Here is a 124,124-nt window from a genome sequence, read left to right as displayed (position 1 = left end):
TTGTAGTGTTTCCCCAGTTTAATGCTGATGTCATTTACCTCATGTTATTAAAGATTCTTTGCTACACCGAGACTCTGTGCTTGCGAGAGGGGAAGTATTGCCTCTTTGAGGTGCCCAGGGGTGTGTGTAAGATTTTCCCAGGTCACTGGGTGGGGGTTCGAGCCAGTTTTGCATTTACTTTGATGAGAGGGAACCCCTGTGTACTGAACCCGGCCCTTGCTGCTATCATCTCGGCCTGGCACTTACACTTGAGGGGGCCATTCTGTTTCTCCTTGATGCAAAGTCACCCCTTTTGTTCATTTTAATTCCCTGTAAGCCAATCCTGTAAGCCATGTTGTCGGTCGCCGCTCCCTCCATCAGAGCAACGGCAGACAATCGTTTCATGCCCTTTTCCCTGGATTGCCCGAGCAGACGCCATAGCACAGCAAGCATGGAGCCCGTTTGGCTCACCGCAGCAGTTATGACCATTGTGAACACCTTGAGCATTATTGTGCAGTTTATGCAGAACCAGCACCTGAAAAACAAGGCAAGGAGGCGACGGCAGCGTGGTGATGAGGACATGAACACAGTTTTCTCTAAAACTGTGGTCCCCAGCAATTTGGAGATCATGGTGTTACTGGGGCAGGCTCATGCTGTGGAACGCCAATTCTGGGCCCAGGAAACAAGCACAGAGTGGTGGGACCACATAGTGTTGCGGGTCTGGGATGATTCCCAGTGGCTCCGAAACTTTCACATGCATAAGGGCACTTTCATGGAACTTTGTGACTTGCTTTACCCTGCCCTGAAGCACAAGAATACCAAGATGAGAGCAGCCCTCACAGTTCACAAGCGAGTCGCAACACCAGACAGCTACCGGTCAGTCGGTAATCAATTCGGAGGGAGCAAATCTACTGTGGGGGTTGCTGTGATGCAAGTAGCCAACACAGTCATTGAGCTGCTGCTATCAAGGGTAGTGACTCTGGCAAATGTGCAGGTCATAGTGGATGGCTTTGCTACAATGGGTTTCCCTAACTGTGGTGGGGCAATAGACGGAACGCATATCCCTATCTTGAGACCGGACCACCAGGGCAGCCAGTACATAAACATAAACTGCAAGGGGTACTTTTCAATGGTGCTGCAAGCACTGGTGGATCACAAGGGATGTTTCACCGACATCAACGTGGGATGGCCAGGAAAGGTTCATGACGCTCATGTCTTGAGGAACTGTATAAATGGCTGCAGGAAGGGATTTACTTCCCAGACCAGAAAATAACCGTTGGGGATGTTGAAATGCCTATAGTTCGCCTTCGGGACCCAGCCTACCCCTTAATGCCCTGGCTCATGAAGCCATACACAGGCAGCCTGGACAGTAGTCAGGAGCTGTTCAACTATAGGCTGAGCAAGTGCAGAATGGTGGTAGAGTGTGCATTTGGACATTTAAAGGGTCGCTGGCGCAGTTTACTGACTCACTCAGCGAAACCAATATTCCCATTGTTATTGCTGCTTGCTGTGTGCTCCACAATCTCTGTGAGAGTAAGGGGGAGACATTTCTGGTGGGGTGGGAGGTTGATACAAATCGCCTGGCTGCTGAATACGCGCAGCTAGACACTAGGGCGGTTAGAAGAGCAAAGTAGGAAGTGCTGTGCATTAGAGAAGCTTTGAAAACCAGTTTCATGACTGGCCAGGGTACTGTGTGACACTTCTGTTTGTTTCTCCTTGATGAAAACCCGCCCCCTTGGTTGCCTCTAAATTCTCTGTAAGCCACCCGCCCTCCCACCTTCGATCACAGCTTGCTTGCAAAGGAAATAAAGCCTCTATCATTTAAAAAAAACATGGGTTCTTTATTAATTGATTATTAAAATAGGGAGATAACTCACAAGGTAGCCCAGGTGGGGTGTGGGAGGAGGATAGGAGGGAAGGAAAAGGCCACTTTAAAACTTCTTGAATGACATCTTTCTGTTGCTTGGGCTGTCCACTGGGGTGGAGTGGTTGGGTGCCCGGAGCCTCCCCCACCCCACGTTCTTGGGCATCTGGGTGAGGAGGTTATGGAACTTGGGGAGAAGGGAGGGCGGTTAAACGGGGGCTGCAGCGGCAGTCTGTGATCCTGCTGCCATTCATGAACCTCCACCAGATGCCGGAGCATGTCCGTTTGATCCCGCAGTAGCCCTAGCGTTGCCTCATGCCTCCTCTGATCTTCCTGCCACTACCTCTCCTCACGTTCATTGGCCGCTTTCCTGTACTCTGCTACTGTGTCCCTCCACACATTCTGCTGAGCTCTGTCAGTGCCGGACTACTGCATGAGCTCAGAGAACATTTCATGGCGCATGCGTTTTTTTCACCGCCTTATCTGAGATAGCCTTTGGGATGGAGGAGGGAGGCTTGAAACATTTGCAGCTGCTGGAGGAAAAAAAAGAGAGTGAAGTATTTAAAAAGATACATTTTACAGAACAATGGCTATACTCTTTCATGGTGAACAATACTATTCACATTACATAGCACATGTGATTTTGGTACAAGGTCGCATTTTGCATCTTATATTGAGTGCCTGCAGCTTTGGTGTTAGAGATCACACACGCAGTGCCGGGCAACAGAATTCAGCTTGCAGGCGGCCATGGTAAGCCATAGTCTTTCGGCTTCTGCAACCTTCATAACTGCAGCGCCCTCCTTTCCCCTATCAAGCAAAGCCCATTGAGTTGGCCATTTAGTGCTGTGGTTTTCCTGTTAACATGCAGCAGCAGAAACCAAACTAACCCTCCCCCTCATCCAATTCTCTGGGATGATCGCTTTACCCCTCCCCCCACCACGTGGCTGGTATCAGGGAAGATCCCTGCTAGCCAAATGCGAACAGCTCAGCACCAATGGCCCCCCCACACACACCGCGTGGCTAACTGCAGGGAACATTTCTGTTCAGCCACAGGCAAACAGCCCAGTAGGAATGGGCACCTCTGAATGTTCCCTTAATTAAATTCCCCTATTTCTACCAGGTTACCAAGAACAATATCACTCTCCTGAGGATAACACAGAGAGATAAAGAACGGCTGTTGCTTGAATGTCAGCAAACACCGGGACCATACGCTGCCAGGCTTTGTCATGCAATGATACCAGATTACTTGCTACTAACATGGCGTGGTAAAGTGTCCTACCATGGAGGACGGAATAAGGCTGCTCTCCCCAGAAACCTTCTGCAAAGGCTTTTAGAGTACCTCCAGGAGAGCTTCATGGAGATGTCCCTGGAGGATTTCTGCTCCATGGCCAGACACGTTAACAGACTTTTCCAGTAGCTGTACTGGCCACGAATGCATTCCAAGTCCTCAGGGCTTCTTAATTGTTAAAAAACACTTGCTTTTATAACATGTATTATATTTTAAAAGGTACACTCACCAGAGGTCCCTTCTCCGGCTTCGTAGGGTTGGGAGGGTATTTCAGTCAGAGTGATAAAAAGATCCTGGCTTTCGGGGAGAAGAGAGTGCAGTGTGCTCTCCCCAAGCTCATCCTCCTCATCATCTTCCCCACCCGCAAAATCCTCAGGCATGGCGGAGAGTACTCCATCATCGGAGTCCATGGACAGGGGTGGGGTAGTAATTCCCCACTAGAATTACATGCAGCTCAGCGTAGAAGCAGCATGTCTGGGGCTCTGTCCCGGAGCGTCCGTTTGATTCTTTGGTTTTCTGGTATGCTTGTCTGAGCTCCTTAAGTTTCACGCAACACTGTGTTGCATCCCTGCTGTAGCCTCTGTCCCTCATGGCCTCGGAGATTTTTTGAAATGTTTTGGCATTTCGTCTTTTGGAACGTAGTTCTGATAGCACGGATTCCTCTCCCCATACAGCGATCAGATCCAGTATCTCCCGTTCAGTCCATGCTGGAGCTCTTTTTTGATTCTGGGACTGCATGGTCACCGGTGCTGATGAGCTCGCCTGGCCAAACAGGAAATGACATTTAAATGTTCCTGCAGCTTTTCCTGTACACCTGGCCAGTGCATCTGAGTTCAGAGTGCTGTCCAGAGTAGTCACAATGGTGCACTGTGGGATAGCTCCCGGAGGTCAATACCTTTGAATTGCATCCAAACTAACCCTAATTTGAAATGGCAATGTCGATTTCAGTGCTGATCCCCTGGTTGGGGAGGAGTACAGAAATCGGTTTTAAGAGTCAAAAAAATGGCTTCGTTGTGTGGACGGTTGCAGGGTTAATTCGATTTAACGCTGCTAAATCCAACCTAAATTCGTAGTGTAGACCAGGCTAAGAAATCACGCCCCATTAAGAAATGTGGCAAGTTACTTATTTCAAGCTAGGCCTACAGATAGGCATACTGAGTTGGCTCGGCTGCAGGGCCTTGCTCCTGTCAGGATGTTTACTAAACTCTGCCAGTTTACTCACAGATCGGAAAAGGTGCTGAAGTCTGCCAGTCTACTTACAGATCTGGACAGATCCTAAATTACTGTGCCCTATTGGTGACTAAAATAAAATCAGCTCCCCCACCACCTCAAAGCGTGGGTCCCCACCCCTGATCCTGCTGCTTTTTCAACTTTAGGTACCTTGAATTTAGTTTCACAAAACAACTTACAAAGCCCCCTTAACATGTGTATAAACTTCAAACAGCATGACATCCCCCCCACTTCTTGCAAGATTCAAAACAACAAATTGACTAGTTAACAGGAACACTGTGGAACACCATTATTCTACTCACTGTGAAATTGGCCAAGCAAGACAGCAAAAGGAATACCACCGTCACCAACTACACCAGAACCAAAAGAGAAAAGCAGAAGAGAAAAAGGAAGTATCATGACTGAGGCAGATTCAGTGCCTGGGAAAAAGTGGTTGGCAGAGAACAATTCTAACTCCAGTTTACCTAAAGGTGAGTCTAACCTGCCCTAGGGTCTAAGCCACAGGTGCGGGGAGGACACTCCTGAGTGCTCCTCAGGATTCATGCTCAGGTGCCACTCTGTAGCCAGATTTGTTGAGTGGTTACTGATTACATATTGAATTTTAAGAATTCCCAATTAGTCACTGATTAAAATTCTGAGGTTTAAAAGGTCCTCGTCACAGAATCAGGCACAACAGAATGAAGTTCAGTGTCTGGCTGTGCACACTGGCATGAACAGTGTTTACGATGCTGGCAAAGCAAAGCTTTACATTCTGTTGTTAGCATAATTAGTAAAAACACAAATGTTCCAACCCAAAAGAGAATGTAGCTATAATGTGAAATTAAGACCGTGTCCGGCACCATCCCTTACATATACTCACTCCTTTCTCATGGAGACCTAGTGGTGGGAAACAGGTGGTGTTCCACAAGGGTCCTACAACCCTGTCTCTGGCACATCAAACAAGTTCGATGGGCAAGATCTCAAAGCTTACATGGCAGTTTGGCCTATTATGCGGCCTGGTGACTGCCATGAATAGTTATATAAACATCTGGCCTCCTTTGTCCATAACTGACTTCCACACCCTTACAATGTTGGGGTGTCCTGATCCTACAGGGGAGTATATTAATGATCTCAACTTATTATCATATATGTCAATGCATTGCAAAGGCAAATTTATGGTTGTACTTTTGTAGATGTTCCGATCCTAAAATATCCGAAAGCTGGTATTCATTCGTATTCCTGAAGTTATCTGGTGCAATGAAGCAGAAAAACTGCCAGCCAGCACAGCAGGAGTTAAAGAAAGCCTTTGGACCCAGCTAGCCCTGCTTGCTATACCTGCAGCCAATACCAGGCCTGGAGGGGAGAGAAAAGAAAGGAGCCTCGCTCAGTTCAGGGCTGACTACTGGCAAAGAGGCAGGAACTAGCTGTCTCTTGACTTGAATGGATGGAGCACCAGCCAAGGCAACCACCTGGAAGTAAGGACTGGTTCCCCAGCAAAGCAGGCAGAGATGAAGTATAATTCTGGATAGTGTGGGGGAAAGAGACTGCCCCATGCATCGTCTTTGGGCTGAGGAGCTGCAGCAGAGCCAGGAGCACCAGGACAGCAGTGAGCAAGCACCATGAGGAGCCTCTCATGGCAGCCAGGATCCGTGGGCAGGGGCCGGCACCAGGGGGCCAGCCACCACTCCGGCTCCCACAGCACAGAGCCAGGAGCCCAAGTGGGCTGGGCAGCTCTCACCAGCTTTCAATCCACCGGCTCCTAAATGGAAGGCAGAAATCTGTGGGGACACGTGACCCCATGTCCCCCTTCCCCCGCATCGCCTCAGCACGGGGGACTGTGAAGGAACCTTCAGCACTGGAGGTAACTGACTGAGCAGACCCCAGAGACATTTGAGGCACACCCTCACCATCTTGGGACTGCCCCACCCAAAGGAGTCTGGGACCACAGCAAGGCACCACCTGGACCCCAGAGGGAATCCTGCAGGAAACAAGCTGCTTGGTCGATTGGACCCACACCCCAAACTGAACGGACTGTAGGAAGTAGCCCAGAGCAGTGGATTCTGACTCCCCACTGGGAGGACACCAACCCCCTGTTCAGGAGTTGACATGTACAGGGCCCTGGGCTGGGACCCGCTAGAGAGGGAGGCCCAGGTCCCCCTAACTCTCCCTCTTAAAGACTGAGACTACTCAGCCCAGCACAGGGCGTAGAGCCAGGCAATCTAACCACTAAACTGTCCGGCCACCCAAGTCCCTGTTACAGCTGGTATCATATTATACAAAAATCCCCTAAACTTAATATTCCAAGTTCCCCAGTAACTCAGGGCCACTGTCAGGTAACTCACTTATATAAGACTTGTAGACCTCAAAGCCTCCTGCTAACTACTTAAACTAAATATTTCACAGGGTGTAGGCTGTAGCTTTCTTACAGTAGTGCTACATAAAATATCTTGAAGCTAGCTCTGTGAGCTACACAAGGATCTCAGAGTGCTATGCACAGATGGATGAATTAACTCTCCCCACCACACTTTGTGAGTGAGGAAGGGATGATCACCTCCATTTTACTGATGGGAAACTGAGGCACAGAACAGTTGAAGGCTAATTTTTCAAGCACCCACTAGTTTTGGGCGCCTAATTTGAGACTCCTGAGCCCTGCTATTCAGAGGTGCTGGGCAGGCCCAGCTTTAGCTGAATTCAATGAAGTCCTGGACCACAGAACCACCCACTCTATTGATATCCTGAGCCCCCACCCAGCTCTGCTGATGCCCGTCAAACCTGACCCTAGACCCCCACTATCCCATCCCTGGGACCCCTGCCACACACAGCTCTGGTGATAAGCCTCAATACCAACCCACAGTCCCCTGTCCCCGCAGCCCTGGCCTCCCCCACAGCTCTGCCAAGGCCCCTCAATCCCAACCTGCAGCCCTCTGCTATCCTAGCCCTATGCTCCCCCCAGAGACCTGTGCCAATGCCAGTCAATCCTAACCCACCTCCCCACTGCTATCCCAGCCCTGGGCTCCCCCCTCTCTCCCACCCACCCACAGCTTTGCTGATGCCCCTCAATCCCAACCTATTGCCAGGACCACCTACACCCAATGACCTGGGAAACCAGGAAGGAATAAAATCAACAAGCTCAAATTCCCTCTCCATTACACTGGTACGCCACTTCAGTGGGGTGTAGTTGTTAGCCAGCCTTGCAGTCCAACCGCCACCCAGCAAGACATGACCCAGGGCCAGCCACACCAATTCAGCAGGGGGAAGGGTGGGAATTATGACAGATGGAATTTTCCCCAATCTGTGGTGCCAGTTGGCTCCTCGCAGCACCCAGAGGCCATGGGGAGGGAGGACAGCCCCAGCCATCTCTGTCTGTGCCGGTCTCTGGGGCACAGACCTGCCCATACTGCTGGGCATTGCTCAATGTCTCCTATGGGAAAGCAGCAGGGTGAGGCAATCCAGGGGAGGTGGGCAGAACTGCTAAATACCAGGTCTTATAGTCCAGATCCCAGCACAGCCAGGGGCTGACTGGAGACGGAGGGAGCGCCAGCAAGAGTCTATGATGCTTTATCGGGGTGAGCATTACCTCACTGTAGTCCCAAACTGACCAAGGGAGGTGGGGTGACTCACTCGAGAGTCCAACAGATCCTTTGTTGTTGCCTAGGCCAGCATCCTTTGTTCCTGTGAGGCTGGGCTGGGTTTGTCCCATACATATCCTGATGAGCTTGTTTTAAGCCATGAGGACACATTTTCAGCTTCATAACTATATACCCATGAAATTACAACCTATAACATCACTGTAACAACAATGCTCAGTGCATCATGAGCCTTCTGAAGACACCTGACATGACAAACTTTGCATTGGATATCACACAATCATATTATAAGGATGAACATGGGGGTGCAGGGTGTTCCCCTGAGGTACAGAGCATCACACCGTCCTCCAGAATAATCTGAATTTTTTGCTTTAGGTTTTTGGAAAGCAAAAAAAAGAATCCATTTCACCACAAGCTTGTTTGGAAGTTGTCAAAAGTGACAATTTCCCCCACAAAAATTGTTTACAAAACCCCATTTTCCAGGAGAGTTTTGACCAATTCCGAGGAGGCTATGCAAGGGCTGTGGTGAGTCAAATGACCCTGTGCCACGTACCCCTCTCTTCTGTGGTGTGACTTCAGGGGTGACAGGGGGAGGAAGATAACCCAGAGAATGATGGGACCCCTGCGGGGCATCAATAATCCTTCCTCTTCAGAGTGTCTTATTGCATGGGGAAACTGAGGCACAGAGCAGTGAATGACCCAGACAGGGGGCAAACCCAATTCTAGTTTAGTCACACATGAAAGACAGCCTCCCCACTCCCACCCATACCGTGTTACAAAGTAATGAAATTCCAGACCAGAACAGTTGTTTCTTATAGGTCTCCAGCAGGGCTGAAGTGGTGGTAGCATGAAGTGAAGCTTGGAATTCTTTTGGGACTGCACAGTTCAGACAACCCTGTTTCCTCTACAGCTCACAGGCTTTGCCTTCGGAGAGCTTTAATGCTCTCAGTGCCATCATGAGGGACCTGATGTTAGGCCAGGCTAACATGGAGAGGGTAGAAAGAAGATATGTTGAGCCAGGCTTATACCTGCATTTAATTGCTCCCCACTCCACTCACTAGGAGGTGGGGTTAGACATCCCCAATTCCTGCAGGCATGAGAATGTTTATATCACAATTTCCCCACTCTGTGGCTCAGGGTATTTACTGCCAAACCAGAGAAGAATGGAGGAGTTTACACTCTCAGTGCCATGTGGAACTTTCTGCCAGGTGATGCCAGCAGCCACGAGGGCCAGGGTTCCTCTTAACATTACTGTAACCCTTCTGCCTGTCAGAGTTGGCAGCAACAAGGGTGGGGGTTCAGTATCTAGGGGTTCCATTCCAATAACACAATGCAAAACCGGCTCAAGCCCCCACCCAGTACCCTGGGACAAATATATACCACCCCCTATGAGCGCCTCTAAGAGGCAATACTTCCCCTCTCACAAGCACAGCGTCTGAGTGTAGCAAAAGTCTTTTAATAACAGAGAGAAACAATGTGGCATTATGTTGGGGAAACACCACCAACAGGATTCATAACACAACCCATGAGCAAAAACCCACCCCAAGCAAATTGGGCCGTGTCCTTTCCCTTTGGTTCTTGAGTCCAGCAACCCCAAAGTCACCCAAAGTCCCAAAAGTCCAACAACCCAGAAGTCTCTGTCCCTGGTCAGTGCAGCCCCAGAGTTTCAAAATTTATCTGCAGTTTTACCTCCCAACCTGGGTGGAGATGGGGAGGTGTCAAGGTTTCTTCCCCACTCTGAACGCTAGGGTACAGATGTGGGGACCTGCATGAAAACCTCCTAAGCTTACTTTTACCAGCTTAGGTTAAAACTTCCCCAAGGTACAAACTATTTTACCTTTTGCCCTTGGACTTTCACTGCCATGACCAAACACCTAACCGGTATATTATTAGGAAAGAGTCAGTTTGGAAACATCTTTCCCCAAAAAATCCTCCCAAAAGTTACCCCCCACCTTCCTGGGGAAGGTTTGATAAAAATCCTCACCAATTTGCATAGGTGACCACAGACCCAGACCTTTTAATTTTAGCTCTTTAGTGATTTCAGCTTGTAGTAGGGGAGCCTCAGTGCTGGTGCACCATCAGCCTAAAGTAAATGCAGCTCAGCAGCTCAGTAACTAAACTCCTAATAGGATCAAAACTAGCTCTGATATTCCACGGGAGGGGGAGAGGGAAGTGCAATTGGCATATAGGCCCCTCAGCAGGGACCCCCATACCACCAGGTATTAATACCTAACCCCCAAACTCTCTCAATTCACTGGGTTTTGGAACCCATGATCCTTGCCTAGCGAGTGCTGCTTAGTTGATGGCGAGTCCCTCCATCATAACAAAAGGCCAAGTACAGTTCCACTGTCCTTGATTCACATAATCAGGATAATAACAGTTTATTCTTCCTGCCCCAATAACAGAGAAACTGGGGCTCCTGCAGCAGCCAAAGTGACCATCTAGGCCGGGTGGGTGTGCCTATGCAAATGAGATCAGCCCCTGAAGTTCTTTTCCACAACCCACCACAACTCACCACCAGATGTCAGGGTAGAGCTCATCCTGACTCCGCTTACATTACAAAACAGAAGCAGCATGAGCTGACAACCAGAAATGTGGGAAACCTATTCACCACCCTTCTCCATGAGGCAATACTTCCCCAGGTTCAAGCCCTGAGTTTGTGTATGAGAAAGCTTCCGTGGAGAGGAATTAGGGGGAACTACCAAAATGGTGACTCGAAAGTAAAGTAAAACACTTTCCCCACAGAATCTTGGTCCTCTGCCTGTTCCCAACTTGCAATGGGAAGGCCCAGTGGACATCAGCTTAGCACAGCAGTCCCTTTGCCCCTTGCTGCACCCCCACCCAGTTTGGTGTCCAAGATCAGGAAAATCCTAGCCTCCAGGGGTGCATTCAATCAGATGTACATCCTGCCTGAGGGTGGGGGGAAATGGTTGAGTGATGCTGTTCGGAGGTTCCACCAGCTAATCCAGTTCTTAGTGATTGGAGTGGGTGGCCACTACTGCCCCTTCTGCATTTTCTTTCACCAGAAGACCCTCCCAAAACACCTCAGGTTCAGCCCCTTACATCATCAGCTTAGTAATGATTTCAGCACTAGTGATCACTGGAAAGGTTGAAATAAGTTGAAAGGGTTTTCAGCTCTCTTTAAACTCTGGAGAAGATGGCCAAACAACACCTAAGATGCTTTAAGAAGAATCTGCTCCACATAGGAAAAGTCTATTGCCACTCCATCTTTCACTTGGATTTGACATCACTACCCAAGACTTAGCAAATGAGCTTACAGTTAGAGGAACTGTATTGTTCTCTACCCTTTAGTTATAGAATAAGATTTTGTTAGTCCTGCGCCCAAGTTTTAAACCAAACCAGCCAAAATTGATCACTTCGGCAAAGCTGCTCTGTCTACTGATCACCCAGGCAACCTAGGTGTGTCTGTGCAAATACAGGTTTCAGAGCAGTAGCTGTGTTAGTCTGTATCAGCAAAAATGGGTTAGTCTATAAGGTGCCACAAGGACTCCTCATTGAGCAAATACAGTTGGTTCCTCACATCTTTGCCCCCCGTTCCTCAGTTGATGGCAGAAGAGAGCTCAGTTTGAGCATAGGTTTATACTCTCCAGTTACTAGCCATAGGAGCACAAGACCCTCAACTGTCTGAGGAGAGTACTCTCCTCTACCATATGATACACCAGCACTAACTCTAAGGTCCCAGCACTCAGATATCTAGGCCAAAAGTCTCAGTGAATTTGCAGAGAGCAGGCCTAGAATCCACTCCAGTAGCTACTAAGATGGACTGTTAAGTAAGACACCAGTGCCTTTCTGAGCATGGCAGAAAGATCTTTAAGACTGTCACTGCAGGAAGGGACAGAGAGTCATGCCCTTCACTGCCTTTCCTACCTTCTCACCAGGGCTGGTAGGAGGCATGGCTTAGGACCAACTGTGCTGCCTCTCCCAGATCTGCCCTGCAGGGGTACACAGGAGATCAGCACACATTCAGCCCCTCATTGATACCTTACCCAGTTAGACACCCACTCAGAATGTTCTCATTCAGGACAGCCTCAGTTAACTGCCTTTTGGGTACCTAGGCTCTAGTTGTTTGGGGGATTATTTAGATCCAGCTCAGGTGTGGGGCTGTGGTGGGGGTCCAGCCACCATGAGTGAGAGGGGAACAGTGAGTGGAGAGATGGGACCAGACAAGTCACATCAGTTGGACTGATGTATCCATTAGTGCATAGAGGCAGTTGGCTCAAAGCCCTTGAGTTCCAATATTTGAATGGAGTGATTTGTTTGTCCTACCCCCTGCCCCCAAGAGCAGGGACTAGGCAAAGCAGATGGAGACAGCGGAGCATGAAGACTCAGCGTCCTCCCCACACCCCATTTACAATGGGGGAATACCTGAGTCATCATGGTTCCCTAGCTCTCTTACCACAGAAAAGACAACTGAATGTTCCCTCAGCAACAAGCCCCCCCCCCCATCATTGATGTCATTGTATCAGAGGACATGACATGTGTGTGTGCTCCCCCTGCCCTGGCAGTGCCATGCCCCAAAGTGTTAAGGAAAAGCTAGCACATGTGACTCCATTTTGGTTTGAGGCCCACCATTGTCTAAAAGCAAGCACATCATGCACCAGGAGGAGTGTTCCTTAGATACTGCATTCCTGTGAAAATCCTCCTCCTTGTCTCCAGCCTGCCTTGACTCCCAGTACCTGTTTCTTTGTCAGTCCCTAAACTCCCTATTTTCTGGCCTTTGATGTAAGGCCTCCCATCCTGATAATGAAAGTCACTGATGCATTGCTTTAGGACCATGCTGTGTAATTAACATACTAGTTTAGCATGAGGAATGCACTAAGCAGGGATAGGTGGTAGATAAGAAAAGGGTTTGTTTATTGGCTAAGGTTTCCGATGCACAAGGGCAACATGCTTTGCTAAAAAGTATAACCTTTGTATAATCTGTACTCAGGGTCCCCTCCTGGCTAGCAGGGGGGCACCATGCTTGAGTGTAATAAACTTGGTGTTTTTTGGGAACTCGGCAGTTGTGGACTTTGTGCCTCAGCCTAGATTTGAGCTGTGTGTGACCTACCAGGTGTAATTTGTAACAAAAGGAAGGTACATAGTGGGTGTTTTATGGTAGAGCCATTGCTAAAAAGGAAGAAGCTCCCTCACCCTGCAGGTCAGATTATAGCTCCATACTGAAGATGGAATGCTCTTTTGGAAATCTGACCCTCAGTGGTCATCTTATCTTCTGGTCCTGAAGGAGAAGGTAGTGGTATGACTGGCCATAGTTAAACTGGGGACAGAAGAGGCTCTCACAGCCAGCCAGGTAGTGCTGAAGTGCCCCCCACCCCAGCTACCCCCACACTGAGGAATGAGACATTTCCATTGACTGGTTTATTTTGTTTTATTTTTTAAGAGGCAACTGGAGTTTCATACAGAGCCAGACTCCCCACAGGCTGCAGCCACCACAGCACCAGGTTTCTTAGAGGCTACATTGGAGTCCCCAGAGGCTGTGGGTGCCATAGCAACAGCACCAGACTCCCCCAAGGCAGCATCAATGGCACCCATCCGGTATCCTCTGTGGTAGCGCTTGGTGGAGCAGTAGCAACCCAGGATTCCCAGGAAGACAAAGAGCGAGCACAGCACTGCTATGGCCAGGGTGGTGACGGAGAAGGAGAGCCGCAGCCCTGTGGGAAAGGAATACAGAGCAGTACTCAGGAGAGAGGCTGTGAGGACACGTGGTCAAAGCAGCCTGGCTCCCAGAGCCTCCTAAAGCTATCATCAACCCTTGTGTCTTGGGGGGGGGGGGGGGGGAGAGAAGAGACAGGAATCAACCCAGCAAGGCTAATTTTTCCACCCCCTCCTGGGCACTGCTCCATGCTTGTGGGACATGGGGCTTGCCCCCCCCCATTTCTGTTTGGAAGAGCCTGACTCCAGATCTCCCCTCATCCCAGATTTCCAGGATTTGGGGCCCTGCAGCCAATGACAGCAGCCCCATTAGTCAGTTGGCTAGGTAATGAGACAATAAGAAGTTGACCAGACTGCTCATGGCCTTGCTCGTGGCTACATCAAGCAACAACTCACCCACTGACAGATGGGTCATGGGAGTCAGTCTCACTCCAGTCAGCCCCCCCCACCCCATGACAGAGGGCAGATCAGAGCACTCACCTGAGGACTCCTTCATGTCCCCTCTCACGATGGGGTTCATGGCCCGATTGGGAGAGAACAGGACAGGGTGGATGGCTTTAGGGGTGCCAGAGATGGGCACAGTGTAAGAGAGCTCAACAGCCCCTGCCATGGTGGAGGTGGGCTCTGTAGAAGCCAGTGTTAGGGGTCTGGAGCCCAGTGTAGTGGAGGAATTGGAGGCCAGCTTGATAGGGCCAAGCTGGAGGTCTGCTTCTCCAAGGAGCCCTGCAGGGAAAGAGCAGTCACAGTCTGGGAGCCTCACCACCCTCCTCCTGCCATGCCAATGCCCACCAGCAATCAGCACAGGGTCTGGTGGGGTGGAAGCCACATGTGCAGCAAGCCAGATGATCTATCCAGCCCCCATATCAGAAGCAGTCGGGCTCAGCTTTGACATCAGCCAGATGGGAGCTTAGTCTCATGGGCAAGAGGGGCAGCTCTACTCCCCCAAATGCTAGAAGGGGCCAAATGCCCCTAGGGCAGCCCCTGCTCTAGTGCCAAGGAAGAGTGGTCTGGGGGTAGGGCACAGAGATTGGAGGATCCCAGGGACACATTAGCCCAGGCCAGCCTCCCCCAGCCCACCAAGGAATGGCAGAAGCCAGGCAAGCTCCTCCAGAAGGATGGGGGGGGCGCATGCAAGGTTACCTTCCCTTTCCTGAGGCAGATGCCGGCGCCGCCTCCTGCTCCCACAGCCAGCAGGGGAAGCACAGCAGGAGCAGTCTCCTCCGTCATGGGAGTGCCAGGCTGCAGTGGCTGGATCATAGGAGCAGGCCTTGTTGTGCTGGTCGGCAGGGCCGGCAGCCACAGCCTTCAGGTGGCACAGGAGGTAGATCTGAAAGCATGAAAGATGTCACAGCCAGATGTGGTTCTGTATGGGATGCAGGGAGAGCCCAGAGCTCAACTTACTGTGAGGTCAGGCTGAGGGAACCCTCTTCCCATACAGCACCCATTCTGCCCCACACCCCTGGCCATCCATCTCTAAGAGAGAGAGGACGGGAGAGCTCATCTTATCTCCTCGCAGGGTCCTGTGGGAGAGTCCCACATGGAGACAGCAGCCATCTTGCATTGCTGACACCCACCCCATACAGGGAAGTCAGTGCCCTTCCAGGTGGCTCAGCCCCCTCCCCCCCATACTGACCTGGCTGTTGGAAGCACCGGTGAAGACAAATGTGTCCAGCTGGAAACGGAGGAACTGGTCTCCTCGTGGGGCAAGGAAGTGGGAGCGGCTGTGCTGCCCGTCCACAAGGCACCTATAGGGAGGAGAGGGGTTACTCACCCAGCCTCCTCAGTGCCATGGAGCCAGCCATCATCCTGGCTCCCAGGTGGTCCACATGGGACCTGAGAAACAGCTGGGGGGGCACCTGACCCAGATCCAAGGGGTGGGGAGACAAGGAATTGTGGGGATTTGGGACAATGGTGGAGCAGCTGGCAGCCTGGAGATACAGGTTGTACAGGAGCAGTTCAAACCATTACTAATAACTAAGGCCCTACTAAATTCATGGCCATGAAAAACAAGTCATGGACTGAAATTTGGCCTGCCTCTCCCCCCTGTCCTGAAATCTGGTCACATGTGCCACATTTTACCCTATACTATACAGTAATCACAAGGGAGACCAGTGTTTCTCAAATTGGGGATCCTTACCCAAAAGGGAGTTGTGGGGGGGGTCAAGGTTATTTTAGGGGGCTCATGGTATTGCCACCCTTACTTCTGTGCTGCCTTCAGAGCTGGGCGGCCCGAGAGCAGCGGCTGTTGGCCAGGCATCCAGCTCTGAAGGCAGCACCCTGCCAGCAGCCGTGCTAAAGTAAGGGTAGCAGTGCTGCAACCCTGCCTACAATAACCTTGTGACCGCCTGCCCCCCAAACTCCTTTTTGGGTCAGGATCCCTACAGTTACAACACTGGGACATTTCAGATTTCAATGCTGAAATAATGAAATTTGTAGAATTTTTTTAAATCCTACTACTGTGAAATTGACCAAAATGAACTCTGAATTTGGTAGGGCCCTACCAATAACTTAAAAGCCCACTGTCCACTTCCCTCCATGGGCCAGAACTGCCTAGTCCTGCTAGATAAAATGGTGCTTTGATAGTAGACACTGGAGCCCGTTCAGAGTCTTCTGCCCCAGACGCTCACCCGTGGTCTGTGATGACCTCATATTTCATGGAAGACTCTGCACTTGGCCGGGCCACACATTCATCCACGTAGATCCTCAGAGGTGCATGGCTGCCAGTTCTCACTGATGCCTGGATGTTTATCAGGTCACCAAGGTAGTAAGTGGGGTCAGACAGGGGGGACGACCAGGTACCTGAGGACAAAAGATGGGGGATGACACTCACCTGAACCCTCCTTGTTCCTGCCTAGCCAGCACTGCCCATCCCCCAGTACAGACTAGCAAGGAGTCTGCCAGAGAAAGGGGTATAAGGCAGGAGAGATCAACAAGAAAGCAGGAGGATTGGGGTGGCATCAACAGATCTGTGGGAAGGAAAACCCAAGGCTAGAATAATAGGGGCAGCAGGGTGGGACTGAGGGGTACTAACAGCTGGAATGGCAGGGGGCTATGGGTCAAAGTAAGGGGAGCTCAGGGATGAGGGGAAGGATGTTGTCAGGGCTGGGGGAGAACACAGAACTGAGGTGCACTGACTAACTTGGGATGCCCACACTTCCCCCTTTATGTGAACAGCTTAGGTAGTATCTGCATGAGCAATGAAGTGCCTTCCTAACTCATCCCCTGGAGACAAGCCTGGCTAGTGGGCTCCCTGTCATTTAGCCATAGACTGGGTGGGATCCCCAGGAGACTCCCAAGGTCCCCTTGAATACACCACCACTCACTGTCATATACATCCAGGGCAAAGTCCAGACGCCGTCTGTGCATTAGAGTGGAGCTGAAGGGGATCCAGGTGGGTTGGAGGCCCAAGGAAGAGACATTCCCAGTCCTGAACAGAGAAGAGACAGTCACTACCCCTTCTTCATACCCAGGATCTCCCATTGTGTGGTGGCACATGGCATTCTCCTTTGGAGATATCCTGGCAGCCATTGTGTAGCCCCTCCTGCTTTCCTATCACCCTGCCCCCCCCCCCCCCAATAGCTTGGAGGTTAATCCCAGCAGGACATTCCAGTTACACATCATAGCATCTAGATCAGTGGTTCTCAAACTTGTACTGGGAACCCCTTTCACATATGGGGGGCTCCATACTTGTAATTAAAAACATTTACCACCATTATAAATGCTGGAGGCAAAGAGAGGTTTGGGGTGGAGGCTGACAGCTCACCTGGAGGGGTCCTGTGCCCCAGTTTGAGAACCCCTGATCTAGAGCCACCCCTCCAGCCCCTGGCTCAGCCCAAGACTATGGTGTAGCCAGAGCAGAGCTGTGGTGAAGAAGCTGGCTGAGACATTCATGAGCCCTAGTACATTATCACTTCAGTCTCTATTGCCTTGTCTCACCGTGTGTGCATGGCACTAGTAGATCAGCATCGTGTGGGTGACAGGTAGGTCTTGTGGACCATCAGGCCCCACCAAGGCTCTGCTCAGTTGTGCTTCTCTGCAGCTGAGTCATGAGTATTAAAGACCTGGGCAGCTCTAGTTGACTGAATACCCAGCCTTGGTGTGACAGACCCTGCAATCACATCCCAGCCTCAGCAGGGCAATCCAGGACTCCTGACTCCCTGGCCATTAGCAAAGCTCAGTGGGACAGCCCTGCAATGCTGAGGATGAATAAGTCCAGGTAATGGGGAGAGACTTTGCTCCTTGAAGCAAGTTGGGACCCGTTCTCAGCCCCCCAACATTGCATGGAGGATGCTCACTCACCTGGGGTAGAAGCAGTCTATGGGGAGGGAGAAGGCGCTGGCTCGGATCACACCCCCCATGGCAGAAGGTCTGTAGTAAAGGAAGTTTCTGTAGTGGATGGTGTCAGGGAGGAGCTATGTGGAGCAAATACAGCCAAGAGTCAGTATCCCCCAAGGCTACTCAGCTGCACCCTGCTCCATCCATCCAGCAGCAGGGCATCCTGTCCAGCCACAGGCCAGGAGGATAGCTACTGTGACCAGCCAGAAAGGGGAGGTGCATACACCATTGAAGAGATACCCCAGAGCACCAGCCAGTAGGGCACCAGGTTTGACCCTCACAACCCTCCAGCAGCTGCCATTCAAGGGGGAAGGTAGTAAAGAGACTCTAATTAGAGGGAGATGAGAATCACTGCTATATCAGTCAGCCCCCTCCTGGGCCAACATCAGGGCTTGGACCTAGTGCCTGGACTCCTAGGAGCAGAAGCTGCTACCACAAGATCCAGAGGAATCCATCTGCTAGCCAGGAGCTGGAGCAGAGTCAAGCCTCCATGGATCAGCCACTAGAGGGGGCATGCAGTGCCCTGAAGAGGGGGTTACAATGGTAACCTCCACCTGAGCATCTCATCACATGTGAACACTAATTAAGTCTCAGGACCCCTCCCCACCATGGCTAGTCTGTCATTTTCCAGACAGGGAAATGGAGAGTCCCTTCCTATAGGGGCACACTGAGTACTTGGGGAACCCTGGGTACTGCTTCCAGCTCAATAGTTCTAATGCCTGTAACTTCCCATTTTAGATCAGTCTGTGTTCCCACAGCTCCTGCAAATGCAGGAACCTGTGGGAAGAGGAAGGCAGGAGTTAGCCAAGCAATTCCACAAGCCAGCGTTCACAGATCTGCTTCAGCCCTTGCATTGTGCCCGTTCATTGGCAATGTTAGGCCCTCCATGGCCCCTGCTGTGCACTTAAGACACTGTACAATTCCCCCTAGTTCAACTGCAACCATGAAGTGAAATGCTGTGGGTTAGTATCTGATGGCTAGAAGGCCCTCTCCCCTTGGCTCCCCTCCACCCAAGGGCTTCCTCTGAGCCAGATCCCCTATTCGTCTTCTCCTGCATGGGACAGGGTATATCCAGATTCAAGAAGAGCCTCATTGCAGTGAGTCTGCTCCATGTCCAGCACTGGAGTGAATGAATGTGAGGCCTGATTTCCATTACTCAGGAAATATGTGGGGGGGGGGCATGCTGAGGATTGAAACTAGGCTGCACTCAGCAGGAGAGAGATTGACACCCACCCACATACCCAGCCCCTACTGGTCTCTGCTCTCACCTCCATGGTGGCCCCACATGCCGATAGCAGGTGTTCTAGCTGGAATCTATCTGGCCCAACAGCAGTCACGGCACAGCCAGCCCCCAGTGTCAGCTCCCTGGCAGAGACAGTCACGCCATTCCCAAAGAGATCCACCAGCACCGTGATCTGAAGCCGCGAGCTGCCACACACCACCGACACTGCAGATGGGGCACACAGGGGTTAACAGACTCACAGCCACAGCATCCTCCAGACACAAGAGCCCCCCCAAGATCCTATCCTGGGATTTACACCACTCCTAGGACTCAGGGCCATAATTCCAGTTTCTGCAACCCCAACATGCTCTTTCCACTCCATTCCAAACACCTGCCCTGTGCCTGAGAGGCCATCCTCTAGCCCTGGTACCTCCCAGGGTCCAGCTACCAGATCTGTGCTAGCAGGAGAGGGGATCTCCCCACCACCTCAACAGTTCATCCCCAGGTTCCTGCTGACCAGGGGCGTGTACTGATACCACCCCTGGGAAAAGCAGCCAGGGGCACTGTGGCCAGATGGACAAGCCCAGTGTCAGCAGAAGAAAGGGTGAGCATCCAGTGATGTGGTTAGAGGATCCACCAACCTCCATCACTGAGGGCGACGGGTCCCTTCTTCCACATTACACTGAGTGAGACAGTCATTAGACCTATGGCAGGTGAGTCCCTGGAGCTAGATGGCTATGAGTTGCACTAGCCCACTGGCCATATGCAGGGTCTGTGGAGAATCAGACCTTGTCCACACAATACTTCTCTGTCAGAGCTATATGGCAAAGCCCTCTAAGTGCAGGCTGAGCTTATGCCAACAGCAGATGTTTTCCGTCAGCAGAGTAATACCACCTCCTGGAACAACATTTGTTAAGCCCAGAAAGGCTCCCTTCTGTTGTCAAAGCTGTGTGTACATGGCAATTTTTGGCAGCTTACCATGTTCTCACACACACCCCTGACTGACCAAAAAAACCTGAGTAGAGTCCTGGCCCTAGTCTGCCCAGAGTAGGTCTCCAACAGCCCCTAGCCTCCCACATCTTCCCTACTCAGACACAGGCCACCAGGAATCCTCTCCATTTCAGAGAAGTGGAAACTGGAGCCACAGCAGTGCCAGGTTCTACCAACCCCAGAGCTGAAATACCAGGTAGCTGCCTTTAGTCATCTACCTGACTGTGGAGGAGGAACAAGGAAACTCTGCATCAGCCAGCAGGTTACTCCCAGCTGCTGATAAAGCCAGGTGAGAGTGAGAACATTAACCCTTGAAGGACCCAAAAGGCATCCAGGAGCACCAATGCAGCTTGCTGCCAAGCATCAGGGCATGGGAGCAGGAAACCGAGTCAGATGTGACTCTGTGGGTACCTGAAGCCAGACACCCCAAAAATGAGGTACCCAGAAATCCAGCAGCCACTATGGAAAGCTTTGGTTTCAACAAGATCACCCCTGCAAAGCTAGGACTAGAACCCAGGGCCCCAGACTCAGAGCTCCCACCTGCTCTAGCCACTAGGGAATACCACCTCAGAAGTCTCACAAGTGGGCACAGGACTGTCCTGCTGGTATCTCCTTGTGTTACAGATCTCATGCCACCAGAGGCGCCTAGATAGCGACCACAAGAGGAACCTTCACTGTTGTCTCATTGTTGCTACTAAGCCCCGGGATGCCTGCCACCAAAATGCAGTGTTGGATCCTTTGAGGGGGCAGGTCTGTGAACCCAAGAACCGCTAACGCCCATCTTGCCTGGGACAAAGTCAAGGGAGGGGGAAGAGGAACATGGTGGATTCCTCACTGCAGAGCCCAGCTATATCTCATCACCTTTCTGTAGCACCTATGTCAATAACTGCTTCCCCAATCCACCACCAGTGGGCGAGAGACCATTCTGGTGAGTAGTGGCAGCAGCTGCCACTGTTTTACAAGACAACAGAAGCAAGGTGGGTGAGGTAGTATCTTTTATGGGTCATATTGGTCCACTAAGAGGAATTACCTCACTTACCTTGTCACTGTAATATCCTGGGACTGACATGGCTACACTGCCTAAAGAACGAGATTATGTTATTTAAGCCCAAGGGAAGTTGCATATTTAGGAGATTTACAGCCACAGACTGTAAAATGGAGCAACTTCCATGCCTGGCAACCGCAAGGAGTCCAGGGTTTCCCCACATGGGCCAGGAGGAAGTGAAGCTCTGTAGGCACCCTGCCAGCAGATAAATCACTGAGCAGGTGCCCAGAATACATGCCATATGGGAGAGCCCTAGGTTTTACCTAGCCAGAACATACAAGACTAAGGAAACACATGATCAACAGGACCTGGATCCGGCTCTGCCCACTCAGCAGCTCTTCCAGGAGGCTGGAGCCCAGAGCAGGAAGGCCCCACTCAGCTGGAGGATAAACCACAGCAAGAGGCTCACTTTGCACCTGGCACCCCTCATTCCCCCCACTTTACCTGAAGCATTTTGAGCCCAAGCACCAGTGACTAAGAGGAGTAAAGCCCAGCATGCCACAGGAGCTCCCATCTTCCACTCTCTACTCAGGAAACAGCCACATAAAGAGAAGTAGCCCCCAGTGGCTCATTTTATACCTGGGGCAGCAGCACTCAGGTGTCTGTGATTCCTCCATTACCAGCATGGGCCACAGCTCCAGTCCCATCCTCTGCAGCTTTGACAGGGGCAGGTGAGCGTAGCCAGCCAAAGCCAGGAGAGCTGCATCTGGTAGATGTGTGCAACCCTGAGCCCTTGTGGTTATAGGTTCAGCTCCTAGGGGTGGTAACTCTGCCCCTTTCCTAATGAGCCACCTACCCACTTCTGTAAGAGACTTTATGTCTGTTCACAACCCTTTTGTGATAAGAGCACGTTTGTTTGTAAAGTTTCTGTCCATTGTTTCCCTGTTTCCTCCAGCACTTGGGAATGAAACCCTCATACACAGCAAGACCATGACACCCCACCTCCCAGGCAAGGATCTCCTAGTTCTATGCACAGATGGATGAACTAACCCTCCCCCCATCTCAGTGAGGAAGGGATGACCACCCCCATTATATTGATGGGAAACTGACGCACAGAACAGTCAAAGGCTAATTTTTCAAGCACCCACTAGTTTTGGGTGCCTAATTTGAGACTCCTGGGGCCTACTGTTCAGAGGTGCTGGGCAGCCCTGGCTTCAGCTGAAATCAGTTGACTCCTGGACCCCAGAACCACCCACCTCAGTGCCATCCTGAGCCCCCACCCAGCTCTGCCGATGTCCGCCAAACCTGACCCTAGACCCTGGCTATCCCATCCCTGGGACCCCTGTCACACACAGCTCTGGTGTTGAGCCTCAATTCCAACCCACAGTCCCCTGTTACCCTAGCCCTGGCCTCCCCCACAGCTCTGCCGAGGCTCCTCAATCCCAACCTGTAACCCTCTGCTATCCTGGCCCAGGGCTCCCTACCCCAGCTCTCCTGATGCCCCTCAATCCCAGCCTATGGCCAGGGTCATCTACACACAATGACCTAGGAAACCAGGTAGGGATAAAACCAAGAAGCCCAAATTCCCTCTCTGGTATCGCGGAGTACTACTTCACTGAGGTGACCCATGGTGTCCATGTGTCTGGGCAGAGGTGTTAGCCAGCTGTGGTCTCACAGTCCTATGGCCCCTCTAGTGAGATGTGACCCAGGGCCCTGTGACACCAAGTTCAACAGGATGGTGGAGGGAGTGGGTGTGAACTGTGACTGGGAAAATTCCATCTAGGTCTCTGGTGCAGCCCAGAGGCCATGGGGAGGGAGTAGTTGTCTGACAGCCCTGGCCATCTCTGTCTGTGCCGGTCTCTGGGGCACAGACCTGCCCATACTGCTGGGCATTGCTCAATGTTTCCAGTCTGCTACGGGGAAGCAGCAGGGTGAGGCAAGCCAGGGGAGGAGGGCAGGGCACCCTGGTGTCCCCGCCTCCTTCCAGCTGATAAATACCAGGTCCTAGTCCAGGTCCCAGCACAGCCAGGGACCTGGAAACAGAGGGATGATGAGGACTTCGGTGACCATGCTAGCTGGGCTCCTGCTCCTATACCTCGCCCCAGGGGGGCTGTGCCAGGGCTGTGGTGAGTCAAATGGCCCTGTGCCATGTACCCCTCCCCTCTGTGTTGTGTCTGTTGGGGTGGCAGGGGGAAGGGAGCCTTTCCCCACTGCCTTCCCCACCAGATCCTTCCCTTCCTCATGTAGCTACACTCCGCAGCCTGGGCACAGCCTGCTTTTCACTGTGGTACGAGCTACTCCTGTCGTCTCTGCTGCCGACACCAGTGTAGACATCACCCAGACCTGGAAGCTGGTTTGTCCAGTTTGCCTGGGGACTCAGGAGGAGTTTCCCTTCCTGATGCCCCATTGGAGGCTGAGCAATAATAGCCTCATTGTCCCTGCCATCCAGGGACAGCTGCTCTCCTCCCATCGTTCCTGCCTCTTACACCTGGCCTGGAAAATTTCACACATGGCCAGTGAGGGATAGAGAAGGGCAGGCAGGGATCAAGGATGCAGTTGTCTCTGGGCCAGGACACAGGTGACCTGCAGCATTGGACTGTGCCAGCACTGGGCACTGGAGAAGCTGGCTGGCTCAGGTGCCGAAGTCACACCCCACCTACCTGGGGGACTGCAGGGACTGGGTCCTTGCTTCACCATGTGCAAACTGCCTGTGCAGAGCATCTCTGCACAGCTACAATGCCAGGGAGAGACTGGGGGGTGGGCAGGGAGGCTTTTGGGGGGGCTGGTGAAGGTGGGTTTAGAAATGGGGTGTAATGGGGGGCTAGGGCTGGGGTGTGTTAACTTCCTCCTGGCTGATGCCTGGGGCCCCGCATCCCCCCCTCAGCTGGTTCTGAGGGCTGGGGGTGGGGGTGAAGACCCCCAGCTGTGACTACCCATGTGTGATCCTGGCTCCTCCACCAGCTGTGAACAAGGATGAGAGCCCCCTGGTGAGGGATCTGCAGAAGAAGATGATCTATTCAGTGAATACTAGTGCCCCCCCGAACCCCAGCATCCTGCTTGCCCTGCGGCTGGCCCAGGACCACAACAGGCGCATCGAGCAGGACATGCTGAACAAACTGAGCCAGGATGCAGTACAGCGAGCTGGTAAGCGCTCCGTCCCCCTCCCCACACATAGACACCCACCGGGCGTGTGGGACCTGACACTGCCCCCGAATAGAACCACCCTTCCCAACCCAGCCACCCTGCATTGGGAAGTGGGGTCCCCAACAACCTCACATATAAAGTCAGACCCCTAAAAGGATAATGGTGACTCCACAACAAAGCTATTCCCCAAATATGCACCTCTCTGTGAGATAGAGGTGACCCCATAGCAACCCCCAAAACACAGCCATTTCCCCATGCCCACTGTGCCACACAGCACCCCCCAAAACCAGCCATCTGCCCATCCCCTTGGCATCCTATAGCACTCCGCAAAACAACCATTTCCCTGCCCCCTTTGCATCCCATAGCACCCCCCAAAACCACAGCAATGTCCCCATGCCCACTGTGTCCCACAGCACCCCCCAAAACACAGCCATCTCCCCACCCCCTTTGCATCCCATAGCACCCCATTGGGTACAACAAGGCTGGTGCTGAAACTGCTGCTCCCTTCCGAACAGCATGAAACCAAAGGGAGAAGAGAAAGGCAGGAAAATAAAGGGAGACAGATAGGAACAGACAGACAGACTGATGGGGTGGGGGGAGAAAGAGACACACCCAAGGGGAATGAGGTGCAGGGAGGCTGGGGCTGGGGCAGAGAGGCAGAGGATGAGCCTGGGGCATGGAAACAGAGGCAGAAATAGAGGCTGGGGCAGGGAGCATAGGGCAAGTTTGCATGGCCAGCCCCACTGACCCCCACCCCCGGCATACTGTTTTTCAGTTGCGTCCTTCTCCTCGGGCCAGGTGGCCCTCCATATCCTGGCTCAACAGGCCTCCTGCTCCAAACCCCGGCGGGTCTCTGCAAACGGCTCCACCATCAACCTGGTACGTCTCCTGGAGCAGAAGTTCCAGGTGGAATTGCAGAACATAGGTGAGGAGCCTGAGGCTTGCAGGGCCAGGGGGAAGATCCTGCCTGGCTCAACCCCTCTGCCCCCACACCGTCAAGCTCTCCCATCCCCTCAACCCCTTTCCCTTCTCTCTGCCCCTATCTCTCTGTGTCTCCCTCTCTCAGGCCCTTTCCCCCCATCCCACACCCTCCCCCTGTTTTGCCCCCTCTGTCCTGGCCCCAGTCTGTGAGTATGTCTGTGGCTAACAACAGGTCTCTCCCCCACAGTGAGCCATGGCAACCCCTTGACCAACTTCTACCAGCTCAGCTTGGATGTGCTGGCCCTATGCCAGCTGAATGGCCGCGTCTCACCAGCCAGAGCCAGTGCCCTCCTCAGCCCGGATCACAAGAAGTATTACCTCAGCGGCCAGTTCTCTGTGGGTAGGTAAAGGCACCCAGCCTCCTATACCTGGGGGGCCATGGCTTCCCCTATGGGGAGGTGGCATGAGTGACATGAGCTGGGATCCCTGTGACTGTCCCCATGGGGGTCGGTGTTCGGATGACCCTCTCCCTCACCCCTCTCTGGCGTGACAGTCCCATCTGAGCCGCTTTTCCGGTCCCCACAGACACTGCAGCGGTGGCAGTCCTGGCTCAGATCTGCCTGCAGACCAGGGGGCAGCCCCTCCCTCTGAAGGTGGATAAGAAGATCAGACAGAACGTGCAGTGGCTAGTGAAAAAAATCCTGAATGAGAAGAGAAGCGATGGAGTGATCGGGAACATCTACAGCACAGGGTTGGCCATGCAGGTGAGGGACCAGAGTCCCAGTGGGAATCAAAGGGGGTGGGACTGAATTCTAGCTTCACCCACAGCCCAAAGGCCCTCCCCACAACCCAGAGCAGCTGGATAATTCACCTGTGGAATAGTTAATGTCAGCAATTACTGTGTCATTGGTAGGTTCCGGAGTTAACACCATATTGTTATAAATGGAGATAGAAGGCCTTAAATATCCTCCCTTCTGTGTACATCCTACTCACCCGTCTGCTCTCTCCCTGGTGGGCCATCCAGACGTGTTCTTGTAGCCCCTTCCCAGCTGCCTTTGCTCACAGTCTTGTTCTCTATAACAGTCATGTTGGGCGTGGGCAACCAGGCCCCAGGGAGTAACCCTGCCTTCCTCTCTGTCTTCCACAGGCCTTATCCGTCTCATCCAGCTATCTCAAACCCGGGGACTGGAGTTGCCTCCACACTCTGCACACTGTCCTGGACAAGATTCCCCAGGGCACGTTCAAAAACCCCATGGCTGCTTCCCAGATCCTCCCTTCCCTGGAGAACAGGACCTACCTGGACGTGAGTAAGCTCAACTGCTCCATGGATCCAGGTAAGGAGAGTAGACCAAAGGCAGCATCCCTAGGGTGGCTAAGTCCAGATGCTAAGTCCAGATGGCTAAGTCCAGCACAGGACATAAGAACTGGTAGCACCCAGGCAGACAGAGCCCATTAATTCAACCGTGCAGAGGAAGGGTGCCCTAGTGGTTGGGCTCTTACCTGGCATTTAGAAAACCCATGTTCAGCTCCCTGCTCAGCCAATGACTCCTTGGACAAGTCTACACAAGGGGGAAAAAAACAACCCCTGGCAGCAAGGTTCAGAGCTTGGGTGAACTGACGTGGGGCTCACACTGTGAGGCTAGAAATAGCAGTGTAGATGTTTGGGCTAGGGCTGGAGCCTGGGTTCTGAAATATGGCGAGGGATTGGGTCTCAGAGCCTTCATGTCTGCACTGCTATTTTTAGCCCCAGAGCTCAAGCCCAAATCAGTGGACTCATGCTCTGAGACTTGCTGCCATGGGTTTTTTTGGATTTTTTGGCTGTGTAGCTGTACCCTGTGTCTCTGTGCCTCAGTTTTCCATCTGTACAATGTGGTTCATAGCACTGTCCTGCCTCATCGGGGGGTTGTTAAGGATGGTGATGGGGCCAACTAAAGTACCCGAGGCTGACAGAAGCACATGTAGCAAGGGTTGGGGGGGAAATGGGTTTTGACATTTCAAAAATTTGTTTCCATCCTGAATGAGGCTGAAAAGGCAAAAAAATCTCAAAAATGTTCACAAACTGAAAATCCAGTAAACAGACAAAAAATTTGATTGTTTTGATTTGTATAAATCAAAATGTTTCCTTTTGATAACGTCAAAGTGTTTCTACTACAAACTTCCTCGCTTTTTTTCTCTCTGTAAATTTACTAAAATTTCTCAGTGAAAAGTTGTTTCAGGTTGAAAAACCAAAACGTTCCAGTTCAGCAATCTTTTGACCACACATTTTTTGAGGCGGGAGTTTCTACCAACCCAACACTGCTTCATGAACAGTTCGGACACTGAATTGGCATTTTTCTGGGAAAAAAAGGGTTCATTGAAAAATTCCTGCTCCGTTCTATGTGTAGCCCGTGCGGCTCTGTCTCCATCTAGTGACTAGATGGCCTAGAGATTTATGAGTCTCAATCTACCATTCCTTCTCCTTAGCTCAATCACTAGAGCATCATCATCATAGATCCAGAGGCCCTGGGTTCAGTCCCAGCTAATCTCCTGCCCAGAGGGCCATTGCCTAGAACCTCTCTGTCTTTGCTTCTGCCTCTTTCTCTCCCCTTGACTCCAGTGGGACTGGAGTCCCTGCAGAGAGAAAGTCGCTCTCTCCAAGGTATACGTGGCAGTTCTTCACCCTCTCTCCTCTTTCTCCCCACACAGATAACCTCCCCCTGTCCACCACCAGGCCCGCCCCACCCACTAGCCGCCCACCTAGCATCAGAGTCACCTACACTGTTGCCGATGGTTTGAACAACACGTTCAACGACTCTATCAGTGTCACCGTGCCCCAGGGCTCCGTCCTTTTCAAGGTGATGGAGGTTGCCCAGGATAAAGACCCCAGCAAATTCAGGTACTTGTTCAGCCTGGCAATGTGGCACCCACCACTGCTGTCAGCGGCAGTGGCACAGAGCAGGCTAGATGGTAGCATGGGGCTCCTAGGGCAACAGAGATTTTAAAAACAGAGGGGTCCCTAGGATCATGGGGGGGTCGACATGCCCCTGCTACCCCGCCCTGCATGGCTGTCACAGCTAGCAGTGTGCTGAGGGCAGGTTAAACCCTCAGGGGCTGGGAAGGGGGATCAAGGCTGGCTCCGCCACATCACTCAGCTGGACAACATCTTACTGGGATGGGGAGATCGGAGCTCAGGCAGGGGCCAGCTCGGCTGCTTCTCAATCCCTTTCCCCACTGAATGGCGTGGGGTTCAGTCCCACTGTGTCCTCAGTTGCATGTCCCTGTGAAGCGGGGGGTGGGGAGGCTGTGAGGCAATGGTAACCAGTCCTCCTGCACAACTCTCTGTCTCTCTGTAGCTTCAAGTACACGCAGAGCTCCTGGGGCCCGTACATCATTTCTGTGCGGGGGCTGCAAGCTGATAACAACCAGCGCACCTACTGGCAGCTCCTGAGCAACGGCATCCCACTGAGCCAAGGTGGGACAGTGGGAAGAGCAGGGGTGGGGAGCAGTGTGAGGGGAGAGGGGGAGGAACAGGGCAGTGAGAGGCACAAGAGAAAGCGGGGATGAGAACCAGGAGAAGACAGGATCCCAGGGAGGGACTGGCATGCAGGTGGGTGGCTGGGGCTGAGGGGCCACTGACCCCGTTTATCCCTTACCCTCCCTTTCCTCTCCTCATGTTCCAGGTGCTGGGGACTACGTCGTCTATAATGGCGAGAGGCTGGAGGTCAGATTCTCCACTTACTGAGCTCCAGGGCACTGGCCAGCCTGGGGACAAGGGGTGTTCCAGAAGGTGAAACTTGTCCTGGCCTTTCTACTGTCCAGAGATTTCAGGGTTCAGCATCCCCCACCCATTCCCCCCAGAGCAGGGGGTAGGATGGGCCCCTGGGGACAACTGTGTCTTATATTCATGTCTGTGTGACTGTTTCCCAAACTCTGCCTGTGTCTGGCCCTCAGTCCTGAAATAAATGCTCTGCAAGAGCTCGCCGTACCACGAGGGTTATTCCAGGCAAGGAGAGGGGCTGAGAAACTGGGAATGTGGCTAATGGGGCCTCTGATGGGCACCCTCCATCTGGAAACACAGCACAGCCGCAGGGCTGCCATTTCCCTCACCATACATAAGGGCTCACCCTGGAGCCCATCCACTGCACTGGCCAATGGGGTGCTGGGCTTACCATGGAGTCACCATCACCTCTGGGGCCCTGGCCAATGGGGCACTGAGTAGTCAGTCCCCAGGCCTGGACTCTCCCTTGCTGTGGCACTAGGTGTAGCATCGTTAGTGGCAGGTCATTAAGGCTTTTGGTGTAGCAGGGCAGGCTGGAGGGCACTACTGGTGGAGAATGGGAGGCTAATGGTGTCAACAGCCCAGCTAAACCCTTCTTCCGCCTGGATCCCCAGCAGCTGCACTTCCTGGGCTCCTTGCCTCACACACTCTGGGTCCGAGCCCCCCAGCAGTGGCTGATCCACATGGGAGGGTGATGATTCTCCTAAAGCTGCCAGCCAGGGGGCATAGCCCTTTCGCCCTAGCAGTGGTGGCCTCAGCCTTTAGTGCTGAAGGTTCCAGATTCAAACCCAATCCAGTCAGTAACAAGTGCCTAGGGGGTGTTCTCCTCCTGGGTGAGGGTGTTAGAGGGGCCACCTCACCTGGCCCTTGGAAACTGCCCTGGGCCTACAGGGAAAGGGGCTAGAGCTGTGGACTCAGGCTACAGGGGGCAGAAGCAGTAAACGCCACTGACTGTGAGCCCCCACAGCAGAACCCAGAGGTGTCAGAGGCCTGGACCATGGACTGCGGTTAGAGGAGGCTCCACTCTGTGGACTGTGTCTTTGGAGATGGCTCTTCCCATAGGCATGTACCCTCCCACCTCCCCACTTCTGCCATCACAACCCACTTGGAGATTACTGCCCAGGTAGTTAGAAAAAAATACAGGGAGAGGGCTAGGGAGAGTGATGGGACTCAGATCCAGTGAAAACTTTCTAGTTGAAAAGTTTTTTTTTCAATGAAAAATGGCTTTTCATCCCCAACAAAAATGTTTGTGTAGATCAAAAAAAAATCCATTTTTAATCTCATTTTGTAAGGAAAACACCCCTTCTTTCCTTCCCTTTTTAGTTCCACCCACCCCCAGCCTGACAAACCAAAATTGTTTTGAAACATAAATAAAAACCCAATTATTCAAATGGTGGGGAAGTGGGGTGGGGTTTGTTTTTTTTCTGATTTTTTGTGTGTGTGCACAAAACATACTTGACTTTCTCCTACCAGCTCTAAAGGGAATGAACCAGCATTTAGTTATTATGAATTTATCCAGATCCACATGGTGCTGGGCGCTGTACATATACAGGACAAAAAGACTGTCCATGCCCCAAACTAACTCCAGTCTAACTTTAACCCAATGGGAGCAGTCACTTGGCTGTGTCGCCCCCCCGGTGAATCTGTGCTACATAGTCCCTGAAGCCCCTGTGCTTTGATCTCTCCAGGTCCCAGTCCCCGACTCCCCAAGTGTGCATTTGTTGCCCTCTCCAATTTGGTGCCGGTTACACGGTGAGTGCCCGAGGGTTAGCGGACTGTCCCATGTTGATGCCCCCAAATCCCTGTCCTGGCTGAAGAAGAGTATTTCCCACGTCCACCCAGCATGGTGGGTGAGAAGGGGAAGTCTGTACTGGGTTCCCCGTTTCACAGGGCCCCCAAACCAAGCAGCATTGCGACCTGCTGTGCGGGGTTGCAGCGTCACTCAGGTTTGGCCCAGCACCCCTCTGTCTGCATCTTCCCCTCCCCAACTCAGCCGCCCTTTGATGCAGAGCGACAAAAAGTAAAACTAGGACATCGCCTACACTGTAAGCACAACATGGGGAGGATGGGAGCGGACGGGGGGGCGGAGAATCCTCGCTGGCTTAGGGAATGTGATGCAACAGCAGCCCCTTGGGATCCAGACGCTGCAGTGATCAGCACCCAAGAAATGCACGGTTAAGCAGGTCCAGGGTGTTCAGGGGCACTGAAGGGATTTAGCTCCCTGCAGCTTTTTCCCTTAAAAAGCTCCTCCTTGTGGCTGCATAAGAACTGTTCTCCAGCCAGGCCAGCTTCCAGCCTGGAGCAATAGCTCCGGGAGACATGACAGTCATTCCCGTTTAGAGAAAAAGAGTGTTAATTCTGAAACCTCTTGATGGCTGCTGAAACTGCAGCCTGGTTAACTATTTCACTGCTGAGTGTATTAGCGGAAATATCCTGCTACAGCAAGCCATTATTTCAGCCTGCCTTTCCCCTGGTAACCAGACACATTATTCTCCTCTGCACTCATGCAACTGAGCTGGGCCTAGCCCTGACAGGGTGCTTGAGTGGAGCAGCTGCTGATGGTTTCTCCATCATGTTGTCTCCCCGTGCTGGGAGCAGGGGGGAGATGCCACAGCAGTGCTGGGCTGCACTAGCTGTTTCTAATGAGTGCTACCAGTTGGGACTAAAGGGTAGGAACATTCTAATGTAGACGCAATCAGGAATTCAGTCCCCAGCCACCTCTCTTTCCCCCTGCCCAAACCGAGGAGGGGAACACGTAGCCACATCTGGGCTTGGCCACATCTTGACTTTATTGATCACAATTTCAGCCACCTCCTGTGTGCCAAAACCCCAGCAACCCCATGTTCCCTAATGCACCCTCCCCAGCTGCCAACCCTTCCAGCTTCTCCACCTGACAACTCCTGAGAGGCTAGCAAAGTTGTCAATGCAAAAAGCCTGGGGGCAGGGTAAGATCAGCTGAGCTTTGCCTTGGCAGGAGTTTGCTGAGCAGCAGCTTCCCGGCTCCCCCAGGAGCGACTCAGAGAGGTACAGGTCAGCAGGCTGGGAGCTCATTCAAGGGCATCTGGCAGTGGCCTGGGATCTGGGAGAGAAGCAGAGAACTCAGCTGGGAAGCATATTGGCTAGAGAGGGGCCAGGTGCAGCAGGAGACCTTGGAAGCAGCCTGCAGGCAGATCGGAGACAATGGCTAGGACTCAGTGATGCCACTCATGCCAGGACTGAACTTTGGCTGGTGGAAGCTACAGATCTCTGCTTAATTGCAGAAATGGTTACACTTGCACCCCTCTATTGGGCTGCTCCCAGGGGCCCGTTAGGAACTGTTGCATTGATCGCCTCGTGAAACTCCCTGAACCATTCCTGGGGATGATTTGCCTCCTTCCCATCAGCTCTCATAATCTTTTCCCTCCAGCTGTGTGGAAGTGGGAATTGGGGGGGGACGACAACGACAGCCTGCAGAGCCTAGCAGCTGACCTGCCCCCTGCACTTACTGCTGAATCTGGAGTACACTTGGGACACCTCTGAACATCTGGAGGGGGTTGGTGGATCACAGTTCCCCTCCCAAGTAACAGGGTTGGCTGCTAGCCAAGCTCCTCCTCATAGCCAGAGGTCACCTTGCAGCACTCCATCCCTGCTGTCTCCTTTACAGGGTTCCTTAACCAAACTCAAGAGAGTCCAAAGGAAATTGAAACATTCTCCACCTGCAGTCCAATTTATTCACTCTTCACATATAAATTAGCCATCCAGGCCCCAAACTCAGTTCAACATCTGTCTCTCCTTCATTGGGGTGTTCCCAGCCCTCTTTCCCAGATCTGCACTTTCAAAGTCTCTGCAAGAACTCATCTTGCTCCCTGCAGCAGTTTCCTTCACCTTCTTGCCAACTACAACTTCTCAGACCTCTATTTCCTGAGTGGTTCTCCTAGCTTGGATCAGCCACCTGTGGCCTTTTATAGGGAATTCCTGATCCCACTCAGGCGGGGCTCATCATGTTATTAGGGTTGGCTTAGTCCCAGGATCTGCACTCCATGGGCAAGACACTCTGTTACAGCCCTCCAGCAAAATAAGGAACAGCTGCGCAGATTTGACCATTCATTCCCATACTCAGCTCAGCTCAGCAAAAGACACCATTTATTGGCTTTACCCGATGCTGCCACACAATTGCTCATCTGCTGCTCCAAAGGCTACAGAAATCAGAAGGGAAAAGGGATAGGCACAGAATTTAGACTTAGCTGGCCCCAGAGCCTTTGCTGCTTCTTCTTCCATATGACTTAAAACCAGCAGTGTTAGATGTCCAAGCCTAGGTTTGCAATCCACTCGATTGCTTCAGGTGAGGCACAGTAATTTGCAGAGAGCCCACCAGGATAGCATCAATATCCCAAATGATTCATGAGATATTCCATAGTCTGAAGTCCCTTTCCCCCAGGCACAAATAGGACTATGCCTCAGTTCCCCTTTATGGAGAAGGTAGGTGCATCTGCCATGTGATCATAGAATCATAGAATATCAGGGTTGGAAGGGACCCCAGAAGGTCATCTAGTCCAACCCCCTGCTCAAAGCAGGACCAATTCCCAGTTAAATCATCCCAGCCAGGGCTTTGTCAAGCCTGACCTTAAAAACCTCTAAGGAAGGAGATTCTACCACCTCCCTAGGTAACGCATTCCAGTGTTTCACCACCCTCTTAGTGAAAAAGTTTTTCCTAATATCCAATCTAAACCTCCCCCACTGCAACTTGAGACCATTACTCCTCGTTCTGTCATCTGCTACCATTGAGAACAGTCTAGAGCCATCCTCTTTGTAACCCCCTTTCAGGTAGTTGAAAGCAGCTATCAAATCCCCCCTCATTCTTCTCTTCTGCAGGCTAAACAATCCCAGCTCCCTCAGCCTCTCCTCATAACTCATGTGTTCCAGTCCCCTAATCATTTTTGTTGCCCTTCGCTGGACTCTCTCCAATTTATCCACATCCTTCTTGAAGTGTGGGGCCCAAAACTGGACACAGTACTCCAGATGAGGCCTCACCAATGTCGAATAGAGGGGAACGATCACGTCCCTCGATCTGCTCGCTATGCCCCTACTTATACATCCCAAAATGCCATTGGCCTTCTTGGCAACAAGGGCACACTGCTGACTCATATCCAGCTTCTCGTCCACTGTCACCCCTAGGTCCTTTTCCGCAGAACTGCTGCCTAGCCATTCGGTCCCTAGTCTGTAGCTGTGCATTGGGTTCTTCCGTCCTAAGTGCAGGACCCTGCACTTATCCTTATTGAACCTCATCAGATTCCTTTTGGCCCAATCTTCCAATTGGTCTAGGTCCTTCTGTATCCTATCCCTCCCCTCCAGCGTATCTACCACTCCTCCCAGTTTAGTATCATCCGCAAATTTGCTGAGAGTGCAATCCACACCATCCTCCAGATCATTTATGAAGATATTGAATAAAACCGGCCCCAGGACCGACCCTTGGGGCACTCCACTTGATACCAGCTGCCAACTAGACATGGAGCCATTGATCACTACCCGTTGAGCCCGACAATCTAGCCAGCTTTCTACCCACCTTATAGTGCATTCATCCAGCCCATACTTCCTTAACTTGCTGACAAGAATACTATGGGAGACCGTGTCAAAAGCTTTGCTAAAGTCAAGAAACAATACATCCACTGCTTTCCCTTCATCCACAGAACCAGTAATCTCATCGTAAAAGGCGATTAGATTAGTCAGGCATGACCTTCCCTTGGTGAATCCATGCTGGCTGTTCCTGATCACTTTCCTCTCATGATGTGTGGCTGCAATTGAAAATGGACTCTATTTTCCATGTGAGTGAAAAGCCACTGGGTTCTTCACTTGAGGCACTGGTATGGTGTTTCTTTGGGTCACCAGCGTCCTTCACCTTGCTCACCATTGACTTCTGTGAGGGAAGACCCCGAATCCTCAAGCTCTTGCCCTGCAAGCCAAAAAAGTTTCCTGGATTTGAGTGATGACAATCAGCTCAGAGTCTGTCCTGTTACATGCTAAGGCACAACCAATGTCAAATCAGTATCTGAACATCGCTCAGTGAAGCCGCAGCCTGAACAGCAAACAGAACAGCCCATGCTTATCTCCTCTCTAATAAAAAGAACAGGAGTACTTGTGGCACCTTAGGGTATGTCTACACTACGAAATTAGGTTGAATTTATAGAAGTCATTTTTTTAGAAATCGTTTTATGTAGTCAAGTGTGTGTGTCCCCACAGAAAATGCTCTAAATGCATTAAGAGCATTAACTCGGCGGAGTGCTTCCACAGTACCGAGGCTAGCGTCGACTTCTGGAGCGTTGCACTGTGGGTACCTATCCCACAGTTCCTGCAGTCTCCGCCAGCCATTGTAATTCTGGGTTGAGATCCCAGTGCCTGATGGGGCAAAAACATTGTCGCGGGTGGTTCTGAGTGCATGTCTTCAGGCCCTCCCTCCGTGAAAGCAACAGCAGACAATCTGTCGTGCCTTTTTTCCTGAGTTACCTGTGCAGATGCCATACCACGGCAAGCATGGAGCCCGCTCAGCTCACTGTTACCGTACATCTCCTGGGTGCTGGCAGACATGGTATTGCATTGCTACACAGCAGCAGTTCATTGCCTTGTGGCAGCAGACGGTGCAATAGGCCTGATAACCATCGTCATCATGTCTGAGGTGCTCTTGGCTGCCTCGGTAAGGTCAGTCAGGAGCACCTGGGCAGACATGGGCGCAGGGACTGAAATAGGAGTGACTCGACCAGGTCATTCTCTTTAGTCCTGCCGGCAGTCGTATTGCACCTTCTGGCAAGCAGGCAGGAGAGGAGGATGGCTAGCAGACCTACTGCACCATCTGCTGCCAGCCAAAGATTTAAAAGATAGACGGAGTGGATCAAAACAAGAAATACACCAGATTTGTTTTGTATTCATTTGCTCCACACGCCCTCCCGCCCTCTGTGAAATCAACGGCCGACAATCGTTTCGGTGAGGTCTGTCAGGGAACCTTGAAAAGTTTAATAGAGATTCAGTCCTGCTTGGCATACTAGGGGGAAGAGATGACTCAGTGAGGTGAGCATTGGCCTGCTAAACCCAGGGTTTTGAGTTCAATCCTTGAGCAGGCCATTCTGTGTGATAGTTGTTTTTGTTTCTCCTTGATGTAAAGCCACCCCCTTTGTTGATTTTCATTCCCTGTAAGCCAACCCTGTAAGCCATGTCGTCAGTCGCCCCTCCCTACGTCAGAGCAACGGCAGACAATCGTTCCGCGCCTTTTTTCCATGCAGACACCACACCATGGCAAGCATGGAGCCTGCTCAGATCACTTTGGCAATTAGGAGCATATTAAACACCATGCACATTATCCAGCAGTATATGCAGCACCAGAACCTGCCGAAGTGAAACCGGGCGAGTAGACGATGTCAGCACAGTGACGAGAGTGATGAGGACATGGACACAGACTTCTCTCAAAGCACGGGCCCTGGCAATGTGGGCATCATGGTGCTAATGGGGCAGGTTCATGCTGTGGAATGCCAATTCTGGGCCCGGGAAACAAGCACAGACTGGTGGGACCACATAGTGTTGCAGGTCTGGGACGATTCCCAGTTGCTGCGAAATTTTTGCATGCGTAAGGGCACTTTCATGGAACTTTGTGACTTGCTTTCCCCTGCCCTGAAGCACCAGAATACCAAGATGAGAGCAGCCCTCACAGCTGAGAAGTGAGTGGCAATAGCCCTGTGGAAGCTTGCAATGCCAGACAGCTACCGGTCAGTCGGGAATTAATTTGGAGTGGGCAAATCTACTGTGGGGGCTGCTGTGATGCAAGTAGCCCACGCAATCAAAGATTTGCTGATATCAAGGGTAGTGACCCTGGGAAATGTGCAGGTCATAGCGGATGGCTTTGCTGCAATGGGATTCCGTAACTGTGGTGGGGCTATAGACGGAACCCGTATCCCTATCTTGGTACCAGAGCACCAAGCCGGCGAGTACATAAACCGCAAGGGGAACTTTTCCATGGTGCTGCAAGCTCTGGTGGATCACAAGGGACGTTTCACCAACATCAACGTGGGATGGCCGGGAAAGGTGCATGACGCTCACATCTTCAGGAACTCTGGTCTGTTTCAAAAGCTGCAGGATGGGACTTTATTCCCAGACCAGAAAATAACTGTTGGGGATGTTGAAATGCCTAGTTCTCCTTGGGGACACGGCCTACCCCTTAATGCCCTGGCTCATGAAGCCATACACAGGCAGCCTGGACAGTAGTCAGGAGCTGTTCAACTACAGGCTGAGCATGTGCAGAATGGGGGTAGAATGTGCATTTGGACATTTGACAGCATGCTGGCGCCGTTTACTGACTCGGTTAGTCCTCAGCGAAACCAATATTCCCATTGTTATTACTGCTTGCTGTGCACTCCACAATATCTGTGAGTGTAAGGGGGAGACATTTATGGCTGGGTGGGAGTTTGAGGCAAATTGCCTGGCCTCTGGTTACGCGCAGCCAGACACCACGGCGGTTAGAAGAGCACAGGAGGGTGTGGTGCGCATCAGAGAAGCTTTGAAGACCAGTTTCATGACTGGCCAGGCTACGGTGTGAAAGTTCTGTTTGTTTCTCCTTGATGAAACCTGTCCCGCTCTCCTCCCCCCGCCCCCCTCCCCATTGGTTCACTCTACTTCCCTGTAAGCTAACCACCCTCCCCTCCTCCCTTTGATCACTAGAGGCAATAAAGTCATTGTTGCTTCACATTCATGCATTCTTTATTAATTCATCACAAATAGGGGGATAACTGCCAAGGTAGCCCAGGAGGGGTGGTGAAGGAGGGAAGTACCAGATGGGGTGGTAGAGGAGGGAAGGACAAGGCCACACTGCACTTTAAAACTTATTGAATGCCAGCCTTCTGTTGCTTGGGCAATCCTCTGGGTGGAGTGGCTGGGTGTCCGGAGAGCCCCCCCCCCACCATATTCTTGGGCATCTGGGTGAGGAGCCTATGGAACTTGGGGAGGAGGGCAGTTGGTTACACAGGGGCTGTAGCGGTGGTCTGTGCTACAGCTGCCTTTCCTGCAGCTCAACCATACACTGGAGCATATTAGTTTGACCCTCCAGCAGCCTCAGCATTGAATCCTGCCTCCTCTCATCATGCTGCCGCCACCTATCAGCTTCAGCCCTCTCTTCAGCCCACCACTTACCCTCTTCAGCCTGTAACCTCTCCTCCCGGTCATTTTGTGCTTTCCTGCACTCTGACATTGTCTGCCTCCATGCATTCGTCTGTGCTCCGTCAGTGTGGGAGGACAGCATAAGGTCAGAGAACATTTCATTGCAAGTGCATTTTTTTCGCCTACTAATCTTTGCTAGCCTCTGGGAAGGAGAAGATCCTGTGATCCTTGAAACACATGCAGCTGGTGGAGAAAAAGAAAGGGACAGTGGTTTTAAAAAGACACATTTTATAGAACAATGGGTACACTCTTTCATGGTAAACCTTGCTGTTAACATTACATACTAGCACATGTGCTTTTGTTACAAGGTTGCATTTTGCCTCCCCCCACCGTATGGCTAACCCCCCTCTCCTCCCTCCCACCACTACCTGGCTAACAGCAGGGAACATTTCTGTTCAGCCACAGGCAAACAGCCCAGCAGGAACGGGCACCTCTGAATGTCCCCTTAAGAAAAGCACCCTATTTCAACCAGGTGACCATGAATGATATCATTCCCCTGAGGATAACAGAGAGATAAAGAACGGGTGTTGTTTGAATGCCAGCAAACATATGCTGCAATGCTTTGTTCTGCAATGATTCCCAACTACGTTCTACTGGCCTGGATTGGTAAAGTGTCCTACCATGGTGGATGGAATAAGGCTGCCCTCCCCAGAAACCTTTTGCAAAGGCTTTGGGAGTACATCCAGGAAAGCTTTATGGAAATATCCCTGGAGGATTTCCGTTCCATCCCCAGACACGTTAACAGACTTTTCCAGTAGCTGTACTGGCCACGCATGCCAGGGCAAATTAATCATTAAACATGCTTGCTTTTAAACCATGTATACTATTTTAAAAGGTACACTCACCAGATGTCTCTTCTCCACCTGGTGGGTCCGGGAGGCAGCCTTGCATGGGTTCGGGGGGTACTGGCTCCAGGTTGAGGGTGAGAAACAGTTCCTGGCTGTCGGGAAAACTGGTTTCTCCACTTGCTTGCTGTGAGCTATATTCGGGTCCCTTTTATGGCCTCTGTCCTTCATGCCCTGGGAGATTTTGACAAATGTTTTGGCATTTTGAAAACTGGAATGGAGTTCTGATAGCACAGATTCCTCTCCCCATACAGCGATCAGATCCCATACCTCCCCTTCGGTCCATGCTGGAGCTCTTTTGCAATTCTGGGACTCCATCATGGTCATCTCTTGCCACGCTGGCCAAACAGGAAATGAGATTCAAAAGTTCGCAGGCCTTTTCCTGTCTACCTGGCCAGTGCATCTGAGTTGAGAGTGCTGTCCAGAGCGGTCACAATGGAGCACTCTGGAATAGCTCCCGGAGGCCAGTACCGGCGAATTGCATCCACACTACCCCAAATTTGACCCGGCAAGGCTGATTTCAGTAGTAATCCCCTTGTCAGGGGTGGAGTAAGGAAATCGATTTTAAGAGCCCTTTAAGTCCAAAAAAAAAGGGCTTCGTCATGTGGACGGGTGCAGAGTTAAATCGATTTAACGCTGCTAGATTTGACCTCAACTCCTAGTGTAGACCAGGGCTAAGCGATAGAGACTAACAAATTTATTTGAGCATAAGCTTTTGTGGACTACAGCTCACTTCATCGGATGCATAGAATGGAACATATATTAAGAAGATATTTATACATACAGAGAACATGAAAAGGTGGAAGTACCCATACCAACTGTAAAAGGCTAATTAATTAAGAGGAGCTATTATCAGCAGGGGAAAAAAAAACTTTTGAAGTGATAATCAAGATGGTCCATTTTGGACAGTTGACACAAAGGTGTGAGGATACTTAACATGGGGAAATAGATTAAACTAGTGTAATGACTGAGCCATTCCCAGTCTCTGTTCAAACCTAAGTTAATGGTATCTAGTTTGCATATTAATTCAAGTTCAGCAGCTCCTCCTTGGAGTCTGTTTTTGAAGCTTTTCTGTTGCAAAATTGCCACCTTTAAGTCTGTCACTGAGTGATTAGAAAAGGAGTACTTGTGGCACCTTAGAGACTAACCAATTTATTAGAGCATAAGCTTTCATGAGCTACAGCTCACTTCCTCAGATGCATATCGTGGAAACTGCAGCAGACTTTATATACACACAGAGAATATGAAACAATACCTCCTCCCACCCCACTGTCCTGCTGGTAATAGCTTATCTAAAGTGATCATCAGGTGGGCCATTTCCAGCACAAATCCAGGTTTTCTCACCCTCCACCCCCCCACACAAATTCACTCTCCTGCTGGTGATAGCCCATCCAAAGTGACAACTCTTTACACAATGTGCATGACAATCAAGTTGGGCTATTTCCTGCACAAATCCAGGTTTTCTCACATCCCCCCCCACCCCCATACACACACAAACTCACTCTCCTGCTGGTAATAGCTCATCCAAACTGACCACTCTTCAAGTTTAAATCCAAGTTAAACCAGAAAATCTGGGGGGGGGGGGTAGGAAAAAACAAGAGGAAACAGGCTACCTTGCATAATGACTTAGCCACTCCCAGTCTCTATTTAAGCCTAAATTAATAGTATCCAATTTGCAAATGAATTCCAATTCAGCAGTTTCTCGCTGGAGTCTGGATTTGAAGTTTTTTTGTTTTAAGATAGCGACCTTAGAGGTTGAAGTGTTCTCCTACCAGTTTTTGACTGTTATGATTCCTGATGTCAGATATGTGTCCATTTATTCTTTTGCATAGAGAAAAACACCTATCTTGCTCTCTCTAGTGTACCTATCAAGGGATATTTTGAGTTTTAATTGCTGGAGGCCTATTTTGGGGGGGGGGAGGGGAGGAGGAAGAATCTGAATATAGTAGAATACAACAGATTATAAGGTGCAAAGGAACCATTAGATCATCCTTGTCTGACCTCCAGATAACATAGTCCAGAGAATCTCCCGTAGTGATAGGATACAGAGGGACCTAGACAAATTAGAGGATTGGGCCAAAAGAAATCTGATGAGGTTCAACAAAGACAAGTGCAGAGTCCTGCACTTAGGATGGAAGAATCCCATGCGCCGCTACAGACTAGGAACCAAATGGCTCGGCAGCAGTTCTGCAGAAAAGGACCTAGTGGTTACAGTGGACGAGAAGCTGGATATGAGTCAACAGTTGCCAAGAAGGCCAATGGCATTGTGGGATGTATACGTAGGTGCATTGCCAGCAGATCGAGGGATGTGATCATTCCCCTCTATTCGACATTGGTGAGGCCTCATCTGGAGTACTGTGTCCAGTTTTGGGCCCCACACTACAAGAAGGATGTGGAAAAATTGGAAAGAGTCCAGCAGAGGGCAACAAAAATGATTAGGGGACTGGAACACATGACTTATAAGGAGAAGCTGAGGGAACTGGGATTGTTTAGTCTGCGGAAGAGAAGAATGAGGGGGGATTTGATAGCTGCTTTCAACTACCTGAAAGGGGGTTCCAAAGAGGATGGATCTAGACTGTTCTCATTGGTAGCTGATGACGGAACAAGGAGTAATGGTCTCAAGTTGCAGTGGGGGAGATTTAGGTTGGATATTAGGAAAAACTTGTTCACTAGGAGGGTGGAGAAACACTGAAATGCGTTACCTAGGGAGGTGGTGGAATCTCCTTCCTTAGATATTTTTAAGGTCAGGCTTGACAAAGCCCTGGCTGGGATGATTTAGTTGGTGTTGGTCCTGTTTTGAGCAGGGGGTTGGACTAGATGACCTCCTGAGGTCCCTTCCAACCTTGATATTCTATGATTCTATGATCCCTGCCTCCAGCTCAGTATAGAACTGGGGATCTGTCTTCAGACAGAAAAGGATTGGCGAAGATGCCCCCAGTAGAGGAGATCTGTCTCCCCACATATCTCAGCTTCTCTCTATGGGGCAGCAAGGGGATTGCCCTTTGCCTGCTATACAGGTAGTGATACTGATAGCTTTTGTAAAGTGCTTTGAGATCTATGGCTGAAAAGCTCTAGGTAAGAGCTGGGTGTTGAGCTCTGGCTGTCAGTGAGATTCAGAGAGTAATTCACCCTGGCCAAACATCAGTACACACAAGTAGGATTTGAGGGAAGAGGCTACAGCTTGGCTGACTCCTCTTGATCTCAGACACGTTCTCTGCTAGCCACTCCCCGTTCTGTCCTACTCACGCCACATGTTGGTTCGCCAACCAGAAGGCACCTCTGGTTGTTGGGTTGGCTGCTCTCCAAAGGATAGGGTATAACAATGGTGCTCACGTGACTCTTGGTATGTCCTTCCACTAGCTGTGTAGCTGATCCCACCAGTGCCAGTATTTGTTCTCCAGAGTCACCTTGCCAAACCCTTGAGAGTCTGTGTTGTCGAAACTGAGATAAGCGAATACAATGAATGGTATCAGAGATGGGGCGGGGGAGAGGTAGGGTGAGGGCTGGGACTGTGCATATAAAGGATGACACAGAAGGTTGCCAATGCTCTCTGAGATCCCCGAGTCCTGCCCCCAGCAGGAATCGTTGCCCAGAAGAAAAGGCAGAATGTTCCCCTGGGCCCTGGCTGTTGTGTGTGTGCTCTGCACGGTGACCAGCGCCACGGAGCAGTGCAGTGAGTATGACGGAGAGGGCCAGCAGGGTGCAATAGCTAGGCTCGGCTAATTCCATGTCTCCCTGGTGGTCCCTGAGCACAGTTAAGGAAATAAGCAGAGGTGGCACAATGGGTGCTGGTTCCCAGCATCAGTGAGAGCCAAGAGTCTCCAAAGAAAGTGAATCTGCATGGGGGGGAGGAGGCGGGAGGGCATGTTCCTTAATTCATACCCTGGGGCTGCCGAGGTGGCTCCCCAGGGCACATGCCCTCCTGAATGAATGTCTGCTTCTCTCCATCTCCAGCTGTCCCTCCTACGCAGCAGTACATGGTCACTGAACTCCAACGTAGAATGGAGAGCTCTGTCGTCCTGCAAAGCCCACCGAACCCCAGCATCCTGATTGCTTTGAACCTGGCTGGCGGCACACAGGATGGCATGAAGGAAAAGCTCATGGTGCAGCAGATAAAAGACAGGATCATCAAGGAAGGCACAGTGGGTAGGACACCAGAAATCAGATATTCTTCCCTGTGTGCCAGATCAAAAGCCCACTGAAGTCAACAGGAGATTTCCATTGACTTTGAAGGGCATTAGATTCAGGACTTCTGTGCATGCCCCAAGTCCCTTTTCCATATATCCTGCCCTTAGAAGACGAACTGGTATATCCTTTAGTCATAGAATCACAGAGATGTAGGGCTGGAAGGAACCTTGGGAGGTCCTCTAGTCTAGCCCCTTTTGCTGTGGCAGGACCACGTAAATCTAGACCATCCCTGACCAGTTTGTCCAACTTGTTCTTAAAACCCTCCAGTGACAGGGATTCCACAGCCTCTCTGAGTAACCTGTTCCAGTGCTTATCTAGCCTCGGAGTTAGAAAGTTTTTTCCTAATAAATAACCTAAATCTCCCCTGCTGCAAACTAAGTCGATTCCTTCTCGTCCTGCCCCCGATGGACATGGGGAACAATTGATCCCTGTCCTCTTTATAACAACCTTTTACATATTTGAAGACTGTTATCAGGTTCCCCCTCAGCTTTCTCTTCTCTAGACTAAATATGCCGAGATATTCAACCTTTTCTCATAGGTCAGGTGTTCTAAACCTCTTATTTGTGTTGCTGTCCTCTGGACTCTCTCCTATATGTCCCCAACTTTCTTAAAGTGTGGTACCCAGAACTGGACACAAGACTCCAGCTGAGGCCTCACCAGTGCTGAGTAGAGCAGAAAAACTACCATTCCCGTCTTATATACAACACTGCTGTTAATACACCCCAGAAACCACCCAGAATGACAGTTGCCTTTTTCGCAATAGCATTGCACTGCTGGTTCATATTCAGTTTGTGATCCATGACAGCCCCCGCATCCTTTGCTGCTGCCATGCTGCCTAGCCAGTCCTTTCTGCTGCTGCTCAACCAGTCTGACTGACCCTTCTGCCATCCTGATTTTGTATGATCACTGATCCGGAAGGATCTAGTGACCAGGTTTCCCCAGCAGCTATTGTAAGGAAGGATGTCAATGCTGACCCCTAGTGGCAATAGCAAAGAATATTCCTTCCAGGCACATTTTGCTGAGTTTGGAGGGGATTGTATTAATATTCCATGTTAATATCCTGGCCCTCTCCCACACCACACACATGCAACCGGTGAAGAGGACATTACATTTCCAGGTTACACACGGACAAGTAAGATTTCATATCTAGCCTTAATTGTGCCCCCTTGAGTGGCTGTATCACTAGGATAAAGGCTCTAATTACAGGATCTTGGACAATTTCTCAAATAAAACAGGGTTTCAGCTCAACAGGAGAAAGTCTCTGTAACTTATGAACCACTGAAAACCAGAAGAAAGGGAGGGAGGCTAGAATAGGAAGATTGACTACAGCAGTAGCTGCTTCTCCCCCTATGTATTTCTATACTGTTTTCATCCCAGTCTGAGATCCTTTCATCCATCCACCTCTGGGGAACAGCATTTTATAATCCCTCACAGCAACACCACACAATGGTTTAGCACAGGAAATAGAGACAAATCCTGTGTTCAGTGGAAACGGGAGGGCAGATGGCCTGGGACATGAAGAAAACTGGGTTCTATTCCTAACTCTGCCACTTATTCCCTTGGGATTCTCTCTGGGCCTCAGTTCCCCATCAGTAAAATGGGGACAATTATTATTTATTAGGTGTATTATGATAGCAGCTAGGGGTCCCAATCATGGACCAGGATCTGATTATGCAAGGTGCTGTACAGACATAGAACAAAAATCTTTGTTGATTTCGACTGGAGGTTCTTTGGGGCAGGAACTCTCTTGCACTGCAGGGATGTACAGTGCCTAGCACAACAGGGCCCAGATATCAACCAGGCCTCTTAGATGCTATCCTAGTAGAAATAATAATAAATCTAAGGTGGAATTTCAGGAGGAAGGATGTTGTTAGAGCTGGAATTCAGACAAGACTGCAGGCTTAAGCCTTGCTGTCATGAAGAGCAATACGGGATCTAAATTACACATGAGTGCTCAGGACCTCAGTTTTATAGCCCATCTGATAGACTGCACCTCCTAGCACTCTAGCAAGGTCCTGGAGGCCAGAGGAAGAGCAGTAAGTCACCATCACCCCTGTGTAGCATGCAAGTGTCCCTCAAATGTTGCCCATCCTAACAAAGCCCTATCACAAGCCCACTTAGCTTTGATAACAACACATGCTGTGCTGGCTGCCCCCAGCCCGTGCACTGACACCCTCACTCCTCCTGGTGTTTCAGACATGCAATCTGTTATAGCTTTAACCCAAGGAAACATAGGAAAGACATGATCTGTGCTGTGCCGAGGACCCCCTGATGAGTTGATTACACTTTCTCTCTCTCTCCTCCACTTCCACTCCTTGTCCTGAAGAAATGACCTCTGGCCAGGTGGCCCTCTACATCCTCGCCCTCATCTCGTCCTGCGAGGATCCCAAGTGCATCACAGCCAACATCAACTTGGTTGAAGTCTTGAAGTTGAAAACCAAGGAGGAGTTGACCTACTTGAGTAAGAGGGGGAGCAGGGCTTCAAAGGCATAAGAATTGGACCAGGACTCAGCAGGACTGGGTTCTGCTCCCAGGTCTGCCACTGGCCTGCTGGGAGACCTTGAGCAAGTCACCACACCATTCTGTACCTCAGTTTTGCCATCTGTGCAAATAATAATGATCCTGACCTTCTTTGTTAAGCGCTTTGAGATCTATGGACAAAAAGCACTATACAAGAGCTAGCTATTAGTATTCTAATCAGGGAAGAGCCTTAGGGACTGGACTCCAGGTCTCCTTGCACCTTTGGGGTCCTGCCCAAGTGTGCCTGGGATCTTGCTGTCCAGGAGGAGTGTCCTCTGCAAATCTCCCTGGAGGCAGCAGTTGCCCAGGTCAGCACTGCGCCACCATTTCAACTGAGGGAATCACTGGGATCTTTGCTCTTTTTCTTTACCCAAGTGAGTGGGCACTGTTGGAAAGTGTTGTCCTGAGAGCTTAGCACCTCGAAGGTCACCTTCTGTGTCTACAGTGGGTACAGCACAGACGAGGACCAGGACAAGGGGTGCACTTCCCCGCCTGATATACAGACACAACCTTTAAGGGAGGGGAGGCCCATTGTGTCTCGGTGGCCCAATGTTCAGTCACTCCTGCTCTGGTGCTTTTCAGGTGACCACAGCACACCCAAGACAACATTCTACCAGCTCAGCCTGGACACCCTGGCTCTGTGCCTGGAGGGGGCCAATGTCAATGAGGCAGCAGTAAGCCTGGCCAAGGAGGCACTGGCCAAGGACTTCTTTGTGGGTAAGAGCCGCAGCCAAGAATGCCAGCCCCTCCCACTACTGAGCCCCAGTGCCACTGGGGCTTGCTTCCAATTAGGCACCCTGCTCTGCTCACTGACCTCACCCCAACATACCTGCTGCTGAACCTCCCCATCATTGCCCCCTGCCTGCCCATCTGTGCCCCCATTACCCTGTCCTCCTCCTCACTGCCCCTTCCTGCCAGCTGCATGGAGCCATGCTCCAGAGAATGTGCTGCTCTAACCACCCTTGCTGTCTCCTTCCACCCCCAATGGTCGTGGTGACGATGGGGCGGGGGCTGATTTGCAGACACCGGAGCCATGGCGACTCTGGCACTGACCTGCGTGCACAATAGGCTGGTGAAGGCTGAGCAGAGCAGAATCCTGGCGCCCATCCATAAAGCACTGTACAAGCTCCGACAGCAGATCCTCAGGGCCGTGGAGACCAATACCGCCAATATATACAGCATCGGCTTGGCTCTTCAGGTACCAAATCCCCACCCCCTCCCTGCTGGAAGCACTGGCCTGGTGCAGAGCCCTCAACACACCTTGAGCCATGGGTCTGGCTGTGGCATGTCTGAGTCGAGGTCCCAGCCCACCATGCCCTGCTCTGTTAGAGGCCTCTCCCTCCTCTTTTGACAGGCGCTCAATGTCACTTCGGTGTCCTATCCCACCGGGGACTGGAGCTGCTCACAGACGCTAGCCAAGGTGCTCACCGAGATCTCCCAGGGAGCCTTCAACAACCCCATGGCTGCTGCCCAGATCCTCCCTTCTCTCGTGGGCAAAACCTACCTGAATGTGATCAGACTCAACTGCTCGTCAGATAAGGGTAAGGATCGCTCTGTAGCCCCTTCCCCCACCAGCCACTTCCCCAGCCCCTTGGAGCAATGCAACAATGACCCTGGGGTCCCAAGATCTCTCACCTGTTGCTTTACCTTGGTAGAGGTCTGAGCTAACCGGCCCTGATCCTGGCCTCTGCTCCACTGGCCCCAAATAATCCCAGTGTTGAGGGTTTCCCTGGTTGGTAGAAGGCTACTGGAATAGGTCTCCTTCACACCCTGCGGCTGGCCCAGGACCACAATAAGTGCTCTAACCACTAGGGTGACCAGATGCTCCTATATCCTCTCTCTGCTCAGTCATGGTGAAATACACCATCATCAACCACCTCAGGGGGCAACACTTCACCCACACCATCTCCGTGAGCGTACCCAAAGGCTCTGTGCTGCTCTCCGTCCTGCAAGCAGCTCAGCAGGACAATCCACAGGACTTCAGGTGAGCAAGGCAGGCCTCATGTGGCTACAGGTTCATCCTCCTTTTTGATCATTCTCTCCCTACTGGTGCGTCAGTTTCCCTGTTTGCCTCTGTCTCTCTCCTGATCCATCCCCTCTACATCCCTCTCCTTCCCTGCAGCCGACAACTGTACCCTCCACCCTGTTATCCTGGCTCCCTCCTGACTTTTGCCTTCGTTTCCCTTGCAGCTATGAAACAGAGCAGACATCCTGGGGCCTCATGGTGGTCTCCATCAACAACCGGGCTGCCAACTCCAATGACAAGACCTACTGGCAGTTCCTCAACGGCACAGAGCCCCTGGAGCAAGGTGCGGGGTCTGAGGGGAAGGGAGTGGGCGGGACGGTTGTTGACAACCACCTGGCAGGGGAACGTGCTTGTCCTCAGAGTTGCATCAGTTCCGTCCAAGCGGGGCGTTTCATAGGAGGGAGGCAACAGCAAGAGCGAGAGTGAATTCCATCTGAGCAGCACCACTCCTGCTTTATCATCCTGTCCCATTTCTTCCAGGTGTCGACAGCTACATACCAAGTAACAACGAGCATATTGAGGCCATCTTCAGCACATACTGAGCACACAGGTGGCCTTGGGGAGGAAGGGGATGCAATCAAGAGCAGGAGAGGCCTCTTCTGTCGCCCTTCAAGACCCCTCTAGGCTGAGGAGATACATGCCCAGCCCATCACAGGGCTGTCAAGGGCAAATAAAAAGAGTTCTCTGGTTCTCACGGATCGCTGAGTGTTTATTTCAATCTGAGGTGTGACACTGGGCTCTCAACAAAGCTCTCGGCTTCTGAAGGGCTCCCCAATTTGGGATAGTCTCTACCAGCAAGCTCTAGGGACAGATGTGATTTCCTGCTTCTAAAGAGGACTCAGATCAGCTCACACCTAGATTATAGCTGGCCACATTAAGTCTTAAGTCTGCGTGAGTTAAGATTGAGACCAGCTTTCTGTTTAAAGCTTGACTTTTCTAAGTACTTCTAAAATCCACACGGTTATTTGGATTTCCTTGAAACTTGGTGTGCCTCATAACGTGCTTCCAAGAGTTAGTGTTCCAAATGTAGGGGCATTTGACCAAGGGATCCCCAAGATACAGCTCCTGAAAAAATGTTTTCCCCCGTACAGTTTGCAAATTTGATCAGTGTATATTGATAAAGTTCTTTCTGTCTAAAGAGGCTCCAGAATAGGCCATTCTCTCACAGGGATACCATTAAATTTTCTCCCCATTTAAAGAGGTCCCTAGAACAGGACATTGCTTCCTAACCAACACTAGGGGATTGATAAAGCTCTTCCCTTTTAACAAGCCCTCAGATTGGGCCATACACTTCAGGATAACAAGAGGGTATCAATAAAGTGTCTGGCATTCCAGGGGAATGATAACATTCTAAAGTGGCTCCAAGATGGGACGATCTCTTTTGAAAAACAACAGCATGCCATCAAGCAGTGGGTCTCAACCTTTTCCGTACTGTCATGGGGTTGATATACCCCACCACAGGTGCTGGGCCAAGAAAGACAAAAAACGGAGATGACAGGTCAAGTGGCAAGAGTTTCCCAGGCTGTCTCTTGTCCCTAGGGTAACAGGGCCCTGCCTCTGGGGTCAATACAACTGTCCCTGTCAGGGTTCCCTCCCCACTCTGAACTCTAGGGTACAGATGTGGGGACCCAGATGAAAGACCCCCTAAGCTTATTTCTACCAGCTTAGGTTAAAACTTCCGCAAGGCACAAATTCTTTGCCCTTGGAGGGTACGCTGCCACCACCAAGTGATTTAACAAAGAATCAGGGAAAGGACCACTTGGAGTTCCTATTCCCCCAAAATATCCCCCCAAGCCCTTACACCCTCTTTCCTGGGGAGGCTTGAAAATAATATCCCAATCAATTGGTTACAAAGTGATCACAGACCCAAACTCCTGGCTCTTAGGACAACAGAGAAATTAGACAGGTTCTTAAAAGAAGGATTTTATTAAAAAAAAAAAAAAAGATAAAAATCACCTCTGTAAAATCACTTTACAGGGTAACAAAATATTCAAAAACACAGCATGACTTCCTCTAGGCTTAGTTTCAAAGTTACAAAAAACAGGAATAAACCTCCCTCCAGCAAAAGAAAAATTCACAAACAGAACAGAAGATAATCTAATACACCGTGCCTGGCTTTTACTTACAATTTTTGTAATATGAGAGACTTTTAGGATGGTTTATAGGAGAAGGAGTTTTCTGACCTAATGCTTCTCTGCTTCCCAAGAGAACACATAAAACAAAGCCTCCCCCACCCCACCCCCTTTGAAAGTATCTTCTTTCCCCATTGGTCCTTTTGATCAGGTGCCAACCAGGTTATTTGAGCTTCTTAACCCCTTACAGGTAAGGAGGAATTCTAGGCTACCCTTAGCTATATGGTTATGACAGTCCCTGTCTTCAGGGCAGTGCAGCCCAGCGGCCAGAGTTTACATGGTTGCCCTTGAGCAGTAGAGTGTGTTCCTTGGGGTGGTGACTGCTCCAGTGGTGGGTGTGGTGTGGGAGACCCAGATCCACCTTACTCCATTGAGTCCCGACCCAGGGCCCTGAGAAACCAATTCCTCCTGTGTTCAGGCTCAGTCGCTCTCTGCATCCAGTCCATTCTCCTGGGTCACTTCCTACCTTCACTTTCAGTGTAGTTAGTCTCCTGGTGTCAACTAACTCTTCTCCATCATCCTCAGTGTTTGCCTGGGTGTGTGTAGGGGCCTCAGCATGGTTAGCCTCTGCAGCCTAGGGCTCCTGAAGCCTGCAACACACATTCGCTCTCCTCCTCAGTCATCCTAAGCTGAGCTGAGCTGCTGCCTTTTATCCCTTGTCAGCAAGGGCAAGGGGGCCTGGCTTCTTCATCCCACAGAGTGTGGTTAACCCTAGATGGGCCATTGCAGGGTTGATACACCCATATACCATGCAGGACATCGCCAATTCTTGGAATTAAATTGCAAGTCTTGCAATAATTGGTGTTTCTAACCCATTAGACTGCACTCCCCTCCCAGAGTTGGGGAGAGAATCGTGACTCCCATCACCCCCCTCACCCCCATTTCCAGCTCCCTGCATTGGAATAGCACCATCCAATGGAACAAATGTTGGTGCGACTCATGACAAGGTTGGCAGCTGGATGTTGGGTGGCTGAGGACACTCGGCTAGAGGTGATCTCCCATTAGGCAGACAGCAGACAGTTTTTTCAATGAAAAGCTGAGAAACATGACCTGAGAGCTCCCTAGAGGCTCAGAACCCAGAAGGCAAAGAAAATGAACTCTCTATATATCTGTCTACCTATCGCTATATAAATCTCATTATTTCATGGAGATTTGGGGAGAGCCGACTCAAGGTATCATAATGCTTGGGGTTGGTGATGTTGCATGTGACCCCACATTACAGCAGTAAGGAGTTGCAGGGCTCCCCTCCCACCTTGCCATAATGAAAGGGAAGGGGGCTGAGGACCCACATGCTAAAAGATTTCCTGCCCCCAATCAGGCCATTCCTGCATGGTTCACACTGCATACTAGTCCCCACTGTGGATTATAGGCTAGGGGGATAATATGGGAGAGCCTCATTGTCTAGCAGGGCTGGGGGTATAATGTGGTTGAAAGGCTCCCCCAGCATGAGGGGAAGGGCGCATAGAACCCAGGAGTCCTGGCTCCCAGCCCCCCTGCTCTAACCACTAGGGTGACCATATTTTCCCAAAGGGAAAACAGGACACCCCACAGGGCCAGCCGTGTGTGAAGCCAGTCTGAGCCCCCCCTGTCTCCTGCCCCATGGGTCCACCCGAGACACCCCCACACACATCCCTACAGTGCATGAGGCCAGCCTGAGGATGCCCTCCCGTACACGGGGCCGGCCCAAGCTGCTCTCTGGAGCAGGTCTGGCGTGGCCGCTATCCCGCTTCCCGCACATTCCTCCACAGCCCGCACAGCATTGCATCCCACGTTTTTGGCAAAACTGTGTTTGTCCAGTTTGCTCTTGCCAGCTGATGATCATTTGGGAAGAGCAAATGGGACAAATGCACCGTTTTGCCAAAAAGTCGGGATGGCTGGGACAGGACTTAAAAACGGGACTGTCCACAAAATGGGACATATGGTCACCCTAACTAGACCCCTTCCCCTCCCTGAGCTGGTATGGAACCCAGGAGTCCTGATTCCCAGGCCTGCTGCACCCCATCCCCCTTTGTGGCAGCAAAGACTCATGGGGGGCCAGCCCATACTTTCTAGGACGAGGCTGATGGGGGGAAGGGGTGGCAACAGCGCTCCCTGGGGATCTGGTCCGCTCCCGACTGCTTCGCTTCCGCCGGCCTTGCAGGCTGGAACCCCATAGTTCCGGAACCAAACCCCCTGACTCTTGCTTCCCCCAGTGCAACATGCCTACAGGATTACCGGAAGTGGTTCCTCCCGGACGGATTAAAGAGCACTCCAAAAATGGCGGCGCCCTGTGGCCATTTCCCCCTCCCCTTCCGCTTTCCCCCGCCGTGAGGAGCTTCTCAGTACAGCGCCTAAGGCAGCCTCGTTTCGGGGGCATCCGGGCGCGAGGACAGTCCCACCCTCCGGAGCGGCGCGCGACCATGTGGAGGCGACTCGCGCGCCCTCTCCGCGCGCTGCCAAAGGTTCCCGGAGGTCAGAAGGTCGCCAAGCGAACGCCCTTTCCAGCCCCTATGAGCCGGGGATGGTCCCCCGTTGGGCGCTGCCGGGGTGTTGTCCGCCCAATGCGGGGCTCTCCTTGGGCTAGTGTCCCTCGCCGGCCACCGTTGCCGGGAGGGCTAGCTCAGTGGTTTGAGCATTGGCCTGCTAAACCCCGGGTTGTGAGTTCAATCCTAAATGGGGGCCATTTAGGGATTTCTATGATCCGTTCCGTTGGACGGCCCCGTTCGCATGGGGCTGGGAGCCGGACTCCTGGGTTCTAGTCCAGTTCTGGGTGAGGGGGCCAGTGGGGGTCCTATCCCAGGCTGCCATGCCTCCCTCTCCCCGTCTGCAAATCGGGGAGCGTGCGGCTTCGCCTGCTCTCAGGAGGGCTGTGCGCTCCCCAGCGAACGGCGCCCTGTCAAGGCCGCAGGTTGCAGCTTCGCTCTGTGCCTGGGGTCTAGGTCGTGTTCTGGTGGTGGCTGGTTAACGGCGACTGTCTCAGCTCTGCCTCCTGCTGGTGCTTTTATTAAAGGATCAAGGATCTGTGTAAGGTCTCTCTACATCTCCTCTCTCTTATTTTCCAGATCCTTTTTGTGCCAGAGTCCTCAGTGCTGGCCTGAAGAGCTATGTGCTTCCCCAGGATTATACCAGTGAGTGCCGGGCATGGAGAAATGCCAAGACAGAAGGGCAGCGGGTGTCTTGTAATGTTGGATGCATTTGTCACCTCCCTTGGAAAAGTGTTGCGGGAAGATGTTGAGTGGGGGCTGGAGTGGTAGGTGAGGGGAGAGCATTATAGAAAGCATATTAATGATTTTTGCGGTGTGGTGGGGTATTGACTAAGCACATCGTCACCATCTCTTGAGGGAGCATGGGTTAACCAGGATGCATATTATTGATCTCACTGTGAGGGGCGGAGGAAGCGTTTTGTCATCCTTGCTATCAGGGAGGATTTCAGAGTAGGAGTGTATCAATTCTTATTTTTTTAATAGCTTTGGAAAATATACCTAGTTGCATATCTCCCTTGTCAGGAGAACACACCATTTGCTCTAGGTTGTCCTATTTCTTTTTTTAACACCTAGGGAGAGGGGTCATGTACTATTTTCTAAAGGCTAATGCATTTGGGTTTTGGACCAGTGTGGGAAGCAGACAGAATCTAGGGGCTTTGAGCTAACAAGCCCTTTGCCTTGCCTCACCCTGCTGTCTAAATGCCTCCCACATATTTGTATTTCTCTCTTGATTCCAGGCAAGACTGAGTAGTAATAATTTTTGCCAGCTGCTCTTCATCCAAGTGCTGATTTTGGCTTGATATTGAGATTGAAGGGAAGCTCTGCTGCTTATGTTTGATGTAAAGAAGCAGTAAAGCTGATACTTAGGCCTGTCTACACCTTTAAAATTTAGGTTGACCTAGCTACATCACTTAGGGCTGAGAAATTTCCACACAGTTAGGTCAACCTAACCCCCACTGCAGAAGAGGAGAGAAGACACAATCACCACAACCCATGGACCTTTGAGTGCATCATCCCTTGGAGGGGTGGACTACCTACATCAACAGAAAACCCTTCTGTAGCTGTGCAGCTGCTGTAGAGTAGTCATACCGTTAAGTCTGTATTGTTTCACCAGCCTCTCTCACCGCTATCATGTAGATGATAGATAAAATGGAGGAGAGGAATGGAGTCTTGTGGGACTGTGTAGATGAGGGCTTTGAGGTGGAGGAAGAGTAATCCATAACCACCCTCTGGGTTTGGTATGAGAGGACAGACCTTTGCCATTTTAGGATGGCTTGTTCATCCCTTCAGCTTCAAGGGGGTGGGATGGGAATATTTGGGGATAAATAGCAGGAGGCCCCTATCATTCTCAGTCATCTGCCCTAAAAGGAAGCATTAATGACCGAGAGAATTGGTAGTATTATTACTAGTGTCAAGAAGTAGTTTCTTAATCAGGGGACTAACCCAAGCTGCCTTCTTGCCTATCCTTAGAGAAATCAGCGTTCTGAGCCCATGTCTCCCTTTGCTTGATTTAACATACTAGTTATAAGATGCATAGGCTCAGGTCCGTGTCCACACAGTTTCAGAAGCTCAGTGAGGAAAACTAGCTGATGTTCCTCTACTGATGGTTCCATATTTGCACCCTGTAGCCACAGATCTGTGCCCATCTGCCCCAGTGAGAGAGTGGGGGTGCCTGTGGGGCATACTGACACCTCTTTTTGTTCATTCTTCCAGACGTCTCCATCCCTGACAGGCCCAAACTGAAGTTCATGGACAAAGTTCCAAGTGTACCTAAAGTGAGGCGGGAATTCAAAAACCTACGTGACATCCGTGGCCCATCCACTGAGGCCACTGAGTTCACCCAGGGACAGTATGGCATTTTGGTGAGTGGGAGAGGAGGGGAGATACAAATTGGGGTCACCTTTGGGGTGATTCAGCCAGAGCAAGGAAAACAGAACCCCAGGAGCTGACCTTTTCAGCTGAGGTAGCTGAGACCATTAGGGCTTACTCCATCCAGGGTGAAGACATAAGCTAACTGAGGCCAAGAGAGAGCATGGAAGTGGTATGAGTGAGAACAACTGTAAATAGGTGGCAGAAAAAGCCCCTTCACCTGTATCTGAGTCATAACTCTTCCTGTGCTTGCTCTCTCTCTCTCTCTCTTTGCAGGCATTGGGTGGTGGTTACCTTCACTGGGGTCACTTTGAAATGATGCGCCTAACCATCAATCGTCACCTGGATCCCAAGATCATGTTTGCTGTGTGGCGCATCCCAGCCCCTTACAAGCCCATCACCCGCAAGAGCCTAGGCCAGCGCATGGGCGGGGGCAAAGGTGCCATCGACCACTATGTGACAGCAGTGAAATGTGGCCGCCTCATTTTGGAAGTGGGTGGGCACTGCGAGTTCGGGGAGGTGGAGCACTTCCTCACACAGGTGGCCAAGAAGCTGCCATTCCCAGCCGAGGCAGTCAGCTGCCAGTCCCTGGAGGAGATGCGCCAGGCAGAAGAGGAGAGAAGATGCAAAAATCAGAACCCATGGACCTTTGAGCGTGTCATCACCTCCAACATGCTGGGGAGCCGCAAGGTGCTGAGCCCCTACGATCTGTCACAGAAGGGGCGCTACTGGGGCAAGTTCTTTCTGAAAGACAGAGTGTAATGACCAAGTAGGGGTAGGAGGGAAAAATATCAGGGACAGGTGCCTGGAAGGAGGATCAAGGTTCCTTCCTCAGCAGGTGTGAGGTCCCTCTTGGGTGCAGCCCATCTTGTAGTGATAGGCTCTCCAGGGCAGGCATTGCTGTGGAGATCTGCCCCTCAGCTCCAAAGGTGGCTGTGTTGCGTGCAGTAAACATGGAGGTGCAAGGGGCAGGTTAGGGTAACCAGTGATCATTTTGGATTAATAAAGCTTTCCTACAGTGGCATGGTCTTGTGCCTGTGCCTCTATGTCCTGTGTATGTTGGAGGCCAGAGGGGATGGTTAAGGGGCCGTCCAAGGAGTGTCAGATCCTCTGTGGGGTATTAAGTTAGAGCCTGTATTGCTGCACATCTGATCAAGTCAGGAAGATGGACCTCTCATGCTGCATCATTGAAGTTCCTAAGGAAACTTGCCCCACCCAAAAACACTTCCTCCCAGATGACCCACCCACCCCACTACATACTGAATACACTAGCAGTGGTCACTGAATTGAAGTCTTTATTCAGAAAGAGGCTTCTGTATAGATGATTGTGCCTTTAGAACAGTACCTATACAGATAACAGCTGATATAAATTCAGAGTGAGTGGTGTCTCCTTAAGCACTGAGTGAGGCAGAGTCCTCTGCTCCACTCACATCTGACACTGGAGGGGAACATGTCATTTGCCCTCTGTGTAACTGCAGAGGGATTATTAGATTTCATGGAGGTCTCCCTCTCTCTGAAGAGCCTTTCACTAGTGATTGCCTCATGTACAAGTAACATAGGGGAAAGCAACCTTAGAACTTTCCTCATATGGATAGACAAGGAAGGACCCAAAGGAACAGAAGCATCAGGAGAGGTACAGAGTGACAGTGTCCAAGTTGCTCCTCCCTACTGCAGAAATGATTTATCGGAGGAGAGGGAAAAGAAATAAATACACTCAAGTTGCCACAGTTTGGGGGTTTAAAATAAGTGACAAACTTTCAGGTGAAAGATTTTTCTGTAGGGGAAATGAGACCATCCCACAGATAAACAAAGGAATATAGTCTATTTTGTGCCTAAGAGACCCTAGCTGAGGGAACAAAGGGCCTTACCGCCTTCTAAGTACCAGTGATTCAGGTCAAGCGTGGTCTGATTCCCACACTCAGAGCCAGAGAAATGGGGGGTCACAAGGATCGGAGAGTGAAAAGAGTTAGATTGCTCATCTGGGGAAAGATGTTCTGACAGTTCAGTGCCTGATCACGCTTCTGATGTACTGACAGTTACAATGTCAGATGCTATCTTTAATCCCCGTCCTCCAAGGAGGAGATTTGAGCCTCCCAGAGCAACATAGGCAAGACTATGCCATTCCCTGCCCTTCAGTAAGTTTGTGCTGAGCATACACATTCCATTGAATGGATGTCCTCTGCTGGCTAGTCAGTCTCCACCCACAAGTGGGCAGAAGGAGTCACTGGGACTGAGAACAGAGCTGAACTAAAAGGTTGATATTTAGAAGCACTTTAAACAGCTAATAAACATGGTGTCTGAAAATGTTTACATTAGTGTCAGCTAGCATCATCCCCAGGGTGTCTTATTTGGTTCTGTCTGCAGCCCATCCTCCCTGTTCTATTCCGGCTTCCTCAGCCCCTCCAACCAGGAACACTGAACGGTGAACATCTGACAGGTAGGGTCCACTGGCCAGGCCTGTGATGTCTCCATAAAGAGGAGGATGTAGAACTGGTGAGAAATCCAGATGGGAAAGAACATTTGACGGGTGGCACCAGGGTGCGGAGTGGAAGAACGGTGAAAGGCCATCTGCAAATCCATCTGAAAAAATCAGAGCAAGAGACACCAAAAGGAGGAAGAACAGATGAATCTTGCAGTTCCATCTACCTGATGGTCCCCTTTTCAGTCAGTAACTACCAGCCCTCGTTCTTTTTGACATTGTCCCCTTGATCATCCCTAGGCTTGGCAGTGATATTCCTGAATTGCACTTCCTGCACACTCAACTTTTCTTTTTCTCCTCATAGGGTGAACTCCCCTGCTGCTCTCTGATCTGACCCAGCACCCTACTGTGCCTCTGATCAGTTGTGGCATGTCAGAGATACCTCAAGCATTAGATGCAGCGCTGCTGAATATAGCGGCTAGACACCTAGCAGGCTGCCAATCTAGACCACTCTTTCCCCCATCCAGAATAAGGGCACAAAGCAATCACAGCACAGGGAACACAACCCACAAGTACAAATACTGACTGAACCAAACTCCAGCTCCCACCTTGCTGACCCATCACACTGCTACACCTGGCTCACCTGTGGTGGGCGGGGGGCAGGAGATGGGCACTCAGGCGAAGATGCCCCCAATGGTGGAAGCCAGGATGATGGCCAGGATGATACAACAGATCATGATCATGATCTTCTTCTGCTCAGCAAGAGAGAGAAATGTAAACAAACAGCTTGTGCAGGGGGCTTACAGTGAACTATAAATGGAAGTGAGGGAAGAGGAGAGGGAAGGGTCACCCATCCTCCATGTGTCACAAAGAGCAGAGGAAGGGGGGTCCATCGCTTTGGGCTGGAAAAGAGGAAAGGGATCCATGGGTAGTAGGACGGAGATGTGGAGGGAGGGAGTAGGGCTTTTCTTTCACAGAAGACAGAAAAATGTTTTATCCTTGGTGCTGGTGGCCTTGATGGGAAGTGATCGCTTAATGAGCTCATTTCCCTTCCCCTCAACTCACGTGCCATGCAGAAAAAGCAAGACGCTATCATTATGGGGGCCACGTGAATAGCTAGATAAATAAGAGCTAGCCTGCCCCACGCATACAGCCATGCAGAATGTCATGCCCCCAAGGAAAAAGACAACACCCATTATCTCATCTTACCAGAGGCACTGGATACGGCACAGCAGCGGAGGAGAAACCCCAGCCAAGTTTTCTGATCCAGATGGGTGAAGTGGAGAGGAGAGGCCCGTCTGGAGACTTGAAACAACAGGCCAGCCTGGTGGGTGGGGTTCTCTCACCCTTTCTCCTCCCCAAGGTTCATCAGCAGAGCCAGGTGGCATGGTGATTATAAACAAAGCTCCTTCCTTTGCAGCCAAACCTGGTCACTGCTGCTATTCTGAAAGAGGAGCTGTCTCTTTAAATGTCAGTGAGTCAAGTGAAAGCAGTTCTCAGCCCAGCACCGGAGGCTCAAAGTCCCAGTCTCATCCCCAAGGGAGTGCTACTGTCGTGGGGCTATTTAATTCTACATGGTGCTATCACTGTATCTACTGCCTTTCCCCATCGGTTGCTTTACTCAGCCTTGACTCTTGCTGTGGGTTGGATAATTGGGGCAGGGCTAAGGACGAGCAGAGAGACAGATTCCAGCCAGGAGCATTCTGAACTGCTGTATCCCAATGTTTGCATGGAGCAGTCTCTTCAAGGCCGGGACTTGGCCCCTGTGCAGTGCATTGGGCAGCACAGGCTGCATTACTCAGGCTGGGAGCTGGTGAGCCAGAGAGAACCACAGCATCAGTTTGTGTCTGGCAGCCCTGCTAATAAAGCCTCCTTTACACTGGGAGGAGGGTGGCCTAGTGGCTAGAGCACTGGACTGGGACTCAGGAGCTCTAGGCTCTATTCCAGGCTCAGCCACTGGGTGACCTTGGGCAAGTCACTTCCCCTGTCCGTGCCTCAATTTCCCCATCTGTAAAATGTGGGTTGTGATACCGACCTCACTTTGAGACCTACGGAGGATCAGAGCTAGTTACAAGTTATTACTACCATTCATTTCAGCCAAGTCCGGTCTTTCTCTACATGAGGGATGCAGGCCAAGGAGACAGCACCCCTGCCTCCCAGCCTTGAACCAATCAAGAACAGCTAGGGTAGCCATAGCTGGATGTTGTATTCAGGCAATGACAGCTCATGCAGGGAACAACACAACACAGGCGAGAGCTGTTTGTGATCAGATATAAATTCATTTATTTACTTTTTTAAATTAAAAAAAAAAATCAAAGTTTAAAAACACACACGCGTGCATGCCAATACCCTCACTTGGTGAGGCAATGACATTTCCCCTGTCCACAGAGCTCTGGGGAGTTTCAGGGGCATCTCGGAGCTGCAATGGCAACCTTGCCCGGGCAGCATGCTCCATACCCACCACCTAGAAAAATCACAGACATCAAGACCTAGAGAAGAGAAGACAAATGGGAACTTCCTCCCAGCTCCGTCCGTTCACCAAGGGGTCCTGGCCAAGTGCAGTCTTACATCAGGAGAGTGAGTCATGGGGCACCAAGCTGGTGAGTGGATCTGAGAGAGATGTGCAGACCCTAGCTCAGCAGGAAGGATGGTGGGGGAGGAGGTGTGCGCCTGTACCAGCCAGATGCTGCTGGGCAAGGAGTTTGGCTCCCTTCACGGACAAGAATCCCCCATCCCAACTAACAAGGGCAGAGGACGTTTGTCAAGTGGATTTAGTACAGCCCTTGGGCCTCTGTTTATCCTCAGAGCAGGCACAGCATGGGTAGGTTTCCCCCACCGCTCTGCCCTGGGAAGACCACCACTGATTCAGTTCTTAGCTTCTCTACTGAGGCTTCCAAGCAGGGAGCCCGACTGATGTAATGGCATTTCTGCAATCCAGAGATCTGTCCATTGGGAACAGGGCCCAAGACCCTAATCCTTGTTTCCCACTGAGGCCACCAAATGGCTGTCCTATAGCTACAGCTCTTGGCCATGCCCAACTCAGCTGGATCACACCCAAACCCACATCACACCAGTAAAAACAGGCCACCCTGATTTCTGTGACAGATGCAGACATTCAGGGACTGGCTAGTAAGAATAATAAATACACACAAGGACTCCTGATCCAGGCACATTTAAAACATCCATGAAAACGCAAGCCCTGAGTAAACAGACCATTAAACATACATGCGGAGACACACACACCACACACACACAAAAAAAATTATATCCCCAGCAGGGGTGGGCAGCTGGTCCCACAACCAAAGGAGAACCCCCCCAGCAAGGATCAGACAAGGTCAGTGCTAAGATTCACGGCCCAGGAGTCACTGATCACCATTTAACAGAATAACTTTAGGTCACTCAACCTAAAAGTTTCCAAGAACCCCCGGCCATGCAAACCAAACACAGGGAGTATCAGAGCCTGGGCTTTCAGTTGGGTGCCAGAAGCCAACCGGATTATTTTTGCTGCTTAGAACAAACAAGTAGGTGGAAACTCCAATCCTAAAGGTTCACACTTCAAAGCAAACAGAGGTTTAGATTCCTCCCAGTCCTTAGCAAACAGGGATCACAGGAGACAGGGCTTGCAGGTCCCTCCTTCCGTACACAGGCACCTGCCTCTCAGGAAGGGATTAACAAGAGAAGTGCCCAGGTTCCACTGGGCTCTTCCTCTGCACAGAGCTCGGCGTGCTCATGCATCCCGGCGCTCTGCCGCAGACCCGCGTTTCAGTCCCAGCCCTGTCATCCGTCTCGCACAGTGCACTGAGGTCAGTGCCTGCATGTCCTGCTCTGCTTTGCTTCCACATCCCGTCCCTAATTCTGAGGTTGGCAAAGTTGAGGATGCTGCCAAGTCTGTGCCTGCTGGTTTGACTTATGTCCCTTGTTAATCCTGGTGTCAACATGGCTTGGGAGTGCTGTGGATTCCGGTGCTATAGGTTTAGTGCATTGCTACACAGGAGACTCAAGATCAGGCCCAGCTGCTCACTCTCCTTAGGGTTGGCAGGTCCTGGGAGCACTTCAGAGTCCAGCCTCAATTAGCATCCGATATGCCACATGGCCAACCCAGGTAAGCTCCTGAACCCTGATCTCTCACTCCCTGTCCTGGCTGGAGCAATTCAGAGGGGTAGTTCTTACATTCCCTGGCCTCCCTCAGTAAAGATTTTAAACAATTAAAAAAATTCCCCGTAAGAAAGATGAGAACAAGACAGGCCAGTGAGGTAGGAAACACAGTCCTGGACATTCCTTTAAGGCTCTGCTACCATTGGTGGGAATCCTGCCAGGAAACAAAATTTGACCAAAACAGGAAGTGACATCAGGAGGAGGAACTGGGGTTGGTGGTTGTGGACTCGGAGAGGGGGGGAGAAGAGGAAGACTTGACGACGGCTTCTCTCAAGTGCATCAGTGGTGCAGGAGACAGTTACCTCCTGGACATGGTGAAGCAAGCTCAGATCCTCCAGGAGGGATGTGTCAGCTAGCTGATGAATGGGCCGGCAGCTCTCCCAGGAAGTGCTATTGGGAAAAGCTCCACCCGAAAGGGAAATGATTCACAGCAGAGCCCAGAAGGCAGACTGTGATTAGCAGGTCCAAGGAAGGCAGGGGGAGCGGGAAGCCGGCGTGTGGAACACGAGGAGGATCACGAGGGAAAAAAGTTCACCACCAAGATCAGGAGTGTCTGGAGAAATTGAAGGAACAAGGGAGAAATCAATTCACGTATGTGAGGGCAGGCCAGCAGGGTAATATTAAACATAATCACTGACATCTAAACACTAACAGATCCTGGGCCCAGACAGCTACAGATGGGGAAACTCTCTCTGCAGATGGGCCAGGGACCCCACTGTGGGGCTCAGAAACAGCCAGCATATGCACGCATATCCTGCATGATGATGTCTCCAAAGCCACTACCTTGCTCCCCAGAGTCTCAGCTTTCATTTAAAATAAAAAGTGAGTCTCTAGCTGTTCTGCTTGTAAAAGAAATTGCAAAGCCATGACCCAAGTGTAAGTGAGCGGAGGGAGCCTGCAACAACTCACAGAAGTGTGAACTGCCCTGCTCGTGAGGGTCAATTAAATGGCTGTTTTGTTAGCTGTGTGAGTCATGGCTCATCGGAGAATGGGGAGGGAGGGTCACAGACTGGCACAGTTCCCTGATTTTGGTGTCACAGGTGGGTGGTGTTTGGTAAATGCCACATTTCCCTCCCCCCGACAATTAGCCCAAGCACCTTGGTCAAGCCCGGGGGGGACATTCAAACCTCCCACACCAGAAAGGGCCAAGCAACATCACACCCCTATTTTGATTATCTGCACAATCTGAGGGGGGGGTCTGGTTTTGGTGACTCATAGGGGTGGAATCACCCCTCCCTTTGTCCCCCACAAGGCAAGGAATGGAGAGCAGACCAGAATTAACCCTTCAGATCCCTTTGTGCACAGCGGCCTACGCTGCACACTCTGAGTCTGCAGAGAGATGTGAGTGAGCCCTGTAAGAACAGCACATGCACCTGCTTTGCAGCAGACTCTAGCAGCTGCCTTCACTTGGGCCGCGTCCACAGAACTATCCTCCCCACTCTAGAATCTTGAGAAATCATGCCACCCGCTTCCCAAGTCATGCTCCCTACACCGTCTCCTCTTCTGCAAACACCTTCTCGCCTGCCACATCCTCAGTGCCAAGGCAAGAGTTAAAAATGTAAGAGATTGAATGCAAAGTTCAGCTGCAAAGCACAGAACCCAAAACTAGAGCCAAGAATCTACAGCACAGAGCCCAGAGGCTAGAACCCAAAGTACACCACATAGTCTAGAACCCGAAGCCAGAACCAAAAGCACAGAAGCCAGTCTAGAACCCAAAACCATAACCAAGAGCTCACAGCACAGAACCCACATAGCCCAGAACACAAAGCACAGTGTCTAGAGTCTAGAACCCAAAGCCAGCAGCAAGAACCTAGAACACAGAACCCAACGTACAAACAAGGTTGTGAATACAACACTCAGGATAGATCCAACTGACAAGTGAGAATACATTTTATTTCTGGCCCAATGCAGGGTTGATCTCCTGTGGTCTCCAGGTATGATGAGCAAAACCCACCCGATATCCAAGGCACCCACCAATACACACCTAGCTCAGAGAGCTTCTGAACTCTCCTGGGCAAGGAAGCAAGTTCAAGTCACTCCACCACCTTTGTTCAACTGCCGCCCCACCGAGCCAGCGCCCCAGGAAACCCCCACATTCCCCACACTACTTACAGTTCAGGGGGCTAGCTTTACCCGAGCCCTACGGAAAGTCCAATAATCAGAGCTACTATTCCGAGCAAGACAACCACTACCACAATGATAATTATCATTTTCTGGAGAAGGGGACAAAAAAAAAAAAAAGGATAAACCATAAACAGCAACGCAACAGCAAATAAGAAACAACAGATATGGCTCCCCCTACACATGTCCCTTTAAGAGAGAGTTATTTCAGAACTGCAGAGCACTGATTTCAGCCACCCCTTTAAGGCAGCATAGCTATTTTTTTTTAACACCTCAAAAATATTCCCCACCAGAATCTTTCAGACAAAAATCAGACCATCCGCATTTCTAGGCTTCTGAATTTTTGTCCCCCTCTTAATTTAATCCAGTCCCAGCCTTCTCCAGCAAGGGATGCTGCAGGGAATGGCATAAAGGCACTGGGAGCACACAGCTACTCCAATCCTAGCCTCCCTCAATTGGGGGTACTATTGGGAATGATGAGCAGAGAGGTACTCCCAGCCACTCCCAGCAGGGGGTGCTGTAGATAGTCAGGCAGGAGTGCTAGCTGTGGGGGAGCTCCCTGCTACTCCAGTCCCAGCCTCTCCCAGCAGGGGGGCTCAAGTTACTCCAGCACTGACTCCTGCCAGCAGGGGGTGCTATAGGTAATGGTGTAGAGGTGTGGGCTATAGGGAAGTTCCCAGCCTCCCCCACTTGGAGGCACTTTAGGGAACAGAGCAGGAGCTCTGAGGACCGAGCCTGGCTCATAACCGCATTTATCAGACACACAGAGAAGAAGGAAGGGCCAGGGAGGAGTCCGGAGCGAGCAAAGTGAAGCAGGGAGACAGCCCAAGCAGTTACCTCAGAGAGGGATGTAGCATAGCACGTCGTACATGGAGAGGCTCAGTGGCTGGGCTGTGGGGAGAAGTGGGGGAGGAGGAGGAGAAGGCTGTGAAAGAAGAGCACAGGAAGCTGGAGCAAGGGATGGGGAAATATTACTGAGAAACTAAGGGGTCACCAGGGCCCCTGGATTTGCTCTGGACCTTTACCAGTCAGACCCATTGGCCCAGGTGCTCAAAAAAGTATTCAGGTGGCTTACTCACCTGGAAATCATAATACCTTTGAGAGCCATTGGTCCTTTCCCAACAGGGAGGGGGCTGAAACAGGGACGGGTGGAGGGATGGAGATCAGCGAGGTCAGACAAGGGTGGGATGGAGGATAACTGGAGGAGACTGAAGATTTGGGGAGAAGGAGGGGGAGGTCTGAGGGGGTGGAATGGGAAAAGGACTTTGACTGGTGAGTGGGGGCTGGATGTAGTGGGGCTTTGGTTGATGGGATGGGTCATGGTTGGATGGGTGACAGAAGAGTGAGATGGGAACCTTTGACTGGTATGCATGGGGACTGGACAGGGAGCTGTGGTTGGTGGTGTTGAGGTGATGGGGTGGGGCTTTGGTTTGTGGGATGGGTCATGATTGGATGGATCTGAGAAGGGCAAGATGGGGGCTTTGACTGGTGAGTGGAGGTTGGATGGAGGACTGTGACTGGTGGGATGGGAGACTAGATGGGGTGGGGTTTTGGTTGGTGGGATGATTCAAGATTGGATGGCATCTGAGAAGGGTGAGACGGGGCCATTGATTGGCAGGAGAATGGAGACGGGATGGGGTTGTGATTGGTCGTTCTCACCCTTCTGGCCTCACTCTGGTATTTCACAGCCTTTTTGGTGTCAGCCACGGCCCGTTCCACAAAGCCCACCGACTGGTCCATGTTGGTCTCTATGCGGTCGATCATGGCTCCCTTGCGGAGGAAGAGAGAGATGGCGGGAGCGGCAGAGAGCGGCGGAAGTGGCAGGGAGGCAGAAGAGAGCAAGAGAGCCAGCAAGGGGGCCTGGGCACAGATTGGGGCTCGGGGGACTCACCTTGTGCGCCTTTTTCTTGTATACCAGAGCCTTTTTGGTCTCATCGCGCGCTCTCTCTACGTGGTCTACCGTATGCATCATGTTCAGCTCTATGTTATCTAGGACCCCACCCTGTCAGGGGAGCAGGAAGAGAGGAAACTCAGACATCTGAAAGACCCACTGACCTGGGGAACCTCAGAGAGTCACGCACGGTATATCTACACTGCACAGTTAGCCTGGGCCGACACCCAGGTTTAGCCCAACCCCTCCTACCAGCCATGCACAGAACTCTCAGACCTGGGTTTGGAGGTGTGTTAAGCCTGGGCTAGCTGACTCGGCTCGGGGAGGCACGTTAGAGCCCGGCTCTGGTTTAACTCAGGCTGCAACCTACCCCACTGAGCAGTGACGATGCCAGGAAAAAATGTTACTCATGTGCTGATAGTCCTCCAATGCCCTTCCCACAATGCCCCATGAAGGACAAACTACCTGGGAAAGAATCCTAGAGTATCCCAGCACAAAGGCCCAAGGGTATGTCTCCAAGCACACAGAGGTAAGTACAGACACAGTGGGGACACACTAATTCGGTAAGGCTTTGCAGTGGGGATGCTCATGCAGGGGCTCAGACCGGGGTGCCAATCACTAGGGTTAACTGTGCAGTGAAGATACAATGCAGCCCCTCTGTGAGACCCCAGCATCACCTCCCACCATGAACATGCTCCTCCCATCATGAGATCCCAGCCCTGCCCTTGGAGGTCTCCCCCTCTGCTCAGGTGAACAAGGCAGTCATTCCCACCACCACCACCCTTCTCCTGGGCACAGAAGGGTCGCCATTGGATTGTAGGGCTTCAGGGTCAATCCACCGCCTCTCCCTGGGGCTGACGACAGAAAAGGGGCATACTCACCATTCCCCGACTCGCATGCCACCTCCTCGGCATTGCATTGTGGGTAGAAAACAGAAAGGGGGCCTCAGAGAGATTGACACTGATGCCTAAATTGCAGTGAGAGAGGTGGCTGCACTCCCCAATGCAGAGGTATCAGGAGAGTGAAATGGGGGGCTTTTCCCCAGGGACACACAGAGCAGGGAGTGGGCCCTGGCTGCAGGAGCTCTGTGGGGTCAGAGGAAAGCTAGGCACTGAGACAGGACAGCAGACCTCTGGGTCTCCATGACATCAGCCACATCACCAAGATTACAAACTCACTCCCACCCAACTCCTGCATCTGAGGTACCACCATCAGAAAATCCCTGGCTGCTAGAAGGCACCCGTGTTCAGTTGCTTAGTTACCCATTTCAATTCCCAGTCCCTCCATTTCCCCCATCCCTGCATTGCTTGGTTACATGGTTTTCACCCTGCCCAGTCTTATACAATCCTTTTTTCCCCCCCTACTCCCAGGTTACATGGTTATCATTCTGTCTCCTCCCATGGTTACTCAGTTACCAAGGCTTACCTCGCTTCCCCTCCTGTTACACAGCTGTCACCTTCATCCCGGTTGCTCAGTTACCCTGTTCCCTGCCCTGATTGCTTGGTTACCCTGTCCTTATCCCTTGAGGTCCCCACCCTTTAGTTGCTTGGTTACCCTGTTCCCTGCCCCAGGTTACATGGTTATTCTGTTCCCTGACCCTGGTTGCTAGGTTATCCCTTCCCGTCCCCCTTGCTCAGTCACTCAGTCCTTATCCCTCCAGAGCGCCCCACCCCCCTCATTGGTTGTTCTGCCCAGTTACCTGATTTTCCACCAGCATGGCAATGTCCACGAACATGTCGTGAAGCTCCTTGATGCTGCTCTCGAGCCGCACAATGTCCTTGTGCCGCCCCTCGATCTCGCTCAGCGCCTGCTTCGAGATCTGTGAATCCATGATCTGGAACAGAGCCGGGCAGGGTCAGTTACCACCCCACACAAACCCAGGTAATGCTAAGGAGCTGTGAGCCAACACCCTGCCATTCCCACTGCTCAGAGTCACCCTGCTCCCCACCACCCATATCCTGACACCCACACTTGCCCATCCCCCCAAATTCCCACTGCTTACCCCCATCCCAGTGTCTCCCCCTAGATATCCCATCCTATAAGTGCTTTGAGACCTACTGGTGCTGTGTAAGAGCTAGGTACTATTATACCATTGTATGCTCCAAGGTCCCTCCTCTTCATGCACCTCCATTCCCCCATCTCCTCCCAGTCCCCACTGCGTCCTCACCCCAGATGTGAATATTGAGGGGTTTCCACTCTCTAGCATCTCCTCCAGCTCCTCATCCGTCGTATTCTTCCCAGCTTTATCATGGGAGAAAGAGAGGAGAGATCAGACCAAATCCCTGGGCATGAATGGCGGAACTAGCAGGGCTTGTGTGGGGCTGCTCTCATTGACAGGTGTGTTTGTGTGAACCCCTCTGGCCTCCAAACGGAGATATGCCTTCCAAGCCCAGATTCTAAACCTCCCCCACATTCAGCAGACACACAGCTGGGAGGAATCCCACAGCTGCCCAGCCCCACACTTCCCAGCAGGGGACACTGAGACACCCCGGGTGGGAGGGTATCATGGGGAGGATTATGGTTAGGGCTCTCCCAAATTCATAATCCATTTTTGTAAATTTCACGGTCATCGCATTTTTTTAAATCTTGAATTTCTCAGTGTCAGATATTTAAATAATAAATTTCAATGTTGTAACAAAACAAATATGTATTTAAAAACAGCAAAATATAAAAAGCCCATAATGACATCCCCTCCCAAAAAGTGATCAACGCTGCCCTCCCCCTTCCCCTCCCCCCCCCACACCCTTACTTCTGCACTGCTGCTGGTTGCAGCACTGCCTTCAGAGCTGGTAACCCAGCTGCTGCTCTCCAGCAATCCAGCTCTGAAGGCAGCACAGAAGTAAGGGTGGCAATACTGTGACCCCCCTACAAGAGTCTTGCACCCCCCTTTTGGGCCAGAACCCCCAGTTTGAGAAACACTGTATAGTATAGGAAAAAGTACACAAAAGATGAGATTTCACAGGGGAGACTAGATTTCATAGTCCATGATGCGTCTTTCACAGCTGTGAATTTGCTAGGGCCCTAATTATGGTCTCTGCAGTAACTCAGGCGCACAAACTGGAGTGGGGTAGTTTCCATTCCTATGGGCAATGAATCCAGCCACCCCTTGGGCTGGGGAGGAGGGTCAGGCCCTGGCCACATGCTGCCTGTGGGCCATGTCCCCTGAGCAGGGAGGGTACATACTGATCTCGAGCTGCCGCTGGATCCGCCCTTTGCTACGTTCCCGGAAGTCGACCTGTGCCTCATTGTACTTGGTCATCACATCAACAAACTTCCGGGAGAGGACAGAATGCTGGGGGGAATGAAAGGGGGAGACGAGCAGTTCACTGTATGATCTGTATTGTGGTAATGTGGGCTCACGGGCACTGCCTCTCCAGCTGGGATAGCTCTCCAAGCAGATGACTATCTGACCACAGCACAGCCTACCTGCTCGCCATACCCTCCCCTTTCCCCAAACACAGCCTGGCTGGTTCCGACAGGAGCACCCATTGCAGCGTTGTGGAAATGTGGTCATTTGCCTGTGCCTCAGTTTACCCATCTGTATGAAAGGGATAATAATGCTCTGGATAGTGCTTTTATAGCGCTTAAGGTCTGAAGGAATTATCTAGTTCAACCTGTATAACAGACCAGAAAATGAATCCTCCATGAAGCCCAGAACTTCTGGGTAAGCTAGAGCAGATTGTTTGGAAGAACATCTGGTCTTGACTTTGAACAACAGACTCCTAGAAGTGCAGGGCTGGAGAATTCATCTCAGCCCTAGATAAATTCATTCTAATGGTTAATTACCCTCCTAATACAGAATTAGGATCTTATTTCTGGTCTGAATTTGTGCAAAATCAACTTCCAGACATTGGATCTAGTTCTGCCTTTGTCTGTTGGACTGAGGAGCCCACCACTCAAAGATCCTCAGATGAAGCCAAAGATCCATGTACTGCACATTTTGTTCTCTGTAACGTATCATTTCTCACACAGGACTCCGGTACAGTCTGCCATCTCGGACGCTACCTTTGTCCCCTCCCACCAGGGCTCTCTATGGGTGCAGCCTGCTCCCTCTGGGACCCATTCATGGCTAGGGGCAGGTCAATACAGGGATCGCAGTGTGAGAACGAGGGAGTGCCCTGCTCACCTGGGATTTCCGTATCCGCAGATCCGCCGACGACTGGACCTCATCCTGCTCAATGCTCCGCTCCATGCCTGGGGACATGGGCAAGTGGGGTGAAATAATGGGGGGGCTGGAGCAGCTGTACAGTCTCATAGAATATCAGGGTTGAAAGGGACCTCAGCAGGTCATCTAGTCCAACCCCCTGCTCAAAGCAGGTCCAATCCCCAATTAAATCATGTCTCAGCCTCCCTACCCAAGGAACTTTGAGTTCTCCTCTTCCTTTAAGAAAGGGGCTCAATCCCTTACTGCCCCCCACCCCTCCATAGCCAAGTCTGCAGGTTCGCCCTTCTCCACCCCCTTCCTATCCAGGCACTAGGAGCCACAGGATGCAGCCACGCCCACTCTGCATGGCACTCTGTCCCCACTAGTGGCGTCTGAGCCACAGGGGTTGATGAGCCTGCTACTGGCTGTACTACCAGAGGTGGGTCTCTTAATTCAAGCAGCAGAGACCTGTGCATTAAGGTCCAAAGGTCCCAGCAATCATCCCTGCAGCCAGTGCCCCACTAGGGGGAGAAAAGCTCTTAGCAAGGAAGGGTCATTTCCAAGAAGCAATCCCAGCGGGGTACAGGGAAGAAAAGGCAGTCCTGAGGAGGTGGAAAGATGATGGGCAATGGATGGGTGCTGATGGGATGGTTGGCCCGAGTAAGGGCTCTACAGTAAAAGAAGGCTCCAAAACAGCCCGCCCAGGGTTGGGGGGAGAAATAAGTCTCTTACTCTTAAGCTTGTTTCGGATGCTGTTGGCTATTTTCTTGATCTCTGCCGTGAGCTGCTCCAGGTCGTCTTTCGTCTCTGCAAAAGCACAAGCAATGAAACCCAGTCAGCACTAGCTGACCAGTAAGGCCACCAGGAGAGCACCTGCTGCCCCACCACCACCACAGCTGAAATCCACCCTCCACCCCACAGCTGGACTGACCCATCCCAGGCAGGTGATCTGTTCATTCTTCTTCAGGCCCAGGAGGAAGCTCAGCCCTGGTCTACACTAGGACTTTAGGTCAAATTTAGCAGCGTTAAATCAATGTAAACCTGCACCCGTCCACACAATGAAGCCTTTTATTTCGACTTAAAGGGGCTCTTAAAATTGATTTCCTTACTCCACCCCTGACAAGTGGATTAGCACTTAAATCGGCCTTGCCGGCTCGAATTTGGGGGACTGTGGACACAATTCAACAGTATTGGCCTCTGGGAGCTATCCCAGAGTGCTCCGTTGTGACCGCTCTGGACAGCACTCTCAACTCAGATGCACTGGCCAGGTAGACAGGAGAAGAACCGCGAACTTTTGAATCTCATTTCCTGTTTGGCCAGCGTGGCAAGCTGCAGGTGACCATGCAGAGCTCATCAGCACAGGTGACCATGATGGAGTCCCAGAATCGCAAAAGAGCTCCAGCATGGACCGAACGGGAGGTACGGGATCTGATCGCTGTATGGGGAAAGGAATCCGTGCTATCAGAACTCCGTTCCAGTTTTCAAAATGCCAAAACCTTTGTCAAAATCTCCCAGGGCATGAAGGACAGAGGCCATAACAGGGACCCGAAGCAGTGCCATGTGAAACTTAAGGAGCAGAGGCAAGCCTACCAGAAAACCAGAGAGGCAAACGGCCGCTCTGTGTCAGAGCCCCAAACATGCTGCTTCTATGATGAGCTGCATGCCATTTTAGGGGGTTCAGCCACCACTACCCCAGCCATGTTGTTTGACTCCTTCAATGGAGATGGAGGCAACACAGAACCAGGTTTTGGGGATGAAGAAGACGATGATGAGGTTGTAGATAGCTCACAGCAAGCAAGCGGAGAAACTGGTTTTCCTGACAGCCAGGAACTGTTTCTCACCCTCAACCTGGAGCCAGTACCCCCCGAACCCACCCAAGGCTGCTTCCTAGACCCGGCAGGTGGAGAAGGGACCTCCGGTGAGTGTACCTTTTAAAATACTATACATGGTTTAAAAGCAAGCATGTGAAAGGATTACTTTGCCCTGGCATTCACGGCTCTCCTGGATGTACTCCCAAAGCCTTTGCAAAAGGTTTCTGGGGAGGGCAGCCTTATTGCGTCCTCCATGGTAGGACACTTTACCACTCCAGGCCAGTAACACGTACTTGGGAATCATTGTACAACATAGCATTGCAGTGTATGTTTGCTGGCGTTCAAACAACATCCGTTCTTTATCTCTCTGTGTTATCCTCAGGAGAGTGAGATATCATTCATGGTCACCTGGTTGAAATAGGGTGCTTTTCTTCAGGGGACATTCAGAGGAGCCCGTTCCTGCTGGGCTATTTACCTGTGGCTAAACAGAAATGTTCCCCGCTGTTAGCCACAGGGAGGGGGGAAGGTTGAGGGGGTAGCCACGCGGTGGAGGGAGGCAAAATGCGACCTTGTAACGAAAGCACATGTGCTATGTATGTAATGTTAACAGCAAGGTTTACCCTGAAAGAGTGTAGCCACTGTTTTATAAAATGTGTCTTTTTAAATACCGCTGTCCCTCTTTTTTTCTCCACCAGCTGCATGTGTTTCAATGATCACAGGATCTTCTCCTTCCCAGAGGCTAGTGAAGATTAGAAAGAAAAAAAAACGCACTCGTAATGAAATGTTCTCTGAGCTCATGCTGTCCTTCCACACTGACAGAGCACAGACGAATGCGTGGAGGCAAATAATGTCAGAGTGCAGGAAAGCACAAAATGACCGGGAGGAGAGGTGGCGGGCTGAAGAGAGTAAGTGGCGGGCTGAAGAGAGTAAGTGGCGGGCTGAAGAGAGGGCTGAAGCTCAAATGTGGCAGCAGCATGATGAGAGGAGGCAGGATTCAACGCTGAGGCTGCTGGAGGACCAAACCAGTATGCTCCAGTGTATGGTTGAGCTGCAGCAAAGGCAGCTGGAGCACAGACTGCCACTGCTGCCCCCCTGTAACCAACCGCCCTCCTCCCCAAGTTCCATAGCCTCCACACCCAGACGCCCAAGAACGCGGTGGGGGGGCCACCAGCCAACCAGTCACTCCGCCACAGAGGATTGCCCAAAAAAAAAAAGAAGGCTGGCTTTCAATAAATTTTAAAGTTGTAAACTTTTAAAGTGCTCTGTGGCATTTTCCTCCCCTCCTCCACCACTCCTCCTGGGCTACCTTGGTAGTCATCCCCCTATTTGTGTGATGAAAGAATAAAGAATGGATGAATGTGAAGCAACAATTACTTTATTGCCTCTGCAAGCAATGATTAAAGGGAGGAGGGGAGGATGGTTAGCTTGCAGGGAAGTAGAGTGAACCAAGGGGCGGGGGGTTTCATCAAGGAGAAACAAACAGAACTTTCACACCGTAGCCTGGCCAGTCATGAAACTGGTTTTCAAAGCTTCTCTGATGTGTACTGCGCCCTCCTGTGCTCTTCTAACCGCCCTGGTGTCTGGCTGCGCGTAACCAGCAGCCAGACAATTTGCCTCAACCTCCCACCCTGCCATAAACGTCTCCCCCTTACTCTCACAGATATTGTGGAGCACACAGCAAGCAGTAATAACAATGGGAATATTGGTTTCGCTGCGGTCTAAGCGAGTCAGTAAACTGCGCCAACGCGCCTTTAAACGTCCAAATGTACATTCTACCACCATTCTACACTTGCTCAGCCTGTAGTTGAACAGCTCCTGACTACTGTCCAGGCTGCCTGTGTTCGGCTTCATGAGCCATGGCATTAAGGGGTAGGCTGGGTCCCCAAGGATACATATAGGCATTTCAACGTCCCCAACAGTTATTTTCTGGTCTGGGAATAAAGTTCCTTCCTGCAGCTTTTGAAACAGACCAGAGTTCCTGAAGATGCGAGCGTCATGTACCTTTCCCGGCCATCCCACGTTGATGTTGGTGAAACATCCCTTGTGATCCACCAGAGCTTGCAGCACTATTGAAAAGTACCCCTTGCGGTTTATGTTCTCGCCGGCTTGGTGCTCCGGTGCCAAGATAGGGATATGGATTCCGTCTCTGGCCCCACCACAGTTAGGGAATCCCATTGCAGCAAAGCCATCCACTATGAAGTGCACGTTTCCCAGGGTAACTACCCTTGGTATCAGCAGATCTTTGATTGCGTGGGCTACTTGCATTACAGCAGCCCCCACAGTAGATTTGCCCACTCCAAATTGATTCCCAACTGACCGGTAGCTGTCTGGCATTGCAAGCTTCCACAGGACTATCGCCACTCGCTTCTCAACTGTGAGGGCTGCTCTCATCTTGGTATTCATGCGCTTCAGGGCAGGGGAAAGCAAGTCACAAAGTTCCATGAAAGTGCCCCTACGCATGCGAAAGTTTCGCAGCCACTGTGAATCGTCCCAGACCTGCAACACTATGCGGTCCCACCAGTCTGTGCTTGTTTCCCGAGCCCAGAAACCTGCCCCATTAGCACCATGATGCATGCATTGGCAGGGTCCATGCTTTCAGAGAAATCTGTGTCCATGTCCTGATCACTTACGTGACCGCGCTGACATCACCTCCTCGCCCGGTATCGCTTTGCCAGGTTCTGGTGCTGCATATACTGCTGGATAATGCGTGTGGTGTTTAATGTGCTCCTAATTGCCAAATTTGCCTCCTTGGTATGGCGTCCGCACAGAAAAAAGGTGCGGAACGATTGTCTGCCGTTGCTCTGACGGAGGGAGGGGCGACTGACGACATGGCTTACAAGCTTGGCTTCAGGGGGCTAAAATCAACAAAGGGGGTGGCTTTACATCAAGGAGTATTTCAGGGAGGACTTCACGGAGGGTTCCAATAAGAAATGGTGCACCTAAGTTATTGTTCTTATTGGAACAATGAGGTTAGTCTGGCCTCTGATTGATACATGGCTAGATTTACCTTGCTGCACCTTCTCTGTGAGTGACTGCAGTGTGACCTAGAGGAATGAGGGGTGAGGGGGGGGAGCAAATGAGTACAAAACAAATCTGGTCTATTTCTTGTTTTGATCCACTCCATCTATCTTTTACATCTTTGGCTGGCAGCAGACGGTGCAGAAGGACTGCATGCCATCCACATCTCATGGCTGCCTGGCAGAAGATGATGCAATAGGACTGCTAGCAATCCGTATCGCCTGCCTGCTCACCATAAGACGGTTCAATAGGACTGACTGCAGGACTAAAGAGAATGACCTGGTCAAGTCACTCCAAATTTAGTCCCTGCGCCCATGTCTGCCCAGGCACTCCTGGCCGATGTGGCCAGGAGCACCTCGGGCATGATGAGGACGGCTACCAGTCGTACTGTACCGTGTGCTGCCACAAGGCAAGGGGTTGCTGCTACTGTGTAGCAATGCTGTACCACGTCTGCCAGCACCCAGGAGACATAGGGTGACGGTTACCTGAGCGGGCTCCATGCTTGCCGTGGTATGGCGTCTGCACAGGTAACTCAGGAAAAAAGGCGCGAAACGATTGTCTGCCCTTGCTTTCACGGAGGGAGGGAGGGAACGGGAGCCTGACGATATGTACCCAGAACCACCCGCGACAATGTTTTAGCCCTATCAGGCATTGGGATCTCAACCCAGAATTCCAATGGGCAGCGGAGACTGCGGGAACTGTGGGATAGATACCCACAGTGCAACGCTCCGTAAGTCGACTCTAGCCTCGGTACTGTGGAAGCACTCCGCCGAGTTAATGCACTTAGAGCATTTTCTGTGGGGACACACACACTCGAATATATAAAACCGATTTCTAAAAAAACGACTTCTATAAATTCGACCTGATTTCGTAGTGTAGACATACCCTCAGACTTACTTTGCTCAGGGATGGGGGCGGACAGGATGATACTGTACAGCTTTTTCGCCCCCTCCACATTCTCTGCAATTTTCTCAATATTTTGTCGGGTTTCTTCAATCTAAACCACAAGAGGAGATCACTATTAGTTGTATTACAGTAGCACTGAACTGCTATTAAGGCCATAGGGTGCTAGGGGCTGTATAGACACATTTAGAGACAGTCCCTGCCCCAAACATCTCACAGTCTAAATAGGCAAGACAGACAAAGGGTGGGAGGGGAAACGATTTGCCCAAGGTCACCAAGCCAGCCAGTGGCCGATCTGGGAGAAGCACCCAGATCTGTGCCCTATCCACTGAACCACAGTTGTTCAAAGGAGAGGGGATCTCTAGCCCCAAGAGCTCCCCAGGCAAAGGAGCTCTGCCAGCCCGCCTTGCTCCCTCCCCCCGGAGAAGGGACACTGTCAACGTAAATGAGGCAGAGACCCATCCCAGGGCCATGCCTCCTCCTCACCTCGGAGAAGAACTCATCCATGAACCCCGCGTTCTCGATAGCGATCTCCACATCGTCGGCATCGTCATCCTGGTCCTGCTTCTGTAAGGGAGGGCAAGGCCAGTGAGAGGGTTAGGGGACCTACCCAGAGCCAGCACACCCACACCAGGTTTCCCGGCACATAGGAGAAACCCCTCACTGCCTACCCCCTGGGTGCAAAAGGCCATCTCACCAGTGCCCCGATTTCCACTCCCTACACCCAGCAGCCACCATGCCAATGCAGCACCATTGGGAAGCCAGGCATGCGACTCTGGGAGTCACCCTCACTCAGAACAATGAGGAGGGTGGGTCCTGGCCTGGAAAAGATTGGGATCCATCAAACTAATCTAAAGTGAAGGATCATCCTTCCTGGAGATGCTTCCCTCTCTTCCTCCTGCGGCGGCTGCTACAAGTATTCAAACATCAGGGGGCTTTTCTGTAACATCTGTGTTGGGACTGGGTCCCAGACTGACCCCCTGGAGACAGCTATCTTTGGTTCCTTCCCACAACCGGTGCATCATGAGTGGTGGCTCTGCAGACTTTCCCCACACCATTCACCGCCAGCGTGCCTCAGCCCAGATCTAGAGGGACCCCACTTAGGGGAAGTGGGGAGCTCAGCCTCCATGACCTATCAATTTGTGGGATCTCTGCTGAGACCGATGACAAGGGAGCCAGCTAGTGCTAGTGGAGGCCACTGGTTTTATACTTTGTCGTCTAGGGACAAGTCAGAGGAAAGACCAACTCATCTCATATGGGCTACTAAAAATACCAGCCATCAGAAGGCGACTCAGTGCCAGGCACATGGGATTAATCTGGAGTAATTGCATGACTTCATTGGAGACACTCCCGATTTACCCTGGTGGGACTGCGATCCAAATCCCAGCTCAGCAGCCCCCGCCACACTTGGGGACGCAGAAGTCCAGGAGCTTTGTGGAAACGGTTACTGCTGCTAATGGGGATGTGGTGAAGAGGCACCAGGAATTTGGGGTGGGATGGTAAAGAGGGAGTGGAGGAGGTAGAAGATGTATTGTGGGTAGCTAGTAAAAAGGCAGGGTTCATAGTGAAGGGGTCTGGCCCCTATTTTAAATTTCCCTGGGGGGAAGTGGCCCTCACCACACTCCCCTCCCATTCAGAGCAGAAATAGGATTATTTTACGGTTAAGACAGTGTTTTCTCCCAGCCCACAGCAATGATGCAACAGCCCTTCACATCATCACAACGTCAGCTAAACCACCTGCCTTCAGCCCTACCTGCTCTGTCAGCCCATCTCAGGAGCGAGCCCAGGTTACAAGCACACTGGCCTTAGGACACTCTCTGGAGGTCAACAAAGTCAGTCTGTTTTGGCTAAGCAAATGTCCAGTGCCTGCTGAAAGCGTCTGGCTTTCCCGTGTCCTGCTGCTTACGTAGCCAGCCATGCTGCTTCCAATCAATTTCCACCAGGGAAAATCCCGGGTAACACCAATGAAATCACTGCAGTTATTCCAAACTCACTCTGATGTTAATGAGAACAGAATCCAGCTCTTCCACTCAGATCCATTGGTCTATTACACCCACTATGCACTAATGTAAATAGCTTTGCAACATGCACCAAATGACTGATGTGGGGCAATGCATGATGGGATAACCCACCCCACCCCAGGATCTGCCTCAAGTACCCCTTACATGCATATCTAGGTACCATCAGCAGAAACAGCCCTCTGATCTCAGCTGCTGACACAAAGTATCAGCAAAGGAGCTCTCTCACTCAGCCAGGATCCACAGCATACAGGGTTGGAGATCAAAGTCAACCCCTTGAATTGCACCTGGAGGCAGGTCAAAAGCTAGCATCATCTACACAGAGCAGGGGATACACCCTGTACCATCTGCATTGCTCACTAAATGAGCAACTGCCTTTCTGCCCTAGCTGAAGCTCACACATGGCCTCCAAAGACAGCTCCAGGTTGTGCTCAGTGCAGTGATCAGAGAGAGGTTCCCAAGGCATCACTGACTGCAGGGAGCTCCACATCAGAGAGGGCAGTTTGCAGAGTCCTAGCCAAATGCAGAGGTTGAAGGCACTCCTGCCACCCAAGACTCTATAGGGTGTGAATCTCACTTGCAGAGCAGTGCAGTACAGAGTGAGACTATCTCCCCTGTAAGTTCTCTAGATGGTTCCTTTCACCAGCAACCAGCATCACTTTCAGCTTGCCCAGACTAAGCGTTAGCCATCTCAGCCAGGCACTGGGAAGTTAGAGCCAACATGATTGGAGCCTGCTGAGCCGCAGAGGAGAGGGTCATCAGCACAATGACAGCAACCTAAAATATAGCAGTCCTTCCTAGCAGCCTTCCCAATGTGTGGAGCAAGAGGAACCACACGTGAGGGAGCCTTCAGTATCACCCTCTGAGATCTCCCCAAGAGGAAGAAACAGCCATCCAAACAACTCCACCAATGCTGGCTGCGGTCTGTGGGGGAGGGAAGACCCAGCTCCACAGGGATCAACATGAAACTAGGGAAATACAACCTAGATGGAGCTACTATAAGGTAGTGCATAACTGGTTGGAAAACCATTCCCGGAGAGTAATTATCAGTGGTTCACAGTCAAGATGGAAGGGCATATCGAGTGGGGTCCTGCAGGGATAAGTTCTGGGTCTGGTTCTGTTCAATATTTTCATCAATGATTTAGATAATGGCATAGACAGTACCCTCTATGTGGATGATACCAAACTGGGAAGGATTGCAAGTGCTTTGGAGGATAGGATTAAAATTCAAAATGATCTGGACAAACTGGAGAAACAGTCTGAAGTAAATAGGATGAAATTCAATAAGGACAAATGCAAAGTACTCCATTTAGGAAGGAACAATCAGTTGCACACATACAAAATGGGAAATGACTGCCTAGGAAGGAGTACTGTGGAAAGGGATCTGGGGGTCATAGTGGACCATAAGCTAAATATGAGTCAAAGATGTAACCCTGTTGCAAAACAAGCAAACATCATTCTGGGATATACTAGCAGGAGTATTGTAAGCAAAACACAAGAAGCAATTCTTCCATTCTACTCCGTACTGATAGTACTCTAGTTGAGGCTCTGTGTCTAGTTCTGGGTGCCACACTTCAGGAAAGTTGTGAACAAATTGGAGAGAGTCCAGAAAAGAGCAATAAAAACATTTAAAGGTCTAGAAAACATGACCTGTGAGGACATGATAACAGTTTTCAAGTACCTAAAAGGTTGCTTCAAGGAGGAGGGAGAAAAGTTATTCTTGTTAATCTCTTGAGGATTGGACAAGAAGCAATGGGCTTAAATTGCAGCAAGGGAGGTTTAGGTTGGACATTAGGAAAAACTTCCTAACAGTCAGGGTAATTAAGCACTGGAATAAATTGCCTAGGGAGGTTGTAGAATCTCACTCATTGGGGATTTTTAAAAGACAGTTAGACAAACCCATCAGGGATGGTCTAGATAATAGTTAGTCCTGCCATGAGTGCAGGGGACTGGACTATATGACCTCTCAAGGTCCCTTCCAGTCCTATGATCCTATGAATGCCTCACCTCTGTCCATCGTCAAGGAACCAATCAGGGAAATTTGTGCTTGCCTCAGAGTGTCTCTAGGCCAACAAACCAGACCAAGAGGCCACAAAGCAGTCTGAACCCTCCACCACATCACCATAGCAATTCTGGCACTTCTTCTCAATAGTCCCCTCTCCCCATACTCCCATAAAAAAAAGCTTAAGGAGTAAAGGTGTTTTACTAAGCAACAGCCTTGCTCCCAGTTTATGGGAATATGGCTCCTTGTCCTCTTCCACAGAAGCACAGATGACCCGTGCCATTAATGACCCCCAGTAGATCCCCAGTTGTTTTTGCTGCATGTGACAGAGACGGGGCCACCTCACAGGTTATAGGATGCTGCTCTGCCAGAGCCGGAGGGAGGAAAACCGGCTCGAATGCAACCAAATGCTGCGCTTGTCTCCTGATGTGGCTACGCTACCACCAATCTGTCCATTCTGAGTGTTTCCTTGCACTGGAGGGCAGTTGCTGCTGTTGACCCCGGATCCAAGAGGAGGTGGCTCAGATTTACCTGGATGTCAACCATTGGCTGGGGCCTGGGGTGGAGTCAGAGAAGAAAGCTTTCTGAGCCTCCACCACAGCCAGAGCACAGGACTTGAGGCTTCACAGTAGGACGACAACTCCCCTCCATCTGTCCCAGGTCATCTGTATAACCCAGGTGACCTGCGAGGATGGTGCAAAGAGGGGATCCTTAGCAGCCATCAGCCAGTGGTCAAGGATGTCTGACCAGGCCATCAACAGAAGGAGCCACAGTATTAATTCTTAAAAACTGCAGCAGTAGCAACCTAGCTCTCATCGCTGTAGTATCTGAGCCCTGCACAACCCCCTTGTATCTTCACTTTACAGATGTTCAGGGAGCTGGAGGTGCGGCGCAACAAGGAAAGATTGAGACACGAATATGTACATGTAACACGCACCCACTTTGCTACAGCCTTGGCTAACAGAGGTGGATCTTTTGGCTCAGATGCCCAGAGGTGCATGTGTGAAGATCCAGGACCCAGGCTCAATCCCCTCAGCTGATACACCCATCACACACAAGGGTGTGGTGTTACATACAGCTTGACTATGAGATGTGGAAGGCACGGTGATGGTGAACAGGCTGTAAACATCTGAAGGATGTAAATGCCAGTGAGAGAGAGAGGAATCATAACTAGATCTAAGGGGATGAAAGCAAGAAAAGGAACATTGGGAATGAATGTCAGAGAGCCTCCCTGATAAGGGACTCTGAAATTGATTCCCAAGGGGAATGATGGGAGCCCTGACTCTCGGGACATCTAAAATTAGACGGAGCCGAGCGCTAGGAAAGGTCGAGATGGGCCCAGTGGACAAAGCCCTTCCTGCCACATTTTAGCTGGCATTTTCCAGCTGGAATGTCTCTGATTCTAGCAGTTTCTAGTCACTCTTGACCTGGGGCTAGATAGGATTCAGTGACCTAGAAGTAAGAGGCTCCTGCTCTCTCCCACATCCTCGAGCCCCAGAGCTGTGCGCTCCCTGCAGCTTCCAAGAGGTTTCAAACAAACCCTGTTCGGTTGCCGCAGGGGAAGCGTGAGATGCTGGGGAAAGGACTCTGCAGAAGGGGGAGGGTTCCTGGCCCAGAGGAGGGGTCTTTGGAGGCTCAGCAGGCAAGGTGCCTAAGAGGGGTGTTTCGTGCACATGGGAAAAGGCTGTTTAGCCATCTGCATTCCTGAGCAGCAGAGCTAATCTCACATCTGGTTCCAGACACACACAGCAAAGGTATTAATGGATTGCTGGTGAGGAGAGGGGGGCTGCCTGCTCAGGAGCACGCACAAGCTGTCCCTCACCCATGTACCCCTACTGGCTTCGCCTGGGGCCCCTCAGCCCAGCTCTTCCTGCTTTAAAGGGACAGCGACTTCCCAAGACAGGTTCCCCATGTGGGTGACCCTCCCACTGGATCTGAAGGGACAGCTGCTTCCCTAAGCCACACACAGAGATTCATCCCATTGCCAATTGGTTCTGCCACTTCCCCCATTTAAAGGGCAACTCGGTGCCGCCCACCAACTCCCCCGTACACCCATCACCACCCTTAGCTCTTGGTTTAAGGGACAGATGACCATCGCCCTCCTTCCCACAGGGCCTGACGAAAACCAGGACCAGATGGCTGGATTCCTTGTTTAATTGCATTACACCCTCCCAAGGTGCTCTGCAGAGCCAGAGAAAGAAGGGTGCAGCGGGGGAGCCCTCCAGCCTGACACCATGTTGAGGAGCGGAGAGGAAAGGCAGGGGATAGGCATGAGGGGTAAAAACCCAGCTGCTGGTTTGGGGCTGATCCTTGCGCGGAGTCACTCGAAACCAGGGAACAGCCACTTCTCAGACGACTCCCTAACGGAGCAGGGCAAGGAGTCAGGATTCAGGGGCATCTGCAGAGCTGGGGTAGGGTGGAGGGAAGAATGACTGGGCTAGCAGGGGGCTGCAGGCTAGGATTGAGGGGCACCAGCAGAGCTGTGGGAGGAGCCTGGGGCTGGGATAGCAGGCAGCAGTGGGTTGGAACAGATGGGCATTGACTGGGGAGGAGAGGCATTGATTGGTGTGGGGAGCCCAGGGCTGGGATAGCAGGGTAACCAGCACAAGGGGAGCCCAGGGCTGGGATAGCAGTGGGCCATGGGTTGGGGTTGAGGGGCACCAGCAGAGCTGTGTATGGGGAGCCCAGGACTGGGATAGCGGTGCCTGCTGCAGGGCAGAACTGAGGAATGCTGATAAATTCAGACAAGAGACAGCGATCTGTGTTGCACCTAGCCCTGCCAATACAAAGAGGGAGATAACATAGGTGAGATAATGTTTTATTGGGCCAACTTCTGTTGATGAGAGAGAAGCTTTCGAAGAGCTCTGGGAAGCTTGTCTCTCTCACCAACAGAAGTTGGCCCAATAAAAGCTATTACCTCACCCACCTTCTCTCTCCAGTATTCTGGGTCCCACCCAGCTGCAACAACACTGTGTAATACAAAGGGAGACCATTTAAGCAACTGCCTGAAAACAAGAAACATCTGTAGCTGTGAGAGTCCTGCATGCTGCTAAGAAGAGAGGGGGCAGTTTTAACAGGAAATGCAGCTGGATCTCCGTATCTCCCCAACTCCTTCCTGCAGTTGCTGTTCTAACAGCCAGTTTGAGGGGACATCCCTTGCAGAGAAGGATTGGCACCGACCTAAACTGAGTCACCCCAAGAGCTTATTGTTGTATCTCCTTGTTAACACCACTCATCAGGTCACAGTTACAGTTAGGCCCTGATCCCTAGGGGTTACAGTGGATGAGAAGCTGAATATGAGTCAACAGTGTGCCCTTGTTGCCAAGAAGGCCAATGGCATTTTGGGATGTATAAGTAGGGGCTTTGCCAGCAGATAGAGGGATGTGATCGTTCCCCTCTATTCAACACTGGAGAGGCCTCATCTGGAGTACTGTGTCCAGTTTTGGGCCCCACACTACAAGAAGGATGTGGAAAAATTGGAAAACGTCCAGCAGAGGGCAACAAAAATGATTAGGGGACATGGAACACATGACTTATGAGGAGAGGCTGAGGGAACTGGGATTGTTTAGTCTGCGGAAGAGAAGAACGAGGGGGGATTCGATAGCTGCTTTCAACTACCTGAAAGGGGGTTCCAAAGAGGATGGATCTAGACTGTTCTCATTGGTAGCTGATGACAGAATGAGGAGTAATGGTCTCAAGTTCCAGCGGGGGAGGTTTAGGTTGGATATTAAGAAAAACTTTTTCACCAGGAGGGTGGTGAAACACTGGAATGCATTATCTAGGGAGGTGGTGGAATCTCCTTCCTTAGAAGTTTTTAAGGTGAGGCTTGACAAAGCCCTGGCTGGGATGATTTAGTTGGGGATTGGTCCTGCTTTGAGCAGGGTGTTGGACTAGATGACCTCCTGAGGTCCCTTCCAACCCTGATATTCTATGATCCCCCAAAGGAACCACATAGCTGACCTTAATCTAAGGGACTTACCTCTTTAACCTCCCAGCACCCCTGTGAGGTTTGTTCCAGAGGCAGAACTGTAGCACAGAGTGCAAATGACTTGCCCAAGGTCTGGGGAAGCCGAGAACTGACTCTGGGTCTCCAGTTCCCAGCCCAGACCATCCTTCTTCTCTTCTTTTAAGCCTGCGCAGAGTCCTAGGCGCAGATCCTTAACGGTATTTAAGCACCTAACTCCCACTGAAATCAATGGGAGTTGGGCACCTAAATACCTTTGAGGCTCTAGATCCACCCCAGCTTGAGTTCTGCTTTCCTAGATCCTATTGCAGAGCCTGGAGTTTGATTGCTAATGCCTCATGGCCGTGACCATTTTTCTGTTTGTTCTGTAAAGAGCCCAGCAGAGTAATGTGATGGAGGGGATTCTGGGGGAACCTCCAGTTAAAATCCTATCACCAGCAGAAGGGGAGATTGAGATGACCTCGGTCTCTATGGCATCACTAGATCCTGCCCCCTACCTGTGTGTCCCCAGGGCTCACAGAGACACTTGGGGAAAACACATTATTCTGCCTTTGGAACACACCAGATATCACCTTGTGCCAGCTATTTCCAGAACATTTTCTGGAGAAGGATTGCTCCAAAGCCAGTACAAGGGCTTCAGACCCTAAGCTATTCAGGTGAGACACTCAGGTTTCCCCCCACCCCCACCCAAGGAACAAAGTAGAATCATTTCCAGAAAAAACAAAAATGGGATTGCTCAGTGGTTTGAGCATTGGCCTGCTAAACCCAGGGTTGTGAGTTCAATCCTTGAGGGGGCCATTTAGGGGATCTGGGGCAAAAATGGGGATTGGTCCTACTTTGAGCAGGGGGTTGGACTAGATGACCTCCTGAGGTCCCTTCCAACCCTGATATTCTAGGATTCCCTAAGTTTGGGTTGAAATGGGAACATTCCCCACTCCTTCACCCCTTCCTTCTGTAAGCACACACACACACACACACACACACAGTCTTTGACATGAGAGTGTCAAAAACTAAGATGTGTTTTCCCCTTGTTAATGAAAATACCAGAATCCTCTAGCAGTGGTTTCACTAAGCCAATGTTATAAGATAGGTGAATGTCTGCCCCTAGTGGCTATACCACATATGCGGTTAACACATCCGCAACAAGTGCCAGCCAAGGTACTTACTCCTTCAGCTCTAATGGTGGAGGTTCATGCTTCTACCCTCAGAGTCCTAGGTTCGACGCCTGCTCTTGGCTCAAAGCAGGGTGGTTTACACCAGCACACTGCTGGGTACCACAAAACCAAAAGAATAATGTTTGGCGCAGGAGGGAAGAATTCAAGAGTAGATTTTAAAACAAAAAAACCCAGTCAAAAGAGATAAGCAAGAAAGACATCTGGAGCTAGTTCCTGCCATAGAGAAGATCATGAAAACCTCAGGAGTGGCATCCAGGGTGTATGTTGTTGTCATTAACAGGGAGCGAGAGAAGCTTAGTCATGTGTTACGTTCTGAAGGAAGAAAAATTGCAGCCATATGTTGGGAGCTGAGTGGAGGATCTGAGACTGGGCAGGGTCCCCAGCACCAAGGACTAGCTCCACCTGCCAGGGAAACCCAGCCGAAGGTTGGGCCATTCATTGGCCACTTTGCAGCCGCCCACTGTGGGCACCGTGGAGAACACTGGTGAAGGAAAGGATGGTGCGACGGGGTTACCCTGAGATCATGAAGTACTAAAACCCAGTTGGTTTCCGTGGGAGTTAGGCACCTCAATACCATTAAGGATCTGGCCCTAAGTTCTTAGTGTCCCTCACCAGGGCAAAGGCACTGGCCTCTGTTCATACACCATCCCCACCACAACATCACCACCAGTGCTCTACCAAGGTCCATGTTCATCCCAGGGTGTTACCCCAGGGATGACCTTAGCCCCCAAAGGCTGCCCCAGGAATACCTGCTCTGGGTTTCTCTCTGGTTATCCAACAGTTGGTGGGTCTCCATGGCTGATCCTGTAGCCATTACAGAGACCCAAGGCCCAACAGGACGACACATGACTCAAACAGACGCTGTCTCCACAGGTAACAAACAGCACAGACGGACAGCTGCTGCCCTCCCGCCTTGCCCCACTCCCCTGGCCTATTTAACATTTTCCTCTCCCCTCAATTTTCTGACCCCTCCAGCCATCGAACCAGCAAGAACCTGACCCCATCTGTTGTAGGCATCACCCAAAAAGCTCTGCTTCCTTCTTAAATCTCCACAGCAGAAGGCAGGAAAGTGTACTACTTGTTATACCGAGGACCTCACTTAGCCAACTGGGGGGGGAGGGGGGGAGGAGGAGTTTGGAGTCTGCAGTTCTGTGTTCTAGCCTCCCTTTGCTATGGAGTTACAAGTGTTATGGAAAAGCTATATTAAAAAGAGCTACAGATGTATATGCAGATTGCCAACAGAAAGAGCCCACCTCCTTGCACATAAGAATATACAGTATTGTTGTGCAAAGATCATTTTCTTAGCCTGTCGCTGACCTCCTCTCTTTGCATCCCTCCTCTGGCTCCCCCTTCTCTATCGCATCAAACATAAGCTGCTTGTCTTCACTTCCAAGGCCCTTTGCGGTCAATCCCCATCCGACCTCTCATCCCTCATTCGCTATCAAGCTGTTGATGCTCACCTGCAATTGGCCCCTTGGACCAGCTTCCACCACCCACAGTTATAATTTCAAACAGGCACCTCTGAGCTTTCTCTCAGACTGCCCCTCATGCTTGGGAGACGCTCCTCGTAAAACATCTCCAGCTCCGCCTCATCATCCCCAGTCAGAGCCCTCTTCAAAACTCTCCTTTGCTGCGATGCCCATGAAAACCTGACCACGCTCAGATCATTGATGTGCGCAGACCACTGCCCATCCCACTGACCAATACTTTCTCATTGTTTTCTTGTACTTCCCTGGCTGTGCCCATCTGTTGTCTCTTCTCCCATACAGAGAAGACAAGTGACCTGGGGCAGGGACTGTCGTTTTGTTCTGTATTTTTACAGCACCTAGCACAACAGGTCCTGCTCCGTGAGCAGGTCTCCCAAGGACCGCGGTAATACAGATAAATAGTACTAATAGCAGCAGGTTCAATAAAGCTGCTGGGATGCACTGCAAGCAGCTTCCCGATTATGAGGCTCTTCGCTCCAAGTGGCTGCCCGGTGCAGCATGGTAACCGACGGCTGGTTTTTTAGTAGTGTTTTATTTGTCAAGTGACTTGGATCCATTTGATTCTCTGCTAGCGGCAGAGCTGTTCTCTCAGATATTTGACCAGAGCCCATCTAAACTCTACCCACGCCCAAGAGATCCCTGCCTACTGCAGAGCTGAGTGCCCACAAAGTGTCCTCAATGTAATGGGCACCAACGTCATCCAAAACAATTAGCCAGGTGTGGATAAAAGGAAGCTTCCCACAGGATCCTCTGCTGCCAGAAGCATGGCCTATCATCCCTCTCGCAGTCTGTCGTCTCGTCTCGTCCCCCCCCGCAGGGCTGATCCCCTCCCACTGCTGGAATACCATCCAGGAACGGAGACCTCAAAGTTACATTAGGTTTGGTCAGTGCCACTGTACTGAACGAGCGACTGGCTTAGCGAATCGTTTCTGGCCATAAGCCCAGAGACATCCTGGTAAAATTGTGCACATCAGGATGTTAACTCTAGAATGTCAACTCCCTAAGGGCTTCCCTACCTGGGAAATACCACAGATAAAATAATCATCAGCCCTAGCTCTTATCCGACACTTTTCACCTGTAGGTCGCAAAGCACTTTGCAAAGAGGGCAGGATCATTATCCCCATTTTACAGCTTGGGGAAGTGATTTGCCCACGGTCACCCAGCTGGCCAGTGGCAAAGCTGGGACTAGAAACCAGGTCTCCTGAGTCGCAGTGCTCTGCTCACTAGGCCATGCTATTGCACAGTCACTCCCCCTGTGAGCACTCTATTCAGGAACAGAATAGTGGGGAGCTATTCTGCAATAACTATCATGGTTGATTTCCCCAGAGGGCTGCAGAGTCATTGGAGGAAGGTACTGAGGCTACTATTCCTGCATTAGCCCAAGGCCACTGCCAGATTGGCCCCTGTTTGACGGCTGGCACCATGGCATCGTAACCTCCAGCCTGGGACATGCTCTGCTCTCCACAGGACCTTTGGGGGTGGGGGCAGTAACACAGCTCTGCTCAGATCTTTACTGCTATGCTCATCATCTAGGAGGCTGAACTTTGCTCCAGCTAGAGCAGGCCAAGCATAACCAGTGAACCTCCAGCCTGTGCCCTCTGGAGGAGGAAGGCAGCTGAGCAATTGGTTGGTGATTAAACCAGGCCTTATAGGGCCTGTCTGTGCTCTGATCCACAGAGAGACGGACCCAAAACCCCTACTCAGACCCCCAAGAGCGGAAACCCCTGGAACAGACCCATCCCCCTGCCAACACAGTGCCTCTCAGATGGAGCTCAACGCCTCAAGAAGGTGTCTACCAAGGAGACACATCATGTGGCACAAACAACAGGGGAGCAACTATGGGAAATATGCTAGTTGTCCCACTGCCCTCCCAGGCTACAAAGAGCAGGTCATGAGAATGCCACAGTGACCAGCCTGCTCCTTGTGCCCCACTGGTCACACCCTGACAAGGTCCCCATGCCAAGACAGATCTGGGATTGTATCCAAGGGGTGGGGAACTGTCCCGATGTGCCATATCCCACTCAGACCCTGGTAAACCCCCCAGGGCGGGACTGGATCATTTCCCAAGAGGGGACGGCCCTGCTACCCATCCAGATCCCCTCTCTTCACCTGCCCTCCCACTCTCACTTCCAGTTCAGGACTCCAACCCTCCAAGGAATAAAAATAAAATTAATCCCCTTCTCTCTCCCAAGCGTTTTATCTCCTCTTCCCCTAGCTGATGGTTCTGTAATCCCAGCTAAATCCCTGTCACTCTGCCCCACCCCCTTCTCTCCCAACCACCAACAGGGACAGCAAATGAATCAACACTGCCATGGACCGGCAGAATGAGGAGAGCTCAGAGGACGCCTGTCCCCGCTCCTGTACTGCGGAGATCAACCCCCCAAAGCAGAGAGAGACTCCAGAATAGCCCATCTGTGATGCAGGAGTCGCAGGTTCAAGGCCCCTCTCTCCCCGATTCAGGGCAGGATCTTGAACCCAGGTCTCTTACATCCTTTATGAGTGCCCGAACCACCGGGTTATTGTGGGGACACAGATGCTCTCTGTCTCATGAGATCTCTTTAATTCCTATGCAGAAAATAAATCTCCAAACCTCTCCCTTTTTTGCAGAAAGGAATTTTTGTTTTCCAGCCAGCCCTGATCGTCACTGGGGTGATGGTGAAAGGGAGAGTTTAACCCCTGGTGTCCTGGAAGGACACTTCAAGACCAGGAGAGGCCTTTATTCCCCCTAGGGGAAGCCAGGCAAAAAAGTTTAACCCTTCGGGCTCTAGGAGAAGAGATCAATCTGATTGGGAGAGGCCTCTCCTTTCTGGATAGGCCAAGATTTTGGGGAGGGGGGAATGGGGGGGAAGCTGTTAATGTGACAAGCCTGATGCAATCCTTAGGGTGAGCATTTACTCAGGAGATGCTGGTTTCTCTCCGGGGCTCTGTTTTCTGGCACAGCCCGCTATTCCCCAATGAGAAGAGCCATCTTTAGTGATGGTTTGGATCTCCCCCCAGGGTCTCCCATCGTTGGTGCAGTTCAAACAAGGCACATGGATTTCCCTGCAGGGCCCCAAGGCTGGGGTGGCGTTGCCCCTAGGACGCCCTGGGCAGAGAGGGTTGGGTTGTCTCTCACGCTTCCCCCTCAGAGCCCTGCAGATTCCTGCCCATCCTTTGCCGCTTCCTCATGCCCCGCAGCAACTTTCATCCCCTTCCCTCGTGCTCATCAGGGAATGGTTCTCTATAGAGAACAGCGCTGCTCATTCAGCTTCAGGGAGGGGCACTACTGAGCACTCCCCCTGCCTCCAGCCTCAGGGGCTGACCTTGCTGCTCCCCCAGGCTCTCACCAGAACAAGAGACCCTACTCCTCTTTTGTAGCAAACGCCCGAAAGTACATGGCCGTTCCACAGCCCACCATCATTAACCCTATTTCACAGATTGGGAAACCGAGCATGGGGAGGTGGGGGGAGTGACTCAGCCAAAGTCACACAGCGAGTCAGCAGCAGAGCTCCAGATGTCTAGGCCCATGCTCTGACCCCTCGTCCACACTCCCTCTAATCCCCACATCTCAGCCTGGTATAGTGGGATATCACCAGGCTTTCAGGAGAATATGGGCACCAGATGTTGCTGCCCCAGGCGATGGGATCAGAACAGGGATGGTTTGGTCTCCGAATACCTGCTCCCTTAAAGGTGACACACTCCAGGGTGGGAGCTAGACCCACTTCCACAGCATTATAGATTTCTCTGACACCTCTGACCAAAAACCCCCAGAGCCCCCCTGAAGCAAAGAAGCTGCAGACAGGGTACTACAGACATGCTGCGCCCACCCGGCTCTGCTTAGCTGCTGCCCATGCGCTACCAGGCAGGGCAGATCCTGCATTACAGCTGGGTTGGGGTAAAACAGGCTGGGGAGAAGGAGGGCGTAAGGGGACCGCCTAACCCAGGAGCCTCACAGACACCAGGCCCCCATTTGTTTCGGCCTTTTATTCTCTGCATTCAGCCCTTTGTCTGATACACGTTTAGCCAGTGCTTCCTGGCAATGAAAGCTGTGAGAGTCTGACCCCGTGCCAGCAGGCGGCCTTGCCCTGGGCGACCTGCCTGCTGACACCAGTGACGCCACCAAGGGAACATACACAGCTCTCTTGGGTGACCCTACAATCACGAGGCAGCACGCGCATGCGGCTCCCTTGGGTGTCCCTACCATCACGAGGCAGCCTGCAGTCCCTGGGAGTTCATACAACATCATAGAACAGAAAGGTGGGTGCGTAGCCCCGGGGGGGTGGTTGGAAGCAACCCTACAGGAACAACGCAGCACATGCAGTTCACAAACGACCCTACAATAGCAGCACATTGTGCACAGCCCCTGGTGCTCAAAAGCAACCCCACACACTAAAGAAACTAACACCAGAGCCAGTGTTCCCAAGCAACCCTCCCGAGAATAGCCCGAGGCCCTGGCGCTAACCACCCTGTGATCAGTAAGCAAGGTGTCCCTGTGATGCAGGGGAAGGAAGCTCAGATAGTCACAGAGCAAAGTGCCAGAGCAATAATGGGTGTGACCCTGCGGGTAATGTTATCGCCAGGTCCTGCTGCGGGTAAGGCCGTTAACGGACAGGCAGAGCAATGGGTGGAAAAAAGGAGGAAGTTGCCAGCTCGACTCATCCAAATACAAGTGGGGGGGATGGGAGGGGGACTGAAATGGCCTCCATCCCCCAAATCTCTTCAGTCCATCCCCCCCCTTCCTCAGCTGACCCTCCTAGCCCCCCTTCCTCCCCCCCAGATAGAGGAACAAGGGCCCCTGGCCAGCAGGCCCCCTCTGAACCCTGGACCCCCACCACCACCTGTTCTCAGAAAGCAAAAGAACCTCAACCTCAGCATCAACCTGCTCAGCCCTCGGGACACCTCATTCAGACACTCTCCTCCTTCCCCTCCCAACCTAGGAGCATCAAACACCTCTTATCCCTGGGGTGGGGGGGCTGCCCCCCAATTTGCAACATATAGCCATTGCTCGACCCCCCCCCACCCCAACCTCTTTCACTGTGGAGAGAGAGGCAAACAATAACTCCCTAGATGGAGCTTGATTATTCCCCCCGCCCCCAGCTTTACATAGGAGAGACCAGGGAGATGGGGAGGCCGATTGTAGAGCTGAGGGATGGGGGAGATACTAGAGAGACTAGGGTGTTGGGGGGCGGGGGGCTGGAGAGACTAGGGAGATGTGAGGGTGGGGGGGAGCTGATTGTGGGGCTACTAGGTATCAGAGGGGTAGCCATGTTAGTCTGTATCCACAAAAACAATGCAGAGTCCAGTGGCACCTTAAAGACTAACAGATTTATTTGGGCATAAGTTTTCATAGGTAAAAAGCCCACTTCTTCAGATGCATGGTAAAACCCCCACTTCTCTGTGCATCTGAAGAAGTGGGCTTTTTACCTATGAAAACTTATGCCCAAACAAATCTGTTAGTCTTTAAGGTGCCACCGGACTCCTCCTTGTTTTTGTGGAGATACTGGAGAGACCAGGGAGATGGGGCCGGGCGGGGGGGAGAGATCCTGGAGCCACCAGAGAGCTGGTGGCTGGGGGGGGGGGGTGAGGGGCGGAGATACTGGAGGTACCAGAGAGCTGGGGGAGAGGGGGGGAGGAAGGGAGACACTGGAGGTACCAGAGAGCTGGGGGAGAGGGGGGGAGACACTGGAGGTACCAGAGAGCTGGGGGAGGGGGGGAGACACTGGAGGTACCAGAGAGCTGGGGGGGGGGGAGAAAGGGAGACACTGGAGGTACCAGAGAGCTGGGGAGGGGGGGGGAGGAAGGGAGGTATTGGAGGTACCAGAGAGCTGGGGAGGGGGGGGGGAGGAAGGGAGGTATTGGAGGTACCAGAGAGCTGGGGGGGGGGGAGGAAGGGAGGTATTGGAGGTACCAGAGAGCTGGGGAGGGGGGGGGGGAGGAAGGGAGGTATTGGAGGTACCAGAGAGCTGGGGAGGGGGGGGGGAGGAAGGGAGATATTGGAGGTACCAGAGAGCTGGGGGAGGGGAGGAAGGGAGATACCAGAGAGCTGGGGGGGGGGGGGAGGAAGGGAGATATTGGAGGTACCAGAGAGCTGGGGGGGAGGAAGGGAGATACCAGAGAGCTGGGGGAGAGGGGGGGAGGAAGGGAGATATTGGAGGTACCAGAGAGCTGGGGGGGGAAGGAAGATACCAGAGAGCTGGGGGGGGGGGGGAAGGAAGGTATTGGAGATACCAGAGAGCTGGGGGAGGGGGAAGGGAGGTACCAGAGGGCTGGGGAAGGGAGATACCAGAGAGCTGGGGGAGGGGGGGGAGGAAGGGAGATACCAGAGAGCTGGGGGAGGGGGGGGAGGAAGGGAGATATTGGAGGTACCAGAGAGCTGGGGGGGAGGAAGGGAGGTACCAGAGAGCTGGGGGAGGGGGGGGGGAAGGGAGGTATTGGAGGTACCAGAGAGCTGGGGGAGGGGGGGGGGAAGGGAGGTATTGGAGGTACCAGAGAGCTGGGGGGGGGGGGAAAGGGAGGTATTGGAGGTACCAGAGAGCTGGGGGGGGAAGGGAGATACCAGAGAGCGGGGGGGGGGAAGGGAGATACTGGAGGTACCAGAGAGCTGGGGGAGGGGAGGGGAGGGGGGGTATTGGAGATACCAGAGAGCTGGGGGAGGGGAGGGAGGTAGGGAGGTATTGGAGATACCAGAGAGCTGGGGGGGAGGAAGGGAGGTACCAGAGAGCTGGGGGAGGGAGGGAGGGAGATATTGGAGGTACCAGAGAGCTGGGGGGGAGGAAGGGAAGGGAGGAGAGATGAGAGACCGGAGCTACCAGAGAGCTGGGGAGGGAGGGGAGATACTGGAGGTACCAGGGAGCTGGCGGGGTGGGGGGGAACCACAAGTGCCAGCGAATGCCCCCTTCCCCTGGCGCTTCCCACTCTCATCATCACCACGGCATCGAGCCCCCGCAGCGCTGCAGGAGCGGTCTTGTTATTAGCATCCTCCCCCTGCAGCCCCGGGGCGCAGGGATCGAGCCCCGGGCCCCGCCTGGCTCCTCTCCGCCGCCGCCCAAGTGACTCACGGCTTTGAGCTGCTCCAGCCGATCCTTCATGGTGCCCGCCGCTCCTCCCAGCAGGTGCAGGCTCCCCGGGCGGCCGGCTTCGCTCCAGGAAGTCCTCGCGCCCGCAGAGGCCCGGGGGACGGTTCTTCGCCTTCTCCCCGCCCAGGCTAGAGAGGGGGTGGGAGGCTCATTAGCCGAGGAAAATAAGCCAAGACCCGTGCCCTCCTCCTTGATTTTTGGCCTCCCGGCCTCTGCGCGCGGCCGTGCACAGCGGATTCCCGGGCGCTGCTGCGCTGGCCTGGCCTGGCCCCAGCTGCTAATCCTCAATGACATACATAGGGAGGGGGTAGGAAAGACAGGGAGGGGAGGAGGGGGAAGACGGGAGCCTCCCACTTTACCTGTGCAAGAATCTGCTGCCCCACAATCTCTTAAAGAGCCAGGAGAGAGACAAGGGTGAGGTAGCCGATGAAGTGAGCTGTAGCTCAGGAAAGCTTATGCTCAAATAAATGTGTTGGTCTCTAAGGTGCCACAAGTCCTCCTTTTTTTTTTTTTTTTTCCTGGTCTCTCTGGCAGAAGTTGGGCCAGTCAAAGCTATTCCAGTACTTCCCTCCGCCTGTCTCTCTAATGACCTGAGATCCACCCAGCTACAACTAGAAAAGAGACAGGGGGTTGGACTAGCTGACCTCCTGAGGTCTCTTCCAGCCCTGATCTTCTGTGGTTCTATGACACAGTCAGGCCAGACTGGGCCCCAAGCTCAGCCCTGATCAGAACCAAAGAGCTCAGAGAAACCTCTCCTGCCATCTTTTCGGCTTGTACTTGGAGGGGAATTTTTAAGAGAGCCAGCCTTTGCAACCAAGGGCTTGAGAAACTGAGGCTGAAACTGACCAGGGATCACCTGGTGCCCCAGGTGCCTTGTCTGCTTTCACAGAGGGAAAGGCCCAGAACAAACATGCCATCAGAAAGCTGTTAAAATTCCTTCCGGTTTAATCATTTCAGAGGCCAGTTGCTAAGGCAGGGAAGGAAATTGGGATTCCAGGCAGGCAATCCGAACCCTGCGCCCCCATGGATTCCCTGGCTCTGCCTGCACAGGGCTCATTGCAGGATCAGGACCTTGGCATTTGGGGTTGCGTTTGTTTGTTTCCAATTCAAAGTGTATGACTGAGTTTTTCTTTAAAGGTCCAGCTGACAGCCTGATTCTGGGAGGGACTGATCCCCAGCTCCTATGAAAGCCATAGGATCTCAGCACCTTTCAGGTTTGAATCCTTAGTGGTGAACTGCAGGGAAAAAATAAATTGAGCGTGTGACTTTCTTTACTTTTCTGTAATGTATAAAGAAAGTGGAAAGGAGAAAAAGGGAGGAGGAGAGTAGGGCTAATGTGAAAACTGATTGAGACAGGGAATTATTTTGATTCAAGATGCTTAAGACTGTGTGAGGGACTGCACAGCCCAGCCCAAGGAAGAGGAAGCAAAGATGACTTTAAATAATTTTTGGGCCCCTCTTGGTTCTGGGCCGGTCAGGAGCCAGAATAGCTCCTAGCATAATTTAGGCACCCCAGGGTTATGGCAGCCCTGTGACCCAGAGCAGCCATAAAGTTGTGCACTGAGGCTGGGCAGGTTTGGCCCGTGGTTAGGGTGTTAAATGGAGACCCACACTGAATTCTCTGCTCTGCTACAGACTTCTTGTGTGACCTTGAGCAAGTCATTCAGTCACTCTGTGCTCACTTTCCCCATCCATACAATGGGGATAATAGCACTGCCCTGCCTCAGAGAGGTGTGTGAGAATCAATACATTAAAGTCCGCGATGTGTTCAGATACTAGGGTGGTAGGGGCCATATAAGTATATTAGATATGAAATATGCTTCTGCCCTGCCCCACTTCTGTCCCCAGGGCTTGTAAGAAAGCCTGTGTAGGGCTGGTCCTATGCGATGCCTGCCCCCAGAGAAATTCTTCTTCCTAGGGACTAAAGGTTTTTTCTAGGGGGTTGCACATGTTGTTGCTTGTGTCAGCTGAGCTTATTGCACCCCAGGGGCTCCTTGCATCCCTCCACTCTCCCCAACAGCTCCCTGGATGCCACCCTCCCATCCCCCTCTATTGCAGGGATTCCCTGAACACCCCAGTCTCCCCCAGCTAGGGTTTCTGTGTGCCCCCATACCCCCCTCCTCCCACACCAGAATCCCCCATTTTTCTACCATGCTATTGGCTTTCCGTGAACACCCAGTCCAATATCCTCCATGCCCCCATTGTCTGAATGGCAAGGGCTCTGTGTGCTCCTCCATTGCCATCTTTCCCCTCATAGTCCCCATTCCCTTTTTCTCCCAGTCTCCAGCAGTTCCCTGTGCTCCCATTCCCTCCTTTCCCTATACTAGGGTTCCCATGGCAAGGGCTCTCATGTGCACCCCCTTACCCACTTCCTCCCCATGTCAGGAGCTCTGTCTGCTCCCCATTTCCCATCTTACTAAGCCCTTTGACTCTGTAAACTGAGATGGCCTGTGGACAGTCCTCCACAAGTTCAGTTGCCTTGGTAAGTTTGTCAGCATTATTAAATCTTTCCATTCAGGAATGCACGTTCATGTCCTTCACCAAGACTGCTTCTCAGCTCCCTTTGTTGTCACCAATGGAGTAAAACATGGCTGTGTTCTTGCTCCAACACTATTTGGCATCATGTTTGCAGTTGTTATAGCAGATGCGTTCAGAGACATTGATTGTGGCATTTATGTGCAGTACAGTGTAGATGGAGGTATCTTGAATATGCATTGCCTGCCTGTGAGGACAAAAGTTATGAAGACAATTATTCATGAACTGCTGTTCACCGATGATTGTGCTTTTTTGGCCCAGGAACATTCAGTTGCTCACTGACTGCTTTGCGTTTGCCACAAAATGTTTTGGCTTAACTATCAGCCTAAAGAAGACAGAAGTCATGGTCCAGACTTGACTAGGTCGTACCGCAGCTACTCCATTTGTGGCCATCAATGAGGTTGTTGACAAATTTTGACAGGCAATGTCGTTTAACAAGATGCAATGACTGACGACAGCATTACCAAGCACATTGGTGCAGCAGCGATACCTTCAGAAATCTTCGTCATTGTTTCTGAAAAAACAGTGTCAAACTGTAAACACAAATGGATGTTAACTGTGCCATTGTCATCACCACACTCCTCTACTGCTGCAATATGTGGACTTCTTATCAACACCATCTAAGATACTTGGATCAATTCCACCTATGATGTCTATGGTGGATAATGGGAATAAAATGGTAAGATTTGGTTCCAAATGTTGTCAGAAGTGTGGTGCTCTGTTCTGTTCAATGTTGACAACAGTCAGCTGCATGCATGTGTTCCCTCTGTGTGCTGCCCCAGCTCCGCAGATCGCTGACACAACAGACCCCGAGAGAACCCCCAATGACCACAGACTCTGATAAGGTATGAAGGCATCCGGCCAGGCTTATTGCCAAATGAAACACAGTCTCTAGCTCCCTGGATCAGATACCTACAGTTCTGCTAGTACATATGTACTCCCTGACAGTGGACCGGCTCAGTCAGTGGCGGGATTTACCACTGCCCCCTAGGCCAGACAAAGATATTCACTGAGGGATTCTTATACACAGGTACAAACAAGTTACACATCACTCCTGACGCGTAGAGGTGCAGCCCCTCTACGTGTTAGGGTGCCGCCTCTCACAAAACAACTCTAACATATTACCTTCCTGCCCCTGTCCTTAGGATAGGTCAGCCTGTTCCTGTTATCTGTGGGGAATATGCTAGTACCGGAGTGTTCTGGTACCATCGTGGCACATGTTTCCATAACTAGTGCCCAGTACCTGTTAGGTATGTGTAATTTTGCACCATCAGCACAGATTCTGTGAGCAGGGCCTGCCTCTGGCTCACAGCTGAACTTTGTTTTATGTTAGCAAAGTCTTGACCATTACTTTAGTTCGGGCCTTAGGCTTCATACCAGGCCTCTGATGCAAGAGTTTATGTTTCAGGGCCTCATCTTACTACACCAAACATTGAGGTTCTTAAGTGCTGCAACATCACAGTCATTGAAGCTTTTATCGTAAGAGCACAGCTGGGATGGTGTGGTCCATATGTCTGCCAGTAGAATACCGAAGGCCTTTTACAGAGAATTGTAGACTGGAACTTGTGTTAGGGGCAGAGCAAGAAAATGTTACAAAGACACTCTCAGGGTCAACCTCCAATCTTGCAATGTTGACCTCAACACTGGGGAGCTCTTAGCTCATGACAAGGTCCAATGGTGGCAGTTCTGCCACTTTGAGAGCTCATGGATTGCTGCAGTCAAGGAGAGACATGTGAGGTGTAAAGCTAAAAGCAACCCACATATATCTACATTTGTCTTCACCTGTGGCATCCGCGGACAGGATTGCAGGTTCCACAACTGGTCTTTGATCTACAATAAATGACATACAAGACCTACAATAAGTCATTGCGGCTCATCTGTCAGACTTGGTGGGAAACTCCATCATAACTATGCCAGCCCAGCTCCCAAGTGTAGGTGCAGCCTGCATTGATAGGAGTTTTTCTGTTGGTGTAGGAAAACCACCTCCCCAAATGGTATTAGTGACGTTGATGGAAGTGCTCTTCCATCGACATAGCTGCCTCTACACTGGGGCTTTTGTCAGTGTAGCTATGTGAGTCAAGGGTGTGTTTTTTTCACATTGCTGATCATTGTAAATATGTTGATATAACTTTTCATTGTAGGCCAACTCTAAGTAAAAGGCTAAGGCCTGGTCTATAAAAATTCACACCCTTAAGTGCTATAACTATGCTGATCTAACCCTTGCTGTAGATGCGGGTTGGTCGACAGCAGAATGCTTCCATCAACCTAGCTACTGCCGCTCAGGGAGGTGGATTACCTACATCAACAGAAAATCCCCACCCATTGCTGTAGGAAGTGTCTACACTATGGCGCCATAGCATTGTAGCGCCCGTAGTGTAGACACCCTGAGAAAACTCCCAATCCACATTTCTGAGTCTTCCAAGGAGTTCTCCAACAAAAACAGGGAAGACCCGACTTTCACTGCGGATATTTCCAAGGTAAGAAACAAGCACACACTCCTGCAGTGCATTCAGAATGGTTGGAAGAATTGTCAAAAACACAGCTTTGATGGAAAAGTAACTTGCCACCAGCAACAAAATGGGGGGAAAGACCCTCAATTTTGGTGTCACATGGATGCAGTTACAATTATGCAAGAAGTTGCCTGTAGCTCGTGTCATTATTGAAACATTTTTCAGATGACAGACAAGATTTTCAAAAGCAAGTAGTGATTCAGGGAAGGGCTGGTCAGGAGTTTTTCTATTAAATGGGTTTTCATTGGAAAATCTCAACTCATTGAAAACAAATTTCAATTCATCTTTCATTGGGAAGGATTCTCAGGTCCAGGATGGAATTTCTAGTCCAAACCAGAGAGAGAAAGACCCACCCCCAGAATAGGCAGTCACCTGGAACAGCACTGTCAGAGGGAAGCTGACGAGGTCAGGGGCTCAGCCTACCTCCTATGCTCTGTTCACTTGCGATTAGTTAAGTCACTGAGTTACTGGAAGGCAGTTAATTAGCTAGGGAAACACCTGGGCAAGATAAAAAGGAAGTTACACTACAGTGGGGCTCGAGGAAAGCATTGATCCCCAGAGAGCAGAAAGAGAACGCTCCTATGGAGAAGGCTTCTCAAGGGGAAGGTGGTGACTGGGGCTCAGCAGCAAAGGAAACCCAGGGGGAGATTGCTCCTGGGTGGGAGAGTTTCCAGAAGGAAAGGACTACAAATGCTGAGTCTCAGAGGAGCCTGGCTCCCATGGACGATTCCAGCAGGCAACAGGAGAAGAACTGGAATTATGTGCTGTCCTGAGGAAGGGTCCTTGTGGTTCAGCCTCCACTGGGGACCTTAACCCAAGAGAAGAGACCCTTCTCCAGCTCATGCCAAGTGGTCCCTGATACCAGAAGAGGGTTGTGGGTGATAAAGGCCTCTCTGATAAGGGACATTGGGCATAACTGGGATTAACAGACTAAGGCTGACTCAGTCCTTTCCTCCTCTTCCACACCCCCACCACAGCTAGAGACACAAGCAGGACACGTATTCGTGTTTCATGGGTGGTTGAATAAACTAGACCCCTGGAAGGGGCGCTGTTCAATATACAAATCTCATTGGATTTATTAAAAAACCTCATTTTGGGGAAACTGAGGTAGGGATGCAATGGTGACACTGTCCTGGGCCACCAGGGTGTGCTACAGGCTGAGGGGAAGACCCCCATTACAGGCACTCACTTGAGATGCAGGAGACCTAGGTTCAAAGCCCTGCTGAACTACTTGAACCTGGGTCTTCCACACCCCACGGGAGTTTCCTAACGAGCAGGCTACTGTGGGGTGGGGGGAGTTTCACAAGGTCTCAGTTTTTGTCCAGATGCAGAAAAAATTAGAAATTTCAAAAATGTTCATGGGATCTGAAAACCATTTCCCATCTCACTCTTTTTCTAGGTCCCCACATTTTGGGTGCCCAATTTGGGGTGCTTTACCTGGCTCTGGTTTTCAGGAAGTACTGAGCACCCTCCTTCTGAAAGCCAGATCTCTTCAAGATGTTTCAAGTTGACCGCCAAGAAATCAGGACATCCAAAATCACTAGTCACTTTTGAAAATTGTGGCCATGTACCTTTATACATTGAGTTTACGGTTTCTCACTGGCCCATTCCTGTGCCAAAGTTTTATTAAAAGAAAGCATGTAAAAGCTAAAACAAGAAAGCAATAGACCCGTATGGCTGCATTCCTTTATTCTGCTGTCAGGGATAATGACTGAAATGCTTTAGCGTTGGCTCATTTGTCACCTCTCCCCCGCTCCCTCCAGCTGTCTCGAGCATGGCATGACGTCCACAAGCTCTGCCATGAGGTCCCTACCCCATCCATATCTAAATCACTCCCTGTGACGGGGCGGATCAGCCCCACACTAGTACAGAGTCAGAACCAGAAGTCTCACCGGGGGTCAAAGCCAGACTCAGAGTTATGCCAAGGGTCAAGCCAGAGCCACTAACTGGAGTTAGGTTTCAGAGTAGCAGCCGTGTTAGTCTGTACTGGCAGAAAGAAAAGGAGTACTTGTGGCACCTTAGAGACTAACCAATTTATTTGAGCATAAGCTTTCATGAGCTACAGCTCACTTCATCGGATGCATAAAGTGGAAAGTACAGTGAGGAGATTTTATATACACACAGACCATGAAAAAATACACATTGTAAGGAGAGTGATCACTTAGGATGAGCTATTACCAGCAGGAGAGTGGGGTGGGGGGAGAGAAAACCTTTTGAAGTGATAATCAAGGTGGGCCATTTCCAGCACATTTCCAGGAGTTAACAAGAACGTCTGAGGAACGGGGGGGGGGGGGGCGGGGGGGGAATAAACAAGGGGAAATAGTTTTACTTAGTATAATGACTCAACCACTCCCAGTCTCTATTCAAGCCTAAGTTAATTGTATCCAATTTGCAAATGAATTCCAATTCAGCAGTCTCTTGTTGGTGTCTGTTTTCTAAGTTTTTTTGTTGAAGGTTAGTCACTTCGAGATCAGAAATCGAGTGACCAGAGAGATTGAAGTGTTCTCCGACTGGTTTTTGAATGTTATAATTCTTGACATCTGATTTGTGTCCATTTATTCTTTTACGTAGAGACTGTCCAGTTTGCCCAATGTACATGGCAGAGGGGCATTGCTGGCACATGATGGCATATATCACATTGGTAGATGTGCAGGTGAACGAGCCTCTGATAGTGTGGCTGATGTGATTAGGCCCTATGATGGTGTGCCCTGAATAGATATGTGGGCACAGTCGGCAATGGGCTTTGTTGCAAGGATAGGTTCCTGGGTTAGTGGTTCTGTTGCGTGGTGTTTGGTTGCTTGTGAGTATTTGCTTCAGGTTGGGGGACTGTCTGTAGGTAAGGACTGGCCTGTCTCCCAAGATTTGTGAAAATGATGGGTCGTCCTTCAGGATAGGTTGTAGATCCTTGATAATGCGTTGGAGGGGTTTTAGTTGGGGGCTGAAGGTGACGGCTAGTGGCGTTCTGTTATTTTCTTTGTTGGGCCTGTCCTGTAGTAGGTGACTTCTGGGTACTCTTCTGGCTCTGTCAATCTGTTTCTTCCCTTCAGCAGGTGGGTATTGTATTTGTAAGAATGCTTGATAGAGATCTTGTAGGTGTTTGTCTCTGTCTGAGGGGTTGGAGCAAATGGGTTGTATCGTAGAGCTTGGTTGTAGACAATGGATCGTGTGGTGTGGTCTGGGTGAAAGCTGGAGGCATGTAGGTAGGAATAGCCGTCAGTAGGTTTCCTGTATAGGGTGGTGTTTATGTGACCATCGTTTATTAGCACTGCAGTGTCCAGGAAGTGGATCTGTTGTGTGGACTGGTTCAGGCTGAGGTTTATGGTGGGATGGAAATTGTTGAAATCATGGTGGAATTCCTCAAGGGCTTCTTTTCTATGGGTCCATATGATGAAGATGTCATCAATATAGCGCAAGTAGAGTAGGGGCGTTAGGGGACGAGAGCTGGGGAAGCGTTGTTCTAAGTCAGCCATAAAAATGTTGGCATGCTGTGGGGCCATGCGGGTACCCATAGCAGTGCCACTGATTTGAAGGTATACATTGTCCCCAAATGTGAAATAGTTATGGGTAAGGACAAAGTCACAAAGTTCAGCCACCAGGTTTGCCATGACATTATCGGGGATACTGTTCCTGACGGCTTGTAGTCCATCTTTGTGTGGAATGTTGGTGTAGAGGGCTTCTACATCCATAGTGGCCAGGATGGTGTTTTCAGGAAGATCACCGATGGATTGTAGTTTCCTCAGGAAGTCAGTGGTGTCTTGAAGATAGCTGGGAGTGCTGGTAGCGTAGGGCCTGAGGAGGGAGTCTCCATAGCCAGACAATCCTGCTGTCAGGGTGTCAATGCCTGAGATGATGGGGTGCCCAGGATTTCCAGGTTTATGGGTCTTGGGTAGCAGATAGACTACCCCAGGTCAGAGTTCCAGGGGTGTGTCTGTGCGGATTTGTTCTTGTGCTTTTTCAGGGAGTTTCTTGAGCAAATGCTGTAGTTTCTTTTGGTAACCTTCAGTGGGATCAGAGGGTAATGGCTTGTAGAAAGTGGTGTTGGAGAGCTGCCGAGTTGGCGTTACGCGGCATGAACCTGCCCCATTAGCACCAGGATGCCCACATTGCCAGGGCCCGTGCTTTGAGAGAAGTCAGTGTCCGTGTCCTCATCATTCTCGTCACCACGCTGATGTCGCCTATTTGCCCGGTTTCGCTTTGCCAGGTTCTGGTGCTGCATATACTGCTGGATAAGTCGCATGGTGTTTAATGTGCTCCTAATTGCCAAAGTGAGCTAAGTGGGCTCCATGCTTGCTGTGGTATGGTGTCTGCACAGAAAAAAGGCACGGAACGATTGTCTGCCGTTGCTCTGACGGAGGGAGGGGCGACTGACGACATGGCTTACAGGGAATTAAATCAACAAAGGGGGTGGCTTTACATCAAGAAGAAATGAAAACAACTGTCACACAGAATGGCCCCCTCAAGGATTGAACTCAAATCCCTGGGTTTAGCAGGCCAATGCTCACCTCACTGAGTTATCCCTCCCCCTGGTATTTCAGGCAGGACTGAATCTCCATTAAACTTTTCAAGGTGCCCCTGACAGACCTCACTGAAGCAATTATCAGCCATTGATTTCACGGAGGGAGGGAGGGAGGAGCAAATGAATACAAAACAAATCTGGTGTATTTCTTGTTTTGATCCACTCCGTCTATCTTTTACATCTTTGGCTGGCAGCAGACGGTGCAGGAGGACTGCTAGCCATCCTCATCTCCTGCCTGCTCGCCAGAAGACGGTGCAATAGGACTGACTGCAGGACTAAAGAAAATGACCTGGTCGCGTCACTCCTATTTTAGTCCCTGCACCCATGTCTGTCCAGGCGCTCCTGACCGACCTTACCGAGGTGGCCAGGAGCACCTCCGACATGATGATGATGGTTATCTGGCCTATTGCGCCATCTGCTGCCACAAGACAATGGGCTGCTGCTGTGTAGCAATGCAGTACCACTTCTGCCAGCACCCAGGAGATGTACGGTGACAGTGAGCTGAGCGGGCTCCATGCTTGCCATGGTATGGCATCTGCACAGGTGACTCAGGAAAAATGGCATGAAATGATTGTCTGCCATTGCTTTCATGGAGGGAGGGCCTGACAACATGTACCCAGAACCACCCGTGACAATGTTTTTGCCCCATCAGGCACTGGGATCTCAACCCAGAATTCCAATGGGCAGCGGAGACTGCGGGAACTGTGGGATAGCTACCCACAGTGCAACGCTCCGGAAGTCGACTCTAGTCTCGGTACTGTGGAAGCACTCTGCCGAGTTAATGCACTTAATGCACTTAGAGCATTTTCTGTGGGGACACACACACTCGAATATATAAAACCTATTTCTAAAAAACCGACTTCTATAAATTCGACCTTATTCCGTAGTGTAGACATACCCTAAGAGATTCTGAGATTTTGAAATCCAGAAGAGACCATGATAATCTAATCTGATCTCCTGCATATCACAAGCTTTAGAATTTCAGACATTATTTACTATAGTAGAGGGAATTTTTGACATAAGTGACACCATTATGTCCGATAAATTGTGGTTTAGAATGATAACCAGTCCCCAGTTATAGACTTCAGGTGATGGTAAATTAATCACTCCCTTTGGTAAAATAGTCCAAAGGTTATCTGCCCTCACTGTTAAAATGTTATGTCTTATTTGTAGTTTGAATTTCAGATCTTGCTATGCCTTTGTCTTTTACTTTAAAGAGCCCCTTGAATCAGATATTGTCTCCCTGCATAGATCCATATAGACCATTATAGGGATGGCAGTGCAAGTGCTTCTGATCCACTCTGAGGCTTGCCTTGAGATCAGTGATCACCTGGCTTTGTAACTCTTCCCCTGGGTTAATGTTAGATACCAAATTTCTTCCCTTGCCTGGCTTTTTCAGCTTGAAAAAGAGGCCACTAAGGGGAGGTATGATAGAGGTCTATAAAATCATGATTGGTGTGGAGAAAGTAAATAAAGAAGTGTTATTTACTTCTTCTCATAACACAAGAACTAGGGGTCACCAAATGAAATTAATAGGAGGCAGGTTTAAAACAAACAAAAGGAAGTATTTTTTCACACAGCACACAGTCAGTCTGTGGAACTCTTTGCCAGAGGATGTTGTGAAGGCCAGCATCTGCATGGGGATGCTCCCTAACAATTCCTCTCCACCCCGCCAAAAAAACTTCCATATTTTTCTCATCCATACCCAGCAACACTCCAAATTCATACCTAGGTTCCTTCCCAGCAATTACTTCCTCTCCCTCAGCTCCTCCATTACCCCTGATTCCCGGAAGCCTTTGCACTGTTTCTGAGGGGTGCGGGAAATACGGTTCTGTACTATAGTTTTAGCCTCTATTATTCACTCTATCAAGGTGATCCTTTAATTTCAGGCACATGTTCTATGGTACAGGTGGGAGCCCTGAGAAGGCCATTGGAATTATTATGTGTCAGAGGCATAGTGCTAAGAGGACTGGGAGGAAATGTTTCCATAGAAGATGTATTAGTTGGTCATATCGAAATCGTGGATATGTGGTTCGGATTCATAGGAATCCTGCTGAAAGTAGTATGGCTTTTGATGTTAGTGAGAGGGAAAATAATTCAGGTGTAACAGGGAAAGGCTTAACAATGAGTAATTTACTGACTTGCAGGATCTAAACTACAAGCTTTGCATTGGCCAGTTGCTCAGCCAATGGCTCAGGAGCAGTGTCACAGCTAGTCTGGTTGTAGAAGGGGGCTGGCAGGCCCTTAGGGGGTGCTGAGGGTCCATTGATCCCTTGGATGGCTGCAGAGTTAGGGGGTAACATTAAAAAGACTGAACCCCCACTGATGTTTTAATGTGTAGAGATTCTAAGGCCAGAAGAAACCTTTAGATCATCTAGTCCAGTGGTTTTCAAACTGTGGGTCGCGACCCGGTACCGGGTCATGGAATGGAAGGCACTGGGTTTCAGTGGCTCTGGTCCACTCTGCCGACCAGGCCGTTAAAAGTCCCACCGGCGGTGCTGCCTGGCAAAGGCCGGCTAGTCTCTACCTGTTCTGACACCGCACTGCACCCCAGAAGTAGCCAGCAGCAGGTCCGGCTCCTAGGCACAGAGGCCACGGGGCTCTGTGCGCTGTCTCCACCCCAAGCACTGACTCTGCACTCCCATTGGCTGGGAACCGGTCAATGGGAGTTGAGGGAAGCGGTGCCCGTGGGCGAGAGCCGCGCGCAGCCTCTTGCGCACCTCTGCCTAGAAGCCGGACCTGCTGCTGGCCGCTTCCGGGGTGCAGCGCAGTCCACAGTGCCAGGACAGGCAGCCAGCCTTAGCACCCCCGCTGCGCCGCTGACTGGGAGCCACCCAAGGTTAGCCCGCACCCCAACCCCATGCCCCAATCCCCTGCCCAAGCCGTGAGCCCTGCCCTAAACCCCTGCACCCCAAACGTCTCATCCTTGGCCCCACCCCAGAACCTGCACCCCTAGCCCAGAGTCCTGACCCCCTCCCTCACCCCAACCTCCTGTCCCAGCCCTGAGCCCCCCCAAACCTGCAGGCCTCTCCTGCACCCCAAACTCCTCATCTCTGGCCCCACCCCAGAGCCTGAACTCCCAGCCCAGAGCCCTGACCCCCTCCCACACCCCAATCCCCTGCCCCACTCCAGACCCCCTCCGCACACCCTGAACCCCTCATTCCTGGCCCCACCCTGCAGCCCTCACCCACACACCCCAACCATCTACCTTAGTCCTGAGCCTCTCCCACACCCCAAACCCCTCATCCCCAGGTCTGTTGGGTCGTGGGCATCAACAATTTTCTTCAATTGGGTCGCCTGAAAAAACATTTGAAAACCACTGATCTAGTCTGACCTCATATTAGCCTGTTGAGCTTAATAAAAGGCACTTTCCTACCTTTATGTCCAGGAAGGAAGGGGAAAGGAGAGAGGGTTTTTTAGTCTCATTCATCCTTTCCTCTGGAACCTCAGGGTCCAATTTGTGACAGCAGGGAACAAAGCTGGCCTAAGAGCCATGGAACTTCCTTCCTGAGGAGGACGTTGGGAGCCCAGATCTCAGTGCCTTCAGAACAGGTGCAAACTCCACTTCTCTAGCCTAAGCCAATAGCCCAGACATCAGCCAAGGAAAAGAAGACAGGAGGATGAAGAGATGTATATGAACATCACAGAGTGGTTTACACAGACCTAGCTCAGCCTCCAGTCTGAGTGTGTGATAGCTCCTGGCTCTAAGGGACAGTCTTTTAGCTCACGCTGTAGACAGTGCTGGAAGTCCCCAGATCCATTGCTGGTCGTGACCAAGCTGGGAGAACAAAGAAGCCAAGAATTCAGCCACCTCCTGGGACTAATTCTTAAATTGGCTCAGTTTGTGAGGTCCTGTGGTGATAGGTGCAGTAGAAGAACTCTCGATAAACAGAATCTCATTTTGATCCATTTGAAACTGGGCTTGTCCACACAGGGAACAAGTGCGGAGTAGCTAGTGTGTACCAGCGCCTGACGGCTAACTCCCCACGTGGACACTCTTATAGCACACTATGAATGCCTCTGTGCGCATTAGCTTCATGCGTTTTGGAAGTGTACTAAGCTAGACCACCTGAGGGCGCAGTAAGAGTGTGCACATGACCAGTTAGCTAGTGTGGGGTAGCTAAAGTGCTTTAAATTCACACTCTAGCTTGCTGCACACTAACTTCCCTGTGAAGAGAAGCCCTCAACTTGCTTGGTCCCAGAATTTCTGATCTGGAAAAGAAGGGGAGGGTTGGAGAAATATCCTTTGTTAATTTAAAACAAAGAATTATAGATTTGGGACAGTCTTAAAACCCTGTCTGGTGTAATGATGGATAAGGTTCATGTAATAATACCTGCTCTCTCCCACTTTTTGTCTTCTAAGGATATGTCTACACTACGGAATAAGGTCGAATTTATAGAAGTCGTTTTTTTAGAAATCGGGTTTATATATTCGAGTGTGTGTGTCCCCACAGAAAATGCTCTAAGTGCATTAAGTGCATTAACTCGGCGGAGCGCTTCCACAGTACGGAGGCTAGAGTCGACTTCCGGAGCGTTGCACTGTGGGTAGCTATCCCACAGTTCCCGCAGTCTCCGCTGCCCATTGGAATTCTGGGTTGAGATCCCAATGCCTGATGGGGCTAAAACATTGTCGCGGGTGGTTCTGGGTACATATCGTCAGGCCCCCGTTCCCTCCCTCCCTCCATGAAAGCAAGGGCAGACAATCGTTTCGCGCCTTTTTTCCTGAGTTACCTGTGCAGACGCCATACCACTGCAAGCATGGAGCCCGCTCAGGTAACCGTCACCCTATGTCTCCTGGGTGCTGGCAGACGCGGTACGGCATTGCTACACAGTAGCAGCAACCCCTTGCCTTGTGGCAGCAGACGGTACAGTACGACTGGTAGCCGTCATCGTCATGTCCGAGGTGCTCCTGGTCGCCTCTGTGAGGTCGATCAGGAGAGCCTGGGCAGACATGGGCGGAGGGACTAAATTTGGAGTGACTTGACCAGGTCATTCTCTTTAGTCCTGCAGTCAGTCCTATTGAACCGTCTTATGGTGAGCGGGCAGGCGATACGGACTGCTAGCAGTCGTACTGTACCATCTTCTGCCGAGCAGCCATGAGATGTGGATGGCATGCAGTCCTTCTGCATCATCTGCTGCCAGCCAAAGATGTAAAAGATAGATGGAGTGGATCAAAACAAGAAATAGACCAGATTTGTTTTGTACTCATTTGCCTCCTCCCCTGTCTAGGGGACTCATTCCTCTAGATCACACTGCAGTCACTCACAGAGAAGGTGCAGCAAGGTAAATCTAGCCATGTATCAATCAGAGGCCAGGCTAACATCCTTGTTCCAATAAGAACGATAACTTAGGTGCACCATTTCTTATTGGAACCCTCCGTGCAGTCCTGCCTGAAATACTCCTTGATGTACAGGCACCCCCTTTGTTGATTTTAGCTCCCTGAAGCCAACCCTGTAAGCCGTGTCGTCAGTCGCCCCTCCCTCCATCAGAGCAACGGCAGACAATCGTTCCGCACCTTTTTCTGTGCGGACGCCATACCAAGGCAAGCATGGAGGCCGCTCAGCTCACTTTGGCAATTAGGAGCACATTAAACACCACACGCATTATCCAGCAGTATATGCAGCACCAGAACCTGGCAAAGCGATACCGGGCGAGGAGGCGACGTCAGCGCGGTCACGTGAGTGATCAGGACATGGACACAGATTTCTCTGAAAGCATGGGCCCTGCCAATGCATGCATCATGGTGCTAATGGGGCAGGTTCATGCTGTGGAACGCCGATTCTGGGCTCGGGAAACAAGCACAGACTGGTGGGACCGCATAGTGTTGCAGGTCTGGGGCGATTCCCAGTGGCTGCGAAACTTTTGCATGCGTAAGGGCACTTTCATGGAACTTTGTGACTTGCTTTCCCCTGCCCTGAAGCGCATGAATACCAAGATGAGAGCAGCCCTCACAGTTGAGAAGCGAGTGGCGATAGCCCTGTGGAAGCTTGCAACGCCAGACAGCTACCGGTCAGTTGGGAATCAATTTGGAGTGGGCAAATCTACTGTGGGGGCTGCTGTGATGCAAGTAGCCCACGCAATCAAAGATCTGCTGATATCAAGGGTAGAGACCCTGGGAAATGTGCAGGTCATAGTGGATGGCTTTGCTGCAATGGGATTCCATAACTGTGGTGGGGCTATAGACGGAACCCATATCCCTATCTTGGCACCGGAGCACCAAGCCGCCGAGTACATAAATCGCAAGGGGTACTTTTCGATAGTGCTGCAAGCTCTGGTGGATCACAAGGGATGTTTCACCAACATCAACGTGGGATGGCCGGGAAAGGTACATGACGCTCGCATCTTCAGGAACTCTGGTCTGTTTCAAAAGCTGCAGGAAGGGACTTTACTCCCAGACCAGAAAATAACTGTTGGGGACGTTGAAATGCCTATATGTATCCTTGGGGACCCAGCCTACCCCTTAATGCCATGGCTCATGAAGCCGTACACAGGCAACCTGGACAGTAGTCAGGAGCTGTTCAACTACAGGCTGAGCAAGTGCAGAATGGTGGTAGAATGTGCATTTGGATGTTTAAAGGCGCGCTGGCGCAGTTTACTGACTCGCTTAGACCTCAGCGAAACCAATATTCCCACTGTTATTACTGCTTGCTGTGTGCTCCACAATATCTGTGAGAGTAAGGGGGAGACGTTTATGGCAGGGTGGGAGGTTGAGGCAAATCGCCTGGCTGCTGGTTACGCGCAGCCAGATACCAGGTCGGTTAGAAGAGCACAGGAGGGCGCGGTACGCATCAGAGAAGCTTTGAAAACCAGTTTCATGACTGGCCAGGCTACGGTGTGAAAGTTCTGTTTGTTTCTCCTTGATGAAACCCCCCGCCCCTTGGTTCACTCTACTTCCCTGTAAGCTAACCACCCGCCCCTCCTCCCTTCAATCACCGCTTGCAGAGGCAATAAAGTCATTGTTGCTTCACATTCATGCATTCTTTATTCATTCATCACACAAATAGGGGGATGACTACCAAGGTAGCCCAGGAGGGGTGGTGGAGGAGGGAAGGAAAATGCCACACAGCACTTTAAGCACAGCACTTTAAAAGTTTACAACTTTAAAATTTATTGAATGACAGCCTTCTTTTTTTTGGGCAATCCTCTGTGGTGGAGTGGCTGGTTGGCCGGAGGCCCCCCCACCGCGTTCTTGGGCGTCTGGGTGTGGAGGCTATGGAACTTGGGGAGGAGGGCGGTTGGTTACAGAGGGGCAGCAGTGGCAGTCTGTGCTCCAGCTGCCTTTGCTGCAGCTCAACCATACACTGGAGCATACTGGTTTGGTCCTGCAGCAGCCTCAGCATTGAATCCTGCCTCCTCTCATCATGCTGCTGCCACATTTGAGCTTCAGCCCTCTCTTCAGCCCGCCACTTACTCTCTTCAGCCCGCCACTTACTCTCTTCAGCCCGCCACCTCTCCTCCCGGTCATTTTGTGCTTTCCTGCACTCTGACATTATTTGCCTCCACGCATTCGTCTGTGCTCTGTCAGTGTGGGAGGACAGCATGAGCTCAGAGAACATTTCATCACGAGTGCGTTTTTTTTTCTTTCTAAGCTTCACTAGCCTCTGGGAAGGAGAAGATCCTGTGATCATTGAAACACATGCAGCTGGTGGAGAAAAAAAAAGGGACAGCGGTATTTAAAAAGACACATTTTATAAAATAGTGGCTACACTCTTTCAGGGTAAACCTTGCTGTTAACATTACATACATACCACATGTGCTTTCGTTACAAGGTCGCATTTTGCCTCCTCCCACCGTGTGACTACCCCCTCAACCTTCCCCCCGCCCTGTGGCTAACAGCGGGGAACATTTCTGTTTAGCCACAGGCAAACAGCCCAGCAGGAATGGGCTCCTCTGAGTGTCCCCTGAAGAAAAGCACTCTATTTCAACCAGGTGACCATGAATTATATCTCACTCTCCTGAGGATAACACAGAGAGATAAAGAACGGATGTTGTTTGAATGCCAGCAAACATACACTGCAATGCTTTGTTCTACAATGATTCCCGAGTACTTGTTACTGGCCCGGAGTGGTAAAGTGTCCTACCATTAAGGACACAATAAGGCTGCCTTCCCCATAAACCTTTTGCAAAGGCTTTAGGACTACATCTAGGAGAACCGCAAATGCCAGGGCAAAGTAATCCTTTCACATGCTTGCTTTTAAACCATGTATAGTATTTTAAAAGGTACACTCACCAGAGGTCCCTTCTCCGCCTGCTGGGTCCAGGAGGCAGCCTTGGGTGGGTTCGGGGGGTACTGGCTCCAGGTCTAGGGTGAGAAACAGTTCCTGGCTGTCGGGAAAACCGGTTTCTCCGCTTGCTTGCTGTGAGCTATCTACAACCTCCTCATCATCATCATCTTCTTCGTCCCCGAAACCTGCTTCCGTATTGCCTCCATCTCCATTGAAGGAGTCAAACAACACAGATGGGGTAGTGGTGGCTGAACCCCCTAAAATGGCATGCAGCTCATCATAGAAGCAGCATGTTTGGGGCTCTGACCCAGAGCGGCTGTTCGCCCCTCTGGTTTTCTGGTAGGCTTGCCTCAGCTCCTTCAGTTTCACGCGGCACTGCTTCGGGTCCCTGTTATGGCCTCTGTCCTTCATGCCCTGGGAGATTTTGACAAAGGTTTTGGCATTTCAAAAACTGGAACGGAGTTCTGATAGCACAGATTCCTCTCCCCAAACAGCGATCAGATCCCGTACCTCCCGTTCGGTCCATGCTGGAGCTCTTTTGCGATTCTGGGACTCCATCATGGTCACCTGTGCTGATGAGCTCTGCATGGTCACCTGCAGCTTGCCACGCTGGCCAAACAGGAAATGAGATTCAAAAGTTCGCGGTTCTTTTCCTGTCTACCTGGCCAGTGCATCTGAGTTGAGAGTGCTGTCCAGAGCGGTCATAATGGAGCACTCTGGGATAGCTCCCGGAGGCCAATACCATCGAATTGTGTCCACAGTACCCCAAATTCGAGCCAGCAACGTCGATTTAAGCGCTAATCCACTTGTCAGGGGTGGAGTAAGGCAATCGATTTTAAGAGCCCTTTAAGTCGAAATAAAGGGTTTCATTGTGTGGACGGGTGCAGGTTTACATCGATTTAACGCTGCTAAATTCGACCTAACGTCCTAGTGTAGACCAGGGCTTAGGGCATGTCTGCACTGCAAAGTTAAGTCGATTTTATGTAAGTCGACTGAGCCTCCGATTTAAGCAAGTTGATCTTGTGTGTCCCCACTATGTCCATTGTGTCAGTGGAGTGCATCCTCACTAGCAGGGCTTGCATCGACGCATGGAGTGCTGCACTGTAGGTAGCTATCCCACAGCGCATGAAGCTGAATGGAATTTTGGATTGGGCTTGCAATGACTTATGGGACCAAAACATTTGTGTGGGTGGCTATAGGAACAAGGCATTAGCCTCCCATGATGCACTTACCTCCCTCCCTGAAATCAACGGCAAAGAAACTAAGGCTTTTTCGCGCCTTTTTTCCTATGCCTGGGTTACCCATGCAGACACCATAGCATGGCAAGCATGGACCCAGCTCAGCTTACACTGTTGTTGTGAGCATTGTAAACATCTTGCGCCTTATCCTGCAGTATTTACTCAGCCGAAGCAGGAGCCACTGTGCGGAACAATGTGATGCCATGCAAGCAGCCCTGCTGGAAGCCATGGAGTGGAGCAATTCGCAGTTGCTGGCGACAATTGCGCCTCACCTTGACACGGTTGAGCACCGCTTCTGGTCTCTGCTTGCAGCTTTCTGAACAGGCCAGAGTTCCTAAAGATGCGCGTGTCATGCACCTTTCCCAACCATCCCATGCTGATGTCGAAGAAACAGCCCCTGTGTTCCACAGCACTTGCAACACCATTGAGAAGTATCCCTTTTGGTTTATGTTCTCTTTGGCAAGGTGGTCTGATGCCAAGATAGGGATATGCGTTCCGTCTATAGCCCAGCGTGGCAAAACCATCCACTATGTCCTGCACGTTGTCCAATGGGCTGAACCCCCTAAAATGGCATGCAGCTCATCATAGAAGCGGCATGTTTGGGGCTCTGACCCGGAGTGGCCGTTCACCTCTCTGTTTTTCTGGTAGGCTTGCCTCAGCTCCTTCAGTTTCACGCAGCACTGCTTCGGGTCTCTGTTATGGCCTCTGTCCTTCATGCCCTGGGAGATTTTGACAAAGGTTTTGGTATTTCGAAAACTGGAACGGAGTTCTGATAGCACGGATTCCTCTCCCCAAACAGCGATCAGATCCCGTACCTCCTGTTCGGTCCATGCTGGAGCTCTTTTGCAATTCTGGGACTCCATCATGGTCACCTGTGCTGATGAGCTCTGCATGGTCACCTGCAGCTTGCCACGCTGGCCAAACAGGAAATGAGATTTAAAAGTTCGCGGTTCTTTTCCTGTCTACCTGGCCAGTGCATCTGAGTTGAGAGTGCTGTCCAGAGCGGTCACAATGGAGCACTCTGGGATAGCTCCCGGAGGCCAATACCATCGAATTGTGTCCACAGTACCCCAAATTCGAGCCGGCAAAGTCGATTTAAGCGCTAATCCACTTGTCAGGGGTGGAGTAAGGAAATCGATTTTAAGGGTGAGAAACAGTTCCTGGCTGTCGGGAAAACTGGTTTCTCCGCTTCCTTGCTGTGAGCTATCTACAACCTCCTCCTCATCATCTTCCTCATCCCCAAAACCTGCTTCCATGTTGCCTCCATCTCCATTGAAGGAGTCAAACAACACAGATGGGGTAGTGGTGGCTGATCCCCCTAAAATGGCATGCAGCTCATCATAAAAGTGGAATGTTTGGGGCTCTGACCCAGAGCGGCCATTTGCCTCTCTGGTTTTCTGGTAGGCTTGCCTCAGCTCCTTAAGTTTCATGCGGCACTGCTTCGAGTCCCTGTTATGGCCTCTGTCCTTCATGCCCTGGGAGATTTTGTCAAATGTTTTGGCATTTCGAAAACTGGAACGGAGTTCTGATAGCACGGATTCCTCTCCCCAAACAGCGATCAGATCCCGTACCTCCCGTTCGGTCCATGCTGGAGCTCTTTTGCGATTCTGGGACTCCATCAAGGTCACCCCTGCTGATGAGCTCTGGACTCACCTGCAGCTTGCCATGCTGGCCAAACAGGAAATGAGATTCAAAAGTTCGTGGGCCTTTTCCTGTCTACCTGGCCAGTGCATCTGAGTTGAGAGTGCTGTCCAGAGCGGTCACAATGGAGCATTCTGGGATAGCTCCCGGAGGCCAATACCATCGAATTGCGTCCACACTACCCCAAATTCGACCCAGCAAGGCCAATTTCAGCGCTAATCCCCTTGTGGGGTGGAGTAAAGAAATCGATTTTAAGAGCCCTTTAAGGGTATGTCTACACTACGGAATAAGGTCGAATTTATAGAAGTCGTTTTTTTAGAAATCGGTTTTATATATTCGAGTGTGTGTGTCCTCACAGAAAATGCTCTAAGTGCATTAAGTGCATTAACTCGGCGGAGCGCTTCATAGAATCATAGAATCATAGAATCATAGAATATCAGGGTTGGAAGGGACCCCAGAAGGTCATCTAGTCCAACCCCCTGCTCAAAGCAGGACCAATTCCCAGTTAAATCATCCCAGCCAGGGCTTTGTCAAGCCTGACCTTAAAAACCTCTAAGGAAGGAGATTCTACCACCTCCCTAGGTAACGCATTCCAGTGTTTCACCACCCTCTTAGTGAAAAAGTTTTTCCTAATATCCAATCTAAACCTCCCCCACTGCAACTTGAGACCATTACTCCTTGTTCTGTCATCTGCTACCATTGAGAACAGTCTAGAGCCATCCTCTTTGGAACCCCCTTTCAGGTAGTTGAAAGCAGCTATCAAATCCCCCCTCATTCTTCTCTTCTGCAGGCTAAACAATCCCAGCTCCCTCAGCCTCTCCTCATAACTCATGTGTTCCAGTCCCCTAATCATTTTTGTTGCCCTTCGCTGGACTCTCTCCAATTTATCCACATCCTTCTTGAAGTGTGGGGCCCAAAACTGGACACAGTACTCCAGATGAGGCCTCACCAATGTCGAATAGAGGGGAACGATCACGTCCCTCGATCTGCTCGCTATGCCCCTACTTATACATCCCAAAATGCCATTGGCCTTCTTGGCAACAAGGGCACACTGCTGACTCATAGCCAGCTTCTCGTCCACTGTCACCCCTAGGTCCTTTTCCGCAGAACTGCTGCCTAGCCATTCGGTCCCTAGTCCGTAGCTGTGCATTGGGTTCTTCCGTCCTAAGTGCAGGACCCTGCACTTATCCTTATTGAACCTCATCAGATTCCTTTTGGCCCAATCTTCCAATTGGTCTAGGTCCTTCTGTATCCTATCCCTCCCCTCCAGCGTATCTACCACTCCTCCCAGTTTAGTATCATCCGCAAATTTGCTGAGAGTGCAATCCACACCATCCTCCAGATCATTTATGAAGATATTGAATAAAACCGGCCCCAGGACCAACCCTTGGGGCACTCCACTTGATACCGGCTGCCAACTAGACATGGAGCCATTGATCACTACCCGTTGAGCCCGACAATCTAGCCAGCTTTCTACCCACCTTATAGTGCATTCATCCAGCTCATACTTCCTTAACTTGCTGACAAGAATACTATGGGAGACCGTGTCAAAAGCTTTGCTAAAGTCAAGAAACAATACATCCACTGCTTTCCCTTCATCCACAGAACCAGTAATCTCATCATAAAAGGCGATTAGATTAGTCAGGCATGACCTTCCCTTGGTGAATCCATGCTGGCTGTTCCTGATCACTTTCCTCTCATGCAAGTGCTTCAGGATTGATTCTTTGAGGACCTGCTCCATGATTTTTCCAGGGACTGAGGTGAGGCTGACTGGCCTGTAGTTCCCAGGATCTTCCTTCTTCCCTTTTTTAAAGATTGGCACTACATTAGCCTTTTTCCAGTCATCCGGGACTTCCCCGGTTCGCCACGAGTTTTCAAAGATAATGGCCAGTGGCTCTGCTTCCACAGTACCGAGGCTAGAGTCGACTTCCGGAGCGTTGCACTGTGGGTAGCTATCCCACAGATCCCGCAGTCTCCGCTGCCCATTGGAATTCTGGGTTGAGATCCCAATGCCTCATGGGGCTAAAACATTGTCGCGGGTGGTTCTGGGTACATATCGTCAGGCCCCCGTTCCCTCCCTCCCTCCGTGAAAGCAAGGGCAGACAATCGTTTCACGCCTTTTTTCCTGAGTTACCTGTGGCAGACGCCATACCATGGCAAGCATGGAGCCCGCTCAGGTAACCGTCACCCTATGACTCCTGGGTGCTGGCAGACGTGGTACGGCATTGCTACACAGTAGCAGCAACCCCTTGCCTTGTGGCAGCAGACGGTACAGTATGACTGGTACCTGTCATCGTCATGTCCGAGGTGCTCGTGGCCACGTCGGCTGGGAGTGCCTGGACAGACATGGGCACAGGGACTAAATTTGGAGTGACTTGACCAGGTCATTCTCTTTAGTCCTGCAGTCAGTCCTATTGAACCGTCTTATGGTGAGCAGGCAGGCGATACGGATTGCTAGCAGTCGTACTGTACCATCTTCTGCCAGGCAGACAAGAGATGAGGATTGCTAGCAGTCGTACTATACCATCTTCTGCCGAGCATCCATGAGATGTGGATGGCATACAGTCCTTCTGCACCGTCTGCTGCCAGCCAAAGATGTAAAAGATAGATGGAGTGGATCAAAACAAGAAATAGACCAGATTTGTTTTGTACTCATTTGCTTCCCCCCCTCCCCTGTCTAGGGGACTCATTCCTCTAGGTCACACTGCAGTCACTCACAGAGAAGGTGCAGAGAGGTAAATCTAGCCATGTATCAATCAGAGGCCAGACTAACCTCCTTGTTCCAATAAGAACAATAACTTAGGTGCACCATTTCTTATTGGAACCCTCCGTGAAGTCCTGCCTGAAATATTCCTTGATGTAAAGACACCCCCTTTGTTGATTTTCATTCCGTGTAAGCCAACACTGTAAGCCATGTCGTCAGTCGCCCCTCCCTACGTCAGAGCAACGGCAGACAATCGTTCCGCGCCTTTTTTCTGTGCGGACGCCATACCAAGGCAAGCATGGAGGCCGCTCAGCTCACTCTGGCAATTAGGAGCACATTAAACACCACACGCATTATCCAGCAGTATATGCAGCATCGGAACCTGGCAAAGCGATACATGGCCAGTGCATCTGAGTTGAGAGTGCTGTCCAGAGCGGTCACAATGGAGCACTCTGGGATAGCTCCCGGAGGCCAATACCATCGAATTGTGTCCACAGTACCCCAAATTCGAGCCGGCAAAGTCGATTTAAGTGCTAATCCACTTGTCAGGGGTGGAGTAAGGAAATCGATTTTAAGAGCCCTTTAAGTCGAAATAAAGGGCTTCATTGTGTGGATGGGTGCAGGTTTACATCGATTGAACGCTGCTAAATTCGACCTAAAGTCCTAGTGTAGACCAGGGCTAAGTCGAAAAAAAGGGCTTCATCGTGTGGACGGGTGCAGGGTTAAATTGATTTAATGCTGTTAAATTCGACCTCAACTCCTAGTGTAGACCAAGGCTTAGTTAGGGGATGACTTATTCCCTGAAAAATGAGGGTTTATATCTCTTCTAAAACTCAAAACTTATTATTATTCTTATTCAGATAAATGTCCAGACTTCTTTGAATCCTTCTAAACTCTTCGCCTCAATATCCTGTAGCAATGACGGCAAAGAGTCCTGTGGCATCTTATAGACTAACAGACGTATTGGAGCATAAGCTTTCATGGGTGAATACCCACAAAAGCTGACATGCATCCGATGAAGTGGGTATTCACCCACAAAAGCTTATGCTCCAATACATCTGTTAGTCTATAAGGTGCCACAGGACTCTTTGCTGCTTTTACAGATCCAGACTAACACGACTACCCCTCTGATACTTGTAGCAATGAGTTTCAAAGGTTAATTGTGCATGAGGTGAAAAAGCATTTCCTTTTATCCATATTAAATTTGCTATCTTCCACTGGAATGAAATGAGCCTGTGTTCTTGGACTATGAGAAAGTAGCTTGATTTTCAAACACTGAATTTAGCCAGCAGGGTTACAGCAGGCAAAGAAATCCAGCATTACTATGGCAGAAAGAGCAGGGACCTTTCCTTTTTAGTGGGTCACGTTTCTGATCCTTTACCCTGAGAGTGATTAGAGTAACTGCTGTCAAAATAGACCCCCATCTGCCTCTAAAAAGAGCCGCATTTGGGTCCCCCTCAGAGAAAATCAAACCTACCCAACAGCTCCCCTATTTCTGCTTTTCATTAGGAATGTTAGTACACTAACAACTTCCCAAGATGGCTCTATGCTTTCCACATACCCAGCATGGTAACTCAAGGGCAGTGATCCTGTCCTTTTCCTCATCACCAAAAGCTGACAAAGAATATGAGAAATGAAAGATCATTGCAGATAACAAAAGCACTGTGCATTTGTATAGCACATTCTATCCCCTGTGATCTCAAGGCCCCTTATGAAGGTGGAGAGGGTGAATATTATTCTCCCCATTTTAGATAAGAGGAAACTGAGTTTTCCACACTAGTCCATTTTGCTTCCTTAAACCTGGGGAGGGATGGGCTTGGAGGGGGGAGCATGTCTTACCTCCTCTCAGAAGCAAACCCAGCAACAGTCACTCCCTTCCTGCATCCCAGTACTGAACATCTCCCTCTAGCCCTGGAGCTTTTACATGCTATCAGTGACCTGAGGGAGCTTAGCTGATGATGCAGCGTCCCACTGCTTCTCCCAGGCAGGCAGCAGCAAGGGGCTGCTGGAATAAAAGGCCTGGCTCTGTTTTTACTGATACTCATATTTGGGTAAAAGTCCCACGGCCCTTCAACGTGAGTGTCTCGCTGCTGAGGGGAGCTGAGAGCTTCCATCTTCACGTGGAAGCTCCAGCCTTGGGCAGCCCAGATACAGTTCCCAGAACCCACCCTGCCTTTCCGAGGCCAATTTCACCTTCCAAGTCCTCTGGCCAAGGGAGGGGTGACACTGCTGGGTGCCAGAAGGAGTTTCAGGTTTATCCCCTACCATGTCACCAAAAGTATTTTGTCCACTCTGGTCTTTACTGTCTGTAATGATGAGTTTTCCAGCCCTTCCCATGGGAAATTATTCCATACCTTAGTCTAAGAGGCCTCACTCTTATGAATTCCAGCTGAAATTTTCCTTTTATTCAGTTCCTTCCCATTCCACTTAATCACAATTCCTCACCTTTCTTCTCCCTGCCAGACTTCAGCTGGCCATAACAACCTTCACCTCACAATGGTGGTGAATAAAACCTTAAAATGTGAACTGATACCTGTTTTTGTGGGCAGACAGCTTGAAACAGAAACTCACAGGCCTCATATATCTCACTATGGTGTTAACTCTTAGACATGACAGTGTAAATGACAACATCGCTAATTGTTTCAGTTCCGGTCATTTTAGCACAAATATAAAGTTAATGTGTTTATCCCACTTTACCAAACAACCTTCCATACCTCCACAATGCCAAAAGCCCCAACTAACCAGCAGCCCAATTTCTCCAGTTTCTCCCCAGACAGCTGTTGCGATATAGTTCTATATTTAATTATTCCTGAGGGCATTCTGCACCAAAAAATTAAAACTTATGTGCCAAAAAAATAAAAATGATGCACACAATATTTTAAAATTCTGCAAAATTCTGCAAATGTTATTTATCAAATAAATGTGAATGCTCCAGCATGGTATTGGAGAGCACAGGCTACTGTCCACACAGTGGTGGGAGATCACTGTGCAGCTCTGCCCCAGGACACAGACTCAGTGATGAAGCTGCACCTCAAACCTGACACAGCACAAGGATAGGGCCCCTCAGGGCAGGTGTGGGCAGGAAGGCTCAGCAAGGCAGGATCCAAGTGTGGAGGGACTTAGTGTGTGGGGGATCCAGGTGTGGGTTGAGACGGTTCTGTGTGCGGCAATCTGGGTGCAGGTGGCTCAGTGGAGGATCTGGATACACAGGGGCTTGTTGGGGGTTATGGGTGCAACAGTAATGGGACGCTGCAGGGGGTCCAGGTGAAGGTGGTTGGGGCTCAGCAGGGGGGTATCTGGGTGTGGGGGATAGAGCTTGGCAGGGGGGTCTTGGTGTGGGGGGCTCAGCAAGGGGTGAGGGGGGTTGCAGATGCTGGAGCTCAGTGGAGTGGGGATCCACGTGCAGCTGGTTGGGGCTGGTGCAGGGGGAGTGGGGCTCATCTGAGGGGTTTCTGGGTCAGGGGGGTGAGGCTCAGCAGGAGGTTCTGGGGATGAGGGGGTCTGGATGCATGGGGGTTGGGCAGATGGGGGAGCAGCTCCCTGTACAGAGATCCCTCCCCCTGCAGCTGAGGACCGATAGGTGTAGGAAGCACAGAGAAGGGAGGTAGTTTGCAGAGCTTCCTACAGCCACAGGAGAAATCTGGGGGTGGGTCTGATACGGCCCTGGATGCCATGCAGGGGAAGAGGAAGTCCCGTCCTCCCCAGCTGGGACTAGAAGCTGAACCCAGAGTAGGGTAGGAGCCATCAGCTGGGTCTTCCCCAATCCCATGCCCTGCCCCACAGTGATTTACCTCCCTGCCGGCTGTCCTGGGCACCTGAAACATACTGCTGGGGAGGGTCTCATGACTGCTTCTGGTAGCTTCCCTATCAGAAAATCATTTTTCTGCAGGGAAGCAGAGAAATCTGCAGGTGACAAAAATTCTGTGTATGCGCAGTGGTGCAGAATTCCCCCAGGAGTACTATTTTCAATACAAGCACTATTGCTTTATCAGAAATTACAATGTGAAATATTACAACCTCTTACTTTTTACCTATCTGACCCCTGGTCATGTTAGATTTTATCTCCCCTTCTTTACCATATCCTGATCCACAAAAGCACTAAACTATTCTCTTAATTTTAAGCACATGAGTATTCCCATTAAAATTACTGGACTAATCCCATGTTTAAATGTAAACACATGCATAAGGAGGGTAAGGATGGGCTCCAGAGTGACCTAGACAAATTGGAGGATTGGGCCAAAAGAAATCTGATGAGGTTCGACAAGGACAAGCGCAGAGTCCTTCACTTAGGAAGGAAGAATCCCATGCACCGCTACAGGCTGGGGATCGACTGCCTAAGCAGCAGTTCTGCAGAAAAGGACCTGGGGATAACAGTGGATGAGAAGCTGGATATGAGTCAGCAGTGTTCCCTTGTTGCCAAGAAGGCCAACGGCATATTGGGCTGTATTAGTAGGAGCATTGCCAGCAGATCGAGGGATGTGATCATTCCCCCCTACTCGGCACTGGTGAGGCTGCACCTGGAGTATTGCATCCAGTTTTGGTCCCCTACTACAGAAGAGATGTGGACAAATTGGAGAGAGTTCAGCAGAGGGCAACAAAAATGATTAGGGGGCTGGAACACATGACTTACGCGGAGAGGCTGAGGGAACTGGGGTTATTTAGGCCACAGAACAGAAGAGTGAGGGGGGATTTGATAGCTGCTTTCAACTACCTGAAAGGGGGTTCCAAAGAGGATGGAGCTAGACTGTTCTCAGTGGTAGCAGATAACTGAACAAGGAGTAATGGTCTCAAGTTGCAGTGGGGGAGGTTTAGGTTGGATATTAGGAAAAACTATTTCACTAGGAGGGTGGTGAAGCACTGGAATGGGTTACCTAGGGAGGTGGTGGAATCTCCATCCTTGGAGGTTTTTAAGGCCCGGCTTGACAAAGCCCTGGCTGGGATGATTTAGTTGGGGATTGGTCCTGCTTTGAGCAGGGAATTGGACTAGATGGCCTCCTGACGTCTCTTCCAACCCTGATATTCTATGATTCTATGATAAGGGTGTGGCTGGATCTGAGCCTAAATTACCACATGTGTTAAAACAAAACAGTCATCACATGAGAGAAAACAAACAGGTAGAAAGATAGATTTTATTCTGTAATGAGTAAATTTTATTAAAGGGTTATTTACAAGCACATTAAACATACACAGAACCAACCTGAAACAACTTCAGAAGGAGGAATAAAATTCTGCAAGAGTCAAAAGTGAAGAAAAAAAATACAGGAATAACGTCATACATTTAGTCTGCTTTAAGGCTATTTTTCTTAAAGACACACCATGAAATTAAATCAGGGTTTTATTTAAAAGGAGTGAAAGGTACTGCTGATATCATTAATCTCTCATTTTATTTATATATACACATAGAATTAACAATAAAATTAAAAACCGCTCTTATTCTACAAATTATGCATATAGCCAGGTTTCTACTGTTGTTACGCTCATCCTCCCACCCCTACTGCTTAGATTTGTTTGTTTTCATCCATTTGGCTCACACTGTGTGTGTGTGTGTGTGTGGCACCTAGCAAAATAAGGCCCTAAGATGATCGGGGCCCCTTGGTGCTGGTGTAATACATTATAATAATAACAGGTTTCAGAGTAACAGCCGTGTTAGTCTGTATTCGCAAAAAGAAAAGGAGTACTTGTGGCACTTTAGAGACTAGCTAATTTATTTGAACATAAGCTTTCGTGAGCTACAGCTCACTTCATCGGATGCATACTGTGGAAAGTACAGAAGATCTTTTTATACACACAAACCATGAAAAAATGGGTGTTTACCACTACAAAAGGTTTTCTCTCCCCCCACCCCACTCTCCTGCTGGTAATAGCTTATCTAAAGTGATCACTCTCCTTACAATGTGTACGATAATCAAGGTGGGCCATTTCCAGCACAAATCCAGGGTTTAACAAGAACATCTGAGGGGAGCGGGGTAGGAAAAAACAAGGGGAAATAGGTTACCTTGAATAATGATTTAGCCACTCCCAGTCTCTATTCAAGCCTAAATTAATTGTATCCAATTTGCAAATGAATTCCAATTCAACAGTCTCTCGCTGGAGTCTGGATTTGAAGATTTCTGTTGTAATATCGCAACTTTCATGTCTGTAATCACATGACCAGAGAGATTGAAGTGTTCTCCAACTGGTTTCTGAATGTTATAATTCTTGACATCTGATTTGTGTCCATTTATTCTTTTACGTAGAGACTGTCCAGTTTGACCAATGTACATGGCAGAGGGGCATTGCTGGCACATGATGGCATATATCACATTGGTGGATGTGCAGGTGAACGAGCCTCTGATAGCGTGGCTGATGTTATTAGGCCCTGTGATGGTGTCCCCTGAATAGATACGTGGGCACAGTTGGCAACGGGCTTTGTTGCAAGGATAGGTTCCTGGGTTAGTGGTTCTGTTGTGCGGTATGTGGTTGCTGGTGAGTTGGGGGGCTGCCTGTAGGCAAGGACTGGGCTGTCTCCCAAGATTTGTGAGAGTGTTGGGTCATCCTTCAGGATAGGTTGTAGATCCTTAATATGCGTTGGAGGGGTTTTAGTTGGGGGCTGAAGGTGACGGCTAGTGGACTTCTGTTATTTTCTTTGTTAGGCCTGTCCTGTAGTAGGTGACTTCTGGGAACTCTTCTGGCTCTATCAATCTGTTACTTCACTTTCGCAGGTGGGTATTGTAGTTGTAAGAATGCTTGATAGAGATCTTGTAGGTGTTTGTCTCTGTCTGAGGAGTTGGAGCAAATGCGGTTGTATCGTAGAGCTTAGCTGTAGACAATGGATCATGTGGTGTGGTCAGGGTGAAAGCTGGAGGCATGTAGGTAGGAATAGCGGTCAGTAGGTTTCCAGTATAGGGTGGTGTTTATGTGATCATCGTTTATTAGCACTGTAGTGTCCAGGAAGTGGATCTCTTGTGTGGACTGGTCCAGGCTGAGGTTTATGGTGGGATGGAAATTGTTAATATCATGGTGGAATTCCTCAAGGGCTTCTTTTCCATGGGTCCAGATGATGAAGATGTCATCAATATAGCACAAGTAGAGTAGGGGCATTAGGGGACGAGAGCTGGGGAAGCGTTGTTCTAAGTCAGCCATAAAAATGTTGGCATACTGTGGGGCCATGCGGGTACCCATAGCAGTGCCGTTGATTTGAAGGTATACTTTATCCCCAAATGTAAAATAGTTATGGGTAAGGAAGCCCTTGAGGAATTCCACCATGATTTCAACAATTTCCATCCCACCATCAACCTCAGCCTGGTCCAGTCCACACAACAGATCCACTTCCTGGACACTGCAGTGCTAATAAACAATGGTCACATAAACACCACCCTATACCGGAAACCTACTGACCGCTATTCCTACCTACATGCCTCCAGCTTTCACCCTGACCACACCACACAATCCATTGTCTACAGCCAAGCTCTGCGATACAACCCATTTGCTCCAACCCCTCAGACAGAGACAAACACCTACAAGATCTCTATCAAGCATTCTTACAACTACAATACTCACCTGTGGAAGTGAAGAAACAGACTGATAGAGCCAGAAGAGTTCCCAGAAGTCACCTACTACAGGACAGGCCTAACAAAGAAAATAACAAGAAGGCCACTAGCCATCACCTTCAGCCCCCAACTAAAACCTCTCCAACGCATTATTAAGGATCTACAACCTATCCTGAAGGATGACCCAACACTCTCACAAATCGTGGGAGACAGGCCAGTCCTTGCCTACAGACAGCCCCCCAACCTGAAGCTAATACTCACCAGCAACCACATACCACGCAACAGAACCACTAACCCAGGAACCTATCCTTGCAACAAAGCCCGTTGCCAACTGTGCCCACATATCTATTCAGGGGACACCATCACAGGGCCTAATAACATCAGCCACACTA

At 50.9% G+C, this 124,124-nt stretch overlaps 4 protein-coding genes across 16 annotated transcripts; 2 read left to right on the top strand and 2 right to left on the bottom strand.

Moving 5' to 3' along the window:
• Window positions 1–13,342: 13,342 nt before the first annotated feature.
• LOC311521427 (zona pellucida sperm-binding protein 3-like) lies at window positions 13,343–21,706 on the bottom strand (the record flags this gene model as incomplete). The annotated part of the gene is made up of 9 exons (XM_084629762.1): window positions 13,343–13,599; window positions 14,081–14,323; window positions 14,741–14,927; window positions 15,234–15,345; window positions 16,228–16,399; window positions 16,924–17,027; window positions 17,900–18,012; window positions 19,204–19,382; window positions 21,637–21,706. 9 exons carry the CDS (start codon window positions 21,704–21,706, stop codon window positions 13,343–13,345), a joined length of 1,437 nt encoding a protein of 478 aa, XP_084485888.1.
• Window positions 21,707–23,171: 1,465 nt separating this feature from the next.
• LOC311522733 (uncharacterized protein) lies at window positions 23,172–48,249 on the top strand (the record flags this gene model as incomplete). The annotated part of the gene is made up of 18 exons (XM_084632217.1): window positions 23,172–23,258; window positions 24,094–24,276; window positions 25,052–25,201; window positions 25,445–25,597; window positions 25,783–25,961; window positions 26,345–26,531; window positions 27,883–28,072; window positions 28,530–28,648; window positions 28,857–28,897; window positions 30,643–30,706; window positions 42,928–43,119; window positions 45,488–45,622; window positions 46,264–46,398; window positions 46,704–46,879; window positions 47,036–47,222; window positions 47,530–47,665; window positions 47,872–47,990; window positions 48,188–48,249. The coding sequence occupies exons 1-18, from the start codon at window positions 23,180–23,182 to the stop codon at window positions 48,247–48,249; spliced, it is 2,487 nt and encodes an 828-aa protein (XP_084488343.1). The 5' UTR covers window positions 23,172–23,179.
• Window positions 48,250–52,022: 3,773 nt separating this feature from the next.
• Window positions 52,023–55,695, top strand: MRPL16 (mitochondrial ribosomal protein L16). The gene is made up of 4 exons (XM_084631909.1): window positions 52,023–52,290; window positions 52,881–52,946; window positions 54,516–54,664; window positions 54,948–55,695. Exons 1-4 carry the CDS (start codon window positions 52,038–52,040, stop codon window positions 55,431–55,433), a joined length of 954 nt encoding a protein of 317 aa, XP_084488035.1. The 5' UTR covers window positions 52,023–52,037; the 3' UTR covers window positions 55,434–55,695.
• Window positions 55,696–55,946: 251 nt separating this feature from the next.
• STX3 (syntaxin 3) lies at window positions 55,947–93,140 on the bottom strand. 13 transcript variants are annotated; one of them, XM_084631899.1, is made up of 13 exons: window positions 92,817–93,140; window positions 75,620–75,700; window positions 75,128–75,227; window positions 70,134–70,208; window positions 69,384–69,451; window positions 68,441–68,549; window positions 67,425–67,498; window positions 66,957–67,091; window positions 65,258–65,368; window positions 65,026–65,136; window positions 58,300–58,395; window positions 57,734–57,842; window positions 55,947–57,251 (listed from the first exon to the last, which is right to left on the bottom strand). In XM_084631899.1, exons 1-12 carry the CDS (start codon window positions 93,126–93,128, stop codon window positions 57,765–57,767), a joined length of 1,350 nt encoding a protein of 449 aa, XP_084488025.1. In that variant the 5' UTR covers window positions 93,129–93,140; the 3' UTR covers window positions 55,947–57,251; window positions 57,734–57,764. The 13 variants fall into 13 exon arrangements, 9 of the variants coding, with proteins under 9 accessions (XP_084488025.1, XP_084488031.1, XP_084488029.1 ...); XR_014712144.1 differs by having other exon boundaries at window positions 57,734–61,798; window positions 92,817–93,139; XR_014712146.1 differs by lacking the exon at window positions 65,026–65,136 and adding an exon at window positions 63,358–63,458 and having other exon boundaries at window positions 57,734–61,798; window positions 92,817–93,138.
• Between the last annotated feature and the right edge of the window lie 30,984 nt (window positions 93,141–124,124).

This window comes from Lepidochelys olivacea, assembly GCF_965140295.1.
Source record: "Lepidochelys olivacea isolate rLepOli2 genome assembly, chromosome: 6".
NCBI lineage: Eukaryota > Metazoa > Chordata > Testudines > Cheloniidae > Lepidochelys > Lepidochelys olivacea.
The sequence above is the reverse complement of the archived record's forward strand: the minus strand, read 5'-3'. Positions and strand labels throughout refer to the sequence as shown.

Coding starts and splice junctions, on each gene's coding strand:
- STX3 (XM_084631899.1), bottom strand. CDS start 93,128: ATGTCATTGAGGATTAGCAGCTGGGGCCAGGCCAGGCCAGCGCAGCAG. Junction 70,209..75,127: donor CGCCCCCATCCCTGAGCAAA/GTAAGTCTGAGG, acceptor GTGCTTTTGCAG/AGACGAAAGACGACCTGGAG. Junction 65,369..66,956: donor CCATGCTGGTGGAAAATCAG/GTAACTGGGCAG, acceptor CTCCCCTGACAG/GGTGGGGTCCTAGATAACAT.
- MRPL16 (XM_084631909.1), top strand. CDS start 52,038: ATGCCTACAGGATTACCGGAAGTGGTTCCTCCCGGACGGATTAAAGAG. Junction 52,291..52,880: donor GCTGCCAAAGGTTCCCGGAG/GTCAGAAGGTCG, acceptor CTTATTTTCCAG/ATCCTTTTTGTGCCAGAGTC. Junction 54,665..54,947: donor AGGGACAGTATGGCATTTTG/GTGAGTGGGAGA, acceptor CTCTCTTTGCAG/GCATTGGGTGGTGGTTACCT.